Source organism: Mobula birostris, chromosome 3, assembly GCF_030028105.1.
Source record: "Mobula birostris isolate sMobBir1 chromosome 3, sMobBir1.hap1, whole genome shotgun sequence".
Lineage (NCBI taxonomy): Eukaryota > Metazoa > Chordata > Chondrichthyes > Myliobatiformes > Myliobatidae > Mobula > Mobula birostris.
This window is the reverse complement of record NC_092372.1, coordinates 198776961-198921139: the sequence shown is the minus strand read 5'-3', so window position 1 is coordinate 198921139 and position 144179 is coordinate 198776961.

The window sequence follows — 144179 nt, the reverse complement described above, 5'->3', positions numbered from 1 at the left end:
TGCAGCCTACAAATTACAATGAGAAATGGAAAATGCATGCCAGAAGGGCAATGTTACAAAAGTCATGGGGGAATTCAATATGCAGGTAGATTGGGAAAATCAGGTTAGTGCTGGATTCCAGGACTGGGAATTTGTAGAGTGCCTATGAGATGGCTTTTTAAAGCAGCTTGTGGTTGAGCCCACTAGAGGTTCAGCTATTCTGGACTGGGTGTTGTGCAATGAACCAGAATGGATTAGAGACCTTCAGGTAAAAGAACTCTCAGGGACAAGTGTTCATAACATTATCACATTATTCATAAAATTTGAAGAGGAGAAGCTAAAGTCAGATGTATTCATATTACAATAGAGTAAAGGAAATTACAGAGGCATGAGAGAGAAGTTGGCCAGAATTGACTGGAAAAGAACACTGGCAGGGATGACGGCAGAACGACAATGGCTGGAATTCCTGGAAGCAATTCAGAAAGCGCAGGATATATACATCCCAAAGTGGAAGAAGCATTCTAAAGGAAAGATGACTCAACCACGGCCGACAAGAGAAGTCAAAGCCAACAGGAAGTCCTGCTGAAGGGTCTTGGCTTAAAACATTGGCTACTTACTCTTTTCCACAGATGCTGCCTGGCCTGCTGAGTTCCTCCAGCACATTGTGCGTGTTGCATAAAAGCCAAAGAAAGGGCATATAATAGAGAAAAAAATTAGTGGCAAGTTAGAGGATTGGGAAGTTAGAGAGAAGTTTCTTGGGAAACTGAAGGGCCTAAAGATAGATAAGTCACCTGGACCAGATGGTGTACACCCCAGGGTTCTGAAAGAGGTGGCTGAGGAGATTGTGGGGCATTAGTAATGATCTTTCAAGAATCTCTAGATTCTGGAATGGTTCCAGAAGACTGAGAAATTGTAAATGTTACTCCACTCTTCAAGAAGGGAGAGAGGCAGAAGAAAGGAAACCATAGGCCAGTTAGTCTGACCTCAGTGTTCGGAAGATGTTGGAGTCAATTGTTACGGATGAGGTCTCAAGATACTTGGAGGCACATGATAAAATAGGCCATAGTCAGCATGGTTTCCTCAAGGCAATATCTTTCCTGACAAATCTGTTGGAATTCTTTGAAGAAATAACAAGCAAGATACACAAAGGAGAATTGGTTGATGTTGTGTACTTGGATTTTCAGAAGGCCTTTGACAAGGTGCCACACATGCTACAAGCCTATGGTATTACAGGAAATATTCTAGCATGGATAAAGCAGTGGCTGAATGGTTGGAGGCAAAGCGTGGGAATAAAGGGAGCCTTTTCTGCCTGGCTGCCAGTAGCTAGTGGTGTTCCACAGGCATCTCTGCTGAGAACGATTTTTTTTATGTTAAATCTTAATGATTTGTAATTAAGAATTGAGGGCTTTGTTGCAAAGTTTTCAGACGGTATGAAGATAGGTGGAAAGGCAGGTAGCATAGAGGAAGTAGAGAGGCTTAGACAGATTAGGAGAATGGGCAAAGAAATGGCAGATGGAATACGGTGTCAGGAAGTGTATGGTTATGTACACATTGTACTTTAGCTGAAGAAATGAAAGGGTTAACTATTTTCTACATGGAGAGAAAATACAAAAACTTAGGTGCAAAGGAACTTGGGAGTCCTTGTGCAGGATTCCCTAAAAGTTAACTTGTAGGTTGAGTCTGTGGTAAGGAAAGCAAATGCGATGTTACCATTCATTTCAAGAGAACAAGAATATAAAAGCAAGGATGTAAAGCACTGGAGAGGCCTCACATGGAGTATCGTGAGCAGATTGGAGCCCCTTATCTTGAAAAGGATGTGGTGAAACTGGAGAGGGTTCAAAGGATTTTCAAGAAAATGATTCCAGGATTGAAGCTTATCATGTGAAGAGCATTTGATGTCTCATGTGAAGAGCATTTGAGCCTGTATTGACTACAATTTAGAAGAATGAAGGGTGACCTCACTGAAACCAATAGAATGGTCAAAGGCCTTGAAAGATTGGATGTGGAAAGGATGTTTCCTATGGTGGGAGAGTCTAAGACCAGAGTGGTGACCTTTTGGAATGGAGTTGAGGAGTAATTTATTTAGCCAGAGAGTGGTGAATTTTGCACAGTAGGGGAAGTAAGGGTTTTGGGGAAAGGCAGGCAGGAGGAGATGAGTCCATGGCCAGATCAGCCATGATCTTATTGAATGGTGGAGCAGGCTCAATGGGCCAGATGGCCTACTCCTGCTCCTATTTCCTACGTTCTTATGTGGTATTCTTTGCCACGGGCAGCTGTAGAGACTAAGTCCTTATGGCAGAGGTTGATTGTTCAGGGCATGAAGGGATACAGGGAGAGGACAGGGGATTGATAATCATGCCACATTGTTCATGTTCCTTCTAAGTGAAATCCCAGTGTGCCAGGTCAGTTTAGTGCAACAAGCTTCTGGCACCTTTGAAATCAGAGGACATTCTGGTGCCCAGGACAACAGCATCACCCAAAATTGCAAACCTCTTTGCAACAAATAAGTTAACCTTTACAAAGTAACAGCAATATCAATGCATTCCTGCACTTGTGTATAGACCTCTGCATTTCTGATGCATCACACTGTGTGAAAACTCTTGAAATGTTTTATTTTTTTTTGAAATTATTTCTGAAACATAAACAAGACACTGAAAACAATGTTCAGCCCATCAAAATAGCTCCTTGTGATGTGAATTCTTATCGATAATCCATTTAATCCTGTACCTAATAAAATGGCCACTGATTATATGTTTATATCTTCTGCTGCTGTAGCCCATCCACTTCAATGTTTGATGCACCTCTGTTGTGATGTGTGTCTATTTGAGATCCTTTCATCTTTCTGTAAGCTTGAGACAGGCTGGCCATTCTCCTCTGACCTCTGTTATTAACGAGGCATTTTCACCCACAGAACTACTGCTTACTGTGTTTTTTTCATACTATTCTTTGTAAACTCTAGAGGCTGTTGTGTATGAAAATCCCAAAAGATCAACAGTTTCTGAGATAATCAAACCAGCCCGTCTGGCATCAACAATTACTCCACGATCAAAATCACTTAGATGACATTTCTTCCCTATTCTGATCTTTGGTCTGAAAAACAACTGAGCCTCTTGACCATATCTACATGCTTTTATATATTGAGCTGCTGCAGTGATAGGCTGATTAATGCTTATTTGCATTAGCGAGCAGGTGGCCTGGTGTACCTAATAACATTGCCACTGAGTGTACTTAACCATGTAAAAACATATCAGATCTAGCCCCCTCATATATCAATCAAAATATCATATTGTCCATGTTATTTTAAAGCATTGACCAGTTACATTCTACAGGTGACATGTCTGTTTCATAGTAGCATGGGTTTCATTTAATGTGAAAGACATTTTTGCATTCATGTCTGTACTTACCACTCCCAGATATTTTTGTTCCTACAACCTATGGACTCACTTTCAAGAACTCCTCATCTCATGTTCTCGGTATTTATTGCTTATTTATTTATTTATTATTTCTTTGTATTTGCAGAGCTTTTTGCACATTGGTTGTATTTCCTGTTGGGTCAAGACTTTCACTGATTCTATTATGGTTATTGGATTTATTGAGTATGCCCACAAGAAAATGAATCTCAGGTTTGTATATCGTGACATATGTATAATTGTGGGCACGTGGCCAAGTGGTTAACGCATTGGACTAGCTACCTGAAGGTAGTGAGTTCGAGACCCAGCCGAGGGAACATGTTGTGTCCTTGAGCAAGGCACTTAATCACACATTGCTCTGAGACGACACCGGTGCCAAGCTGTATGGGTCCGAATGCCTTTCCCTTGGACAATATTGGTGTCGTGGAGAGAGGAGACTTGCAGCATGGGCAACTGCCAGTCTTCCATACAAAATTTGCCCAGGCCTGCGCCCTGGAGAGTGAAGACTTTCCAGGCGCAGATCATTGGTCTCGCAAGACCAACGGATGCCTTAATCTGTAACTTGAGAATAAATTTACTTTGAACTTTGAGCTTTCGGGAACCGTAATCTTTTGTCTAGAACTGCCACCACCTAACCCCGTCTGACAAAAGTCTGGCCACATTTTGCAATGCCCCCGGATATCCTGTGTGTCCAGATGGGGCTAGGAGAATAGAGTTGTTTGTGTGTCAGCGTGGGTTCAGGATGAAGGTTCTTTGTGTCAGAGCAGGATCCGGAGATGCAGGGGATGGATGTCCTGTGTGCCAGAGTGGGGCCAGGAGATGGAGGCCATGATGGATACCCTGTGTGTCCAGGCAGAGCCAGGAGACTGGTGAATGGTGACCAGGAGAGTTGTCTGTGTGCTATTGTTGGGCCTGGAGATGCAGGCCGAGATAGATATCCCGTGTGTCAGAGTGGGGCTAAACAGGAAGAGTACCAAGAGTAAAACTTAAACCAGTTCGCTGATTTGACTAGACTAAGATTAAGTTCAGTAGGCCTGTCTTGCCTAACAGGCATAAGTAGCAGAACTGTAGTTTGATAACTGCAGTCAACATTAGCAAGGCTAATGTTTCCCCAGAACAGGATATATACCTAATCATTATATAACTCTGTTTTAGCCTGCATCAACATCAGTTAGAGCTCACAGCTCCACATCAATCACCACTGTGTAACAGTTTCAGGAAAACCAAGCGCAGCAACGCAGTGTAGTGGTTAGAACAACACTTTACAGTACCAGTAACCCAGGTTGAATATCCACCACTGTCCTGTAAGGAGTTTGTACGTTCTCCCCGTGTGCGTATGGGTTTCCGCCGGGTGCTCCAATTTCTTCACACATTCCAAAGGCCTACCAATTGGAAGGTTAATTGGTCATTATGAATTGTCCCTTGATTAACCTGGGGTTAAATCGAGGCTTCACACATCAATGTTGCTGGTGAACACAGCAGGCCAGGCAGCATCTCTAGGAAGAGGTACTGTTGACGTTTCGGGCCGAGACCCTTCGACAGGACTAACTGAAAGAAGAGCTAGTAAGAGATTTGAAAGTGGGAGGGGGAGGGGGAGATCCGAAATGACAGGAGAAGACAGGAGGGGGAGGGATGGAGCCAAGAGCTGGACAGGTGATTGGCAAAAGGGGTATGAGAGGATCATCGGACAGGAGGCCCAGGAAGAAAGAAAAGGGGAGTGAGGGGAAACCCAGAGGATGGGCAAGGGGTATAGTGAGAGGGACAGAGGGAGAAAAAGGAGAGAGAGAAAACGAATGTGTGTATATAAATAAATAACGGATGGGGTACGAGGGGGAGGTGGGGCATTAACGGAAGTTTGAGAAGTCAAGGGGTTTGCTGTGTGTCACAGTTCAAAGGGACTATTCTACACTGCATCTTATTAAATAAAAAATAAACAATTATTACTATTGCTAACATATATGCTGAATGCTCTACATAATGTCAATATGATTGTTTAATCTTTATATAAAATTTAGCCTAATTCCAGTTTTTATATAAAGGAACTGATGCTGTATGAAACCAAAGAATAGAAATTCTCAATCAAGAATGTTTTTTTTAGTTTTATCCATTCATATTGATAATAGCTTGCAGGTGTGTGCTCCCAGAAGAATCTGTAATTTTGAAATTATATTTTGTATTTCAACAGAAGTATTACCTTTACTATAAAGGAATTGATGCTATTTTTAAATCAGTGACATAGTGATATGTTGATTAGGGTCAATTCCATGTGTTGATGTTGAACTCAACATGTGCTGATGTTACACAGACAGTAATGTAGATTAAACACACAACAGTGACCAAAACTTTTCATATCCTCGATCAGCAGTTGGACTCCCAGTACAGAGGTGGATGGAAACCATTCCACATGTCTACATTTACCCACAGCCTGGGTCATAGTGCTGCATTACTTCAGTTTTATCTGTCGAGTAGATATGTTGCATGAAAGAATTTCTGCACTTTAATCGAAACTACTCACTGTACAGTCCTCCAACTGAAAAAAATTACTAAATTGCATTATGTCCAGATTAGATACTGATTACGTTCTGAGATTCCGTTAATGTTTGGGATGTTCTTATTGCTAATGGAGAACAAATTTGAAGAAGTCTGTGTGCTCTTTGTATAGAGTTTTGCTGCAATGGTACACACAGCGGACTCTGCTATAGCTTGGTGACTGGGTCAGCAAGAATTAGCTGCTATCAGCTGCCAACAAGGAAATGAAAAAGACTCTTTCCAGTCACATTTAGTTTTGCACCTTCTGCGCTGCTTTATTAAAACTCAAACATCTCCCTGTGTTTCCTCAAGTATGTAATCATCTCGGGTTCATTTTAAAAACACCTCATCGCCACTGTTATGTTTTGGAACAAAACATTTAAGCTCATTAAAAGGAAAAGACAGGAGTCTGAAATCAGAGGCTAACTTGTTTTTACTTTAAGCGAGGCATGCCCGTATCACATGGTAGCATCGTGATGTATGCAGTTTAGTTATTTTTACACGTAACCCAGGATGAATTATTTACACAAAGAATGCTAAATCAAAAACATAATTACAAGATTACTTAGATATTCCTGAAATACTAAATGCATAACAGTGATGATGACCATTTTCTATATATTTGCAGTCACTTAAGAACTTCAACTGGGTATTTCCTGGCAGGAGTCAATGCTGGTATCTGACACATTCTCTACATCAGGTGTGCATGAGTTGACCGAACTTTCTGTGTAATATGGACTAGACTGGATATCCTTCTGGAGCTTTGCTGGGAAAAAAACATTTTGAACAGAGGTGAGATCGCTGAGTGAAAGCAAGAGAAGACGTAACTCACTCAGGCTTGCTGACTGAGAACATGAGGCATCAATTAGCAGCAGCTTGGTTTTTGAACAGCAGCCAACCAGTGATCACGATTGATTGGCAAAAGCAAATAAAGATAAGACAGGAGCAAGCGGGGCGGCAATTGTTGGCATGGACAGTGTTGGAGTCGTTATTTCAGGCTTTGGCTCTTTGAGGCTTCAGTGAGGAGAGGCCTGTGTGGGAGAAGGCGATAAAGCTGTAGGTAGATTACTTATTCAGTTTATTTATTGTTTCCTTCTTTATGTTTGCACAGTTACAGCAGTAAGGATGCCAGGCAAGATAGCTGAATGCTCCTCTTGCAGGATGTAGGAAGGCAGGGAGACTTCCAGTGTCCCTGATGACTTCACCTGCAAGAATTGTATCTAGCTGCAGTTTCTAGCGCTCCGCATTAAGGAGTTGGAGCTGTAACTGGATGAACTCCAAACCATTCAGGAGGCTGAGGGGATGATAGATAGGACATACAGAGAGGTAATGGCACCCAAGGTGCAGGACACAGGAGACAGGATGACAGTCGGGAAGGGGAAAGGGTTAAACAGCCAGTGCAGAGTGCCCCTGTGGCCATCCCCCTCGACAGCTGGTATACCACTTCGGATACAATTGGAGCTGGGGAGATAAACCAGCAGAGGAAAGACAACAGCGATCATTTCTCTGGCACTGAGTATGGCTCTGTGACTCAGTAGAGGTGGGAGGAGAAGAGGTGAGCTGTGGTGATAGGGGATCCATTAGTAAGGGGAATAGGAAGGAGGTTCTGTGGACGAGAACAAGAATCCTGGATGGTATGTCACCTCCCAGGTACCAGGCTTCAGGACATCTCAGATCGAGTCTGCAGCATTCTTAGATGGGAGGGTGAGCAGCCAGAGGTTGTGGTCCATGCAGTGACATAGGTAGGAATAGTGATGGGGTTCTGCAAAGTGAGTTCAGGGATTTAGGAGCTAAGTTAAAGGACAAGACCTCCGGGGTTGTGACCTAAGGATTGCTACCTGTGCCGCGTACCAGAGAGGTCAGAACTAGAAAGATTATACAGCTTAACACATGGCTAAGGGGTTGGTGTAGGAAGAGGGCATAATATTTTTGGAATATTGGGCTCTCTTCCAGGGAGGGTGGGACCTGTACAGAAGAGACAGTTTGCACCTGAACTGGTGGGGATTAATATCCTAGTGGGTAGGTTTGCTGGTACTGCACAGTGGGGGGAGGGAGTAGGGTTTAAACTGGAGTTGAATTAGTGAGACTTGCTTGCAGGAGGGGCAGAACTGGCCCTCCATTCCAGGGTTCTGCTGTCTTAGACATGACAGAGCAGGAGGGATTGAAAAGGGAGAGGTGATATTACTAGTCAGGGAAATTTTTACAGCTGTGCTCAGTCAAGACAGACTGGAGAACTTGTCCAGTGAGGCTTTATGGGTGGAACTCAGGAATAAGAAAGGTAAGAAAATATTAATGGGGCTATATTAAAAACCACCCAACTGGCTTCAGGATTTAGAGGAACAAATCTGTAGCGAGCTCGCAGACTGCTGCAAGAAACATAAGGCTGTGATAGTAGGTGACTTTAACTTTCCACATATTGACTGGGACTCCCATACTGTAAAAGCACTAGATGGGCCAGAGTTTGTCAAATACGTTCAGGAAAGTTTCCTTACTTGGTACATAGAAGTCCCAACGATAGAGTGGGCAATACTTTATCTCCTATTAGAGAATGAGACATGGCAGGTGACGGAAGTTTGTGTAGGGGAACACATTGCATCTAGTGATCACAATGTCATTAGTTTCAAAGTAAATATGAAAAAAAGATAGGTCTGGGACACAGGTTGAGATTCTAAATTGGAGAAAGGCCAATGTTGATGATATCAGAAATGATCCGGCAAGTGTGGATTCGAACAGGCTGTTTTCTGACAAAGATGTACTTAGTAAGCAGGTGGCCTTCAAAAGTGGAAGTTTAAGAGTATAAAGATTGTATATGCCTGTCAGAAAAAAAGTTAAATGTAACAGGTTAAGGGAACCTTGTTGTTCAGGAGATATTGAGGTCCTGGTGAAGAAAAGAAAGGAGATGCATAGCAGGTATAGGCAGGTAGGAACAAATTAAGTACTTAAGGAATATAAGACATGCAAGAGAATACTTAAGAAAGAAATTAGGAGGTCTAAAAAAGGGTGTGAGGATTCCCTTGCAGGTAAGATGCAGGTAAGGATGTTGGTACGTGGCCAAGTGGTTAAGGTGTTTGTCTAGTGATTTTCAGGGCATTAGTTCGCGCCTTGGCTGAGGCAGCGTGTGTGTTCTTGAGCAAGGCACTTAACCACACATTTCTCTGCGACGACACCGGTGCCAAGCTGTATTGGACCTAATGCCCTTCTCTTGGACAACGTCAGTGGCATGTAGAGGGGAGACTTGCAGCATGGGCAACTGCTGGTCTTCCATACAACCTTGCCCAGGCCTGCTCCCTGGAAACCTTCCAAGGCGCAAATCCATGGTCTCATGAGACTAACGGATGCCTATAAGATGAAGGAGAAATCCTAAGGGATTCTACAGATATGTTAAGAGCAATAGGATTGCAAGGGACAAAAAATTTGCCCTTTGGAAGTATGCATGGAGCCAAAAGAGATGGGAAGAACTTAAGTTGATATTTTGCATCTGAATTTTCTCGGGAGACGGACACAGAGACTGTAGAAGTGAGGCAAATCAGCAATGAGGTCATGGACCCTATACATCTTGTGGAAAATTATGGTGTATAAATGCCCAGGACCCGACAAGGTGTTTCCTTGAATGCTGTAGGAGGCAAGTGCAGAAGTTATAGAGGCCCTAACAGAGATATTTAAATCATCCTTAGTGACAGGTGAAGTACCAAAGGTCTGGGAGAGGGGATTGTTCCACTGTTTAACAAAGGCTCTAAAAATAAACCAGGAAATTATTGGTCAGAGAGCCTGACATCAGTAGTGAGAAAATTATTGGAAGGTATTCTAAGGGATCGGATATACCTGGATAGACAGCGACTGATTAGGGATTGCCAGTATGGTTTTGTGTGTGGTAGGTCCTGTCTGGCCAATCTTATAGAGTTTTTCAAGGAAGTTACCAGGAAAGTTGATGAAGGCAAGGCAGTGGATATTGTCTACGTGGACTTTAGTAAGGCACTTGACAAGGTCCCGTTTGGGAGGTTGGTTAAGAAGGTTCAGACATTTGGCATTCAAGATGAGGTAGTAACTTGGATTAGACATTGGTATTGTGGGAGAAACCAGCAAGTGGTTGTAAATGGCTGCCTCTCTGACTGGAGGTCACTGAGCTATGTATGCTATTAGTACAGAGTTTTGCTGTTATTGTGCAGAGAGCAGACTCTGCTACAGCCTAGTGACTGGGTCAGTGAAATGAAGAGGACTTTTACCAATCACATTTAGCTTTTCACTCTCTGGTTTATCCAACCATGCTGTTTAATTCTGAAGCCACCAGAATTAAAATGGCAGATCTGCAGTCTGGAAGTTCAATTATGTGGTGATGCCCTTTTCAGTGATACATGATTGAACCCAGATTTTTCCCAGAGTGGTACGTGATAATGACCATTTTCTATTTATTTGCCGTCACTTAAGAATTTCAACTGGGTACTTCCAAGCAGGAGTCAATGCTTGGTATCCATCACACTCTCTACATAAGATGTACATGAGTTGACCCAAATTCCAGTGTAATATTCATTTTGGAACCTTGTTGGAAAGATTAGATTTTATTTTTTTCAAGGTGAGACCTTTCAAAGGTTCATTTTTTTTATTTTCAAAGTATGCACGTAAAATACAACTGTGATATTTCTCTACTCCAGATAGCCATTAAATACGGAAAGATCATGGGCATTGATGAAAGAAAGGACATCAACTCCCTCACCGGCACGAAAAAGAAAAGAAACAAAACTCATTGACCACAAAATCCTCCTCGCCGGAAGCAAAAACAGCCACAATAACAATCAATGACTCCCTACATGTAACAAATCACAACCCCCCCACTCACAGAAAAGAACAGCAACAGTGGCACCAAACCCCCAAACCCCCCTACCCCACACACAAAAAATTAACAGATCACCCACCCACCAATCACCCACAAGAAAGAAAACACCAAGAAACTGAAGGAAACCAATATAAAGTCAGTCCAATAATCACATAAATCTCAGAATATGGGAAACATGTTTTCATCTACCTGTGAGGAGAGTGGTTGCACAAACTCAGTCCTTCTGTTAAGAGTGACTGCCGACCCAGGTCTGAACACTGCTGATGCAGTTTGAACGCCGCCAATCCAGGGTCAAATACACCGATCTGCTGACCATCTCTGCTGGGAGCCATCGCTGACCCCTTCATATTCATCTCAGTGCTTCAAGATGGAGACATTCATGGCTCCGCGCCTCATCTCTGGCCTTTTCCATGAGTCAGCTTGTGTTCACAGAATTTTTTGGCCCACCCCATATCTGATCTCCATGAGGCAGCTCTCCAGACACAGCATAGTGCTGGATCCTTCAATCCAGATTCAAACTGTACATCGCAGGCTCCAACCGTTTCCGTAACACAAACAAGACAAAAAGAACACGCAGAAGGCATAGAAAAAGTGTAATGATTGGAAAGATTTGCTACCTAAAAGATGTCGCCTCAGGAATCGTTGTTTGCTGGCACCATTTTGATCAGAAGATGCTTTAATCTCCCTTGTCAAAACTGGGATCCCAATAATAAATGTACCATTACTTTCCTTCTATTCATTAGCAGTAAAAATCCCACTCACTAATATAACCTCCCCAGTCAGCCAGGTCCTGATCTTAGCCCAGGCATACCAATTGCCAACACCTAACTCCACAAGCTCTCTGTTGGCCTCTGAAATTTGCCAGACCTTGGGAAAGCAAAGCAGCCAGCATAGTCAAGAACTCCACCACCACCACCACCACCCCGCCCCCCCACACACACCCCAGTCATTCTCTCTTCTTACCCCTCCCATCAGGCAGAAGATACATAAATTTTAAGGCCACATATCACCAGACTCATGGATAGCTTCTATCCTGCCATTATCAAACTTTTTTTTTTTGCTTAGCATAACAGAACTTCCAATTTCCAGGTGCTGTACATTTATATTTCTTCCCCCCATGGATATCATCTATCAGAACACTTCCATCAAAGTATAGACATCATCACCACATCCTCTACAAAAGCCCTTATTAGTATAGCAGACAGGTTTACATCTACATAGTGTAGAAAAGGTTGCCATGTTTTATGAAAACTATTTGTTTTTAATTGTACCATACATGTTAAAAAGTCCAAAGGACTGTATTCCATGATTAATTTACACCAAGTAGAAAGTCCAGGAGACTTATCGGATATCCAACAAAGTAAAATGTTCTTCCTCGCACGAAAAGTCAGGATGTTAATAAGTTTCTTCTGATGTGCATTAATAATACGACTGCCGGGTAGGCTTAAGAGAAAAGACACTGGGTCCAGTTCAAGCTCCATCTTCAGAATCTTTTCCACTTCACCCAAAATATCACTCCAGTTACCTGAAGTTTGGGAGAAGTCCAAAAACTATGGGTGAGAGTTCCAATATTTCCTTTACATTTAGAACACGTTGGGGAAACCCCCGTCTTAAACTTTGAGAGACGATCTGGAGTCAAATGGGCTCTATGCAGAATTTTGAGTTGCAAAGCTTTAGTTCTATCACAAACTGAAATTTTCTTTGCATTATCACAGATGTCTTCCCATGTTTCAGCTGTAATTTCTACTCCCAGCGCTCACTCTCAAACCCTTCCCAGCTGCTCAGCCTCTCCACAAGAACATGGCTGGTTTGGTTCTTTCATTTGGAACAAAAAAAAAGACTCGGTATTAAAATGTCTAAGTTACAGCTTCCCAGTAGTCTATGGGGTCTGGACTTTCCAGACATCAAAAAATACCAATTAAGTTCCCTTTTATCTTATGTGATTGACTGGGTTTGCAGGGACCTCTCTTCAATTTGGCTGGACATTGAAGCCTCACAAACAAAATGCCCCGTTATTAATTTGCTTTTCCTCAATAAGATGAAATTAGTTAAGGAATATTGTCACAATCCAATAATAATTAACACAATCAGGGCTTGGAGGGCAGTGCGACAAATTGAGGGCAATGCAGTGAAAATATCACCCAATAACTGGCAGTCCAGATTTTCAGCCTGGCATACGATGATGTCTTTTAGTCAAATAGTATAGAAATTCAACATACCCAGCGAGGATCTTTTTTGTTTCTTTCAGATAAGAGATTATATACAGAAAATAACATCATTGTTAACTGATTTCTATAGTTCTGACATAGAAAAGAGGGTGTTTTGTTCTAAGGGTGAAGTCTCCATTAGTACTTTTTACAGCATCCTGAGGGAATGTTCTTGTGGAGAGGCTGTTACCAGACTTTTAAACAAAGCTGTCATGCAGTAAAAATGAAATCTTGTTTTCCAAATCTATCTTGTTGTGGCCCTTGCACTTTATTTGTTTACCAGCACTTTGTCTGCAGCACTATATTCTGCTGTCTGCTTTTGACTGAGGGAATCAGTGAATTGAAAGTTCCTTTCCCCTCACAGATGCTGCTCGACCGCTGAGTTCCTCCACCAGATTTTCTGTAGCTGTATTCACTTCTATGCATCACTATGTTTTCAATATATTATTCAACTTGTAAGACTGTGAATATGAACTCCCCTGTCTCGCTGTTCCTCAATACTATTTAGATTTGTTCCATCAGGTCTGCATTGCCTCTCTTCCCATCTTCTGACAAGGTGAATGACCTTGCGTTCCTCTGTAATTTCTTCAAGAGGCAGTGCCTCAGCAAGGTAGCATCGATCATTACGGACCCTCACCGTCCGAGGCAAGTCCTCTTCTCATTTGTACGATTAGGGAGGAGGTAAAGGAGACTGAACACATGCATTCAATGTTTTAAGAACATCTTCTTCCCCTCCACCATCAGATTTCTGAATGGTCCATAACCCATGAGCATGACCTCATTATTCACCTTTTGTACTATTTATATATTTCTGTAAATTGTAGTAATTATTATATATTGATTGGTCCACAAAACAACAAGCTTCACGATGTATATCAGCGATAATAAACCTGATTCTGAGAGTGAAGTCAAGAAACAAAGGCTGGAGTCGAATGTTTGAATTTTGACAATGTTGCAGATCAATTTCTCTCTCCACGGATGTATCAGAACCTGCTCAACCTACCTGCAGTTCCTTTTATTTCAGATTTGTAGCATTTGTTGGATTTTGCTTTTGCAATATTGTTGATCTGTCCTTCGGGGCATGGAAGCAGTGTTGCCCAGCAGATGGCAGCACAGTACTCCCACGTCAACTAACCACACAGAAGGGAAGAAAGAGTAGAATCTCACTGGCAAATCACAGCAGTATTCTGGACGACCTCAAGCTCTCGCCCACATAATACGAGTAAATTCAGGACTTCAGATTGTGCGTCCAAACAGGGATAGAATAAGGCAGGCATGTGAGGGAATGCTCTGAACTTGCCTGAATGAATACAGTTGCGAAATTACTCAAGAATCCTAAAACCAACTCTAGTCATTGAATCATAGAGTCATACATCATGGAAGCAGGCGCTTTGGCCCATCTCACCGATGCCAATCAAGATTCCCATCTAAGCTAGTCCCATTTGCCTGATCCTTATCCGTCTCAAGCAGAGGTTCCCAACCTGGAGTCGACAGGCCCCGTGCTTAATGCTGTTGGTCCATGGCATAATAAAGGTTGGGCACCCCTGCTCCAAATTTTTCCTATCCATGTACCTGTCTAAATAGCTTTTAAATGTTGTGTTTGTTCCTGTCTTTGGCAGATCATTCCATTTAGTAACCAATAACTGTGTGAAAATATTATCCCTGTGGTTCCTATTAAATATTTCCTCTCTCACTTTAAACCCATGCTCTTTCGTTCCTGTTTCACCACCCCTGTGAAAGGGAGTGTGTACCATTTACACCCCTATGGATTTCATTCACCTCTATGAGATGAGTCCTCCTCTTCTGCTGTACATCCCCTCCTCATTACCCAGTCAATCAAGTCCAGGCAGCACCCTCATAAATATTTTCTGCATTCCTTCCAGCTGCAACAGTACATTTCCTACAGCAGGAGGAACAGCACTGAACCTATTATTCCAAGTACGACCTCTCCAACATCTTGGACAAATGCAACATAACCTCCCAACTGCTGTACCCAGTGCTCTGACTACTACAAGGCCATCATGCCAAAAGGATAGAATGGCCCGATCTATCCAGCAACCTGAATATTTATTTTTTATGTCAGAATGTCTACTGTGTGTATTGTAGGGTAATGGAATTGCGAGATATGTACATAATTCACAACTACCGACATTGAGTTGGGATTTCGCTTCAAGAAACTGGTCTGACTTGATGACATTGTTACCTAAGGATTTTTAGCATGTTTTTGTGTTTAGATTTTGGAGTTCAATAAAATGTGTTATGGGTTTCATGAAACACAAAATGCCTCACTTTGTTTTACTTGCAAAAAGCTACATTGGTGAACCCAATGCTCTAGGATGATTGCAGGGTTAAAGGATATGTCGGCCAACACAGTCACTTTAGAACTGCCGGAGCTTTGGAAGCAAATTGACACCTCTTGGTTTGTACAAGCCGAGGCCCAGTTTGCTCTGCAAGAAATCTCCACTGACGACACCAAATTCTACTATGTGGTAGTTCACTCAGGAACTCCACAGCTGCGAGAGTGGTAAGTCTGCTTGAGTACCCACCTGAACACGATAAATACTAATCACTAAAACTCACCTTGGACTATCGGAATCTGAGCACACCAAACACATGCTGCCTCTCATTATAAATCACTACGCTTGTTTTATTTTTAAAGAAACCTTCATGCAGCAAGTACCTAATCAAGCTCACATGGCCCTCGCTAATGCACCCGTGATGAACTATAGGGAACGTGCTAAAATCGCCAATAGTCTACACTCAGCCAGCCAACAATGCATCATTCCTCCTCCTTTCTCTGCCTCAATTTTCCAGGTCAGCAAGGCCCTTAACATAAGGATGCTCGTGCCTGCAAAACAGACGACGCAGGGCTTGTGTTTTTACCATGCGCGCTTTGGCATGAACGCTAGAAAGTGCCGACCCCCTTGCAGCTTCGGCAGTGCCGTCGCATGGAGACACCAGAGGTCTGTGAACATCGTGGGTTTCAGCTACCAATGTTGTTTACTGTTCATTACAGACATCCTTTCAGGATGAAGCTTCTGGTGCTCAAGTGAGCCTGCTGCCGGCATTGATGAGAAGGAGAAGAGTAACAAAACCTCGCTGGAGGCTGCCGATAGCAGTAAGATACAGACTTAAGGGACACAATAGGTGACACTCTGCTTCAGTGGGCAATGTTACACATGGGACTTCGTCCTGGCTAAAGTGGCTAGATCTCTGCTGGGTGCAGATTTCTCGTGTGTCCAAGGACAGTTAGCCAATCTTAAGAACTGCTGGATTGTGGCTGTCAAGGACTTTGGGTCCTTACCCTGCTCCCACAATGTGTTCTCCACAACGACTCTGTCAAGGGTATGCACCACTGTATGTGAGTTTGATCGTCTCCCATGGGTCCTGCTCAGGCTCAGAACTGCTCCAAAAGAGGGACTACAGTCCTCCATGACTGAGTAGGTATACAGGCAGCCATTTCATTCCTGATGCCACGACTTCCTGGTTGGCCTCTCAGATTCCACCCTCCTCAGTGAATTCAATTCCTCTTCACCTATTCCTACTTCCCATCATAGTGTACAGCACTCTTGGGTTCCTGTTGGGTTCCACTTCGTTTGTTTTCGTCCGCCATGATGCACACCAACATCCCATTAGGCCCCCTTACATTGGCCTTTCCGCATTTTTGAACAGGGAGAAGAGACTTTTATCATAGATAAGAGGGATAAACCTGAACGTTTTTCAGTAGATCACCTTAAACCGGCCCATCAAAATTTTGAGTATTCTGCAACCATGCCCCCAGCATTAGAACATGACCATGAGGGTGTAAACATATCTCTGGACGAGCCAGTGGCACCTGCGGTTCCTCTACCCATGGAACACAAGGCCCAAGCTGGGTGACTTGTTCAAGCTCCAAACAGGCTTACAAAGCCAGTTTCAGTGAATTCTGGAGGGGTCTGTGTAGGGTAACGTATTTGGGAGAAATTTACTTGATTCACACCCACCGACATTGAGTTGGGGTTTTGCTTTAAGAGGCTGGTCTGACCTGATGATATTGTTACGCAAGGATTTTTATTGTGTTTTTGCGTTTAGACTTTGGAGTTCAATAAAATGTGTTATGGGTTTCATTAAGCATAAAACCCCTCACTTTGTTTTATTCTACAGTACCATCTAAAAGATGCACTCATCTAGGTTATTCCAACAGCACCTCACAGAACAAGCAACTTCTCTTACCAAGAGGAACAAGGGTTCAGGCTCATGTGAATACTACACACTTACCACAAGTTGTGTATTATCCTGACTTGGAAACATGCCCCCTATCCTCATTGTTACAGGGTCTAAATCCTGGAACTACCCATTCAGCAGCACTGAAGGTGTACCTTCACCAGAAGGACAAGAGCAGACATTTAGAGGTATTCCAAAACTGTGACAGTTTTGATCGACAGAAAATATGGAGTCTTGTTATCTGTCATGGGTTGTGGACTGTGCTTTCCTTGATCTGCTCATGTGACCTAATTTCATTACCCTAGTCCTTGGAATACCCCAGGACCTCTCTGATTGGGTTCAGGGTGCTTTTGACCAATAAGCTTGTCCCATGGATCAGACGCGGTTAAGAGTGTGACAATGAGAGATCTGAACAGAGTGCAGCCCATTGTCTCCAAATATCTGATCCCGCCAAAGCACATTAATTTACAGGAGCATTTGATTCTGCAGCTTCAGTCGGTGGATGCAGAACTGTAGTTTAGCCGTTTGTCATGCAACGATACCTGTGAGCTGTCAGCAGTGATTTCCTAAGACTAGGTGTTAGCGAAATGCTGGGAATATTCAGATGTCAGGCAGCATTTTTAGTGAGAGAAACCTAGGTAAAGCTTCAGTTTGTTGATGCTTCAGTTCATTTTATTCCAATTCTAATAAATGATCATTGACTTTAAATCACCATTTCAATTTGTGCAAATAATGCCTGCCTGGCTGAGCATTTCTGGCATTTTTTGGTTTTGTCTCATTTTTGTTTTTATTTAATCTCTTAAAGTATGACCTCAGTAAGATATTTGGCAGTGTGCTTCAATAGCATTTAATTCCATAGTGACAGCAGTCCATCCCTCTCTATCACCATTCCTCACTAGATACAGTTGCCATTAACCTTGTAAATGATTAGATAAGAGATGGAAGGAAAGAGGCTTATCTTTCATGAGTACACCATCTTCTTGCCTGCAAGCAATAACCTGTAACTTGTCCAGACATCGGAGCTATTATTTCACTATCTACTTAAAGCTATTAGTGGTTAAGGAAGATTGAATTAAATAAGTGAAGCACTTGGCCTCTTTTTAACAAATTGATTCCCATCCAGCCTCGATTGCCACTATTTCAGGAACAATACAGCCCTTGTGTATCTTGGCAAAGTGCTCTGCTAACCTTGTCAAGGATTTAAAGCACGAATATAATATTAGTACAGTCCCCATCAGACTCTTTCCACCTATCACAGTCATTCTGCTCCCTCGGGCTGGTGGACAGAAATATGCCATCTGCCCCTCTCAGGAGAATAAAAAAATATAGTTTAGCTGTATTTTTTAACCTATTTAAATCTATTTGAACGTTTTAGATGTTTCTGACTATCAGATGTTGTTTTAAAAGCCTGTGATGGCACAGTCTGCCCAAGGCTGTTGGTGAAATGTTTCCAGTGTTTAAAAGTCATTTGGATAGGGACTCAGAGAAGAGAGACAAAGAGGAATACAACCCTTTCAGGTACTTCACACAAAATGCTAGAGGAACTCCGCGAGTCTGGGAGCATCAATGGAAAGGAATAAAGAGTTAATATTTCAGGCCAAGACCCTTCATCAGGACCTTACAGATAACTATCCGGTTCTTTTCTGAATGACACAATTAAATCTGCCTTCACCAGTCTTCACCCTTCTCTCCTCCCATCTCTCTTCTCCTCCACTGGTAATCCTACCCATTTCCTCTAACAAAAGCTGTTTTTAGTGTTGTTATTTCTGTTTTATTTCAATCAATTGTTTTCATTCTGTGATTGCTCCTGCAAAAAGAACATTTTCTTTTTTGTCCCCTCTGTCCAGTTAAACAGATGTCTCTGTTCCTGCAAGGAAAAAGTCGGCTCTTCTCCTCTTAACAAAAGATTGACCACTCTTCCTCGTGGTCATGATCTGAGATTATGGACTCATTCCTGGCACCTATTGGTACATCACTGATTGAAGCTTGCACAAAGCTGGTCACTTGCACAAGAATCTGAATTTCTGTCTTTTCATTAACGTGATTCCATTCCTTATGTATAAAATCATGAGGGACACAGACAGAGTGGATGAACTCAATATTTTTCCCAGGGTTGGAGAATCAAGAGCTCCAGAGCATAGATTTATGGTGAAAGAAAAAATTAAGAAGAACTGAAGGGAAACCTTTTTGCACAGACGTTGGTTTGCACGTGGAATGAGCTGCCTGAGGAAGTGGTTGAGGCAGATACAATAACAACTTTTACAATACAGGTGGACAGGTACATGGGATAGGAAAGGTTTCGATGATTATGGGCCAAAAGCTGGCAAATTGACTAGCTTAGATGGGTATCTTGGCTGGCATGGTCCCGTTGAGCTGAAGGCCCTGTTTCGGTACTGCATGTCTCTATGACTCTCTTGTTATTTATTTGCATGAAAAGTCCTTAGTTATTTCAAGTAATATAATTCTGCTATGTTCTTTGCTTTAATGGATTAGTCTCCCTTCCTGTGTCTGATGTAAAATAAGAAATGGGAGCCATTTCCATCCCATGATAGATCTATCATCAAACAGCCGTCTGTACTACTTTCCTCCCCCTCACGCAGTGCCTGGAGGATGAAACAGTTTACATTGCTGATGCCAGAGAGGACAGAAGACTGTCACATGTAACATGAAGTTTACAAATATTAGTTCTGCATACACGTCTCATATTTTGGAGAAATCACGCCATAACATTTTGGTTCACCTTACAGCAAAGAATCCCTTTCAGAAAAGCAAAGTGAAGGCAGATGTAGACAGAAGAATGGCTGTGTGTGATGATAACGGTTGAGTGGCCATGAATGCAGGGATTGGTGTATAACTTGCTGACAATTTGTGCAGGGCTGATTACACGGGGATGAGATTACAAGTTAATTGAAAGAGTCGCCTGTGACTGACTGATGCACTAATTCTTCCTGGCTGCGAGTCTGCTTTTACCCACTTGTCTCTCTCTTTCTTACAATGGGCCGTCCTCCTCCTCCTTCTGCTGCAAGTACCCTCTGTTTGTCTGACAAAATCAATGCTGAAGGCACACACTACAGTATTGGCATATTTAACACTAATCTGATTACAGCATGTGTTTTGTTGTCATGATGAACAGGGCTGAAATGAGTATCTCTTAATTGATTTAATGAGGAGATCTCTAACATCTGTCAACATTGAGAAATACTTGGAACAGAACTCATTGGAGTTCTGTCATGGGATCCACATGAACTCAGCTGCCCTCTGCAATCCACGTGGTCTTGTCAATATTTCCTCAGAAGGTTCACACTGTTGAATGGGTAGCAGAGTCAATAAGTGAGAGATTTTGAGTACAGAAGTGTCAGATTGAGTCTGGGTCAGTCAGTGAATTGCAACCTAGGTTTTCCATTGACTGGTGAACTATTGTTCCCCTCGGCACCTTCAGAAACAGGGTGTTGTGAATGCAGCCCAGTCCATCACACAAACCAGCCTCCCTTCCACTGACATTGTCTACACCTCCTCCTGCCTCAGGAAAGATGCCAACATAATCAAGTACCCTTCCCACTGTAGTTATTCCCTCTTCTTCCTCCCTCCCTGCCCTTGTTGAGTAGAAGATACAAAAACTCGAGATCAAGTGCCAGCACAAGTACCACCAAACTCAAGGACAGGCTTTATCAGGAAACATGAAAGATTGCAGATGCCAGAATCTAGGGAAACAAAAAAGCTCAACAGGTCAGGCAGTATCTATGTCAGGAAGTCACAGCTGACATTTTCAGTTGAGTTGATGGACCTCAGGTAAAGTCTCTTGCTCTTAAAAGTCTATACTCCATCTTGGTAGTTTCCAACCTGATAGCACGAACGTTGATTTTTCTAATTTCCAGTAACCAATCCCCTCTATCCCTAATTTTTCCTTATCTCACCAGCCCCCATTGCCATATCTCTTCCTCTCTTTCCCCTCTCCAATCTTCTCGATCTGTCCACCCCCCACACATTCCTCCCTCCAGTTTCCCTCCTCCCTTCCTTCCCTTTATTCCACGGCGCACTGTCCCCTCCTATCAAATTCCATTTTCTTCAGCCGTTTATTACCTCCACCTATCATCTTTCAACTTCTTCCATCATTCCCACCTCAACCCTTACCTTCTGATCACCCCCTCCCAAAACTGGATCCACCTGCGTAGTGATTATATCCCCTCTTTCTTTCCAGTCCTGAAGAAGGGTCTCAATCCAAATCATCCCTCCAGAGATGCTGCCTGACCTGCTGAGTTCCACCAGCACCTGTGGGTGTTTCTACTGTGATTTTATGTTCATTTTTGAGATCTGGACATTGGTGGCCAGGCTATTATTTGTTACCCATTCATAATTGCCTTTGTGAATGTGGTGGTGAGCTATCTTCTTAAATTCCCACGTGCAAAGACCCCAGCCACCCATTTTCTCTTCCTCCTCCTCCCATCAGGCAGGAGATATGAAAGCTTGAAAGCACATATCACCAGACTCAAGGACAACTTCTGCTATGCTGTTATAAGACTAATAAATAGATTCTTAGTATGATAAGTTGGACTATTGACTTCACAATCTATTTGTTATGATCTTGCATCTTAACATTTAACTGCCCAACACATCCTCTGTAGTTATTACACTTTATTCTGCATTATTATTGTTTTATCTTGTTCTGCCTTGATGCACTGTGTATTCATGTCTCTTTTTAGGGCATTACAGTAGCATAATGGTTAGTGTAATGCTTTAGAGCACTAGCTATTTGGGTTCAATTCCTGCCGCGGTCCGTAAGAAGTTTCTGCTTTTCTGATGACCATGTGGGTTTCCTACAGGTGCTCTGGTTTCCTCCCACATTCTGAAGCATTCAAGACCCAGGAAGTAATACTTCTGCTCTGTTAAACCCTGGTTAGACCATATTTGGAGTATTGTGTTCGATACTGGTCACCTCATTATAAGAAGTGGCTAACTGAAATGGCTAGCACCAGAGGACACAGTTTTAAGGTGCTTGGAAGTAGGTACAGAGGAGATGTCAGGGGTAAGTTTTTTACGCAGAGAGTGGTGAGTGCATGGAATGGGCTGCCGGCAACAGTGGTGGAGGCAGATATAATAGGGTCTTTTAAGAGACTCCTGGATAGGTACATAGAGCTTAGAAAAATCAAGGACTATGGGTAACCCTAGGCAAGTTCAAAAGTAAGTATGTGTTTGTCACAGCATTGTGGGCTGAAGGTCCTGTATTGTGCTGTGGGGTTTCTATGTTTCTATGAAGGATGAGGAAGCTTCAGGGAGAGTGCAGAGGATATTTATCAGGATGATGCCTGGATTAGAGTGCATGCCTTATGAGGATAGGTTAGGTGAGGTGGAATGAGATAGAGTTGTACAAGATGATAAGAGCCATAGATCAAGTGGATAACCAGAGACTTTTTCCCAAGGCAGAAATGGCTAATACCAGGGGTCATAATTTTAAAGTGACTGCAGGAAAGTATGTGGGGGATGTCAGAGATAAGTTCTTTACACAGTGTGCTGGTCATAGTTCCCTCTAAGCTGTGCGTGTGTGCACGCGCACACAAGTTTTTCAACCAGCGCACAAAGGAAGTTAATGTGCGCACAAAAGGTTAGTTACCTAAAATAATGTAGTAGTTAATAATTATACTTATTGAAAATAATCTTTTAGCTAACTGTTTCTGTTAACTAGTTAGTCGGTTTTTCAAGTACCACAATGCACGTCACTAATTTACGTCACCTCACCTTTCCTGTTTCGACTCGTACAGCTGCACCACGGGGCCGCCATGTTTGGCGGACAGTGTTCATATCATAAAGTTTACAAAGATCTGTTTCAAATCCTGTAGATAGCTTGCTAAGTTTTTATTGGAAAAAATATTGATTCACTATGTTGAATTCAAAAAAAAGCGAAGGGCCTGAAGCGCAAAAGAACTGCAAATTTGTTCAAAGTTGAATGGCTTAACAAAATAGTAGAAACTATTACACTGAAAGCTCATGAGGTCATGAACGCTCAACTACGAGAAATATTTTTGTATGATTCGGAAACTGGAGTTATCTGTTTGTATTGTCGTGATGCGAAAGTTACTGGAGAATTTGCTAGTGGAAAGAAATGGGATGATATTTGGTAACTTGATTTTTTGAAGCGTCATTTGGCAAGTAAATCACATTTGGATGGTGTACAAAAACTCAGGCAACAGAACCCGTCATTACCCGTTACAGGAGTGCTACGCATGTTACGGTTGAGTGCAGATGAGCAAGAGTGAAAACGATCAAACCCAGAGGAGATCAAAGGTGAGGTACAAGAATGGTCAGCTTTTGATTTCTCCACTATTGCAGACTGCGACTTCACATTTGGCGGTGAACAAGTTAATGCCTTATGTCTAAAATATCATGATTTTCTAGCTGAAAATATTGTAATAGTTAGACAGTTTAATGATTTCAAATTTTCTGTGCAAGAAAAAATTCAATCCAAATCGATTTCAAGCTTTGCTCAAATGGTGGCATTTGTACTTCAAACTGAACAGTTTAGCGACCTTGCACAGTTGATGGACATTGGGGGAACCTTTCTTGCGTCTAGTGCGGACTGTGAATGAGGTTTTAGCCTAATGAATCAACTCAAAAACAAGCTGAGAAACCGTTCAGGTGAATGTCATTTGGATATGTTAATGAGAATCAAAAACCTAAAATGGGATAGAAGTTCCATTAGTCGAGATAGAGTTTACAAAGAATGGGTAAATGCCAAAGACAGGAGAGAGAAAAAAATAACTGAGTGACTTAAATATGATAAAAATTAAATATCTCCAACCTGATGGCATGAACATTGACTTCTCTGACTTCGGTTAATGCCCCTCCTCCCCTTCGTACCCCATCCCTTAATTATTTATTTACTAATTATTGTTGTTATTATTATTATTATGATTTTTTTCTTTCCCCTTTTCCCTTTTTTCTCTCTTTTCTCTCCCTCTGTCCCTCTCACTATAACTCCTTGCCCATCCTTTGAGCTCCCCCCCGCCACTTTTCTTTCGCTCTAGGCCTCCTATCCCATGATCCTCTCCCTTATCCAGCCTCGTATCCCTTTGGCCAATCAACTTTCCAGCTCTTGGCTCCATCCCTCCCCCTCCTGTCTTCTCTTATCAGTTCGGATCTCCCCCTCCCCCTCCCACTTTCAAATCTCTTACTATCTCTTCTTTCGGTCAGTCCTGACGAAGGGTTTCGGCCTGAAACGTCGACTGTACCTCTTCCTATAGATGCTGCCTGGCCTGCTATGTTCACCAGCACTTTTTTTGTGTGTGACTTAAATATGTATGTTATTTTGTTGTTATTCTGTGCAGTTTTATGTCAAATATTTTGTAAACCTACATAAACTGTCCCATGTGTGCATTCAGTGCACACATACTTCTGTCACAGGAAAAAAATTTGCACAACGTAAGATTATTGCGCACACTGACTACTAAAAATTAGAGGGAACATTGGTGAGGGATGTGTGCCATGCCCTGCTACTGGTGATGGTAGAAGGTGATACATTGGGGGCATTTAAGAAACTTTTAGATTAAGCTCTTCGATCACCTGGATGATGAAAAAATGGAGGGAAGTTTGAGATTGATCTTAGACTAGGTTAGAAGTTCAGCGCCTGCTCTCTGCTGTAGTGTTCTGTGTTTCATATTCTCTACGTTACGTTATCCTTATCAGGAATAAGAATTTCCCACCTCCAAATACCTGCAATATGTTCAAAAGTTTGATTTTGGATTAGTTTGCAGGGTACATTGTCCATCCCAAAAAAGCAGCCTCCTGAAATGTACAAAGAGAGAACTGGCATGTGATGCTGCCTGGCCCGCTGCGTTGCACCAGCATTTTGTGTGTGTTGCTTGAATTTCCAGCATCTGCAGATTTTTTCGTACTGGCATGTGATGATGATTTTCTCAGAGGTATAGTATGTCAGGATGTAAAGGCAATCTTTTTGAAATAGGGCAGTCAAAAGCTATTCTTTCCTTGCAGCACTCTCTATGGAGTTCTGCGCTTCCATGGGGTGTGATGCTGTATTTAAGGCATGATTTTAATTGGAAGTAAGCACAACTACTGTGTGTGGAACAGATACTCAGTATGCATCTGCGATTGTTCTCTTCATCATAATAACTATATCCAGTCTTTTAATAATAACTACTTCAGTTTGATCTAATTCTGAAAATTGCTATATAGTGCAACTATTTCCGTTCTTTTTAACTGTGTTTTAATCATCCCTAATGAATGGTGCTGAGGTTTCCCAAACTACCCTTAATGATCATTTCAAAACTGTTTTGGTTTTGAGAAATTTGAAACATCTTGGCAACAGCTTCAGGATTTTGTCTGCAAGTATTAGCATTCATTTCTTTGAACCACTCTCTGAACCTTCCTGCACTGCAGGCCAGATCGTTTCTTTTACAATTATTCCAACAAAATTATAATGTCTCCAGGAATGCATCGACACACCACAAATGTATGTCCAAAGAGGTAGAGGTTCATTTACAGGACACTACTCTATGTACATGTTAAGGTTATATGTCCAAATTGAATCTCTGTTAATTTATTACATTGCTGGATAGCAGGGGCATCATGTGATTCTGGTGACCAATAAGATCACAATGCAAACACATACAGATAGAAATAGAGAAAACAACAGACTCAGTGCTTAAAGGTACATGACAAGAATGGCTAATACAAGGAGTTGTTTCTCATTAAGAATCAATGGCACCTTCAAATCAGCTTCTCTATAGAGGTCTGTTGCATTTCCAAATTAATCCTTATGTCTCTGGGGTAGAATTGAGTCCTTTGTTGTTATATTTGAGTAGGTATATCGGCTGGCTAGCTGACATAAAAATTTAAATGTAGTTTGAAACATGAACTCTGTTTCTTTTTTTCATATGTGATGCCTTATCTGCTAGGTATTTCCAGCAGTTTAGTCTTCATTGCATAATGCATTTGTGTGGGCATGTTAAACTCTGCATCTGAAGTTCGGTATCAATAACATGTTGAATTTAATGTACGGATATGCATGACAGTTCTGTATATTTAAGGTCTCCAGTTGGAGTTGAATTTCTACCCCATTGGGTTTATTGAAACTGATCATCCAAAATTTTTCAGATTCTGAAGCATTCTGCTTGGATTGGCAAGTAACAACTGTAACATCACTGCTGAAGGAAGGAGGAAAAGAGAACCACAAGATGGCTGACCTGGGACTGGTTGTCAAGAAAGCAGTGGAATTCATTGTTAAGGAAGTGGCAACAGGGTGTTGAAGAATTCGTTGTGTGATTTTCTGAGAGACTAATTCATATCTTCACAGTTTGTAATGAACAAGACAGAGCATACGTATCATATTTAGATTTTCAAAAGGCATTTGACAAGCTATTATAAAAAAAACACTTATGCAAAATAACTTCTTAAGGTAAAATGTCAATAGTAGTGGAAAGGGAGAAATGGATCTCAACTCAGCAGGCCAAGCAACATCTAGAAAATAAAGAATACAGTTGATGTTTTGGGCCGAAACCCGGTGTGGTCTCTTGTATATCGGTGAGACCTGACATGGATTGGGAGACTGCTTTATCGAGCACCTACACTCCGTCCGCCAGAAAAAGTGGTATCTCCCAGTGGCCACCCTCTTTAATTCCACTTCCCATTCCCATTCTGATATGTCTATCCATGGCCTCCTTCTCTGTCATAATGAGGCCACACTTGGGTTGGAGGAACAACATCTTATATTCCGTTTGGGTTGCCTCCAACCTAATGGCACGAACAAACTTCCAGTAATGCCTCCCACCCTGTCCCCCCCTTCACTATTTCCCATCCTCTTTTTCCTCTCTCACCTTATCTTCTTGCCCACCCATCGCCTCCCTCTGGTGCTCCTGCCCCTGTTTCTTTCTTCCGTGGCCTTCTTCCCAGCTCTTTCCTTCATCCTTCCACCTCCAGGTTTCACCTCTCACCTTGTGTTTCTCTCTCTCCCCCACCCCCCTCCCAGCGCTTAAATCTACTCCTCAGATTTTTTCCTCCAGTCTTGCCAAAGGGTTTTGGCCCAAAACGTCAACTGTATTCTTTTCCTAGATGTTGCCTGGCCTGCTGAGTTCCTCCAGCATTTTGTGCGTGTTGCTCGGATTTCCAGCATCTGCAGGTTTTCTCTTGTTTGTGAAAGGAGAAATGGATAATTGGAATAAATATGGTATTTTCTGGCTTTTAAGCTGCTGTGCCAGTACATCATTTGGTTAATTGAGAGGGATCTCAGCATTGGCACAAAGTTTCTTATCCATGGTACAGTATTGATCCTTGTCCCTCTTTATGTTCCTGAGATCTGACTACTTACAGCAGACTCGTAAAGGCATTGCAAAAATGCCACCAACAAAGCCTTTGAAAATTCCTCCAAGTTCACCAGAAGGACAAGCGAACCCCTAATGTCAGTTCTTGTTCTTTGTTATTGTTTTTTTAATTTAGTTACAATAGGCCCTTCCGGCCCTTCGAGCTGCGCTGTCCAGTAAGCCTCGATTTAATCCTAGCCTAATCACGAGAAAATTTACAATGACCAATTAACCTGCCGTTTATACGTATTTGGACTGTGGGAGGAAACCAGAGAACCCAGAGGAAAGCCACATGGTCACAGGGAAAATGCACAACCTTTTTACAGGCAGTGGCAAAAACTGAAGCCAGGTCACTGGTACTTTAAAACATTGTGCTAACCATGATACCACCATGCAAATGTGTCCAGTATTGAGGCTCTGGTCACAGTCATTTGTGCTGGCCAGGTTACAACATGCACAATCCTGATATCAGATGCCCAAAGCAAACTAGCTCAATTTCAAGCTCTGTGTGATGGAAAGCGATTTCCATATTTCCATATAAAAAGGCCGTTCAGCTTATCAAGTTTGTGCCAATGAAAATAGCAATCATATTCCTCTATTAATTTTCCTGTAATAATCTATTTTCACATTCCCAATAAATTACCGGCCACCTGCACTAGGCACAATTTATAGTGGTCACGGTCCGCAGGTGTTTGCAATGTGGGAGGAGACCAGAACAATCACAGGGGTCACAGGGGTCACAGGAAGAACGTGCATGCTTCACATGGGCAACACCTGAGGTTGCAGATCTGGGACTGCAGCTCTGCTGACTGTGCTACTGTGCCTCCCCAGGCTGGCAGGAGATTCACAAACAAACTCTAAGCCTCCTCTAACGGACTCTAGGAACCGCCAGTCTATGAATTTTCAGAGTGCAAGGGAACAATTTGGGTGGAATGCCTCAATGCCTCCGGAGTACACCGAGGCTCCATCATGAATAGTGAATAGGATCTCACAAAGTACCCAGCACTCACTCCGCCAGCCGTCACCTGCCCCATCTGCAGAAGAGCCTGATGTCCATACATTGCTCTAATTAGTTACCGCAGAACCGGAATGGTAAGTCAACCACAATCATGAGGGACAGTTTAAATTAAAAGAAAACTAGTGTGGAGCTACAAAGGACCCTACTCAAACTACAACCTTCGACAGAGTATATTCATGACAAATGTAATGTATCTAAGTTTGCTGACAATACAAAGCTCTGTGGTAAACAAACCTGTGAGGCAGGTGCCAAAGAGCCTATACTGTATATACTGTAGACAGGCTAAGGGTCTGAGCAAGAATGTGGCAGATGGTGTACAAAAAAGAGAAATATGAGGTTTTACACTGTTGTTAGAACAGTTTGAGGGATAAGTATTTTTAAATGGTGAAGAACTAATTCAAAAGGGTTTCCTTACCCTGTGAACAAAAGTGAAAATTACAAATGTTATATCCTTGGGCAAGAAAGGATTTAAGGGATAAATTCAGTAACAATAGAGCAGTCAGTTTAACAGTTATGCCTACCTAGTTTGTCAGAGATTTTTGATGAGAGTCACAATCAGGTTCATTATCATTGTCTTATCAGTCTGGCTCCTGGCCTTCACGTGTGGCTTATTACTAAGCCCAACGGAACCGTTTCTACTGATGGGAGAAGGGGCATGGGTGGGTTACTGGCACCTGAAAACCGATCATTTCTGGCAGATGTGGCTCATCAGTCGTGGTTGACAGCTCAACTAGGAGGAGGAAAACTCTGATCTCAAATCTCCGCTGCCTTGTGGCCATACCCACTCATGGGGAAGACTTTGAGAGTAAACCCCGAGGGAAAAATCCAGAGCTGGAGCCCCTAAGGCAGTCCTATGTTGAGTTCAATACTGACTGGCAACTCCTGCGGTGCAGCTGGTGCCAAACCGTAATCAGTCTCTGCCATTCATTTGGGTTCATCAGATGTGTGGAGAGGGAGAGCTTGCTACATGGGCAACAGCATGTTCTCCATATCGTACTGCCCAAGGTTGCGTATCTAGACAGCTAGGATGCAATATCCATGGTCAACCCTGACTGACGGAGGCCTCAGACCCAGACTCAGACATATACGATGAGAAATTTGTTGTTTTAAAATTATTATATGTTACAAAATAAGAGAGGAAAAATCTAGGCAGAACTTTAATAAAACATTGGTTCGGCCCTAGCTGGGGTATTGTGTGCATTTCTAGTCAGCACTCTGAAGGAAAGATGTGATTGCACTGGAGAGAGTGCAGTGCAGATGTTCATTTGGATAGAGCATTTCAGATAAAAGATGAGAATGGATAGGTGGGGTTTGCTTTCTTTGGAATGGAAGAAACTGAGAGGGTTCCTGAATTAAGTATGCAAAATTATCAGAGGTGTAGATAAGGAGGATAGAGAGAAAATTTCCCTATAACAGAGATATCAAAACCAGAGACACAAGTTTAAAGTGAAGAGTAAGAGAGCGTGAGAGGGGATGCAAGATTTTTTTTTGTCCAGAGGTTGGTTGCAATCTGACATGGACTGCCTGAGAAGGTGGTTGTACCAGGATGATCTCCTGAATCTCTACTGCATCAGCAGTTACTGGAAAAGGGATAAGTGTAGAGTCACAGAGTCATAGAGTTATACAATGCAGATCAAGGTGCCTTTATCTGCCCCATATCCTTCTGAACCTTTCATGTCCATGTACCTGTCCAAAAGTCTTCTTTATGTTGTTTACTGTATCTGCTTCTACTATTTTCTTTGGCAGATATTTCCATATACCCACCACCCTCTGTGTGGAAATGCCTGTGAATCATGTTCCCCTTAGTTTTACACTTCCTTACCCTGGATAAAGGGTTTTCCACCTTATCTATGCCACTCATGATTTTATAATCTTCCATAAGGTCGTCTATGACCCTCTTTCATTGAAGAGAAACTGTCCCAGCACTCATCGGCCTTCCTGTCAGTCTTCTTGCACTAAAGCAAATGCAGTTTAGCCAATCAGACCTTCTTCACTCCCTGTCCTGCTCATGTGCGTCCTGTCTACTGGTCTTGCTCATTATAATCTATCTATTTTCCTCAACCTTCTCATTGGCAGCACTACTACTTTATGGTCTCACCTCCTCACAGGAAATGTTTTAACTCTACCGACCAGCTCCAGCAATTCCCCCTACCAGGATCTGGTCTTCTTCCAGTTCAAGTGCAACTCTTCGCTCTTACACTGAAGCATTGCCAATGTTCCAAACACCTGAATTTCTCCCCTCAGCTACATATTCACCTGCCTATTCCTGCTAGTCCTATCCTCTCTAGCAAATGGCATTGAAAGTAATCCAGAGATCACGACCCCAGAGGTCCTGCTTTTTAATGTTATAAATGATCTGGATGAGGAAGTGGAGGGATGGATTAGTAAATTTGCTGATGACACAAAGGTTGGAGGTGTTGTGGATAGAGTAGAGGGCTGTAAGAGGTTACAGCGGGACATTGATAGGATGCAAAAATGGGTTGAGAAGTGGCAGATGGAGTTCAACCCAGATAAGAGGGAGGTGGTTCATTTTGGTAGGTCAAATATGATGACAGAATATAGTATTAATGGTAAAACTCTTGGCAGTATGGAGGATCAGAGGGATCTTGGGGTCCAAGTCCATAGGACACTCAAATTTGCTGCACAGGTTGACTCTGTGGTTAAGAAAGCAGATGATGCATTGGCCTTCATCAACGAGAGGTAATGTTGTAGCTATATAGGACCCTGGTCAGATCCCACTTGGAGTACTGTGCTCAATTCTCGTCGCCTCACTATAGGAAGGATATGGAAACCAGAGAAAGGGTGCAGAAGAGATTTACAAGGATGTTGCCTGGATTGGGAGCATGCCTTATGAGAATAGGTTGAATAAACTCGGCCTTTTTTCCTTGGAGTGACGGAGGATGAGAGGTGACCTGATGGAGGTGTATAAGATGATGAGAGACATTGATCATATAGATAGTCAGAGACTGAAATGGCTAGCATGAGAGGGCACAGTTTTAAGGTGCTTGGAAGTAGGTACAGAGGAGATGTCAGGGATAAGTTTTTGACACAGAGAGTGGTGAGTGCATGGAATGGGCTGCCGGCGACAATGGTGGAGGCGGACATGATAGGGTCTTTTAAGAGACTCCTGGACAGGTATATGGAGCTCAGAAAAATAGAGGGCTATGGGTAACCTTAGGTAACTTCTCAGGTAAGGATATGTTTGGCACAGGCAGTGGGCCAAAGGGCCTGTTTTCTGCTGTAAATTTCCTATGCTATGTTTTTATGTTAGGCCTGCCTCCCTTTATTTACTCTGTACCACTTCATCCCTTTTCTACTTGTATTGTTGGTAACAAGATGTTCCTTATATACACAGGTAGCTGTTAGTCAGTATAGACATGGTGGGATGAAGTGCCTTTTAATGTGCTGTATGACTTTTCACTCTGTATCTCTATAAATAGCCCAGCACCTTATTCAGAGCAAGGACCAAAAATCTGCCCTCCCTGTGCCACTCTCAACCAGCGAACAGACAGGAAAATAGTTTCTATGTTTGTATTTTGACTTCAGTGGAATTGCATATCCGGAGGAAAGTTACGAAGGCATCCAATATTCTTGCTTCCATTCAAACCTAATGGCCAAACCCAAAATTTCTATTCCAATACCAGTACCTATTAGGCAATGTTAAGCAATGTTTCGAAGTCCAGTGTATGCATAGCCTAGCCATTTATTCATTCTGAACCATTGCTCCAATCATCATATAGCTTTGATTTGCATTTCAAGAGAATAAATGCTTGGGAATGTAAGATGAAAAATGGAAAATAATTAAATATATTCATATATTCAGATAATTTACCTGATTTGTTAATGCACCTAGCACTCTCTCCCCAACCCAACAGCATTTTGTTCTAATGTTTTTCTAAAGAGCCATGTAGGTTTCATCTCAATTGTTGCACAAAACCAACTGAGGCAAAAGGAAAGGAATAGAGAAAAAAAGACATCAGAGCTGTTTGTTAATTGTCTTTTCCTGCTGTAGCCATAGCAATCCTAGCTGCCAGACACCGCTTTGTGGCAGACAAACAGTGCATACACTACAGCCTTTCAGTCACAGCAAAAGAAAGAGGATAGAAAGCATTCAGGCAACTCGTGACATTGACTCAGTGCAGTACTTTTCAGCTGCATTTTAGAAATAGCTGTTAATTTAATTCGAAACAAAAGACAAGGGGGTAGGAATAGCAGTCGGGGAAGTGAGGATTAAGGAATGGGCGATTTGAACCAAAAACAGCTGGGGTTCTGACAGGGTCATTGGAGAGAAGTTGTTCCTCTGACAGACTTGCCATGAATTCAGCTGTTCTCATCTTACTTGCTTTTCTAGCCTTGCAAGCAAAGGGCTATGACAAACTTGCATCACTGTGTGATGTCACTGTTGAGCACCAAAATCTTAACACTGACTTATATGAAGAAAGCCAAGCACTTAGTGATCCTCAGTGACAGGAATGCAGACTAGACCTTAGACCCACCACTCTGTTCCAAGATTGCAGTCCTCTCCAAAATCACTGGCAATATGGCAAAGGAAGAAGGAGGCCAACTCAAAACATCAATGGTCTTACAAGCAGGAGGGAATAGAAGGAATGAAGAGTTAATGTGGAGGATTAAGAACAGAGTCAAATTTTGAGGAAAACTGGAAGAAATATAGCAACATCTCTGGAATTTATGTCCTGTGAGCAGTATCTGTTAGGACTTTCAAAAGGAAATTGGGCAGGCGCTTGAGAGAATTTGACCATTCGGGAAAGTTCAGGGGAAGAGGGCTTATGGGATAGCTTTGGTGGTAGTTGGCATAAATACAAATAATTATGCCCTCCTTCTGTGCTATAATTTTATGGTGTGGGGGGGAAATATAGGCAGAGAAGAGGGGACTAGTGCTGGCATGAATCACTTGTAGGTGTGGAAGAGAAAGCCATAGTTTGTTCACTAATTTGGCATGTTCCTTTAAACATATACCAGTTTTTATAGATGCACCAAAGAAAACATCCTATCCAGATGCATCTTGGCCTGTATGACAACTGTTCTGCCCAAGACCATAAAAAACAACAGAGTTGTGGATACAGCTCAGCACTTTATGGAAAGCATCCTCTTATCCTTGGAGAGGAAAACAGAGAATATCTGAGAGGAGTAGAGTCTTTCATTATGCTCGCTATCTCAGTAAAGCAGTGAGCAAAATCAAAGACCCTTCCTACTCCAGACATTCTCTGCTCTCCACACTCCTATCAAGCAGAAGATAAGAAAGCCTGAAATCACATATCACCAGGGTCAAGGACAGCTTCTACCCCATTGTTATAAGATTATTGAATGGCTCCCCAGTATGATAAGCTGGACGCATGACATCACAATCACCCTCATTGTGACCTTGCACCTTATTGTCTCCACAGTACATCAGCAGAACGTTGAGTGCCCTTGATGACATGCCAATTCTTCTCAAACTCCTAATGAAATATGGTCGCCGTCATGCATTCTTTGTAATTGCATCAATATGTTGGTCTCAGTATATATCTTCAAGATGTTAACACCCAGGAACTTGAAATTCCTCACCCTTCCCTCAGTGAGGACTGACATGTGTTTCCTCGACCTCCCCCTTCTGAAGTCCATAATCAATTCCTTGGACTTACTGACTTTGAATGCCACTCAGTCAGCTGATCTATCTCGTTCTTGTATGCCCCCTCATCACCACCTGTAATTCTGCCAACAATATAGTTGTATTGCTGACATTTTTATAGATGGTGTTTGAACTCTGCTTTGTGACAATCATGGGTGTAGGGAGAGTAGAGCAATGGGCAAAGCACATATCCTTGAGATGTGTTAGAGTTGACTGTCAACGAGGAAGAAATGTTACTTCCGATCCGCACAGATTGAGGTCTCCTGGTGAGAAGGTCAATGATCCAGTTACCGAGGGAGGTACAGAGGCCCAGGTTTTGGAGCTTTTTCTTTAGAACTAAGGATATGTTTGTGTTAAATGCTGAACTATATTCAACACACAGCAGCCTGACATAGGTATTACTGTTGTACAGGTGATCCAAGGCCAAGTGGAGAGCCAGTGAAACTGTGTCCACTGTAGACCTATTGTGGCAATAGACGATATGCAGTGGGTCCGGTTCCTTGCTTAGGCAGCAGTTGATTCTAACCATGGCCAACCTCTCAAGTCACTTCATCACTGTAGATGAAAGTGCCACTGGGCGATAGTCAATTAGGCAGCTCACCCTTCTCTTCTTGGGCACTTGTATGATTGTCACCCTTTCAAAGCAAGTTAGAACCACTGACTGCAGCCATGAGATTGAAGATATCCTTAAACACAACCGCCTGGTTGGCACAGGTTTACAGAACTCTACCGGGTATACCATCAGGACCTGATGCATTACAGGGGTTCATCCTCTTGAAAAATGTTCTGACGTCACCCTCCGAGCCAGAGAACACAGGGTCACCAGATGCTGCAGGGATTTGCACAGGTGTAGAGTTGTTCTTTATTTCAAAGTGTGCATAAAAGGAGTTGAGCTTATCTGGGAGTGAATTATCACTGCCACTCATGATGTTAGGTTTTGCTTTCTAAGAAATAATGGCCGGCAAACCCTGCCAGAGCCAATGTGCATCTGATTTCATCTCTAATCGGAATTGTTTTTTTGCTCTTAAAGTAGCCCTCTACAGGCCCTACCTAGATTTCTTGTATAGTTCTGGATCACCAGTCTTGAATGCCACAGATCTAGCCCTCAGCAGACTACAAATCTCCTGGTTCATCCACGGATTTTGGTTTGGGTATGTCTGGCATGATCTTGAAGGCACACACTCATCCACAGAAGTCTTGAGGAAGCTGATGACAACTGTGGCCTGTTCATTCAGACTCAAAGATGAATCCCTAAATATTGTTCAATCCACCAACTCAAAGCAGTTCTGTAAGAGCTCCTCTGCCTCCTTTGACCATATCTCCTCAGCTCTCACCACCAGTGCCACAGTGGTTCTTCTCTCACTGTACACTGGGAGTAGAAGTTTAGCCGGGTGAATGGATTTACCAAAGTGTGGGCGTGGGATGGCCAGTAAGTGCTCTTGATCGTGATATAACTGCGGTCAAGTGTGTGAGGCTCCACTGTTTCCACAGGTGATATGATGGTGGTAGTTTCCCAGAGACTTCCTCAAGCTGGCCTGGTTGAACTCTCCCGCAATGATAGGGAAGGCATCGAGGTGCACAGTTTTGTGCCTGCTGGTTACAGTGCTCAGCTCCTCCAGTGTCTGCTTGACATTGGCCTGAGGTGAACTGTACACCACTACCAGGATGATGGCAGAAGACTCCCTTGGCAGATAAAATGGACAACATTTGACCGCGAGATGTTCCAGGTTGAGTAAGCAGGACTGAGACACAACTGCCATGTTTGTGCACCACAAAGAGTTAATTATAAAGCATGCTCCACATCCTCTGCCTTTAAAAGACTGAGATGTCCTGTCTTTGCGGAGCAAGGTGAAACTATGAGCTGCAGCGCTGTGACTGAAATTGCAAGTGTGGGCCATATTTCCTAAAAACAAAGTGCACAACAGTCCCTCATGTCCCTCTGGTGCAGCAACCTTGCTCTGAGGCCTTCAGTTTCATTTTCCAGAGATTGAACATTCACCAGGAGGCTACTCAGGATTGGAACTATAAGGCCTCTGCATTTCAGTCATACCTGTAGACTAGCATGGCGTCCACGCTTTTGTTTTCTTAAAGGGGAACTGCACTTGCAACCCAAGTCTCAACGATATTGAGTATCGGTAGATTTTTTTAATGTCTTAAAACAACTGTAGTATAAATATCTATGACTGTGGATTTCAGCTGTAGTAGACTTAAACAGAAATATGTGATGATTTACTTCAAAGCTGCATGCAAAGGTAAGCCACTTAATGGCACCACCTTACCGGAAGACTTTATTCACACTTTATCCTGCATTCTGTTATTTTCCCTTATATTACCTCAATGCACTGTTGTAATAAAATGTTCTGGATGGCACGGGAAAGACAATTTTCAATATACAGGTTTCCCCCGCCATCTGAAGGTAGAGCGTTCCTATGAAACGGTTCGTAAGCCGAAATGTCGTAAAGGGAAGAAGCAATTACCATTTATTTATATGGGAAAATTTTGTGAGCGTTCACAGACCCAAAAATAACCTAACAAATCATGCCAAATAACACATAAAACCTAAAATAACAGTGACATATAGTAAAAGCAGGAATGATATGATAAATACACAGACTATATAAAGTAGAAATACTTTTCCACAATCATTGCCGGCACAGATCTCCGTAGCAAAAATCTCACGCAAGCGCCGTTGGCAGAAAATCTCACGCAAGCGCTATTGGCAAAAACACGGAGCAAGCATTCTCCAGTAATCTTTAAACTATGAAGCTGCCAAATCATACCAAATAACACGTAAAAATACACAGCCAATATAAAGTAGAAATAATGTACGTACAGTGTAGTATCACTTACTGGAATTGGGAAAACTGTGCCGAGCACACTGATGATGGTGTGTTAGACTGAGTCATCGCAGGCTGGGTGGTGCAGTGGCCCCACCCTCCGGGCCACCAACCGATACCGATCCGCGAAGCACGCAGGGGTCCAGCGGCAGCCGGGACGCACCCAGCACATCTTTAAGAAAAAAGCCAAAGTAAATATGCTAATTAACTACGTGCTGCCCGACACGTAATTGTCAGCCCATATCAGTGCCGATTGCCGATTGCATTGCCTCTGATCTGGGCTGACAATTACGTGTGGGGAGGCACCTAATTAATTAGCATGTTTATTTCGGCTTTTTTCTTAAAGGTGTCCTGTGTGCCTCCCGGCTACTGCTGCAACCTCCGCGAATCGGTACTGTATCTGTCTGCGGCCTGGGTGTTGGGGTGGTGGGACACTGGGGTGTCATCTCGTCATCTATTTCCATTAGAGTAGGCAGCTCATCTTCTCCTATGACTGCCCGCCTCGATGTCGAAGGTCGAGGTTCGTCATCTGCTGTGGCTGATGTGGAAGGCTTGCTTGACTGCTGAGCCTCGCGTATTTTTCTATCATACAGTTCTTTGTAAGGACTGAAAGAATCTTGCAAATATCCCCTAAACCTACGTACCCTTTCAAAATTAAAGTCGTACTTTATCATTACTCATTCGGTTTCAATTGTTATCCTTTCCTCTTCCAATTGCATCAGCTCTTCGTCTATCAGTTCTTGGTCATGGGATGCCAAAACCTCTTCAACATCATCTTCGTCAGCTTCCACAAGCCAAACTCATTTTGTCCTTCTTCGTTCACCATGATCGAAACGCTTAATTATGTCTAGTTTTACACTAAGTGTAACACCCCTACGAGCTCTTTCAGGCTTTTCCGACACCATAGAACTCATCTTGCAAACGACTGCTCATAGGCTCATTTTAAAGCAATGCTGGTGAGAATGCCGTTCCAAATCCGGGGAGAGCGGCTGCTCGGGGCGCGCGCTGCTTTTTATTGCGCACTGATTTTTTTCGTAACAGTGAAAACACCTCCTGAAAGCGAAAACAGGGTAGTAATGTAGGTCTTTCGTAATAATGAGGTTTCGTAAAATGGGGGACACCTGTACTTCAATACATTTGACAATAATAAGCAAATTTACCAATTTTCTGGATGGACATGAGTCAGTTGTATATGTGGAGGAACAAGAAAGTGGCTTGTTAATAGGAATTCTAAGGAACGTAAGTTCTGTACTGTGGAGTAAATCTCCACACTTGCTTACCAAGTCCCGGCAGTCCAAGGAGTAGGCAATGGATCCCAGCATGAAGATGCCTTTCTGCAATTACAGTGGACTCCAGTTAATTGGGCCATTGGTTAAGTGGAGCAGCCACTTATTTGGGACAACTTCTAAGACCAAAAGCTTGCATGCATCTCTTGCACTGGTAACTCATTCCACAATCTCACAATCCTCTGAATGAAGAACTTTTCACTTTTCACCCTTAACCCATGACCTCTGGTTGTAGTCCCACCTAAAATCAGTGGGAAAAAAACTGCTTGCATTTATCTTATTTATACCGTCATGATTTTGTATGCTTCTATCAAATTTCCCCTCAATCTTCTACATCCTAAGGAATAACCTTTCCTTATAACTCAGGTCCTTCAGCCCTGGCAACATCCTTGTAAATTTTTTCTGTACTCTTTCAACCTTATTTAAATCTTGTAGGTAGGCGACCAAAACTGAACACAATACTCCAAAATAGTACTCACCAATGCCGATATTTTGGACCGAGAGCTTTCATCAGGATTAGAGAAGATTTTAACTTCTTCAAGGTAGGCATCCCTTGCACTGTAGTAGTAGAATCACAAAAATGAGAAGATCTGTCGATGCTGGAATTCCATGGTTTTGGCCTGAAACATCAATTGTTTATTCATTTCCACAGATGCTCCCTGATCTGCTGAGTTCCTCCAGCATTTTGTGTGTGTTGCCTTGGATTTCCAGCGTTTGCAGACTGTCTTCTGTTTGTGACACATTCCAACCAAGTTGCCTGAAACCTCATCATTGATTGAATTTCTGCAGTTCAACCAACCCATTCAATAAATGTAGAATTGCGTCTTTGTAGCTGACTCCCTTCAATGTAGAAACCAAGAGATTTATCATAGCTGGTTTATAATGATGACACGTCAGATGCAATTGATGACACTGCTTTTGCAGATTTCTCCCATTATTTTAGAACTCCCCACATGCTCACTTAAGTATTGGAGAGGCATAAGGCAAGGTGACAGGGGTTAATTTAAAGCCAGATGTATTTGAGCATTAGGGGACAGCTACCTGTTTAGATACTCAGCCCCCTTTTGCTGAAGAGATAAAATGGACCCCAAGTATTCCTTATGACTCAAGACGTTCTGCAAATGCTAGAAATTCAAGGCCTACAAACATCTCCAATATTTATACAATAGGAATGCTTTGGCAACACACACACATGCAGGAAGAATCAGCAAGGCAGGCATCATCTAAAAAATTATGATTTGGGCCTGATGAAAGGTCTTGGCACAAAATTTCTGCTGTTTATTTCCCACCAAAGACATTGTCTGTTTGCTAATTTCCTCCATTATTTTGCATATGTCACCCAAGCATTCCCAGCACACAAATATTGAAGCAACACGCCCAAAATGCTGGAGGAATTCAGCAGGCCAGGCAGCAACAATGGAAAAGAGTAAACAGTGGACATTTCCGGCCGAGACCCTTCTGATGCCTCATCTTTTTTCTCCAGTCCTGCTGAAGAGTCTTGGCCCAAAACATCAACTGGTCATTCTTTTCCATTGATGCTGCCTGGCCTGCTGAATTCCTCCTGCATTTTGTGTGTGTTGCTTGGGTTTCCAGAATATGCAGATTTTCTCTTGTTTACGATACAAGTATTGGAGATGTTGGTAGGCCTTTAATAATTGTCACACCTTGAGAATGCTCAGTTTGGTAACTTCTAAAAGCTTTCTTGGTCATTAGTAATACAATTCTGATCTGCATGTATTACATTTTAGGAGACTATGACAAGCAAGACAATCAGGAGATCAGGGCCGGCTCTGTGTTAGTGATGTGTAAGCTGAATTGTTCACATTTTACTTAATAAAACAAAATCCAAAAGTCCTTTGTGCATGCAACTGGTGCTGACTCATTCTTTAAACATAGATAGACATTGCACTGTTGTCTACTGTAGCAGTAAGGAGTGCCAAAGGTATGTTAAATTACAGAGACAATTCTTGTCATTAGATGTGCATTAATACTTCTTACCTCAGTCTTTGAATCCTCTGAAGATAGCCTTCTGATTTCTTCCTCCACAGTTAATCATCAGGCAGAGGTACAGTTACCATACCGAGTGATTTTTGTGTATTTTCTGACTTATGGACAACATGGACTTATGGCATCTGTAAAAATGGAACCCAGTCATTACACAAGGATAGCCTGTGTATAACCTGCAAAGCTGGACAACCTTGTCAGCAATTTTAAAGCCTAGATACAGAACTGTGCAAAATTTTTCGGCACATGGTGCTTTAAAAAATAATGAAATGAATAGTTTCTAGATATCAAAAAATTATGATAAAGAGCAGTAAACAGTAAAAAAAAGTCTGAATCAACTCAATATTTGGTGCAGCTGTTCATTGCCTTTAAAACTGCATCAATTCTCTTAGGTACACTGTTGTACAGTTTTTATAAGAAAATTTGCTGGTTTGTTGTTAGCATCTTGGAGAACTTGCCAAAGTTCTTTTCCAGACTTTGGCTGTCTCGTATGCTTCTGTTGCTCCAGGTAATCCCAGACAGCCTCAATGATGTAGAAATCAGGGCTCTGTGGAGGCGATACCATCTGAACCATATAAAAATCTAGGGTGTATAAGACTTTGCAGTGTTCTGTATGTCTGAATTAGTCTAGCATGAGCTGGAAATACAATATATGACAACATCCAGCCAAGGAGCCTACTGTGGACACTCCAACATCCTGACAACCATGTTGACATTTTCAATTAAACTAAGCTCCTGTTTTTAGGGGGAGTAAGCTCCAAATTTCACTTCTCCTGTGTATGTACAATTTCTTTCTAATTTCATTCCTAAACTGACTTCTTTCATTCTAAAGATATGCCCTCTCAATTCCCTTAAATATACTCTAACTATGTAAGAAGTAGAAATAGGAAAGGCCATTCAGACCCTGGTGCTTGCTACATCTTTCAATACACAGCTAATCTTTTACCTCAGAGACCCTCCCTGCACTACATTTACTTCAGCTGATTCCCTCTCAGTCTGTGTCTTAATTTTACTTCACAGTAGCTTGAAATATGAATTCGGATGATTAACTGTCGAGTGTTTGGATAATTTTGCCTTCAAGTCTAGAGACAGGACAGCTCTCAGAGCAGACGAGTAACTTCACCTTAGACGTGAAGAGGGTAAAGACTGCCGACTCGCAAACGATCACCAGCACACGTGGCTGGGCATCAAGGGCATTACTGAATACGCAAGGAAAACAGCATCAGCTATGCCAGAAGCACCTCCCTCCCTAACACTCTAAGCAACTTTTCTGCACACTTGAGACATGAAACACAACCCCAGCAATAAAAGCTACCTCCCTTCCCAGGTGAGCGGCCGCTGTCTGTAACAGCTGCAAACTTGAGAAGGACTCCACAGAGCATCAAGCATCAAAAAGTTGCTGGGCCAGACAATACTGCAGGCTATGTACTTGGTGTGTGCACACCAGCTCACTGACATGGGCATCTTCAATACTTCACTCATCCAGGCTGCTGTCCCCACATATTTCAAATCAGCCGCCATCATTTCTGTACCAAAGAACTCTACAGCTTCAGAACTAAAAGAATCCCTATTGCGTGAAGTCAGGTTCACGGGTTCAGGGAGTTTGGACAGAAGACACTCACTAGTCATAGAGTTATAGAATTGTAGAGCAAAGAAACAGGCCTTTCAGCCCATCTAACCTATATCGAACCATTTAAACTGCCTACTCCCATCGACCTGCACTGGGACCATAATCTCCATACCCCTACCAGCCATACACCTGTCGAAAATTCTCTTAAGCATTGAAATCAAGCTCACATGTACTACTTGACCTGGCAGCTCATTCCACACTCTCACGACCCTCTGAGTGAAGCAGTTCCCCCTTATGTTCTCCTTCAACTTTTCACCTTTCACCCTTAATCCATGACTTCTAGTTGCAGTCCCACCCTACCTCAGTGGAAGTAACCTGCTTGCATCTACACTAACTATACCCTCATAGTTTCCTCCCAATCATCCACGTTCCAAGGAATACAGTCCTAACCTATTCAATCTTTCCTTATAACTCAGGTCCTCCAGACCCAGCAACATCTTTGTAAATTTTCTCAGTACTCTTTCAACTTTATTTACATCTTTCCTGTAGGTAGTGACCAAAACTGCACACGATATTCCATTTTAGGCCTCACGGATATCTTCTGCAACTTCAACGCAACATCTCATTTCCTGTACACAATACTTTGAATTATGAAGGCCAATGTGCCAAAAGCTTTCATTATGACATTAAAAACCTGTGACACCACTTTCAATGAATTATAGATCTGATTTCCCAGATCCCTTTGTTCTACCGCACTCCTCAGTGCCCTATTGTTCACTGTGTAGGACTTACCCTGAACTACAACATCTCACATTTGTTTGCATTAAATTCCATCTGCCACTTTTCAGCCCATTTTTCCACCTGCTGCAAGCCCTGATAGTCTTCCTCGCTCACTGTCCACTACATGCCCAATCTTGATGTCATCTGCAAATTTGCTGATCTATTTAACCACATTATCATCCTGATCATTGATGTAGATGACAAACAACAATGGACCCAGCACTGATCCCTGTGGCACACCACTAGTCACAGGCATCCAGTCAGAGAGGTCACCATCTACTACCAATTTCTGGCTTCTCCCACAAAGCCAATGTTTAATCCAATTTACAACCTCAACTTGAATGCCATGTAACAGAACCTTCCTGGCCAACCTCACATTCAGGAACTTGTCAAATGCCTTGCTAAAGTCCATGTAGAAAAACATACACTGCCTTGCCTTCATTAAACTTCCTGGCAACTTCCTTGAAAAATTTATAAGATTGGTTAGACTTGTCCTACAAAGTATAAAGCCATGCTGACTATCCTTAATGAGTCCATATCTATCCAAATATTTATATATCCGGTCCCTTAGAACAACTTCCAATAACTTTCCCACTACTGATGTCAGACTCACCAGCCTATAATTTCCTGGTTTATTTTTAGAGCCTTTCTTAAACAGCGGAACAACATTGGCTATAGACCAATCCTCGGATACCTCACCTGTCGCTAAGTATGATTTAAATATCTCTGCTAGGGCCCTGGTAATTTCTGCACTTGCCTCCCACAGGGTCCAAGGGAATAATTTGTCAGACCCTGGAGACAACTGGTAAGTAAGCTAGCTATTTAGTTACAGGACAAGACAGACACTAAACATTCAGGAAACCCTTCCAATTTCAACCAGTTTCAAATATTTCTCTAAAGTGAGCACCTGAGCCCCTCTTGCTGCAGCACACTTCCACTGTTCCCATGCCACTGGTCATGAGCCAGTCCGCCAGTGAGATTCTGAAGCAAAAAGAGAAGACTGGGTGTTCAGCTGCTAGATTTATATCCTATTAACAATGTGACATCATCAGCCTTTCAAGAAACACGTAAGACCGGCACTTGCAGCAACAATACCAGCCAGCGACACTAACACCAATCATCATAAAGTGCTTGAATGGCTGTTAACGTCACACACAAAAAAAAACTCTATTCCTATCACTTTGGATATTCACCAATATGCTTACCAAGGTAATGCACCTATCCCTGAGACACCTGGAAAATAAGCACACTTATGTCAGAGTTCTCCTTCTGGATTTCAGTTTGGCATTCAACACAATTGTCCCACAGACCTTGGTAAGTAAACTGCTATTCGAATAAACTCTTCTTGTCTTTCCAGCTGGCTGCAGGTATCAATTTTAATTGATATTTCAATAACAAACTCTTCCATCTTCATCAGGGATGATGTCTGGGCATGTCTAGTCAGGTTGTATTTATACCCCTGCCGTCCATCCCTCCGGATTGGTTAGTCCTCATCCAATCAGGTTTCTGCTGTCCCACCTTGTTTACAATCGAATTGCAATTCTTACTCAGAGCACCTTCGTTAAGCTCCTGCCCCTCGATCTGAGGAACTGTGTGTTGGACTTACTAACTAACAGACCTATAGTCTTGATGCACAACCGCTTCTCCCTCCTCATCACCCCAGAGCTGCGTACTGAGCCCATTGCTGTATACTCTCTCATCCATGACTGCACGGCAAACACTCGCGTGAACACGTTGTCAAGTTCACCAATGACACAACAGTAATGGGGCTCATCACCAACAATGATGAGAGGGCCCACAGGGAGGAGGTTGGAGTGCTTGAGGCATGCCAGGGGATAATCCCTACCTCAATGTCAATATAGTAAAGAGGATGGTTATCAGCTTCAGGAGAACTTGCACCACTCACACTCCTCTTTACATCCGTGACAGAGCAGTGGAAATTGCTAGTTTCAAGCTCCTAGGAGTGCACATCTCATGCGACCTCTCATAGTCCCAGAACACATCCTACACAGTCAGGAAAGCTCACCAATGCCTCTATTTTCTGAGGAGGCTGAAGAATGCTGGAAAATGCACCTCAATACTCAAGATCTTCTACAGATGTGCAGCTGAGAGCATCCTAACATACTGCATCATTCTGTGGTGGACAGGAAGGCTCTACAATGGGTAGGCAAAGCTGTCTAATGCATCATCAGCACCAGCCTATCCACCATCAAAGACACTTATACAGTAAGGTGCTGGAAGAAGGCCTGTAACATCATGAAGGATCTCACTCACTCTGCACATGGGCTGTTTGTCCCACTCCCATCAGGGAGGAGGCTACGAAGCATCCATGCCAGGACAACCAGGCTCAAAAACAGCTACTTTCCCAAAGCAGTGAGGCTGATTAACACTTCCACTCATTAACTCAGCCCCTCCACACTCTCTACCACCACCACCACCATTTCCCGTCAGTGTCACCTTAGGTACAGATACTGCTGTGCCTAGCTTCACTTAGATTATGAGAACAGTCAGTCCTCTTTTATTGTCAGTTAGAAATGCATACATGCATTAAGAAATGATACAATGTTTCTCTGGAGTGATATCACAGAGAACAGGACAAACCAAAGGCTAACACTGACAGAACCACATAATTATAACATACAGTTACAGCAGTGCAAAGCAATACCATATTTTGATGAAGAACAAACCATGGGCACGGTAAATAAAGTCTCAAAAGTCCCCAAGTTGATCGACTCCTGAGTCCCCAATAGCAGGCGGCAAAAGGGAGAAACTCCCTGCCATAAATCTCCAGGCACCGTCAACTTGCCGATGCCTTGGAAGCAGCCGACCACAGCCGACACTGAGTCCGTCTGTCCAAAAACTTCGAGCCTCCGACCAGCCACTCCAATACAGCCTCCCGAGCGCCATCCTCTGCCGAGCGCCTTTGACCTAGCCCCAGCCGCTGAAACACGCAAAGCCGAGGATTTCGGGGCCTTCTGCTCTGGAGATTCCGTTACCACACAGTAGCAGCGGCAGCGAAGCGGGCATTTCAGAAGTTTTCCAGATGTTCCTCTGTACTCTTATGTCCGTCTCCATCAAATCAAAATTGTGCACGGTCTCCAACTTGACAGATAACAGACATCATCACCGAAGTGGCCGCACGTGCTGCCATTGCACCGCCATCTTCTCCTCCTTTATGAACATACAAAAAATCTCCTCTTTATGGACATACAAAAAATCTATGTATATAAGCTACTTTACATAGTTAAATATACATTAGGTTTTTTAAATTATTGTCTTCTTGATCTTATTGTGTTTCTTTTGTGCTGTATTGGATCCAGAGTACATCTATTTCATTCCCTTTGCACTTGTAAAATGAAAATGACATTGAACAATCTTGAATCTTGAATCTTATCTTAGAACAAAATGGCTAACTATATTTTAAGTCTGTGACCACTACTTATCGGCACCTGATCCAGGGAAACATTTCCTCCACATTTATCCTGTCAAGCCCTGAAAAGATTTTATGTTCATATTTCTCTCATTCTTTTAACTCTCTGGAGAACAGGCACAATCAATTTAACCTCTCCTCACAGAACAATACTCCCATCGCAGGAATTAATCTTCTGTACTTCAGCATAAGTACATCCTTCCTTATAAATATCACAATCTTTTCAGCTCAAGTGCATAGATACCAAGTTTATGCAGCCATAATCCAACCTTGTTAAGCTTTTGCGATATTCTGATGAATCTGAGATATAGCTCTTTCTTGCAGATATATTTTTCATAGAATGCTTTCTGAATATATAAGATTTGATCATAGCTCTCTCATCAAAAGCATATCCTGGATTGATTACTATTATAATGACAAATACAGAAGCTAAGATGAGATGAATAGTACATTTTTACCTGTATCGTATAAATATGCTAATCAGGTGACAGGTTTCAGCTGGATCTTGTCTAACGGTATGGCAAAAATATGAGAAAAATCCTCTCAAATATTTGTCACAACCGTATCATAAAAAGTTGAGAGCATATAAATATTTGGCATGAAGAGAGGCAATGATGGTTTTAGTAATGTGAAACTGACTGTGAAAGAAAGGAAAGAAAGTGTTATAAATTTTCCTTGGAAAACATTAATATTACTGAAATCAGGCTGCAAAAAATATAAGGTAATTTTGAAAAATGTGAGATCATCTTCATAATCTGGACTAGTCAAAACATTTGCTATATGAGCAATTACACCAACAAAAAAGCAAGAGATATTATATATCTGAATATATAATATTTACAATATAAAATATATTATGAATGTGTGTGTGTGTGTGTGTGTGTGTGTGTGTGTGTGTGTGTGTGTGTGTGTGTGTGTGTGTATGTCTGCATGTCTGTATTTTGTATTTAAGTTGATGACTTAAGTATGTGAAAACTTGCCACTTGCCAAACCAATTGTTAAGCATTCAATGGAAAATTCGAACTAGAATTTTTTCTCCACGAGAAGGGAGGTGTCTTGATTGATTCATAATTAATCTGCATAGCAGTATGCTTTGACCTCTGTACAGAACGTCATGCTCTGATGGTCTTTTGAGAAATATATCATGAAGGCCGCCTCCACAGTTAAAATCCAGATTTGCAAATGTGGGAGATGTTTTCTCTCAGTGTCCTCATACTCAGAGGTATTTGGTGAAATACTATTTATTATTCAATCCACTACAGTCATCAGGTTATCTTTTCATAACTGCATCATATTAATGGAATGGAATGTAAAAATGGATTGTTTGCCAGCAGAGAGCATTTTTGTTTTATTTTAAGAAAGCCAAGTAATTTGTGTTTTTGCCAAAAAGCTAGAATACCAAGAGACAATGCGGAGTGAGGAGAGACTGTTGATAGGTCAAAATTGAGTTAATAGGATGAGTTGCAATATTAAAGGGGGACAAAATTGAAAAGGGTGAATACAGGACTGAAGGTGTTGTATCTGAATGCACACATTATACGGAATAAGGGTGGTGATCTTGCAGCACATTTGCAGATTGGCAGTTATGACGTTGTAGGCATCACAGAATCATGGCTGAAAGATTATAGCTGGGAACTTAATGTCCAAGGATACATCTTGTATTGAAAGTACAGGCAGGAAGGCAGAGCAGGGGACATGGGGTTGGAAAAAAAGGAAATCAAGTCATTAGAAAGAGGGGACATAGGGTCAGAAAGTGTTGAATTATTGTGGATAGAGCTAAGGAACTGCAAGGCTAAAAAGACCCTGATGGGAGTTACATACAGAACCCCAAACAGTAGTAAGCATATGGCCAACAAATTACAGTGGGAAATAGAAAATGCATGTTAAAAGGGCAATGTTACAACCGTCATGGGGAACATCATTACAAAGGTAGATAAGGAAAATCAGGTTTGTGCTGGATTACAGGAGGGGCAATTTCTAGAGTGCCTATGAGGTGGCCTTTTAGAGCAGCTCATGGTTGAGCACACAAGGGGATCAGCTTTTCTGGATGGGGTGTCGTGCAATGAACCAGAATTGATTAGAGAGCTTAAGGTAAAAGAACCCTTAGGGATAAGTGATCATAATATGATTGAATTCACCCTGAAATTTGTGAAGGAGAAGGTAAAGTAAGATGTATCAGTATTACAGTGGAGTAAAGGGAATTACAGAGGTACGAGAGAGGAGTTGGCCAGAATTGATTGGAAAAGAACATTGGCAGGGTTGACAGCAGAGCAGCAATGATTGGAATTTCTCGAAGCAATTCGGAAAGCACAGGATATAGACATCCCAAAGAGGAAGAAGTATTCCACGGGAAAGATGACACAACCACGGCTAACAAGATAAGTCAAAGCCAAAGAGATGGCATACAACAGAGCAAAAAATAACAGCAAGTTAGAAGATTGGTAAGCTTTTAAAAACCAACAAAAGGCAACTTAAGAAGTTATTAGAAAGGTAAAGGGGCAACATAAAAGTAAGCTAGCCAATAATATTGATGAGGATACCAAAAGATTATTCATATACATGAAGTGTAAAAGAGAGGTGAGAGTGGATATCGGACCTCTGGGAAATGACGCTGGAGAGGTAGTAATGGGCGACAATGAAATAGCAGAAGAACTGAATAAGTATTTTGCATCAGTTTTCGCTGTGGAAGACATTAGCAGTACGTTGGAAGTTCCAGATGTTAGGAGTCATTAAACATATGAAGTTACCATTACTAAGGGGAGGTTCTTGGGGAAACTGGAAGGTCTGAACCAGATGGTGTATATCCCAGAGCTCTGACAGAGGCGGCTACAGAGATCGAGGAGGCATTAGTGAATATCTTTCAAGAATCATTAGATTCTGGAATGGTTCTGGAAGATGAAAAAAGTGCAAATGCCACTCCACTCTTCAAGAAGGGAGAGAGGCAGATGAAAGGAAACTATTGGTCAGTTAGTCTGACTTCAATAGTTGGGAAAATGTTGGAGTCAAGTATTAAGGCTGAGGTCTCAGGGTACTTGGAGCGTATGACAAAACAGGCTGTGGTCAGCATGGTTTCCTCAAGGGAAAATCTTGCCTGGCAAACATGTTGGAATTCTTCGTAAAAGTAGCAAGCAGGATAGACAGAAGAGAATCGGTTGATGTATTGTACAAGGTATTGTGTACAATGGGGCTTCAGTGATAAAGGGTCGATGCCAGGTAGCTTATCAGTTTAAAATAAAGACAGAGAGTATGTGTGTGAGGCCGGTTTTCTGTGCTCAGTATCAGATGTGGGAGGTCCTAGAGACTCCCGGCCTCCTGGACGACCACATCTTCACCAGGTGCGTTGAGCTGCAGCTCCTTAGAGACAGCATTAGGGAACTAGAGATTCAGCTCGATGACCTTCGTCTGGTCAGGGAGAATGAGGAGGTGATAGAGAGGAGCTATAGGCAGGTAGTCATACTGGGTCCTGGGGAGACAGGTAAGTGGGTAACAGTCAGGAGAGGGAAGGGCAAGAAGCAGGTACTAGAGAGAGTACCCCAGTGGCTGTCTGCCTTAACAATAAGTATTCCTGCTTGAGTACTGTTGGGAAGACAGCCTAGCTGGGGGAAGCAACAGTGGTTGTGCCTCTGCCACAGAGTCTGGCCCAGTGGCTCAGATGGGTAGGGAACGGAAGAGGATGGCAGCAGCGATAGGGGACTCTGTAGTTAGGGGGTCAGACAGGTGATTCTGTAAATGCAGGAAAGAAACACGGATGGTAGTTTGCTACCAAGTCCCAGGGTCCGGGATGTTTCTGATCACGTCCATGATATCTTGAAGTGGGTAGGAGATCAGCCAGAGGTCATGGTACAGATTGGTACCAACGACAGAGTTAGGAAAAGGGAGGAGGTCCCAAAAAAAGACTACAGGGAGTTAGGAAAGAAGTTGAGAAACAGGACCTCAAAGGTAGTAATCTTGGGGTTACTGCCTGTGTCACGTGACAGTGAGTATAGGAGTAGAATGAGGTGGAGGGTGAATGTGTGGCTGAGGGATTGGAGCATGGGGCAGAGATTCAGATTTCTGGATCATTGGGACCTCTTCTGGGGCAGGTGTGACCTGTACAAAAAGGACGGGTTGCACTTGAATCCGAGGGGGACCAATATACTGGTGGGAAGTTTTGCTAAGTCTATTGGGGAGAGTTTAAAATAGAATTGTTCGGGGGTAGGAACCGAACTGAAATGACGGAAGAAAGGGAGGTTGGCTGACAAATAGAGAAAGATTGGGGACAGTGTGACAGGGGGGATAGGCAGGTGATAGAGAAGGGACGCGCTCAGTCCAATGGTTTGAGATGTGTCTAATTTAATGCGAGGAGTATCATGAGTAAAGCGAACGAGCTTAGAGCATGGATCAGCACCTGGAGCTATGATGTTGTGGCCATTACAGAGACTTGGATGGTGCAGGGGCAAGAATGGCTACTTCAAGTGCCTGGCTTTAGATGTTTCAGAAAGGATAGGGAAGGAGGCAAAAGAGGTGGGGCAAGACACTGTTGATCAGAGATAGTGTCACGGCTGCAGAAAAGGGAGTCATGGAGCGGTTGTCTATGGAGTCTCTGTGGGTGGAAGTTAGGAATAGGAATGGGTCAATAACCCTACTGGGTGCTTTTTATAGACCACCCAATAGTAACAGGGATATTGAGGAGCAGATAGGGAGACAGATTCTGGAAAGGAGTAATAATAACAGGGCTGTTGTGGTGGGAGATTTTAATTTCCCAAATATTGATTGCATCTCCCTAGAGTGAGGAGTTTAGATGGGATGGAGTTTGTTAGGTGTGTTCAGGAAGGTTTCTTGACACAGTATGTAGATAAGCCTACAAGAGGAGAGGCTGTACTTGATCTGGTATTGGGAAATGAACCTAGACAGGTGTCAGGTCTCTCAGTGGGAGAGCATTTTGGAGATACTGATCACAATTCTATCTCCTTTACCATAACATTGGATAGGGATAGGAATAGACAAGTTGGGGAAACATTTAATTGGAGTAAGGGGAACTGTGAGGTGATCAGGCAGGAACTTGGAAGCATAAATTGGAAACAGATATTCTCAGGGTAACATACCGAAGAAATGTGGCAAATGTTCAGGGGATATATGCATGGGGTTCTGAGTAGGTGCGTTCCAATGAGACATGGAAAGGATGGTAGGGTACAAGACCCATGGTGCACAAAGGCTGTTGTAAATCTAGTCAAGAAGAAAAGAAGAGCTTATGAAAGGTTCAAAAAACTAGGTATGATATGAATCTAGAAGATTATAAGGCTAGCAGGATGGAGCTAAAGAATGAAATTAAGAGGGCCAGAAGGGGCCATGAGAAGGCGGCTGATGGGATTAAGGAAAACACTAAGGCATTCTACAAGTATGTGAAGAGCAAGAAGATAAGACAGGAGAGAATAAGACCAATCAAGTGTGATAATTAAAAAGTGTGTATGGAACTGGAGAAAAGAGCGTAGGTACATAATGAATACTTTGCTTCAGTATTTACTACGGAAAATGATCTTGGTAATTGTAGGGATGACTTGCAGTGGACTGAAAAGCTTGAGAATGTAGATATCAAGAAAGAGGATATGCTGGAGCTTTTGGAAAGCATCAAGTTGGATAAGTCACTGGGACCGGATGGGAAGCAAGGGAGGAGATTGCTGAGCCTCTGGTGGTGATCTTTGCATCATCAATGAGGACGGGAGACGGGAGAGATTCCGGAGGATTGGAGGGTTGCGGATGTTGTTCCCTTATTCAAGAAAGGGAGTAGGGATAGCCCAGGAAATTATAGGCTGGTGAGTCTTACTTCAGGGGTTGGTAAGTTGATGGAGAAGATCCTGAGAGGCAGGATTTATGAACACTTAGAGAAGCATAATATGATTAGGAATAGTCAGCATGGCTTTGTCAAAGGCAGGTCGTGCCTTATGAGCCTGATTGAATTTTTTGAGGATGTGACTAAGCACATTGATGAAGGTAGAGCCGTAGATGTAGTGTATATGGATTTTAGCAAGGCATTTGATAAGGTACCCCATGCAAGGCTTATTGAGAAAGTAAGGAGGCATGGGATCCAAGGGGACATTGCTATGTGGATCCAGAACTGGCTTGCCCACAGAAGGCAAAGAGTGGTTGTAGATGGGTCATATTCTTTATGCAGGCCGGTGACCAGTTGTGTGCCTCAGGGATCAGTTCTGGGACCCCTACTCTTTGTGATTTTTATAAATGACCTGGATGAGGAAGTGGAGAGATGGGTTAGTAAATTTGCTGATGATACAAAGGTTGGGAGTGTTGTGGATAGTGTGGAGGGCTGTCAGAGATTACAATGGGACATTGATAGGCTGCAAAACTGGGCTGAGAAGTGGCAGATGGAGTTCAACCCAGATAAGTGTGAGGTGGTTCATTCTGGTAGGTCAAATATAATGGCAGAATATAGTATTAATAGTAAGACTCTTGGCAGTGTGGAGGATCAGAGGGATCTTGACTTCCGAGTCCATAGGATACTCAAAGCCGCTGCGCAGGTTGACTCCATGGTTAAGAAGGCATATGGTGCATTGACCTTCATCAATCATGGGATTGAGTTTAAGAGCTGAGAGGTAATGTTGCAGCAATATAGGACCCTGGTCAGACCCCACTTGGAGTACTGTGCTCAATTCTGGTCGCCTCACTACAGGAAGGATGTAGAAACCATAGAAAGGGTGCAGAGGAGATTTACAAGGATGTTGCCTGGATTGGGGAGCACGCCTTATGAGAACAGGTTGAGTGAACTCAGCCTTTTCTTCTTGCAGCGACGGAGAATGAGAGGTGACTTGATAGAGGTGTACAAGATAATGAGAGTCATTGATCATGCGGATAGTCAGAGGCTTTTCCTCAGGGCTGAAATGGCTAACACGAAAGGGCATAGTTTTTAATGTGCTTGGAAGTAGGTACAGAGGAGCTGTCAGGCGTAAGTTTTTTATGCAGAGAGTGGTGAGTGCATGGAATGGGCTGCCGGCAGTGGTGGTGGAGGTGGAAACGATAGGGTCTTTTGAAAAACTCCTGGTTGGCTACATGGAGCTTAGAAAAATAGAGGGCTATGGGTAAAGCCTAGGTAGTTCTAAGGTAAGGACATGTTCAACACAGCTTTGTGGGCCGTAGGGCCTGTATTGTGCTGTATGTTTTCTATGTTTCTGCACTTCTAAGGTGCTAAACATGGGGCTGTTTAGCAAGCTACAAACCCATGGTATTACAGCAAAGATTCTATCATGGATAAAGCAGTGGCTGAATGGCAGGAAGCAAAGAATAGGTATAAAGAAGCCTTTTATAGGAGCCTGTCAGTGACTTGCGGTGTTCCACTTGGGTCTGTGTTGAGACTGATTCTTTTTACATTATATGTCAATGAATTGGATGATAGAATTGATGGCTTTGTTGCAAAGCTTGCAGATGATATGAAGATAGGTGGAGGGGCAGATAGTTTTGAGGAAGTAGAAAGCCTACAGAAGGAGTTAGACAGATAAGGAGAATGGGCAAAGAAATGGCAGATGGAATACAGTGTCAGGAAGTGTATGGCCATGCACTTTGGTAGAAGAAATGAAAGGTTGACTATTTTCTAAATGGAGAGAAAATATGAAAGGCTGAGTTGCAAAGGGACTTGGGAGTCCTTGTGCGGGATTCCCTGAAGGTTAACTCGCCTGTTGAGTCTGTGGTGAGGAAGGCAAATTCAATATTAGCATTCATTTCAACAGGGCTTGAATATTAAAACAAGGATGTAATGTTGAAACTTTATAAAGCACAGGTGAGGCTTCACTTGGAGTATTGTGAGCAGGGTTGGACCCCTTATCTTAGAAAGGACATTCTGAAACTGCAGAGAGTTCAAAGGAGGTTCACGAAAATGATTCCAGCATAAATAGCTTGTCATATGAAGAGTGTTTGATTTCTTTGAGCCTGTATTCAGTAGAATTCAGAAGAATGAGGGTGACTTCTTTGAAACCTATTGAATAGTGAAAAACCTTGATAGAGTGGATGTGGAGAGGATGACTCCTATGGTGGGAGAGTCTAAGACCAGAGAACATAGCATCAGAATGGAGGGATGTCCTTTTAGAACAGAAATGAAGAGGGAATTCTTTAGCCAGAGAATGGTGAATTTGTGGAATTCTTTGCCACAGGCAGCTGTGGGGCCCAACTCTTTAAGTATATATAAGGCTTGATAGATTCTTGATTCTTGATTGGTCAGGGCATGAAAGGATACAGGGAGAAGGCAGGAGACTGGGGCTGAAAGGAAAATTGGATCAGCCATTATGAAATGTTGTCTCTTGCCATGTCCTCCTCTGTGCACACGGGTTGTGTATTTGAGTTTGAAGTTCCTCTGTGCCAAGGTTTAGCATCATTAGGAGGCGGAGCTAAGTAGTTATGGCACCCAATGGCAACTCCTTTGCTTGCATCTTTGAAAACCGTTCTATTTCCATCTTTAATATCTCTATTTTTCCCTTTCAGGGTTCTTTTGAAGACCCTGACCTGGAGTTACATGCTGACTACTGTTCTTGGTAGGAATGGGACCCACTCTTGAGGTTCCACAATCGGCCGTTACTCGGCAAGCCAAAGGCTTGGTCTAGGTTTTCAGCTCAGATTCAGAAGTCTGGGACCTTGAGGAACTGGATACTGGTAGATCAAGGGTTGATGTTGCCACAGGAGACCCATGTGTCATTGGGGGAGTCGGAACATCTGCTGTGTGCCTGGGGACCCAGGATCTTTGCGATCTTCAGGCACAGAGCTCGAAAAAAGCGACATAATGGACTTTTATCATCGTAAACCAGCGAGTTGTTTGTTATGTCTCTCCGCTCGTTGAAAAATGGAGTCACCTCTTTCTCCCTTATTCAGAGAAAGAGAGCCTGCAGCATGTCGAACTATCAGGTGAACAATGTAATCTTTGGGGTAACTGCAAGTCTGTATCTTTGTTCTTGCTTTACTCATGCTTGAGTGCTGGTAGCGGGTGTGCTTTATTTTTGCCAGTGGGGGGAGGGGGATTGTTGCTCGCTGCTGCTTACGCACGGGAGGGAGGGGACTTTGGGATTCTAACATTTATCTGTCATTCATTCTTGGGACACTCTTCCATTTTCGTGGATGGTTGTGAAGAAAAAGCATTTCAGGATGTATATTGTATATGTTTCTCTGATATTCGATTGTACCTTTGAACCTTTTTGCAGAGACACAATCTGTTCCAGACACCATGTTGTTCCTTGGCTGGTATACAACTTTTCAAAAACTATTTGATGGGGTGAGATTGGACCAGGTTGCACAATGTTAGATGGAGTCATGGAAATTTGCATCAAAGATACCCAGTTGAGGATACTGTCAAAGTGATCTCTCACTCTTATTACCAAATAGAATTGCCTTCATGCACTGGAACAGATAATTCTATTTTGATAGAAGTAACTTTATTTAAGACAGTAACTCAGTTGAGCATTGAAGTATTTCCAAATCCAACTCAGCTGAAAGTATCTTGCTAGAGCATTGAACAAGATTGGTCTGGTACACTGGCTCAAGCCCTGTCCATCTGAGGGATTTACTAGATGAGTCATCTGCACTCCCTCTCCAACTGTGAAACCACCTGTCCAACTCTCTCTGATACCTACCAAAACGACCATTTTCCATTCTTGTTGGCTCTGATATACTTTAGACTTATTTCTTTGAATGCGGTTATTGACATACCGATAACTTGAACACAAGACGACCGCAGGTTGAGGCTGGTCTGAATGAGCCATCAGGTATGTTTGATTCACTGGCATACGACACCTGAAAGACTGGCTTCATTCTTTATAACAATCAAAACAATTTTGAAGCTACTTCCTTTCGTCTAACTTTCTCCAAACAGGGCTCTCCCATCTCCCATCTGTTCACAGGAAGAAATAATTGGAAGCATTATTTCAAATTATAACAATTTATTTTTGTGCTACATGGTATTAAGAGCCATTGAACCAAGGCAGGAGAATGAAATTTAGATACACTTGACTCCATCTTATCTCAGCTTTTCTGGCCAGGGATAAATACATAGGCATTCTCAGCCACAGTAACAGAATCTTTCTTTATATTGATTAGTTGGTCCTTGAGGGGATTTTAGAAGCACTATCATGAACTACCATAAAAATGCACCAAGCTTAAAATCTTTTTCATCTCAAGATAATGTGATGGTAGTTGTCCCTTGATTCTGAGTCTTTTAACAGATTCAAGCAAAGGATTTTTTTAAGGTTGCCCCAATATCTCACAGGAGTCACAACCTCATGGTGTTCTTGGGTTCTATTTGGAGTCTGTTCTAATAGCTGATCTCAGAATCAGAATGAAGTACAGTATAACATCACTGGCATATGTCACGAAATTTGTTGTTTTGCAGCAGCAATACAGTGCCATACATTTTAAAAAACTACACATTACATTAAAAAATATACACAGGTATATAACAAGTTGTGCAAAAAAAATAGTGATGTTGTGTAGTGTTCATGGGTTGATTCATTGTCTGTTCAGAATTCTGATGGCAGAATGTCAAGTGTCTTCAGGCTCTTCAGGGTATTTGTACAAATTGTACAGCATTTCTCACTGCTGTGAGTTCAAAGAGGAAAAATTATTCTGAGCATCATTGTATTGAAAGATAGGTGTGGGCCAATGCAATGCATGCGACCGTTCAGTTCAAATGGATGGTGTTCATAAAAAACATCGACAGTGTGCATTACCCTCCACAGACATTGACCAACCTAATGAGTTCAACCAGTAGTTTGTTTAATTGCATACAATTGCTCAGAAAGACGTGAGGCTATGAACATAAAATAGTTTATGCCTATTTCCATCGTGGGACAAGAACCTGTTGCTTGAACATTGAACTTGCTACCTCAACGTTCAGTTGTTTTTAGAACTAAAAATCCAAGGATACACGCTGAATCAAAAGGACATGCAGATAGGCAGAAGGGTGTGATGGCTCTGTTGGTTAAAAAAAATAATTCAATCCTTAGAAAGAGGTAGCATAGGATTGGAAAATGTACAATCTTTGTGGATAGAGTTAAGAAACTGGAAGGGCTTAAAAAAAAACCCTGACTGGAGTTATATGCAGGTCTCTGAACAGTAGCAAGGCTATGGGATACAAATTACAATGAGAGATAGAAAAGGCATGTAAAAAGAGCAATGTTATGAAAGTCTTGCGGATTTCAAAACACAGGTAGATTTGAAAAATCAGGTTGGCACTGGATCCCAAGAGAGGTAATTCTAATGAAATGGCTTTTTACAGCAGCTTGTGGTTGAAACCATGAAGGGAAAGGCAATTCTGGATTGGGTGTTGTGTAATGTACCAAATTTGTTTAGGGAGTTTAAAGTAAAGGTACCCAAAGGAGACAGAGAATTCACCCTGCAGATTGAGAGGGAGAAGTTGAAGTAAGATGTGTCATTATTATAGTGGAGTAAAGGGAATTAAAGAGGCATGACAGAGGGTCTGGCTAAAGTTGATTGGAAGGGGACGTTAGAAGGGATGATGGCAAAACAGCAATGGCTGGAGTTTGTGGGAGCAATTTGGAAGGCACAGGATAGATACATCCCAAAGATGAAGAAGTAAATTAAAGGGAGGATGAGGCAACCATGGCTGACAAGGGAAGCACAACAGTATAAAAGCAAAAAAGAAAGCATATAATATAATAAAATCTAATAGGAAGTTAGAGGATTGGGAAAATTTTAAGAACCAATAGAAGGCAACTACAAAGCCATAAGGAGGGAAAGGATGAAATATGAAAGTAAGCTAGTGAATAATATAAAAAATGATATGAAAATGATAGAAAAATAGAGGCGAGAGTAGATATCAGACTGTGGGAAAATAATGCTAGAGAGGTAGTAATGGGAGACAAAGAAATGGCAGACAAATTTATTAAGTATTTTGCATCAGTTTTCAATCTGGAAGGTGCTAGTAGTATGTCAGACATTTGAGAGTGTCAGCAGGCAGAATTGAGTGTAGATGTTGTTAATAAGAGGAAGGCACTTGGGAAACTAATAGGTCTGAAGGTAGATAAGTCACCCGGACCAGATGGACTACACCCCATGGGTCTGAAAGAGGTAGCTGAAGAGATTGTAGAGGTATTAGTAATGATCTTTCAAGAATCACTAGATTCTGGAATGGTTCTGTAAGACTGAAAATTTGAAAATGTCACTCCACTCTTTAAGAAGTGAGCGAGGCAGAAAAAAGGAGATTATGGGCCACACAGCTTGACTTCATTGGTTTGCAAGATAGTGGAGTCTATTATTTAGGATAAGGTTTTGGGGTACTTAGAGGCACATGATAAAATAGGCCAAAGTCAGTACTGTTTCCCTAGGTGGAAATCTTGCCGAACAAATCTGTTGGAATTCCTTGAGGAAATAGCAAGTTGGATAGACACAGGAGAGTCAGTGGATGTTGTTTACTTGGATTTTCAGAAGGCCTTTGACAAGGTGTTGCATAAGAGGCTGCTTAACAAGATAAGAGCCATGGATTATAGGAAAAATACTAGCATAAGTTTTGAAAATGAGGAAATTGAGGATCCAGTTGCACAAGGAGTTCTCGAGGCCAAGATTTTGAAGCTTGATTAGCTTTGGAACAATGATAGTATTGAATGCTGATCTGTATTCAATGAAGGGCTCCCTGCTGTATGTACCTTCGCTATCCAGATGTTCCAGGGTTGCGTGAAGAGCCATTGAAATGGTGTGTGCTGTCGACTTGTTGTAGCAGTAGGCAAACTGAAATAGATTGAAGTTGCTTCTCAAGCAGGAGTTGATATGTTTCATTACCAACCTCTCAAAGCATTTCATCATTGTGGATCTAAGTGCTACTGGATGATAGTCATTAAGCTAGTTTACCTTCTTCTTAGGCACTGGTATAATTGAAGTCTGTTTGAATTGGTTGAGTACCTCAGACTGCAAAAGTGAAAGCTTAATGATATTGTTGAACACTTCAGCCAGTGGCTCAGCACAGATCTTTAATACTCAGCCAGGCACCCCACCTGGGCCAGCTGCTTTCCATGGGTTCACACTCTGAGGGATGCTCTCACCTCAGCCTAAGAAGGAATATAGATGTGGACTATTTTCTCAATGGGAAGAAAATTCAAAATCAGAGGTGCAAAAGGACTCATGCAAGATTCCCTAAATATTATCTTGCTGGTTAAGTCTATTAGCATTCACTTTGAGGAGATTGGAATGTAAAAGCCAGGATGTAATTCCGAGGCCTTATAAGGTATTGGTCAGACTGCACTTAGTGTATTGTGACCAGTTTTGGTCCCCTTATCTAGACTTGTCTATGAAAAGATGCGCTGACGTTGGAGAGGGTCCAGAGGAGGATTAAGAGAATAATCTGGGGATGAAAGGGTTAATTTATGAGGTTCGTTTGATGGCCCTGGGCTTGTAATGCTGGAGTTCAGAAGAATGAGGAAGGATCTCGTTGTCGAATATTCAAAAGCCTAGATAGAGTGCATGTGAAGAGGATGTTTCCTTTAGTGGGGGAGTCTAGGACCAGAGGGCACACCTTCAGAACAGAGGGGTTATGTATTTAGAACTGATATGAGGATGAATTTCTTTAGGCAAAGTGTAGTGAATCTGGAATTTAATGCTACAGACAGCTGTAGTGGCCAAGTTATTGGATGTATTTAAAGAGGATGCTGATATGTTCTTGATTAGTCAGGGTGTCAATGATTACAGGAAGAAGGCAGGAGAATGGGGTTGAGAAGGGTAATAAATCTGCTGGAACAGACACGATGGGCCAAATGGCCTAATTCTGCTCCTATGTTTTATGGTCTTATGACCTTATGTTCTGATGATGTTAACTTTAAATTGATTATTAATTTCACAAACTATAAAACTGATAGATTTATCAGATTCTTACAGGAACATTTATTTTGCTACAATAGTATCAGTTCATGTTTTTGTGAACTAATCATTGAAAACTTTAAGAGCTTAAATTAATTTCTGTTTTTTCCTTTGTACTGATGATTTTACATTGGAAATTGCTCCAAATCTAGGACAATGTTTTGAAGGAGAGACAGACAGGAATCTTCCTCCATCTTAACTCCAATTTGATAAGACAAGCACCATTCTTCATCTGGAGGAGTGTCATCAGCCACAATCCAATCCATCGCACTGTCAGCACCAATTAGCAATAACTGTTAGCAGATTTGCACGTGTTTCACACAGAATGCTGAAGCATGGCTGATCTATCTGGACACTGTCAGATATTTGCTTCAGGGAAAGAGACCAAATCTAAGTACACTATAATGGTAACACTTGGGGAGCTTTTCTTGAATTTGAATGGTACAGCGCTCGAAATAAAATTTTACTGCTATTGCAAAGTTCAAAGTGTTCAATCCTCCCTCACATTGTTTATCTTAATAAAAGAACACAGTGAAAGATTTATTCAAACCGAAAACTAAAAAATTAATTTACAAGTTAGATGGGTGTTAATTGCTTGACTGAACACTTATATCTAATTGGGAAAACTATGTCACATACTGATAAAAATATAACTGTGTTGCTGAAAGGTTTCTTTATTAGAGCCTGGAGACTAGAAAACAATAGATCAAAGGTTTGAAGCAAAATACTGGTTGGTATGCTTATCTTGGAAAGTATGTCAGTTTCCACACTCCTCCTTGAAAGAAGTTTGAGATAGTAAATTCAGACATTTTGAGCAATCTTTTACAATTATCTTTTAAATTCCTGTGTCCTATTCACTCGAAGAGAATATTACAGTAAATAAGCAAGCGAAGAAAACCTACAGAATATTTCAGTCTCTTTCTCTAATCTTGGCTATTGGATGTCAGATTTGTAGTCATCATTATTCATCCCTTAATCGGGGGATATCTATTTTATATGTACTCCCCTTGTACCGCTGCAAAAAAAAATAGATTTCATAACGTATGTCAGTAATACTAAACCTGATTCTGATTCTGATCTAGGCACGTGACAGCAAGTACAGATGAGGAGTTGAAGAAGGAAATAAGTAAGGGGAAGAGACAATATGAGAACATTTTAGTATCATGCTTCCACATACATGTTATCTTAACAGTGTTGTAATCAAGAGGGTGAGAACAATCAGAAACCTGAAAGGGGGAAAAAACGGGCCCAGCAGACACTGCACATTCTGAGGAAGCTTAAACAAGCATCACTCCCCACTAACATCTTAACTACATTCTACAGAGGCGGGGTTGAGAGTGTGCTGACCTTTTGCATCACAACCTGGTACTCCAGCTGCAGTGCTATCAACAAAAAAGCCTTGCAGAGGGTGGTTAGGGGAGCAGAGAAGGTTATTGGGGTCTCCCTACCTTCTGTCCAAGACCTCGTTCAGAGTCGATGCCTCCAGAAGACACGGTATATCATTAAAGACCTCTCACACCCTCTCCATGAACTGTTTGTTCTTCTGCCATCAGGCAAACGTTACAGGAGCATCAAAACTAAAACCACAAGGCTACTAAACAGCTTCCTCCCGCAGGCAGTCAGACTGCTAAATAGCTGCTCCACCTGACTCTGCTTTGGACACTTTTAACCTGCACTGGACACATAACTTGATTTTAACTGACACGTGGCTGTTGTGTTTTACTATTTATTGTTATGTTTATGATTTAGTGTTGCATTTGTTATGTTATGATTGCACTGCTCCTGGGAAATGCCGTCTCATTCTGCCCTGCAGAGCTGATGTACGGTTAGAATGACAATAAAGTTTTTTGAATCTTTGAATGGGTGTGGCTGAAGGACTAAATGAAAGAAGGTGGTGTTGACTCCCAACAAAAAAGAAGCAGTTGAGATTCTGGTTGGGCTAAACATTTATAGGTAACATTGCTTATCTTAATAATCCTTACTCATTCCAATCTCACCCCCCCCAACACACACCTGTCTTCATATGAGATATATTCAAAGTCACTGAAGGAATTATAGAAGAAATTACAGAGACACTGCAATCAGGAACAGTCTTAGCAGTTACTTTGGGCAACTGTAAATTGATCAGAAAAACCCAGCAGTGATGTATTAAAGACAAGTTGGGACTATCTAATTTAATTAAGTTTGTTGATGAAGTAACTGTGAAGGTCAATATGGAAAATAGGATTGATGTGTATGCATGCTGGGGTGGGTATTCTTCAGAAAGGCATTTAATTAAGTGTCACAAAATTAAGGCCCACCAAGTAAAAGGACCTAGAGCAGCACAGATAGAAAATTACTGCAGAGAAAATAGAGAGACATAATTAAATGGAAAGACAGTAAACCTGTGAGTAAATGTGTTAACTCTGTTTTTCACATATGCTGGCTCACCTGTTCAGCGATTGTAATATTTTCTGTCTTTTTAATAATTCATATCTTTTTGCTTTCCCAGGAATTTCTTTCCATTCTGATTTACTCTATGCCTCTATGCCTTATATAGGCATCTGTTAGCCTCATGAGACCATAGATTTGTGCCTTGGAAGGTTTCCAGGGCGCAGGCCTGGGCAAGGTTGTATGGAAGACTGGCAGTTGCCCATGCTGCAAGTCTCCCCTCTCCACGACACTGATGTTGTCCTAGGGAAGGGCACTAGGACCCATACAGCTTGGCACTGGTGTCGTCGCAGAGCAATGTGTGGTTAATTGCCTTGCTCAAAGACACAACACCCTCCCTCAGCTGAGGCTCGAACTAGCAACGTTCAGATCACTAGACCAATGCCTTAACCACTTGGCCACGTGCCACACTATGCCTTATTTCATGGTTTATTCTCATATAGGAGGCCATTCAGCCCATCAAGTCTATGCCAGTACTCTGAGCAGTTCCATCCATCTAATTTCCAATTTCTTTCACTTTAATCTATTCTCTCTCACTGGTCCATCAGTTCTCCTCTTCATTCTCCCACCATCCATCTACACTAGGGGGCAATTTATTGTAGCCAATTAACCTAGCAGCTGTTTTGGGATATGGAAGGAAACAAACCCCAGGGAAAACCCACAAAGTCACAGAGAAGATTTGCAAGCTGCACACAGATAGCATCACTGGTCAGGATTAAAGATGGATTACTCACCAATCTAGTACCACTAACTGCAGAGTCACTCGCTGTATCACCTTGATTCAGGCTGATAGCATCTACAGTTTCTTTCTGAATGTCAGTAGCACTGAATACTGGTTTATCGGGCTAGAGAGAAATGTATATTAGATTTCAGTGGGGTTCAGCACTGGAATCAGTGCTTTTCCTGTTATATATTAATGGCTTGGATTTACATTTAAGGATGCACTGTTCCCAAATTTACAGGTCCACACTGGGGAGGTGGAAACGTGCTTCAATGAGACTCAGGTAGGTTATTAGAACTGTTGGATAGTTCACTGATGAAATTTATAACTGAGAAACATGAACTATTTCCTTTTTTGTCAGAAGAATGACAAGATAAACAAAAAGCCACAGTTTTGGTACAAAAGGGAAGATAATTGAAAAATTATAAAATCATCAAGGAAATACAGCACAGAAACAGGCCCAACAGCTCATCAAATCCCTGTCAACTATCAATCATCCATTAACATGCTAATACAACATTAATTCAATTCAATTCAATTCAAGTTTAATTGTCATTCAACCATACCATGAACACCCATGAATACAGTCAAACAAAACTGTGTTACTCAGGGGCCAAGGTGCAAAACACAGTAACAACAGTCACACAGCACAAAGCACACATTGCACATACAAAATAGCAAGCACATAAGATACAGCCATGCATAAAAGAAAGTCCAGACCTAAGCCATAAATGCTGCAGCAATCTGCAGTCAATCACAATACAGCTTGTCTTCTGTTGAGTGAACACTGGGGGGCAGCACCAACCCCAGCCTGGACACCACGCCACCCCACCTCTGGAGGAATGCCCCAGCTCCAACATCTCTGAGACTGTAACTGAGGACGGGATTGATCCTGGATCTCTGGTGCTGTGAGGCATTGGCTCTACTAATTGCATTGCTGTGCCATCCAACTTAAGTTAACCTCAGATATCTGTGGTTGCATGTACAGCTCAGTGAAAATAGCAGGGCAGTTTAAGAAAGGAGTTCTAATTTTGGACATATTTTTAGGTAACAGCATATTGTATTTGTACTAATATTTTTGGGAAGACCATAAGGCCATAAGACATAGGAGCAGAATTAAGCCGTTCGGCCCATCAAGTCCACTCTGCCACTTCACCATGGCAGATCCTGGATCCCATTCAACCCCATACACCTTCCCTGTCGCCATATCCCCTGATGCCCTGACCAATCAGGAATCTATTAACTTCTGCTTCGAATATACCCACGGACTTGGCCTCCACTGCAGGAATTTGCAGAGCATTCCACAGATTCACCACTCATTGACTAAAAAAATTACTCCTTACTTCTGTTCTAAAAGGTCACCCCTCAATTTTGAGGCTGTGCCCTCTAGTTCTGGATGCCTCCACCGTAGAAAACACCCTCTCCACATCCACCTTATCTAGTCCTTTCAATACTTGGTAGGTTTCAATGAGATCCCCACACATTCTTCTCAATTCCAGAGTACAGGCACAAATCTGCCAAATGCTCCTCATATGTTAACCCCTTCATTCCCAGAATCATCCTCATGAACCTCCTCTGGATTCTCTCCAGTGATAATACATTCTTTTTGAGATAAGAGGCCCAAACCGTTGACAATTGAACATAGAACATAGAATAGTACAGCACAGTTCAGGCCCTTCAGCCCACAATGTTGTGCCAACCCTCAAACCCTGCCTCCCATATAAGCCCCCACCTTAAATTCCTCCATATACCTGTCTAGTAGTTTCTTAAATTTCACTAGTGTATCTGCTTCCACCACTGACTCAGGCAGTGCATTCCATGCACCAACCACTCTCTGAGTAAAAAGCCTTCCTCTAATATCCCCCTTGAACTTCCCACCCCTTACCTTAAAGCCATGTCCTCTTGTATTGAGCAGTGGTGCCCTGGGGAATAGGCACTGGCTATCCACTCTATCTATTCCTCTTATTATCTTGTACACCTCTATCATGTCTCCTCTCATCCTCCTTCTCACCAAAGAGTAAAGCCCTAGCTCCCTTAATCTCTGATCATAATCTATACTCTCTAAACCAGGCAGCATCCTGGTAAATTTCCTCTGTACCCTTTCCAATGCATCCACATCCTTCCTATAGTGAGGCGACCAGAACTGGACACAATACTCCAAGTGTGGCCTGACCAGTGTCTTATAAAGCTTCAACATTATCTCCATGTTTTTATATTTCATTCCTCCTGAAATAAATGTCAACATTGCACTTGCCTTCTTTACCACAGACTCAACCTGTGAGTTAACCTTCTGGGAGTCATACACAAGGACTCCTAAGTCCCTCTGCACCTCTGATGTTTGAATTTTCTCCCCACTTAGATAATAGTCTGCACTATTGTTCCGTCAACCAAAATGCATCATCATACATTTCCCAACACTGAATTCCATCTGCTACTTCTTTGCCCATTCTTCCAATTTGTCTAAGTCCTGCTGCAATCACATTGCTTCTTCAGCACTACCTACCCCTCCACCTATCTTTGTATTATCCACAAACTTTGCCACAAAGCCATCAATTCCACTATGTAAATAATTTATAAACACTGTGAAAAGTAGCAGTCCCAATGCTGGCCCCGAGGAACACCACTATTCACTGGCAGTCAACCAGAAAAAGGCCCCCTTTATTCCCATTCACTGCCTCCTGCCTGTCAGCATTCCTCTATCCATGCCAGTGACTTTCCAGTAACACCATAGGACTTTATCTTGTTAAGCAGCCTCATGTGAGGCTCTTTATCAAATGCTCTCTCAAGATCTAAGTAAATGATATCCACTGCCTCTCCTCTGTCCACCCTGCTTGTTGCTTCCTGGAGGAATTCTAACAGATTTGTCAGGCAGGATTTTCCTTCACAGACTTTGATCTATTTTATCATTTTTCTCCAAGTACTCTGAAACCTCGTACTTAATAATAGACTCCAACACTTTCCCAACCACTGAGGTTAGGCTAACTGGCCTATACTTCCCTCTCTTTTGCCTTCCTCCCTTCTTAAAGAGTGGAATGATATTTGCACACTTCCAGTCCTCTGGGACCATGCCAAAATCAAGTGATTCTTGAAAGATTATGAACAATGCATCTGCTTGTACTTCAGCAACCTCTCTCAGGACTCTAGGATGTAGTCCATCTGGTCCTGGTGACTTATCCACCTTAAGACCCTTCGGTTTGCCTAACACTTTTTCCTTTGTAATAGCAATGGTACGCACTCCCACTCCTTGACACTGACAGACCTCTGGTGTGCAGTTAGTGTCTTCCACAGTAAAGACTGAAGCAAAGTTCTTATTAAGATCATCTACTATTCCTTTGTCCCCAGCACTACCTCACCAGCATCATTTTCCAGTGGTCCAATATCAACTCTCACCTCCCTTTTATTCTTTATATAACTGAAAAAAAACTTCTTGTATCCTGCTTTATATTATCAGCTGATATGCCCACATATTTCATTTTTTCCCTTCTTACAGCTTATTTACGTTTGTAGTTGTCTTTTGTTGGATTTTAAAAACTTCTCAATCATTCAACTTCCCACTTACTTTTGCTACATTATATGTGTGCCCTTCCCTTGGTTTTTATGCAGTCTTTAACTTCCCTTGTCAGCCATGGTTGCCTATCCCTGCCAGTTGAGAACTTCTTCTGTGGGACATATCTATCCTGTGCTTTGTCAATTATCCCAGACACTTTGGCCACTTCTGTTCTGCTGTCATCACTGCCAGTATCCCCCTCCAATCCACCTGAGAAAGCTCTTCTCTCATGCCTCTGTAATTCCCTTTATTCCGTTGCGATACTGATCCATGAGACTTAGGCTTCTCCCTCTCAAGTTACAGTATGAATTCAATCATGTTATGATCACTGCTCCTAAGGGTTCCCTTATGTTAAACTGACTTATAATATCTGGATTATTATGCAATTACCCAACCTAAGATAGCCTTTTCCCCTAGTAGGCTCGAGCACAAGCTGCTCTAAAAAGCCTTCTCGCTGGCATTCAAAAAATCCCCTCTCTGTGCAATCTGACACCAACCTGATTTTCCCAATCCCCTTGCATATTGAAGCCCCCCCTCACCATTACAATTGTGACATTACACTTATTACATGCCCTTTCCAACTCCCTTTATAATCTCAACTCCACATCTTGGCTATTATTTGGAGGCCTATTTACGATTCCCATAATGTTTTTTTCCCCTTGCTGTTAATTAACTCCACCCACAAAGATTCGACATTCTCTGACCCTATGTCACCTCTTTCTAAAGTTGTAATTCCATCTCTTACCAATAGAGCCACACCACCACCTATGCCTTCCTGTCTGTCCTTTTGATTCCAGGTATATCCTTTGATGTTAAACTCCCAACTTTGGCCTTCTTCCAGCCATGACTCAGTGATGACCACAATATCATACCAACCAGTCTCTAATTGTGCCACAAGTTCATCCATCTTGTTCCGCATGCTGGGTGCCTTTAAATATAACACTTTCAGTCCTGTATTCTTCATCCTTAGGAATTTTGCTTCTGTGGAACAACTTAACTCTTTGCTCTGTCTGCAGTTGTACCCAATCATTGGTTTGTCCTTCCTTACATTATAAACTAGTATGTATTTTATTGAGCAACACACGCAAAAAGCTGGAGGAAAAAAACAATTGTTTATTTCCTTCCATAGATGTTGCCTGGCCCACTGAGTTCCTCCAGCATTTTGCATGCGTTGGTCAAGATTTCCAGCATCTGTAAAATCTCATGTGTCCATGAATTTTATTGGTTGTTTTAAGTAAACGTTGATTTGTAGAATTGATTGCTGCATGAGTTAATTCGTGTTCATCACCTTGAAATTTTCAGCATTGCCTCCTATTTCTTTTCAAAGGCAATTTTATCCAGCACTTTACACCATCATTTGTTTGGTCCAAGTTTCACTGCAATAAGCAGGAGAAACAGTCTCAACTCTTTCGTGATATGGTGTTAAACAATATACAACACTGCTCTGGATGTTGAATGAATGACTGATACAATCCTTATCCAACAGGAGGAGCCAGCATCAAAGCATGCAGGTATTTCCTTCAATCAGTTGTTAATCACTGTCTCCAACAACTCCTTTAGCATTATGTCTATTTTTTGCAAGGACTATTAATATTCAATAAGGAAATTTTTAATTATTAATCTTCCTAAATCTTGAAAGATGAATGGAAACTTTAGGAAAATGTTTATCAAAAATAAAGCGATTGCAGTCATGATGGTAGTTTAGACAATTACATCCATAAATGTGGAGTGAAGAGAGACACAAGTATTTCTGAGAGTTCAATATGCTTTCTTCTATGAAAGTATAACCAGTGTAAGAGGTCCCACTAAGCAGCTGAGGATTGCACTTGGATTGTTAATGTGATGAGCAGATCCAGAAGCAACAACATAGGAGCTAAATCAATAATGTGTCTTGAAACAGTTTTATTGACTCATTTCATAAAAAAAACGTCGGCTTGAAACCACATCGAGCAAAGGGATTCCTTTCCACAGAAATCTTTATCTGTTGGTTTAAATATTGTATCTTGAAATGAATACTGGAGATTCAAGCCTAGGTCTGCTTATCTGTTATTGCTAGAGTGATAAATGTCTCCATATTGATTGCTGGAATGAGTATACTAGGATTTTTAAGGTTTTAAAGTATACTGGGTCTTAGAATCATAGAAGATTTATGGCACAAAAGAAGGCCACTTGGCTCATCACATCTATGCTTGTCAAAAAAAATCACCCAACCTAATCCCATCTTCCAGCACTTGGTCTGCAGCTCTGCATTTCTTCAAGTACACACCCAGGCACTTTCGTTATGGTGAGTTACTTTGTCTCTCACATCCTTCCAGGTAGTGAATTCCTCAATTTTACCACCTTCTGAATACGAAGACTTTTCCTTTTCTCCCTTCAATGCTTGCATTTGCCCAATTTATACTGCTCTAGTTATATTGATATAGAAGACAAACAAAAACAGACCCAGCACCAATTCCTGTGGCACACCACTAGTCACAGGCCTCCAGTCAAAGAGGCTGCCATATACAACTACTCTCTGGCTTCTCCCGCGAAGCCAATGTCTAATCCAATTTACAAACTCACCTTAAATACCAAGTGACTGAACCTTCTTGACTAACCTCCCATGCAGGACCTTGTTAAAAGTCTTACTGAAGTCCATATAGACTATATCCACTGCCATGCCTTCATAAATTTTCCTGGCAACATCTTCAAAAAACTCCATAAGATTTGTTAGACACGTCTTAACATGCACAAAGCTATGTGAACCATCCCTAATCAGTCTCAATTTATCCAAATAGTTATATATTTGGATAAATTGCCCTTGGGATACTTTCCAATAACTTTTGCACTATTGATGTCAGGCTCACCAGCCTATAACTTCGTAGTTTATTCTTAGAGCCTTTCTTAAACAATAGAATAACATTAGCTATCCTCCCATCCTCTGGCATCTCACCCGAGGCTAAAAGTGTTTTAAATATCTCTACTAGGGCCCCTGCAATTTCTTTGCTAGCCTCTCACAGAGTCCAAGGGAACACATTCTTAGGCCCTAGTATTTTGCCTCATACACCTCCTATTTTGTAATTGGTATAGGGTCCATGACCTCGCTGCTGTTTAGCTGCACTTCTGTAGGCTCTGTGTCCATCTCCTGAGTAAATGCAGATGTAAAAATCCATTTAAGATCTCCCCCATCTCTTTCGGCTCCACACATAGATTTCCACCCTGATCTTCCAAAGGAACAATTTTGTCCCTTGCTATTCTTTTGCTCTTAATATCTTGGCCCTTAAGATTCTCTTTCACCTTGTCTCCAACCTCATGCCTTCCTTTAGCACTCCTGATTTCCTTCTTAAGTGTTGTCTTGCATTTTTCATACTCCTCAAGAACTTCATTTGTTCCTACCTGCTATACAGCTCCTTCTGTTCCTTAACATTTCTCAATATTTCTCGAAAACCAAAGGTTCACTAAACCTGTTATTCTGACAGGAACAATCAAACTCTGTACTCTCAGAATTGCATTTTTGAAGGCCTTTGTCTTACCAAATACACCTTTGCCAGAAGCAACATGTCCCAATCTATACTTTCCAGATCCTTTCTGATACCATGAAATTTGGCCTTCCTCCAGTTTGGAATTTCAGCCTAATGATCAGGCCTATCCTTTTTCATACTTACCTTGAAACTCATGGGATTGTGATCACTAGATGCAAAGTGTTCCCCAACACAAACTTTTGTCACCTGCCCTGTCTAATTTCCTAATAGTACTGCACTCTCTCCAGCTGAATCAGTTACTGAACTTCTGAAGATAAACTAACTTTCTGGTAAAGGAGGAAGAGAGAGCTGTAGAATAGTTTAAAAGATGAGTATAGAGGCCTGGACAGTTTTAAACGCAAGGGAATATAGAACTGGAAAACCGAAAAAGATCAGAAATAGTGGCTCCCTGGAGCTTAAGAAAAGCTGAAATTGTGGCCCAGTGAATGTGCACCCAGAACTGAATCTTTCTCCAACAAGGTTCCACCACACAGCACACATTCTAGTCCTCTTCCCATTCAGGATTTCAATTTGATCACCCGGCCCCCCCAACCTTCACCACCTTTTGTCTTTCCCAGATTCAGTCTTGATTTCCTACCTGCCAGTCCCCATTTGGAGCACTTTCCCAAGTATCACAGGAGGTACAACATTTGTTCTTTCACCTCTTCCCTTCCATCATGTAGGGAGCTAAACAATCTTTCCAGGTGAAGCAGAGATTCACTTGCACTTCTTCCAATACAGTAGACTGCGTGCAATTTTCACAATCTGGCCTCCTTGACACTGAAGAAACCAAAACACAAGGATGCCTACCTTGCAGAGTACATGCATTCAGACTGCAGGAGTGACCCTGAGCTTTTGGTTGTCTCTTTAATTTCACTCGTACTCTGAGATGTCTCTCTGTTGTATCTGCACTGTTACAGAGATGCCCAATGCATGCTTGAGGAACAGTATCTCACCTTACTTTGTAATGCAACTCATACAACTTCTCCAATTTAGATAATTCACAACAAACACACAGAGAATGCTGGGGGATCTCAAAATGCTGGCCTGCTGAGTTCCTCCAGCATGTTGCATGTATTGTTTGGATTTCCAGCATTTGCAAATTTTCCCTTGTTTGCAATTAGGTAATTCACACCTTTTTTCTGTTTGTACCAGACTTGGCTATCAATTTGGTAAACACAAGAGATATTGTTGATGCTGGAAATCTAGAGGAACACACAAAATGCTCGAGAAACTCAGCAGGTCAGGCAGCATTTATGGAGGTGAGTAAACAGTCATCGTTTCGGGCTGAGACCTTCATCAATTTGGCTCCGTTTTGTTTTTGTCTATGTGGTCTTGGCAACGGGACAAGTCCCACAGAATTACTACTAGCGACAAACATTAGAGATACATTAACTGCTCATTAAATGTCACATTAGGTCATTTGGTTTCATCCTATCTTTGTTCTGCCCATCCCTCGACCCCTGTTACTTCCAACTAACTTGTTTTTTCCCTCTCTCTCCCAATTCTGATGAAGTATCCTTGAATAGAAATATTAACTATTTCACTTTCCACAGATGCTGCCTGACCTGCTGAGAATTCCCAGTATTCTTTGTTTTTACTACATCATTAGGAATCTTCCAATCCTCTGTTGCCAATTCTGTTATAATGAGCTCATCAGGCTGTGCAGGAAGCTGGAGAGTGTCGGGCTCCAAGTGTCTTAGGACAACTGAATTGGTTACTTGTTGCTTAATCAGAGTCATTAATTGTTTAGAATTCCTTGTGTTTTTCTTGAGCGACTCACTCTTTGTAATGCAGTATCCTATTGCTTTCTGTTTAAACTTGTTAAGTTTATTTTATTGGCTTGGGGATCCTGTGTTCCTTGATTTACTTAAGCGGATGCCCATTTAGTGCTAATTGCGGGGACCTAGTTTTGAGAATGTTACATCTCTCGGTGTAACTTGGCTGAGCCACCGATGCTCTGTTGGAATTCTTATGAATAAACCTTTGTTGCCGTCTCTACATTGGGGTCTATTTTTCCTCTGCACTTGTGTTCCAACATTTGCCAGACCATACCATGACATCAGTAATCAGGGATGAAGAAAATATAAAGTAACATTTTTTAAGTAGAATGACACTGCTTCCATAAAATATCGGGTTTAATTTAAGGCATAAAAAAGAATGTAATGAGTCAGCCAAGGTCAATAATGCTTCTGTGAGAATGCTTATTTGTTACTTGTGCATTGATCACGGAAAAAGCACATCAATCTCCCACTCCCCAGTGCAGAGGAATTTTTTAGTTCATGTTTTGTCTGTGCATACACAATGGTTGGTGAAGAGCCAGCCAATACAGAAACAAAAATCCTACCTAGTGTAGGAGCAATCTGAACGAACAAACAGAGTTGGTGTTCAAAATAACAGGCAACTTATTAAAAACTGGTGCGCATGAGGAAACCAATCAAAGCTGATCTACCTCAGTATGTATTTCATAGAGCTTTTACTTCTCAGTTGATGAGATTACCAGTACCAGTAAAATTACATTTTCTTGACAGAATGGTGGCTACAGGAATACTTAGTTAAGTAATGGATTAGGTCTCAATTAGAGAATAAACTGATTGTCTTCAGGTCTAAGAGTAAATTCTATTACAACAATGGGTGCACACTATAAAATACTCAGTTAAACTCCTGAACCTTGGACATAGTCACTGCATTCCATGTCTCCATTTCTAGGCTTTGTCTGCAGTTCCCTGTTACCACACCCCTATTTACTAGTTACTAGCTTTCATTATTTTCCCCCATACCTTGCATGTTTGCAATGCATAGCATGACACTGTTCCAATTTAATATGATTGTATGTTTTCAGTAGTAGTGCAAATCTGTTGATTGATGTTTATTTAAGGATTATATCCTGTTTCTCTATAAAATACTAATTTTATCATTTAAAAAAAAACAAAACCATGATAGTAATGGGATCTCTACTTTGCCAGATTGGAAGAATGTTTGAGAAATATTCCCCAGAGATAATAGTCATGAACACAGAATATGCCCGTGCGCACTGCCTTTCATTGCTAGTGGATCAGAGACCCAGCCTACTGCGGTGCCATTTTGAGTGTAGCTGATGTGCTCCTCCATCTGGTTTGTCTCGACTGTCAATGAGACCCTGTCCCAGGTTTACCGCCTGTCAAGTCTAACACTGAAGTTGAATGTTAGCGGAAGGTTTTGACAATTATACACACTCAAAAATGTTGGGCACTCTTGAATCGGAATCAGGTGACATGAAGGTTGTTATTTCACAAAAGCAGTATTTAATAAAATTGCTATAAATTACAAAATGAAAAACGAGGCAGTGTTCAGGGCTTTATGGCCCATTCAGAAATCTGATGGCTGAGGGAAAGAAGCTGTTCGAGTCATTGAAGGTGAATCTTTAGGCTCCTATACTTTCTCTGCCGATGGTAGTTACAAGAAGAGGGCACTTCCCAAGGTGAAGGTCCTTTGTGAGAGAAGCTGTTTTTTTGGAGATGTACTCGATGGTGGGGAAGCTTTGTGCCCTTGATGGACCTGGATGAGTCTGCAACCTTCTGCAAACCTTTGCAATCCCATGTTTTGTAGCTTCTACACCAGGCTGTATGCAGTCAGCAGGTATGCGCCCCGCCATGCATCTTTATAAGTCTGTCAAAGTCCTTTGGTGACGCATCAAATCTCATCAAACTCCTAATGAAGCAAAGTTGCTGGCTCTAAATATTTTTAAAGTTTTAAGTTTTAACGAAATTGAAAACATGTAAAATTATTTTACCCTTTAGTGTATTTTACAATGTTGCAATTCTTAAGACAACTAAATCAAATAAGCACAATTAAATCAAATAAGAAGGAAAAGAACCTGTTCTTCTCATTGACTAAGTAGTCATTTTCTCCTATTACATTTGATGCAACAACTGAGCTTGAGCCAGGTTAACCTGGTACAGGCTTCATGGGTGTACTTTCTAGTCCAAGGGATGACACCTCTGAAGATGTCAGTGCTCCTTGGATTAACCCAGGTGTCCTGGAGTCAAAGTTTAGCCGACAAAAGGATGTACTTCTGCTTGCTTGCAAGGAAGCTCAACCTCCCCAGCAGTTAACAGGGTAAGAGCCAACAGATCAAAATGCTTCAGTCTTTTGTCCATCTTCTTCAGAGTTCCCAATTCTTTGTAGGCGTTTAAAGGCTATACCTGATAATTTAATCATTCATCCGTCACTCCTGTCACTAAGTTTGCCCTTGTCACATTGATGTTATCATTGAACCTAGCCCTTCCCAATAAAACCAACAATAGGGAAGGACACCATAGGTGCGATGAATGAGCAACTCAATTGGCCATGTGGTCTTAGCTCACTGCTCCCTTTCTCAAGTAATTGCAACCCGCTTGAGAACTGGTCAGACCACCCGGTGAGGTAAGAGGTCCAGGCTCACCTGTGTTTATGGATTTTCCCTGCCCCTCAGCAGTGAATAACTTAACTTACAAAACTGTTGGGTTCACTGCCTGAGCTTGGGGGATGTGTGACGAGAACTGCCTGATGATAACCTTGCAAGATATTAGCCTGCTGCCTTTTTAACCAGATACCACACCTATAAGAAATTTGTGCTTCACTTACTTTGAACGTTGAACTTTAAAGAATGCAGACATTAATTTGGCTGTCCTGTTATCCTTTCTACAAGGATATGCTTTTGCAAAAGATATTGCTAAATGGCACTAAATCAAGCAGTCAATGTTTTTGTTTTTTTGGTCACGTTATTTTTACTAGAATCAAAGGAAAGGAATACTGACTTCCTGCAGGATTAGCTGTCTTTGTTGAATTCTAAAGATCTCTAGTCGTGTTTTAACAGCATGAGTCGCCTCCATAATTTCGACAGCCATTCACACACCTGTCTGAAGCTGGGCAGTTCAACAGGTGTGTGGATTTTGTCACTGCCTTGAAGCTGAAAGGAGCCTATCAGCAGCACCTCATCTGTGATATAATTTTACTTCATCTAACATGTTCCCCACACCCAATTTGTGACGGAAAGTCAAACAAAACACAAAAGGAAAGTGGTATAATTTTAATGGATACTGCATCCGTAACCTGACTAGCTTTTGACTGAGCAGCTCATTGTCTGTTTTTATGTCTGCATACTTGAAGGCAGTTATTTATCTGAATAATTCCAGAGGGGGGGGTCAGCAAATATTAAGATTATTGGTGAAAAATAGTACAACTGTTTCATTGTAAAAGACTAATTATGTAAAAGCACAAATTCTTTGAGTGTGAGAGTTGTGTGATGTAAGAATGGATTCTCAAGACAAGTAAAACTAAAGAACTTTTACTTGTCTGACTTATTAGTTGTTCTATGTACTTTCTGAAGTGATTCACATTCAACAGTGATTTCTTTTGTATTCATTCTTGGGACATGAGATTCATTGGATTTAATAGCAATAACTACACGTCCGTAATTATCATCAAGGAAGTGAAGGTGAGCCACCTTGAACTGCTGTTCCCATAAATTTACAGATTTCAATCACCCAGATGGTGGACGTCACGGGTTTTGGAAACACCGTTGACTGAAGCTGAACAAATTACTTCAGCGTATCCTGTACACAGTGTACCCTCTAAACAATTTATACTGATGACTGCAGGGTGTGAACAATTAATCTTGGATTTCATTGAGCTTGCTGAGTGTTCTTCAGATTGATTCCCCAACCCAAGGAGTGACAGAAGCTTTGGAGAGTTAACAGGTGAAATTTACTGCTCAGAATATCTAGCCTCTGACCTGTTCCAATGTCACTACTGACCCCTATTATGGTCTAATGGTGGCTACCAGAATTACAAAACCGTGGTGTTCAGCTATTTTCAACCCACTAAATCTGAGTAGGTGATAATTAACTGCTTAAATGTTGGAAATGGTAATTGTTTAGTAATTGGGCAGTGTGTTACTTGCGTTGTCAGCCAAACCAGAATATTGCTAGCTCTTGCTGGAAGTGAACATATGCAAAGATTATCAAACTTGGAAATGAAGCTTCAGTGTGTAGTTCCCAGTTGTCAAAATCTATGCACAAAGCAAAGGAATTAATGGGGATAGGATTGAGCCTCAGATAGAGCTGCAGGAGTTGCTTATGGTAAATATCCTAGATTTGAGATTGCTCACTTCCAACAACCAGAACATCACCCACTGTGCTAGATGCAGCTCCCATCACTGGAAATGAGGAAGGCTCCGGGGATGCTAGGCCATATCATAGGTTGATAATTTTCTTACATGCTTTACAAAGGCAATGTTCAGCAATTGGTTTGTAAGTGGCAAGCTACACTTGCGCCACAAAGTGCTTGTCAATGGTCATCTCCCTGAGAAAAAAAAGCAACTAATCATCTTCTCTTGACAGCCAATGTACATTATCAGACTTCACACCCTGCAAAAACTCATTTCAGGGAGGTAGCACCCCCACCACCCCATATCCCCCTCCCCCCGGTCGACCTCCAAGGCTGTATGTAACACTTTGTTTAGTGATTTTATCTAATCTGTAAACCAAATTGGGTATATGCAGAAAATGTGACTTTAAAATATGTATTTATATTATATTATATTATCATGGAGTTGTTTTAAGCAAGTCTACAGGGAGTTTGGCCTCATCACGTAGGACATCAATAGAGTAGCTCCTTAGCAGCTAGCCAGCTAGTTTAAATAATGTTAGCTATGCTAATGAACAAATGACACCTGTTAAACTCACCTCAACATGTCTTTTATATCTTAACTCACCATGGGCAATAGAAAAATCACTGTTACAAACAGTGCAGTGAGCAAAACTCATTATTTTTGAGGTCGACTGTAAAGCCCACCCACCGAGAAAACTGATAGGTCTACTTACAAAGAGACCAATCAGGATGCTCGCTCTCCCTCTCAAAAAAAAATCAATTTCTGGGATATTGTATATAATTTCCAGGCGTCAGGGAGCCACTATCAATATTCCAGAGACTTCTGGAACTTCCGGGAGAGGTGGGATGTCTGCATTATCAAGATCTCCACTGGGACCTATAACCTCACTTTAACTCCACTGAAATTTTCCTGGGCATCCTTTAGCCCAGTTCTTCCATACCAAACAAGGTGCTTTCATTCACTTGTCCCATTTGCCTGCATTTGGCCCATATCCATCTAAATCTTTCCAATCCAAGCAGCAGTTCAAATGCCAGGTGTAGCAATTATACCTGCATCTATCACTTACTCTGTAGCTTGTGCCATATACCCATCAGCTACTGTATGAACTTGTCCCTCAGATCTCCTTTAAATCTGTCCACTCTCACCTTAAACCTACTGTATGCTTTTAGCTTTAGACTCTTACCTGGGGATAAAGACTGTGACTGTCTATCATATGATTTTATAAAACTCTATAAGATCTCTCACCACACCAGGAAAAAAGTCCCAGCCTATCCAATCAGTCCTTATAACTTATGCCCTTGGTCAAATAACTATTCTTCTGAGTATTTTTGCTCTCTCTCTTGCTTAATTATATCCTTTCTTCAATGGAGCAACCAGAACTGCTCCAATACTCCAAGTGTGGTCTGACTATCATTTTAGTATAACATGATATCACAGTACTTTCTGTCAATGCCATTGTCAGGAAATGTAGAGGAAGCTTGATCCAAAAGCAAAACTGCTGAGACTATTTAGCTGCAAACAATAATCTTTAATAATTGGCCACAAATAACAAGCCTAGAAGGGCCACAAAGCAAGAGACAACAGAAACTAACATAGCAGGCAACAAGGTAAACCTTAGTCAGGAAGAGTGACTGGTTGTGTCTAGCTAGTTTAATGAATGATCAAGGACTGTGGATGATAACTGGGTTAAACAGGCTGCAGGTGATGAGCCTGGAACGAGCAGCAGGTGAATCCTGTTAGATGGGTGGAGACTGGGAGGTGCCTGACAGCCAGGGCATAACAAGACAAGCATGCCATACACCTTCTTCACCACCACACCTACCTGTGTCACCACTTTCAGGGAACTACTTACCCTTCTCAGTCTCTCTATCCAAAAAAAGCCTCTGGGGTTCTTTCATTTATTGTCAATGCCATATCCTGTTGTAACGAAAGGACACAATTCTAAGAAGACAATGTGAGTAGAGAGAGCTCCAAGTGATACATGTAATGAAGATGGCTTTGTTGCCAAGTTTGCAGATGATACAAAGATTAGAGGAGTGACAGGTACTGTTGAAGAAACAGGTAGGCTGTAGAAGGACTTAGACTGATTAGGAAAATGGGTAAGAAAGTGGCAAATGAAATACAATGTTGGAAAATGCATGGTCATGTACTTTGGTAGTAGAAATAAATGTGCAGACTATTTTCTAAATGGGGAGAAAATCCAAAAATCTGAGATGCAGAGGGACTTGGGAGTCCTTGTGCAGAACATCCTAAAGGTTAACTTGCTGGTTGAGTCAGTGGTGAGGAAGGCAAATGCAATGTTAGTGTTCATTTCAAGAGGTCTAGAATACAAGAGCAGGGATGTGATGCTGAGGCTTTATAAAGCACTGGTGAGGCCTCATCTTGAGTATTGTGAACAGTTTTGGGCTCCTCACCTAAGAAAACATGTGCTGCCATTGGAGAGGGTTCAGAGGAGGTTCACAAGGATGATTCCGAGAATGAACAGGTTATCATACAAGGAACATTTGATGGCTCTGGAACTGTACTCACTGGAATTTGGAAGAATGGGTGGGGGGGATCTCATTAAAACTTTTCAAATGTTGAAAGTCCTAGACAGAGTAGATGTGAAAAGGATGTTTCCCATGGTCTAAGGCAAGAAGGCACAGATTCTGGATAGAGGGGCATTCATTTAAGACAAAGATGCGAAGAAATTTCTTTAGCCAAAGGGTGGTGAATTTGTTATTATTGGCAGCTGTGGAGGCTAGGCTGCTGGGTGTATTTAAGGCAGAGGTTGATAGGTTCTTGATTGGACACAGCATGAAAGAATACAGGGAGCAGGCTGAGGAGAGGGAAAAAGGATCAGCCGTGATCGAATGGTGGAGCAGCCTTGCTGGGCCAAATGGTCTAATTCTGCTCCTCTGTCTTATAGTCTTGTGGTAAATAATTCATTGAAAGTAGCAGGACAGGTTGAAAAAGTGGTTAAAAATGAAGAACGTATCTTAGGTGTTATAAATTGAAGCAGAGAATATAAGAGCAAGAAAAGCTTTAGAAATCACTTATGCAGACAGTGTCACAAAACTTAGAAGAACAGAGGTATGAACCTTACTAGCCAAGGCATTAAAAGCTGAAATGCAAGTGTTGGTAACTGATTTTAATATAGATAGGTGCTTCATGCTCAATGTGGATGTGGTGGGCCAGAAAATCTTTTTCTGTGCTGTACGACTCTTTGACTCTACGACTCTTTCTGTGATCATAGTCATAGTCATACTTTATTGATCCCAGGGGAAATTGGTTTTTGTTACAGTTGCACCATAAATAATATAGTAATAAAACCATAAATAGTTAAATAGTAATATGTAAATTATGCCAGTAAGTTATGTAATAAGTCCAGGACCAGCCTATTGGCTCAGGGTGTCAGGGTGGGAAAGCAAGTCAAAGGCTGTGATAAGTTACCTCTTAACACCCCAGAGAATTTCAACCAATCGCATAACAGCAACCAGCAGTGTGATGGAATGTTCTAGATTTGCCTCGAAGAATTCTGCTCCATCAAGAACATAGCAGCCCACTTCAGCTACTCCACCATTCTAAGCATTCATTCCCTTCCCTGATGTATGACTCTAGATGTATGCAATCTATAAAAATATACTGCCATTTCTCATCGCTGTATCTAAATCCTAGAACTCCCTCCCCAAAATCTGTACATTCATCAGAAGGATTACAGAACTTCAAAAATATGAATCACTTATTGTTAATCATATTATGGTGTACAAGAGTTGCTTGTGCCTGGATTGGTCATCTCTGCCTACTAAAATTCAAGCAGAACTGACTTTTACAGCCATGGATGTTTCACATGTCCCCGGATTCAACAAATGTAGGGTTTGACAGATTGATAGAAATATAGAAAACCTATAGCACAATACAGGCCCTTCGGCCCACAAAGCTGTGCCAAATTCTCAAGAGCTATAAGGATAGATAGATAGATATATTTTATTAATCTTGAGGGAAATTTGGTTTCGTTACAGCTGCAACAACCAAGAATAGAGCGTAAATATAGCAATACAAAAACCCCAACAATCAAACACCAAAATGCAAACTATGCCAGATGGAAAATAAGTCCAGGACCAGTCTATTGACTCAGGGTGTCTGACCCTCCATGGGAGGAGCTGCACGTTCGATGGCCATAGGCAGGAACGACCTCCCGTGCCGCCAAGTGTTGTATCACGGTGGAATGTGGCCTAAGTCCAACAGTAAAAAGTTCAATATCCAGTCTGCAAACACGTTCCTCAATTGTAATATACTCCGGATTGCACCAACTGTTGTTAACCAGATCAGTAAGCACCCAACTCCTTTACGCTTACCGCTCTCAGTGCACTTCCAGTCAGCTGGAACGGTATTACCCACCGAACTCCTCTTCTCCAAAAGTCTCTGTCATCTCGACCCAGTCCTCTTTGCTTGACTTTGTGATCCCCCTCTGCATCCTTTGTGTGTTTTCCCCGGATTTCAGCAGGGGTGTCCGCCGCTCTGCTCGCTAAACCAGCCGGCATCAGCTGGTTTCTGGAATATACAATGCGACCTTGCTTCTGTCCCACGTGTCGGATGTGTATTAAATATTCACATTGCCAGTCATGCCTAGATCCTGAATAGTGACATAAAGCTAACGGACAGTGTAATAAGAATAGAACTGGAGGAACCATTTAAAGTTCCACAAGCCTATAGAATACAATCAAGATTTGTATGTAATCAGTATGGGCTTATGGAATGTATGGAATACGGGCAAATCATAGACTCACATTTTCCATAAAATCACCCCATTTATTTTGTTAGCTAAATTCTACCAATCCTAAATTCAAAATTTAGAATTAATAGAAGATCAATTGTTTCTCAAAAAAATTAGCTTCTATCAATCCAATGGATAATGAAATCGGATGGCATAAACGATTTTTTACTACTGTCTCAAATGAGTCTTAGACCTGTTAAGGTTCTGAACCTCTGGATGAAAATGAGGTGCCTGTAGAGAGATTGTTCTGGATCCTAGATGGAGCTTGCCAGTAGAATTACGCAATGGTAGGCTGCAACCTATTTTCTTCATTTTATTTTAGAACAGGGATTCCTAACCTATGCTCCACAGACCCTCTCAGTTAAGGGTAGGGGTCTATGTCATAAAAAAAGATTGGCAAGTTTTTGAAAGTGGAGGTGTTGGTGAACTACCTCCTTGAACTTGTATGAAGGGAATCTCACTGAGTTGTTGGGTAGGGTATTCCAGGATGTGAATGTGGATATATTTCAGTAGAATTATTCAGGGCATGTCTGGCTCAAGGGTTAATTCGAAACTGAGAGTCCATGCTAATATCTGTACATACAGGTATATAAGCTAATAGGTGTACAAGATGATGAGAGGTATTGATCGTGTAGATAATCAGAGGCTTCTCCCCAGGGCTGAAATGGCCTGCATGAGAGGGCACAGTTTTAAGGTGCTCGGAAGGAGGTACAGAGGAGATGCTAGGGGTAAATTTTTACGCGGAGAGTGGAGAGTGCGTGGAATGGGCTGCCGGCGACGGTGGTGGAGGCAGATATGATAGGGTCTTTTAAGAGACTCCTGGACAGGTACATGGATCTCAGAAAAATAGAGGGCTATGGGTAACCCTAAGTAAATTCTCAGGTAAGGACATGTTTGGTACAGCTTTGTGGGCCAAAGGGCCTGTATTGTGCTGTAGCTTTTCTATGTTTCTATCAATCTGTGTTTCTATCCAACCCTACACTTGTTGAATCAGGGGACATGTAAAATGTCCATGGCTGTAAAAGTCAGTTCTGCTTGCATTTTAGTGGGCAGAGATTACCAATCCAGACACAAGCAACTCTTGTGCAGCATAATATGATTAATAATAAGTGATTCAGTAGAGATTTCAAGCAACGGATTTGAAAAAATAATTTCTCATCTAGCTTTCCTTCCAGAAACCCTGAGTTTCAGCTGATCTGAATATTTGACCTTTCCAGTAGGTGATAAATTTAGACCAAGAAACTGTATATAAACAATATTGAAATAAGGTACTGCATGTGGAAATGAGAGCCAAGAATTTATGCTCCACTATTTTTTGTTTGACATTTATTTTTACAGCAGTTGGTTGATATTCATTCATTTTCTTGTCATATTTTGGTCAATTGTTATTATAACAGTTGCTTTGAGGGAACTCAGTTGTAATACACATTATTTTGAAGCTGGGTATTAACAAGTTGCTTTTGAAGTAAACTGTGTCATTGATGTGCTTCAAGCCCTATGAAAGCCAAGAATCAGGACAAGGAATAAAAGGCCCAAAGGAGATCCTCATGTATTGTATTTATCAAACAATGAATGAACAGGAGCAAATTCCTAATTTCAAGATGTAGCATTTCGCATTTAATAATTGAAAGTCAGTAAGTTTTATCATGATAATATCTGAAATCTAGTTTGGGTGAACTTGGGAAAGGGAGGTTCAGATACTGTTGAATTTGAAATTGTTAAAGAATGTAGCCTAGCTTGTCAGCTGCATCATGGGTACTAGCCTCTGTAGTATCCAAGACATCTTCAAGGAGCGGTACCTCAGAAAGGTAGCGACCATCATGAGGCATCCCCTCCATCCAAGACATGCCCTCTTCTCATTGTTACCATCAGGAAGGAGGCACACACTCCGTGATTCAGGAACAGCTTCTTCCCCTCTGCCAGCTGATTTCTAAATGGACATTGAAACCATTACCTTACTACTTTTTTTTCTGTTTTTGCACTACTTATTTAATTTAACTATTTAATATGCATATATAATACATATACAGTATACTTAATGTAATTCAGGGTTTTTTCTCTAATTTAGCATGTATTGTACTGCTGCCACAAAGTTAACAAAGTTTATGACAGAGCTGGTAATATTAAACCTGATTCTGATTTTAGCTTCACCTTCTATTGGAATGGATTTGCTCTTTTGGGAAATGGAGTAGATCTAACGGGTCATAAATGTTGTAGCAAGTAGAGATTGGATAAGCTGGGACTGTTTATCCTGGAGTGAAGGTGATCTTAGAGAGGCAACTAAAATTATGGAGTAGTTAGTCATGGACTTTTTCCTGGGTTAGAGGAAGCAGAATCTAAAAGTAGGGGGCATAAGTTTGAAGTAAGATTTAAGGGAGACATTCATACATTGGTGGTGAGTACATGGAACAAGCTACAGAGGAGCCAAGTAAAGCAGGTACAATTACAACAATTAAAAGACATTTGGACATTTGTATATGGGAAGAAGGATATGTGCCAAATACAGCCAAATGAGATTAATTTAAATATGCATTTAGATCAGCATGGACAAATTAGGATGAAATGCCTGTTTCTGTGTTGGATAGCACTATGAATCTATAAGCATCATGCCTGTTAAGATTCTCTTCTCTTTATTGACTACAAATTGAATAAATGAGCACTGCGTCCAGCTGAGCATTAAGCATGTTTCCATAAAACAAGTAGTACAGCACCATGGAGGTGATGGAGGATCCCAATGGGTTGAGCAGCATCTATAGGAGGAATAAAACTGTCTTGGTTTTGGATCGAAACTCTGCATCAGGATTGAAAGTGGAGAGGCCAGCATGGAGAGAAGAAAGTAGGCGTGAAGAAAGAATTCTGAGATGATTGGTGGACAAAAAATTACAGTGACCCTTCACTAAAGGTTTGAAGAGTGATGACAATGATCACGTTTCTCAGATGGTCCTAATTTAAAGTTGAAACAAGTTACCACTGCTTGCCACTCAGACTTGCTCTCTGCAATCCCCTCCCACCCACACTTAATCTGGTTGGAGGTAGAGGGTTGGTCAAACTGTGGGAATTTTACAATGTGGATACCAGATGACAAGGCAATGAGTAGGTCTCAGACCATGCACCATGAAGATCCTGCTCCCCAGAACTCCCTGACCGCCTTTAGCAGGAAACAAGCCTGAAGGTGGAACTTTGCCTTCTATCAAAGCAATTTAAATATTTTAATAGTCTCTGATATTGAACAATTATTGATGAACAGTTGAAAAAAATTTAAAAGAATTAAAATAAACTTAATAAGTTAATAACTCAACTGAGCACAAATCAATTAGAAGATCAAACTAAAAATAGAAGTGTATCAATTAAAAATAATTGAACCTGCTGGGTTTTCCCCAGCATTTTTTTGCTTTTGCTTCAGAATTTCCAGCATCTGCAGCCATTTTTCTCTTGTCCGACAAATCGCATTCACTGGGAAAGGGATGTGAAAGTGGTGATTGGTTCAGAAGTCTGATAGCAGAAGCTATCTGAAACAGAAACAGAAAATGCTGGAAACATTCGGCAGATCAGAAGTGGCTGAAGAAAGAGAAACAGTCCGAATGTTTCAAGTTAAGGATCTTCCATCAGGGCAGTGTATATGATTATTATTTTTTTCATCGTTGGTCTACACCTCAGTAAAATGCATCAGGAGTTCTGATGAAATATCTTTGGCTTAAAACTTTACCTTTGTTCCCTTTCCACAGATGCTGCTTTATGTGCTGAAAGTTTCCAGCATCTTTTTGTTCGGATCCTGCATAGGATCGCAGTTTGAGTGGGATGACTGAAGACTGGTGGTTCTCTTTGAATCTGTGGGCATAATAAGGAAGGTTAGGGCATTAAGTCCCCTAAATAACACAGAACAGTAAGAAGGCTTCTCATTTATTCTCAGGTTGTGTGAAAAACTCTCCAGGTAGTTTAAAAGTGAAACCCAAAAGTGAGAACACCAGAATTCTTTAGTGTTGCATGTATTCTTCACTCAGTCTACTTCTCTACATCTGGGATAAGATCAACCTCATGCATTGCATTTAAGTGATTGTAGAGCCCATGTTCAACAAAAATAATGAAGAGCAATTAATTTGTAGGCATGACTCTTGAACCACATGAATTAATTTGAAGTAATCACATCAATATGAAATGAGAAAATAAACAAAAATTTCAATGGTTATGTCCAATTTTATTTCTTTGATTGAACATTGTACAAGTTTTTAGAAAATTTAATGTATTAAACATAGAAACATAGAAAATAGGTGCAGGAGTAGGCCATTCGGCCCTTCGAGCCTGCACCGCCATTTATTATGATCATGGCTGATCATCCAACTCAGAACCCCGCCCCAGCCTTCCCTCCATACCCCTGACCCCCGTAGCCACAAGGGCCATATCTAACAATGGGTACTTAACAATGGATGCTTCCATTTTGAGGTATCACCTTTTGATGACGTCCTATATGGTGGGGAGGCTAGTGCCCATGATCGAGCTGACTGAGTTTGCAACCCTCTGTTGCTTTTAAACACCCCATGGCACTATTTCAAGAACAAAATTTTACCCTGGTCCTCAGTTAATAACTAATATTTTACTACCCAATCACTATTTTGTTGTTATTGGCAGAACCTTGTCTACTCTTTTTTCAAGGTGCTTTGACAGATTATAAAGCAAGTTCTTTACTTGAAAACTTTACATTGAGACATCTGTGGGAAAAATTGACAGGTTGAACATAGCTGATCAAATCATGAAAAAGAATTGCAAAATAAAAAAGGCCATTTGGCTCCTCAAATCTGAGCCATTTGAAAAGATGCTATCCACACTTGTAACCCTTGGTTCAGGTGCAGTGATGTCTTCTACTTTTTTGGGAGTGAATTCTAGATTCCCATGATCCCAAGGCAAAAAAAGCTTTTTTCCTTTCTCTTCTTCAATGCTTCTGTCAATTACTTTAAATATATGCCCTCTGGTTTGTGACCCCTATTTAATAATAACAATGAAATAGTGAGGAATGAAGCAGTGAAGGGGGATATATCAAATATTTTTGTATATCATTATTTGCAGTTATATATAATATGCTCTGTTTACGTTTGGAAATCATAAGCAAAGAATCTTGACATTATAGTGAGCAACAGCATTGGTCGACATGCTTGAAGATATGAAGAGTTACATTACTTTGATCATTCTCCTATATTGTCTTCTCTGTTGTGTTTTGTCTGTGAGCACACCTTAGGCAGGAAGCCACTGTAAATAGGCTCTCAAGTTTAAACTTGGATATCCTGCATAAATACTTTAATATGCCAATCAGTGTGTCAGCAAACAGGAAAAAGCCTACAGCTGTCTGAAAAGAAGCATTACATCAGGCATATCTTTGCACTCCAATAACAATATTTGTTTGTAGAAATACTTTACACTCTTGTTCTCAGGGAAGTCTCATGTCAATTTAGTGGGCATTTAAAGATTTTGCTGAATGTTACTCAAAGACATGTGTTGATAGAGAGAATCTCTAAGGAGTTGTGAGCTTTGCAAAACGAGGGCATTTGAAACTGTACTGTAAACTTCCAACAGTTCCATCTTGGATAAGTAGCCAAGCTTTAAAACATTTTAATGCAATTCAGGGAAGCATTTTTGTCTGCCTATTTTGCAGAATATCCATGCGTTATTTATTTACTTGTTTATTTATTTAGAGATACAGTACAGTAACAGGCCCTTCCAGCCCAGTGAGCTGGTGCTGCCAAATTACACCCATGTGACCAATTAACCTATTAACCCATGCATCTTTGGGATGTGGGAGGAAACTGGAGTATCCGAAGGAAACCCACATGGTCATTGGGAGTACAAACTCCCTTCAGACAGCCGTGGAAATTGAACCTGGATCTCCGGCCCTATAATAGTGTTGCACCAACTGCTGCACTATCGTGCCACCCAAGTACCTGTTATCTTCCCTGAGAACAATAGTGTAAGGTATTTCTGCAAATAGATATTGTTATTGGAACGCAGTTTTATTAAAGTTAGCTTTTGGCTAAGTGAATGGGCACAAGTACTGATTTCACATCAATAGTTTGTTAAATTAAATGAAGCTCTACAGGAAAATAAGTTAGACTACGAGCAGATGATGCAGTGAATTTGTTTCATAAACATAAATATTACTTTAATATTAATCTTTCTTCTATAAAAGGGCCAATTAAAGTGCTCCATTTTAATTCCAACATCAAAAACACTTTGCACTAGTTTTCCTGAATTTCTCCTGACCAATGCATGGTGCAGTGATGAGTGTTTTTTTTAAATTAGGCTTTGCTCAACCATGATGTTGAACTGTGAAGAAGAGTAGTTGTTCCACATCATGTGGTTGTGCTACCATGAGATGTATATATAGTACTCATGGAAACAGGGAGCTCTGCCATAAAAAAGCCTAGAATAGAATGAGAAGTGACTCTGGGAAGTTTTGGTTATTCATCTGTTGACAACTGACAGTAATAAGTGTGAAGGTTGGAAATTTTGTGAGGCTCTTTCTGATTTTATGCTTTAGTTTTAGTAGAAGTCCTGCAGTAGTTCTGGAGAGATGCTGTAAAGGTTCTTTTAAACTTTCTATTAAACTTGCATTGAGAACACAACGCAATTATAAGTACATTTAACTTCCTTATAAACTGTAAATGTTGGTTTATATTAGAAGGGCTTTGCATTGTCTGAGTCAGTAGACAGAGGATTCAAGTCATACAGCATTGAGTCTAGATTCTTGCAACTAGTCAACTATCGAGCCACAATCTGAAGGTTTGAACACAAACTCATACAAATCCTGATGGATCATTTCATCCTTAAGGCTGTAGCCTTTCAGATGAGACTTCAGACTAGGTCTCCATCTGTCTTCTGATGTTAATCGAAAAAATGGAAAAAGTCACATGGAACCAATATGAAGAAGAGCTGAGAAGTTCCCCTTCAGCACACTGACACTTAACTCTCATTTGGCTGTCTTGACCTACATTACAACAGTAACCGGGCCTTACAGCATAAAATACCTGGTTCAGTCCTAACTTCTGGTTTTCTCTGTGTGGAGTCTTCACATTCTCCCTGTGATCAGATGAGCTTCTTCCATGCGCTCCAGTTCCCTCCCATATCTGTGGGAGATTTTAATTTTCCACACGTAGATTGGGAAGCCCATTCTGTGAAAGGGCTGGATGGGTTGGAGTTTGTAAAATGTGTGCAAGATAGTTTTTTACAGCAATACATAGAGGTACCAATTAGAGAAGGGGCAGTGTTGGATCTCCTATTAGGAAATGAGATAGGTCAGGTGATAGAGGTATGTGTTAGGGAGCACTTTGGGTCTAGTGATCACAATGCCATTAGTTTCAATATAATTACGGAGAAGGATACGACTGGACCCAGGGTTGAGATTTTTGATTGGAGAAAGGTTAACTTTGAGGAGATGCAGAAGGATTTAGAAGGAGTGGATTGGGACAATTTGTTTTATGGGAAGGATGTAATAGAGAAATGGAGGTCATTTAAAGGTGAAATTTTGAGGGTACAGAATCTTTATGTTCCTATTAAGTTGAAAGGAGAGGTTAAAAGTTTGAGAGAGCCATGGTTTTCAAGGGATATTGGAAACTTGGTTTGGAAAAAGAGAGAAATCTACAATAAATATAGGCAGCTTGGAGTAAATGAGGTGCTCGATGAATATAAAGAATGTAAAAAGAATCTTAAGAAAGAAATTAGAAAACCAAAAAGATGATATGGGGTTGCTTTTGCAAGTAAGGTGAAAATAAATCCAAAGGGTTTCTACAGTTATATTAATAGCAAAGGGATAGTGAGAGATAAAATTGGTCCCATAGAGAATCAGGGTGGGCGGCTATGTGCGGAACCAAAAGAGATGGGGGAGATTTTGAACAATTTCTTTTCTTCGGTATTCACTAAGAAGGATACTGAATTGTGTAAGGTAAGGGAAACAAGTAGGGTGGTTATGGAAAGTATGACAATTAAAGAAGAGGAAGTACTGGTGCTTTTAAGGAATATAAAAGTGGATAAGTCTCTGGGTCCTGGCAGGATATTCCCTTGGACCTTGAGGGAAGCTCTGACAGAAATATTTCAAATGTCATTAGAAACGGGAATGGTGCCGGAGGATTGGCGTATTGCTCATGTTGTTCCATTATTTAAAAAGGGTTCTAAGAGTAAACCTAGCAATTATCGGCCTGTGAGTTTGATGTCAGGGTGGGTAAATTGATGGAAAGTATTCTTAGAGATGGTGTATATATAATTATATGGATAGACAGGGTCTGATTAGGAACAGTCAACATGGAGTTGTGCGTGGAAGGTCATGTTTGGCAAATCTTATTGAATTTTTTGAAGAGGTTACTAGGAAAGTTGACGAGGGTAAAATGGTGGATGGTTGTGTATATGGACTTCAGTAAGGCCTTTGACAGGGTTCCACATGGAAGGTTAGTTAGGAAGGTTCAATCATTAAGTATTAATACTAAAGTAGTAAAATGGATTCAGCAGTGGCTGGATGGGAGATGCCAGAGAGTAGTGGTGGATAACTGTTTGTCAGATTGGAGGCCGGTGTCTAGTGGAGTGCGTCAGGGATCTGTACCGGGTCCAATGTTGTTTGTCATATATATTAATGATCTGGATGATGGGGTGGTAAATTGGATTAATAAGTATGCAGATGATACTAAGATAGGTGGAGTTGTGGATAATGAAGTAGGTTTTCAAAGCTTGCAGAGAGATTTAGTCCAGTTTGAAGAGTGGGCTGAAAGATGGCAGATGGAGTTTAATGCTGATAAATGTGAGGTGCTACATTTTGGTAGGACTAATCAAAATAGGACATACATGGTAAATGGTAGGGCATTGAAGAATGCAGTAGAACAGAGGGATCTAGGAATAATGGTGCATAGTTCCCTGAAGGTGGAATCTTATGCGGATAGGTTGGTGAAGAAAGCTTTTAGTATGCTGGCCTTTATAAGTCAAAGCATTGAGTATAGGAGTTGGGATGTAATGTTGAAATTGTACAAGGTATTGGTAAGGCCAAGTTTGGAGTATTGTGTACAGTTCTGGTCACCGAATCATAGGAACTATGTCAACAAAATTGAGAGAGTACAGAGAAGATTTACTAGAACGTTACCTGGGTTTCATCTCCTAAGTTACAGAGAAAGGTTGAACAAGTTGGGTCTTTATTCTTTGGAGCATAGAAGGTTGAGGGGGGGACTTGATTGAGGTATCTAAAATTATGAAGGGGATAGATAGAGTTGACGTGGATAGGTTTTTTTCATTGAGAGTGGGGGAGATTCAAGCAAGAGGACATGAGTTGAAAGTTAAAGGGCAAAAGTTTAGGGGTAACATGAGGGGGATCTTCTTTACTCAGAGAGTAATAGCTGTGTGGAATGAGCTTCCAGCAGAAGTGGTTGAGGCAGGTTCGATGTTGTCATTTAAAGTTAAATTGGATAGCTATATAGACAGGAAAGAAATGGATGGTTATGGGTTGAGTACAGGTCGGTGGGACTAGGTGAGAGTAAGAGTTCGGCACGGACTAGAAGGGCCAAGGTGGCCTGTTTCTGTGCTATAATTGTTATATGGTTATATGGTTATATTTCAATGGAGACATGGGAGAAAGCACTGGTGAGGCCACACTTGGAGTATTGTGAGCAGTTTTGGACCCCATATCTTAGAAAGGATGGACTGAAACTGGAGAGGGTTCAAGGGATAAAGATTCCAAGATTGAATTGCTTGTTATATGAAGAGTGTTTGATGGCTCTGGTCCTGTATTCATTGGAATTCAGAAGAATGAGGGGTGTCCTCATTGAAACTTATTGAATGGTGAAAGACCTTGATAGAGTGGATGTGGTCAGGACATTTCCTATGGTAGGACAGACTAAGACCAGAGGACACACTCTTAGAATAGAGGGGAGTCCTTTTAGAACGGAGATGAGGAGGTATTTCTTTAGTCAGCGAGTGGTAAATCTGTGTAATTCTTTGCCAGAAGCAGCTATGGAGGCCAAGTCTTTATGTAAAGGATATTTATGGCGGAAGTTAATAGATTCTTGATTAGTCAGGGCATGAAGGGATATGGGAAGAAAGCAGGAGACTGTGACTGGGAGGAAAATTGGATCAGCCATGATGAAATAGCAGAGCAAACTTGATGGACTAAGTGGCCGATTACTGCTGCTATACCTTATGGTCTTATGGCCTCAAATACAGGAAGTGGTTAGGTTATTGGCCACTGTAAGTTGTCCCCAGACAAAATAAGCAAGTGATAAAATCTAAGCATAGGTGAGGGGGAATTTATGTGCATTTGGGGAGGAAAAACTGGATTAGGTTTTGGTTAGCATAAATGTGTGTTTGATGGTTGGTGAGGACCCAATGGGTTGAAGGGGCTCATACTGTACTTTCTGTCACTTTGTCGCAAAGTGCTTTAATGCAACGGTCCCCAACAACCGGCCGCAAAGCATGCGCTACCGGGCCGCGAGGAAACGATATGATTTGGCGATATGAGTCAGCTGCACCTTTCCTCATTCCCTGTCACGCACTGCTGAACTTGAACACCTCCCCCCCACCCCCGTCGGCCGGTCCGCAAGAATATTGTCAATATTAAACCGGTCCGCGGCGCAAAAAAGGTTGGGGACCCCTGCTTTAATGTGTTCTGAGATCTTAAAATTTATTTCATATGCACAGGTTATTTTTGTATCTCTAAATTGTTTAGGATATTATTGAGTGGCACGAGGTTAGTGATAGTAACAGTGTGAGGAAACTTATAGGTGACATTTTAAGATAGATGAACATATCTAATGTTAACTGTTTTCTCGCAATATGCCTTGGTCAATTGGCCAAGGTAAATCCCTGCTATAAGGAATAAATTTTTTTGAAATGATAACTAAATCATAAAGGCAGCATTCTGAACTAGTCTCCCCTTATTTAGGAAAGCATGTAATAGTGTTAGAAGCCATACAGAGAAAATCTACAAGTTTTGTACCTGGAATGAATTGATTTGCCGAAAGCAGAAAGTCTGAACAGATTAGGCCTGTAAGCACTGGTGTTTAGAAAAGTGAGAGGGGACTTCATTGAAATTGTAAGATTCTAAGGTACTTTGGCAAGATGAATGTGGGGTAGATATTTTCTCTTGTCAGAAAAATCTAAATCCAGGATTCACTGTTCAACAGTGAGTGGTTTTCCATTTAAATCAGAGCATGATAACATAGCGGTTAGTGCAATTGCAATCCAGCACTAGCAGTCATTGATCAGAATTCAATTCCCATCGTTGTGTATGAGGAATTTATATGTTCTCTTCCTGACTTCATGGGTTTCCTCTGGGTGCTCCTGTTTTCTCCCACATTCCAAAGACTTTTGGAGTTAGTGCTTTTGGGCATGCTATGCAGGCACCAGAAGTGTGGCAAAACTTAGGGGCTGCCCAGCACAACCCTTGGACTGTGTTAGTCACCGATGCAAAAACAATATTTTCACGATATGTTTTGATGTTCCAATGTACAAATGACAAATAAAACTAATCCTTAAATCCTTACAGATGCGGTAAATATTTTTCTTTCAGTCATGAGGTTTGTAATTCTCTTCCTCATAGAGAAATGGAAGCAGTGTTTGAATATGTTTACGCCAAAGATAAATAGATACTTATGAAGCAAGAGGAAGGAAGTTTATTACAGGCAGACAAGAATGCTGAGTTTAGATAGTCATCCAATTAGACATGACTTTATTAAACAGCAGAGCAGGCTTGATGGGCCAAATAAGCTCGTCCTGCTCATAAATTCTACAATGCCTGGGTGACTGTTCACTTAGCTTATGTTGTAGTGCAGCAAAAAATGCAACAGTCCCTGAAATTTCCCAACAAATTCAGAACTCAATGAGCTTATGTCCTCAAAAAATCATTCCAATAAAATTAAATTAAAACTTTATTAATTTGCTGGCATGATTGAGAAAGCCAATGGCAACGTTTATGGAATTCTGACAAGTTAATAATATTTCTCAGATCACTTTAACCAAATGACACAACCCTCAACCCATGAAAGGGCTTTTTGAATTTCTTGGGTATCTGGCAGCGTTTCTATGAAGGAGATCTTAAATTACCTTCCAATATTTCCATATCAGCATTCTCAGGTATCGTCGCTGAATTGCCAGCTATTCACAGAAATGAGCTGTAGTTTTCTATTAACGCAATGAATACCTTGTGCATAATCGTAAATGCAGCTCACTGTCACTCATTCCATTGCACCCTTCAATGTTACCTGCCCACGTACAAAGGCAAAACGCACCAGCAGTCACACATTCTTCTTGGGATTTGAGCTAACCCAGTGACCCAATGTTCCAAAAACCAATAGGGTATTGTTAGGGTAGTTAACTTGAAAGTTCATAGGCAGCTAATGTTTTATCTGAGAATTCTGTTAATAATAACTTTACAGTTTTAGAAATTATAACTAATTCTAATACTGTTATTGATTGAATTGATAAATTGAGTTAAAGCATTTGATAGTTTGTGCCTGCCATGAACCAAATCTCTCAAATAGTAAAATTATGGTTTTCCATTGTCTGCTGGCATATAACGGGGAACAAAAGAACTAAGACTGTGTACTTTGATCTCTCAAGCCTTGTTCAACATTCAATAAGATCATAGCTGATTTGAACTTAGTCTCAGCTCCACTTTCTTGCCTATTCACAATAGACCTTTGTGCCTTTATACAGCAAAATTCCGTCTGCCTAAGCCTGAAGTATATTGTGGCGCTAAAAAGTATTCAATCCTCTTGGAAGTTTTCATGTTTTATTGTTTTATAATATTGATCCACCATGGATTTAATTTGGCTTTTTTTGATACTGATCAACAGAAACAGACTTATTGTGTCAAAGTGAAAACAGATCGCTACAATTAATTACAAATATAAAACGCAAAAAATTGTATAAGTATTCACCCCCTTTAATATGACACACCAAATCATCACTGGTACAGCCAATTGGTTTTAGAAACATAGAAACACAGAAAACCTACAGCACAATAAAGGCGCTTCAGCCCACAAAGCTGTGCCAAACATGTCCTTACCTTAGAAATTACCTAGGTTTACCCATAGCCCTTGATTTTTCTGAGCTCCATGTACCTGTCCAGGAATTCCTTAAAAGACCCTATCGTATCTGCCTCCACCACTGTCACCGGCAGCCCATTCCACATTTTAGAAGTCACATAATTAGTTAAATGGAGATCACTTTGTACAATCAAGCTGTTTCAATTGATTGTAGTAGAAATACACCTTTATCTGGAAGGTCCAACTGCTGGTATGTAAGTATCCTGGCAAAAACTATATTATGAAGACAAAAGAACACTCCAAACATCTCCATGAAAAGGTTATTGAAAAGTACAAGTCAGAAGATGGATACAAGAAAATTTTCAAGTCAGAATATCCCTTGGAGTACAGTTAAGTCAATCATCAAGAAATGAAAAGAATATGGTACAGCTGTAAATCTGCCTAGAGCAATCTGTCCTCAAAAACTGAGTGACCATGCAAGAAGGGGACTTGTGAGGGAGGCCACCAATGACAACTCTGGAGGAGTTACAAACATCAGTGGCTGAGATAGGAGAGACTATGCACAAAACAACTGCTGCCTGAGTGCTTATGGGAGAGTGGCAAAGAGAGAGCCACTATTGAAAAAAAACTACATAGGAATGGATTTAAGACAACCAAGTCCTGGAATGGCCAAGTCAGCGTCCAGACCTCAATCCAATTCCGAATTTGTGGCTGGACTTGAAAAGGGATGTTCACTTATGATCCCCATGCAATCTGACAGAGCTTGAGCAGTTCTGTAAAGAAGAATGGGCAAAAATTGTAGTGTCCAGATGTGCAAATCTGGTAGAAACCTAACCACACAGACTCAATGCTGCCAAAGATGCATCTACTAAATACTGACTTGAAGGGGCTGAATACTTATGCAATCAATTATTTTGTGTCTTATATTTGTAATTAATTTAGATCACTTTGACATAAAAAGAATCTTTTCTGTTGATCAGTGTCAAAAACGTCAAATTAAATCCACTATGATTCAATATTGTAAAACAATATGGGGTGAATACTTTCTATAGGCATTGTATTCAGGATATCACTCTCCAAAGTTCTCCACAGAGATGGGAAATTCCAAATATTGATATTCCTCTGAAAGAAGAGATTTCTCCTCATGCTTTAAATTGGTGAATCCTGATTCTCAATTACTTCATGAGAGGAAGTGTCTTCTCAACATTTGCAGAATCCAGTACCTTCAGAATTGTTGACGTTTCAATAACATCACCTCCCATGCTTCTAAACTTCAGTGAGTGTAGGCAAACCCTGCTCATTCTTTCCCCATAGGTAAATCAGGTCATATGACAGAAGATTTGTAAAAAGGCGTCTGTAGCCTAGGGAGTTCCAAAGTCTGACAATCAGAGATATGTGGGCAACTTACAGAAAAGTATAAACTTTACAGTGTAATCGGCATAGGGGATTTTTCCTTTTCCAGGACTAGATGGCTTGACGTAAAAGGAGAGACTGCAGAGGCAGGGATTAATTTCCTTATAGGGATACTCTATATGCAATCATGTGGAGCATATAGGAACAAAGAAAACCTACAGCACAATACAGGCCCTTTGGCCCACAAAGTTGTGCTGAACATGTCCCTACCTTAGAAATTACTAGGCTTACCTACAGCCCTCTATTTTTCTAAGCTCCATGTACCTATCCAAAAGTCTCTTAAAAGACCCTATCGTATCCGCCTCCACCACCTTTGCCGGCAGCCCATTCAATGCACTCACCACTCTCCGCGTAAAACATCTCCTCTGTACCTACTCCCCAGCACCTTAAACCTGTGTCCTCTTGTGGCAACCATTTCAGCCCTGGAAAAAGCCTCTGACTATCCACACAATCAATGCCTCTCATCATCTTATACACCGCTATCAGGTCACCTGTCCGTCGCTCCAAGGAGAAAAGGCCGAGTTCACTCAACCTATTCTCATAAGGCATGCTTCCCAATCCAGGCAACATCCTTGTAAATCTCCTCTGCACCCTTTCTATGTCTTCCACATCCGTCCTGTAGGGAGGCAACCAGAACTGAGCACAACACTCCAAGTTGGGTCTGACCAGGGTCCTATATAGCTGCAACATTACCTCTCGGCTCCTAAATTCAATTCCATGATTGATGAAGGCCAATACACCGTACGCCTTCTTAAACACAGAGTCAACCTGCGCAGCTGCTTTGAGGTGTAAGGTGAATGTCACAAACTTATCCCCAGGGAAGGAGAATATATAACTAGAGGGTATAAGTTTACGATGTTAAGTAAAAGATGCAATATCATTGAATCATAGAATTATACAGCACAGAAATAGGCCCTTTGGCCCAAATCATCAGTGCTGACCAACGTTGTCTATTTCAGCTGGTTCCACTATGATGAGGGGCACTGATCGTGTGAATAGCCAAAGGCTTTTTCCCAGGGCTGAAGATTACAGCTGTGAAGATCCCTGCAGCTGATGACACTGTGATCTCCGTCTCAGAGGCCGATGTTAGACTGTCTTTGAAGAAAGTGAACCCTGCAAAGCGGAAGGTCCCAATGGAGTACCTGGTAAGGCTCTGAAAACCTATGCCAACCAACTAGTGGGAGAATTCAAGAACATTTTCAATCTCTCACTGCTATGGGCGGAAGTTCGCACTTGCTTCAAAAAGGCAACGATTATACCAGTGCCTAAGAAGAATAATGTGGGCTGCCTTAATGACTATCGCCCAGTAGCATTCACATCTACAGTGATGAAATGCTTTGAGAGGTCAGTCATGACTAGACTGAACTCCTGCCTCAGCAAGGACCTGGACCCACTGCAATTTGCCTATCGCCACAATAGGTCAACAGCAGACACAATCTTAGTGACTCTCCACACGGCTTTAGACCACCTGGACAGCTCAAACACTTATGTCAGGATGCTGTTCATCGACTACAGCTCAGCATTTAATACCATCATTCCCACAATCCTGATTAAGAAGCTGCAGAACCTGGGCCTCTGTACCTCCCTCTGCAATTGGATCTATAATTTCTTAACCGGAAGACCACAATCTGTGCGGATTGGTGATAACATATCCTCCTCGTTGACGAACAGCACTGGCGTACCTAGGGATGTGTGCCTAGCCCAGTGTTCCTCTCTCTCTGTATATACATGACTGTGTGGCTAGGCATAGCTCAAATACCATCTATAAATTTGCTGACAATACAACCATTGTTGGTAGAATCTCAGGTGGTGACGAGAGGGCGTACAGGAGTGAGATATGTCAACTAGTGGAGTGGTGCCGCAGCAACAAACTGGCACTCAACGTCAGTAAGACGAAAGAGCTGATTGTGGACTTCAGGAAGGGTAAGACAAAGGAACACATACCAATCCTCATAGAGGGATCAGAAGTGGAGAGAGTGAGCAGTTTCAAGTTCCAGGGTGTCAAGATCTCTGAGGATCTAGCCTGGTCCCAACATATTGACGCAGTTATAAAGAAGGCAAGACAGTGGCTATACTTTATTAGGAACTTGAAGAGATTTGGCATGTCAACAAATACACTCAAAAATTTCTATAGTTGTACCCTGGGGAGTATTCTGACAGGCTGCATCACTGTCTGGTATGCACAGGGGGCTAATGCACAGGATCGAAAGAAGCTGCAGAAGGTTGCAAATCTAGGCAGCTCCATCTTGGGTACTAGCCTACACATTACACAGGACCTCTTCAGGGAGTGGTGTCTCAGAAAGGCAGCTTCCATTATTTTTTTATTATCTTTTTATTGGTTTAAAAGGACCATAAATACAATCAAGAGGAGAATTATCTCAAATATATATATATATATCAGTAACAATACAAACCGAGATTAAGATAGATATTGTCAAAATCATAGATATTGTTAAACTAGTATAAAATATATAATTTTAAAAAACTGAAAACACCAATTCTCCTCTTATCAGTTTATGAAAAAAAAAGAAAAAACATTAAGTTTTAAATGAAGAGATAAAAAAACCCACTATACTATATAAAACAAAACAAGAAACAGGAAAAAAGGGACTGGGCAGTCTATTTTGAGGATAGGACCAAAAAAATAAAGAAAGACTTTCTGATCAATTCTAAAACTGCGAAAAAAAGAAGATTGAAAGAGTAATAAATCAAGTTAAATGAAAATATTGGATAAAAGGTCGCCAGATTTGCTCAAATTTAAAGTATGTATCAAATGTCCGACTTCTTATGTTCTCTAGACTTAAATAGGACATAATGGAGGAGAGCCAATAAAAGACCATAGGTGAATTAGAATCCTTCCACTTCAATAAAATGGCTCTCCTAGCCAGTAAGGTCGAAAAGGCTATCATACGTTGAGTGGAAACAGGAATATTTCCTGCTTCCAATGGGATAATCCCAAAAATTGCCATAAGCAAATTAGGTTGTAGATCCAGATTCAAAACTTTTGATAGCTTCCATTATTAAGGACATCCTGCACCCAGGGCATGCCCTTTTCTCACTGTTACCATCAGGTAGGAGATACAGAAGCCTGAAGGCACACACTCAGCGATTCAGGAACTTCCGCTCGGCCATCCATTTCCTAAGCGGACATCGAATCTTTGGACACTACCTCACCTTTTTTTAATATACTGTATTTCTGTTCTTGCACATTTTTTAAAGAATCTATTAAATATACGCATACTGTAGTTCATTTACTTATTTTTTTTATTGTATTTTTTTTTCTCTCTGCTAGATTATGTATTGCATTGAACTGCTGCTGCCAATTTAGCAAATTTCATGTCACATGCCAGTTTTAAGGTGCTTGGAAATAGGTACCGAGGGGATGTCAGGGGTACGTTTTTCACACAGAGTGGTGGGTGCATAGAATGCACTGTCGGTAGCAGTGGCAGAAGCAGATACAATAGGGTCTTTTAAGAGACTCTTAGATAGATACATGGAGCTTAGAAAAATAGAGAGCTATGCAGTAGGGAAATTCTAGGCATTTTCTAGAGTAGGTTACATGGTCAGCACAACATTGTGGGCCTAAGGGCCTGTAATGTGCTGTAGATTTCTATGTTCTATCTTCAGTTGTCTATATTTGCGCCATGTCTCTCTGAAACTTTTCTATCCATGTACCTATTGAACTGTCTTTTAAACATTGTAATTGTAGCCTACAACTACAATTCATCTGGCAGTTCGTTCCATTTACCCAGTACCCACTCTGAGAAAAATTGCTGTCGGATTGCTTTTAAATGCAGAATTAAAGCCCCCTTGCTTTATTTCTATGTCTTCTTGTTTTACACTTTCCAACTCTGGAAAAAAAAAACCCGTAACCACCCACCTTATCTATGTGTCTCATAGTTTTATATACCTCTATAAAGTCACCTGAGCTTGCTAAAGGAGGCAGAAAGTTGCTGAGCTCTGATGAGAACTTTCAAATCTTCTTTGGCCAAAAATAGATGCTAGATGACTGGAAGACTGTGAACATGGCACCATTCGAAAAGAGCAGCTGGGGTAACCAAGATAATTATAGCCTGGCAGGCTAATTTCAGTAGCTTGGAAATTAATGGAAATATGTGTGTACTTGGAGAGTCAGTGAACTGCCTGGAATGGTTAAGCGAAGATCTGTGTGTTCAGTTTGTTTGAATTTTTAAATATTAAGAAATGTGTCCATGAGGTTGGTGTGGAGAACGTAGTGCACATGAACTTCAGTATGCATTTTCAGAAGAGTTGTTTGGATCCAGGGTAGTTTTTGACAGTAGAGGAAGAGGGTGGTGATTAAAGGTTGCTTTTGGCATTGGAAGCCTCAAATAGGGGTGCACTACAAGAATGTATATTAGTTTTATGTACTATCAATTTGGATGTGTGAAACTGTGCTTTGTAAGGTGACATGAATATTGGTGGTTGGTAGTGAGAAAGGTTGTTTTTGGCTACAGAAAGATATGGATGGATCTTAACATGACCAGAAGAATGGGTAGATGGAATTTAATGTGAGCTGATCCATTTTGGAAGGACTAATTAGGCTGAGATATGTGGACCGAATGTTAGAACACTAACAAATACAGAAGAGGAGAAGGATTTTGGAGTACTTCCAAAGCTCTCTGAAAGCAGCAGCACTGAGAGACAAACTGATTCAGAAGGCTTGGAGGTACTTTCCTTCATTAGCCAATGTATAGAATATAAAAGCAGGCTATTGATAAAGTATATGTGTGATGGTTATGCCATAGCTGGAGTACAATGTGCATTCCTGGGTTACACGCTATAGGAAGAATGTGATTACACCGAAGAAGATGCCAAAGAGATCCACCAGAAGTTGTCTGTGGTAGAAAGTTTTAGCTATGAGGATAACTAAATGGTGACCTGACTGAGGTACACAAAACTATGCAGAGTGTATAGTGGGAAATTTTTCCTCTTAGCAATGATCAGATGGCATGAGTTTAAAGTGAGAAGTACAAGATTTAGCAGCGATTTGAGGAAAGGTTTTCTCTCCCAGAGAGTCCCTGAAATCTACTGCACACTGTTTGAGGGGTTGGTGGAAGCAGGTACTCTCACAACATTAAACTGGTGCCTTAACCTCGAGAAACTCTGCCATAGATGGATCCAAGCCCAGCTGCAAAAGTAGGGGATTAGGAGGGGGGCTGGCAACCCCATCCATAAAAACTCAATGCTGCAGAAACACCAATAGATGCTCCAAAGACTTCATCACTGCTAAAGGAAGAATGCATCAAGAAGTTGGGCTACAGCTGTAATAACTTGAAAGATTGGCCCAGGACAGAGGTCTTTGGCAAGCTACTGCCGACAGTTGGGGTGATGGATTAAGTAAGTAAGGAAGTTAATATTGAGAGCTGTAAGCGGAGTGTTGGAAAATCAGGACAGTATGCATGGGTACTTGATGGCCACAGAGGACCAAATGACCTGTTTCTGTATTGTATGACTTCAAGCCCATAATTCTACGCAAAACAGTTCATAAAACTATATTCAGAAGTTGCTGACAAATTCTACAGCCATGCCAAGCAAGTAGTGCATGCATTCACACTAAAGCATTATGTTGCTGGTCCATTGATCATTAGGACACCACAGATAGTTAGGGAACTATTTCCTTGGAACCTAACTCAATACAGTGGCAAATGCAAGTGACCTTCAGTTCAGATTTTGCATGTTGTAAATCAAAGTTCAAAGTTCCTAGTACGGTAATTTTATTATCAAAGTATATACACTGTATACAACCTTGAGATCTCTCTACTTGCAGGCAGCCACAAAACAAAGAAACACAATAGAACCCGTTTAAAGAAAAAGCCCACTCAGTAAAACCATTAAACACCCAATGTGTGAAAAAACAAATCGTGCAAACAATAAAAAAGTAAACAAATAACATTAGCCCCGAAAGTGAGTCCACAGCCACGGAGCCAATGAGACTCTGTGACTCTGAGGTGCAGAGACTGTTTTCCACTGAAGCACCTCGATCAAGTCACACACAAATAGTAAAACAGAAGTAAACAAAACACAAGGAACATGAACTGCTGAGTCCCTGAAGATGGGCCCACAGATGTGGTGCGCGTTCAGCACTGTGGCGAGTGAAGCCTGTCCACAGCCCAGTGGCTGCAGGGCAACAGCTGTTCCTGAAGTCAGTGGCATGAGACCCAAGACTCCTGCACCTTCTGTCCACTGGCAACAGCAAAAATAGACCGTCAAACGCAGGCAGACGCTGCTAAGCAACCGTTTGTTTTCCCACTCGCATCCTTGATGATTTTAAACTTGCTCAAAGATATAATGGTTCAAAGTTCAAGTTTATGGTAAATTAATATCATAGTACATATATGTCACAATATACAACACCGAGATTCATTTTCTTGTGGGCATACTCATTAAAGCTATAATAGAATAATATCTATAACAGAACAAATAAAAAAATACAGCAACTTGGGCATACAACTAGTGTGCAAAAGACAACAAACTATGCAAAGAAAAAAAGAAAAAATAGTATCAAGAACATTAAATGAAGAGACTGAAAGTGAGTCCATGGGTTGTAGGAACATTTCAAGAGAAACATAGAAACACAGGAAACCTACAGCACAATACAGGCCTTTCAGCCCACAATGCTGTGCCAAACATGTCCTTACTTTAGGAATTACCTAGGGTCACCCATAGCCCTCTATTTTTCTAAGTTCCATGTACCTGTCCAGGAGACTCTTAAAAGACCCTATCGTATCCGCCTCCACCACCGTCGCCGGCAGCCCATTCCACACACTCACCACTCTGCTCGTAAAAAACTTACCTCTGACATCCCCTCTATACCTACTTCCAAGCACCTTAAAACTGTGCCCTCTCATGTTAGCCATTTCAGCCCTGGGAAAAAGCCTCCGACTATCCACATGATCAATGCCTCTCATTATCTTGTACACCTCTATCAGGTCACCTCTCATCCTCCATCGCTCCAACCAATTCTCATAAGGCATGCTCGCCAATCCAGGCAACATTCTTGTAAATCTCCTCTGCACACTTTCTTTTGTTTCCACATCCTTCCTGTAGTGAGGCGACCAGAACCGAGAGCAGTACTCTAAGTGTGATCTGACCAGGGTCCTACATAGCTGCAACATTACCTCTAGGCTCCTAAACTCAATCCCACGGTTGATGAAGGCCAATGCACCATATGCCTTCTTAACCACAGAGTCAAACTGCATAGCAGCTTTGAGTGTCCTATGGACTCGGACCCAACGATCCCTCTGATACTCCACACTGCCAAGAGTCTTACCATTAATACTATATTTTGCCATCATATTTGACCTACCAAAATGAACCATCTCACACTTATATGGGTTGAACTCCATCTGCCACTTCTCAGCCCAGTTTTGCATCCTATCAATGTCCCTCTGTAACCTCTGACAGCCCTTCGCACTACCCACAACACCCCCAACCATTGTACCATCAGCAAATTTACTAATCCATCCCTTCCACTTCCTCATCCAAGTCATTTATAAAAATCACGAAGAGAAGGGGTTCCAAAACAGATCCCTGAGGCACACCACTGGTCACCAACCTCCATGCATAATATGACGCGTCTACAACCACTCTTTGCCTTCTGTGGGCAAGCCAATTCTGAATCCACAAAGCAAGGTCCCCTTGGATCCCATTCCTCCTTACTTTCTCAATAAGCCTTGCATGGGGTACCTTATCAAATGTCTTGCTAAAATCCATATACACTACATCTACTGCTCTTCCTTCATCAATGTGTTTAGTCACATCCTCAAAAAATTCAATCAGGCTCATAAAGCATGATGTGCCTTTGACAAAGCCACACAGTCTATTCCTATTCACATTATGCCTCTCCAAATGTTCATAAATTCTGCCTCTCAAGATCTTTTCCATCAACTTTCCAACCACTGAAGTAAGATTCACTGATCTATAATTTCTTGGGCTATCTCTACTCACTTTCATGAATAAGAGAACAACATCCTCAAACCTCCAATCCTCTGGAACCTCTCCTGTCCCCATTCATGATGCAAAGATCATCGCCAGAGGCTCAGCAATCTCCCCCACTTGCCTCCCACAGTAGCCTGGGGAACATTTCATCCAATCCTGGTGACTTATCCAACTTGATGCTTTCCAAAAGCTCCAGCACATCCTCTTTCTTAATATCTATATGCTCAAACTTTTCAGTCCGCTGTAAGTCATTCCTATAATCGCCAAGATCCTTTTGAATAGTGAATACAGAAGCAAAGTATACATTAAGTACCTCTGCGATCTCCTCCCGTTCCATACACACTTTTCCACTGTCACGCTTGATTGGTCCTATTCTCTCACATCTTATCCTCTTGCTCTTCACATACTAGTTGAATCCCTTGGGGTTTTCCTTAATACTGTCCACTAAGGCTTTCTCATGGCCCCTTCTGGCTCTCCTAATTTCGTTCTTAAGGTCCTTCCTGCTTGCCTTATAATCTTCAAGATCTCTATAATTAACTAATTTTTTGAACATTTCATAAGCTTTTCATTTCTTCTTGACTAGATTTACAACAGCCTTTGTACACCATATTTCCTGTACCCTACCATCCTTTCCGTCTCATTGGAATGTACCTGTGCAGTACTCCATGCAAATATCCCCTGAACATTTGCTACATTTCTGCTGTACATTTCCCTGAGAACATCTGTTCCCAATTTATGCTTCCAATTTCCTGCCTGATAGCCTCATATTTCCCCTTACTCCAATTAAGTGCTTTCCTAACTTGTCTGTTCTGGTAAAAGAGAAAGAATTGTGATCACTGTCCCCAAAATGCTCTCCCACTGAGAGACCGGACACCTGACCAGGTTCATTTCCCAATACCAGATCAAGTAACGCCTCTCCTTTTGCAGGATTATCTGCATATTGTCTCAAGAAAGCTTCCCGAGCACACCTAGCAAACTCCACCCCATCGAAACCCCTTACACTAAGGAGATGCCAATCAATGTTTCCCACCACGACAAACCTGTTATTATTACACCTTTTCAGAATCTGTCTCCCTATCTGTTCCTCTATGTCCCTGTTACTATTGGGTGGTCTATAAGTAACACCCAGTAGAGTTATTGACCCTTTCCTGTTCCTAAATTCCACCCACAGAGACTCAGTAGACAATCCCTCTGTGACTTCCTCCTTTTCTGCTGCCGTTACACTATCTCTGATCAGCAGTGCCACACCCCCACCTCTTTTGCCTCCCTCGCTGCCTTTTCTGAAACATCTACAGCCTGGCACTCGAAGTAACCATTCCTGACCCTGAACCACCCAAGTCTCTGTAATGATCACAACATCACAACTCCAAGTACTGATCCAAGATCTAAGCTCATCCACTTTGTTCATAATACTCCTTGCACTAAAATAGACACATTTCAAACCATCAGTGTGAGTGCATACCTTCTCTATCACCTGCCTATCCTCCCTCTTGCACTGACCACAAGTTTTGTCTATTTGTGAGCCAACAGCTCCTTCCTCCATCTCTTCAGTTTGGTACCCACCCCCACCCCCCCCCAGCAATTCTAGTTTAAACTCTCCCCAATAGCCTTAGCAAACCTCCCTGCCAGATTCAAGTGCAACCTGTCCCTTTTGTACAAGTCATGCCTGCCCCAAAACAGGTCCCAATGATCCAGAGATCTGAATCCCTGCGCCCTGCTCCAATCCCTCAGCCACACACTTGTCCTCCACCTCACTTTATTCCTATACCTCACTGTCACGTGGCACAGGCAGTAATCCCGAGATTACTACCTTTGACGTCCTGTTTCTCAACTTCCTTCCTAGCTCCCCGTAGTCTGTTTTCAGGACCTCCTCTCTATTCCTACCTATGTCATTGCTATCAATATGTACCATGACCTCTTCCTGTTCTCCTTCTCTCTTCAGGGTATCATGGACACTGTAAGAAACATCTTGGACCCTGGCTCCTGGGAAGCAAGCTATTACTCGTGTTACTTTCCTGAGTCCACAGAATCGCCTGTCTGACCTCCTAACTATAGAGTCCCCTATTACTGCTGTCATCCTCTTCCTTTCCCTACTCTTCTGAGCCACAGGGCCAGACTCTGTGCCAGATGCTCAGCCATTGTTGCTTCCCCCAGGTAGGTTGTTCTCCCCCGCAACAGTACTCAAACAGGAGTATTTATTGTTAAGGAGGACAGCCATAGGGGTACTCTCTAGTATATAACTGTTGCCCCTCCCTCTCCTGACTGTTACCCATTTATCTGTCTCCTGAGGCCCTGGAGTGACTACTTACCTATAGCTCCTCTCTATCACCTCCACACTCTCCCTGACCAGATGAAGGTTATCAAGCTGCATCTCCAGGTCCCAAACCTGGTCCCTAAGGAGCTGCAGCTCCATGTATCTGACGCAGATGTGGCCGTCCGGGAGGATGGGAATCTCCAGTACATCCCAATAATAGAGCAAGTGAAGTTGAGTGAAGCTATCTGCCTTGGTTCAAGACCCTGATGGTTGAAAGGTAATAACTGTTGCTGAACCTAGTGGTGTGAGTCCTGTGGCTCCTGTGCTTTTTCCCTAATGGCAGCAGCAAGAAGAGAGCATGTCCTGGGTGGTGGGGGTCCCTGATTTGCTGTCACGACATTTCATGAAGTTGCGCTCAGTGGTGGGGAGAGCTTTACCTGTGATGGACTGGGCTGTATCCACTTCTTTTTGAAGGATTATCCATTCAACAACATTGATGTTTCCATTCCAGGATCTCCACCACACATCTACAGAGGTTTGTCAAAGTTTTAAACGTCATGCAGAATCTTTGCAAACTTCTAAGGAAGTAAAACCATGGACCACAAGACCATAATACAAATTGACTGATCCAATTTACCTCTCAGCCTCAATCTCCTGCCTTCTACCTGTTCCTCTTCGTGCCATGACTAATCAAGAATCTACGAACCTCTGCCTTAAATATACACAAAGACTTGCCCCGCACTGCTGCTTGTGGCAAAGAATTCTACATATTCATCACTGAAGCACCACTGTAGAAGCGCTGCCATACTTTCTTCGTAATTCAACATACGTGCTGGGCCCAGGACAGTCCTCTGTCCTCTGCAAAACTATCATCGAGGAAGGTAAAGTTGCTGACACTCTCCATCGCTGATCCCCCGATGAGGACTGGTTCATTGTCACGTACCCCATGATGGGTTAAAGAACCAGCAGAGATGGAAAACACTTTGGAGTCCAGTATTGCTATTAACTAATAATATTTTTAGTAACTACGCAATACAGTAATATAAATCAGATATATAAAACAGGTTAGCAATGATTATATATAAGTAAGTAAATCAGTAAGTGTGGAAATATATACAAAAAACCAAGCTTCTTCAAGTCTAGGGGTAAAAGAATACACGCTTACAATTGATGAGTAAAGTTCAGTTCAGTTCGTGGTGTTGAGTTGAGTAGTGATGGAGAGAGAGGGAGAGATTTGAGTCTTCAGTTGAGCTGACCCCATCGATCTTCTCATTGTCCTCCGGAATCCTTTAAAAGCCACCGACTGTGACTTCAACAAAGGGGACCGTTTTTCTGTGGTGGAGCTATTAACCAAGGCAAGGGTGGACACATGGACAAATCCCCACTGGTCAATCCCTTTCCTCACTGCAAGAGACACTGATCGATCCGTCTGATCGATCCTCCAAAAAAAAACACTTTTTCTGTGGGCACAACAAAGCCCATTCAGTGTCCAAAAACATGTGCCTGAGGTCTATCATCTGACCTCCTATTTATCTCACCATACTGAGTACCAACTGTCTCTCAAATAACTCCTCCTTCCGATGTCTGTGTAAGAAACGTACAAGCAGGCAAATGTCCTTGGAGAAGTATAAACATACCTCCAGAGAAACCATAACCTCAATTGTCCATCAAATAACGCCGCCCTCGGTCACCAGAGCGACTTATGAGCTGCTCGGTGCTCGTTCTCTCTCTCTCTCTCTGCAGAAATCCAAAAGTTATTCTTGTGCCTTAAAGTGACAGTCCAAAAGTTAGTCTTCCTCTCTCTCTCTCTCTTTTCAAAATCACAGTTCATAGGGGTAATTGAGCACAGTTCATAGGGGTAATTCAGGACCCCATCACATCATGGACCCCCGGTTTCCTCCTCCTGAAGTCAATAATCAGCTCCTAGGTCTTGCTGACATTGATTAAGAGGTAGTTGTTCTCATCCACAGAACCCCCTGTGCATTCCCCTAACTAACAAATCCCCTATCACCACAGCATGCCTCTTCTCCTGCTTCCCTTCTGAGTCACAGTGTCAGAATATGTATTGTGATTGTGATTGAAGGCACCAGAGAGACACTGGTGATATAGAAAATTTTATTCATCACAACAAGCAGGTATTCTTCTGGAGACTCTCTTGGTAGAATTCCCCAAAGTCAACATACATCGAATGTTTATATATTTTAGATCAATGGTAATAATTGGTGATTCAATACAGTTTGAATAGTTACAATGACATCGTTTACTTCAATACTTTGGATTGGCAATGCTTCCCTGGAATTGCATATCTACTGTGGAAAACACCTCTGAATGTTCAAATACCATTGCTGAGACAAACTAATTTCAAACTTCCCTGAACTTATACAATGTTCACAATGCTACAATGGTACAAATTCCTTACAATCATTGTTGATGCAGGGCAATTAACACAACCCCATTGTCTTAATATTTGGCTGATGCTTATGAATCTCTTTGTCTGGGGCCAGCCTGTGCTTTTAACTTCAATTTACTGCTTGCAATTTCTCCACCTCTGACTACGGCGAACAATACCTGGACCTTACATATAGTTAAAGTCTGACGGCTTTGGGGCGTCTGGCAACGGGAGAAGGTACGAATGGGCTGGGAGCTCCTAATCAGAACCCCGCACGGCAGCGGCACAGGGTATTTGGTCGCTAGCAGCTGGGACTGAGTGGCAGCTGTTTTCGGCAGACCCCTGTGCAACTGAGCAGCCCTATTTAGGGACCGTACTGCTCACCCCAATTAGGGAAGGGCCTAGAAAAGGTGGCCTAAAAATTACCCATTCAATCACTTGCCTGGATAGGTTACCGTGCCTATCGGGTTATTCCACTACTGCGGTCAAAATAAGAAACAATACAACCTAAAACTGGCAACATGGAATGTAAGGACTCTCCTGGACTCGTCTGGCATCTCTGACAGACCTCACTGGAGAACAGCCTTGATCACTGCTGAGCTGAGTCGTTACAACATCGACATTGCTGCCCTGAGTGAGACCAGGCTCCTGGATGAAGGCTTTTTAACAGAGGAAGGGATGGGTTACACCTTCTTCTGGAAAGGTTTCCCCCCAGGTGGACAACATCTCCATGGAGTAGGCTTGGCCATTAAGAACACTTTCTACCAAGTCTCACAGAAACACCTGTTGGCATTAGTGAAAGAGTAATGACCCTCCGTATCCCCCGGCAAAGAAACGTTATGCCATGCTTCTCAGTGCCTATGCACCAACTTTGCCATCTGAGAATGAGGCCAAGGAAGGTTTTTATCAGACATTGGATGAAGCTCTATGCCAGATCCCCAAGAATGATAAGATCATTTTGCTTGGGGAATTCAATGCTAGGGTGGGACAGAACAACACGATATGGAGTGGAGTGCTAGGTAGGCATGGTATTAGCAAGGTGAATGCAAATGGCATGAGGCTACTTACTCTTTGCTCTGAGCATAACCTTACCATAACCAACACCATCTTCCAGCAGAAGGCAAAATATAAGACCTCGTGAATGCACCCTTGCTCTAAACATTGGCACATGATCGACTTCATCATTGTGAGACGTAGTGACATCAAGGATGTTCTCATCACCCGTGCCATGAGAGGTGCAGAACGCTGGACTGACCACCGTATGATTGTGGCCAAGCTCTATATGAAAGTGCGTCCCTCCTTGCGGCTGCAAAAACCCAATAAAAAGCGCTAAATTGCAACCGCCTGAGAAACACAGAAGCAAGAAGTGAGTTTTGACGCTTCCTAGCTGAGAAACTAAGGGAGTTGGAACCTTGTCTGAGCTCATAAAATACCATGGAACAACAGTAGACCTATATCAGCTCTGCGCTCTATGAGGCAGCAGCCCAATCCATCTGCCATAGGAGCAGGAACCACCAAGACTGGTTTGACGTTAACTCAGACACCATTCACAACTTGCGTAAGGACATGCACAAAGCACACCGGGCAACTTTAGACAACCTGTCATCCACCAGCATCAGGCACCATTGGCAGGCAGCTCGGAGGAAAGTGCAAAAGGCAATACGGGCCATACAAAATGAGTGGTGGACTGAAAAGGCACATGAAATCCAGTCCTTTTCCAATAATAATGACATGCATAATTTTTGCAATGCTGTCAAAACCATCTACAGCCTAATAAATTGATGCATTACTCCCCTGAATACAGCAGATGGTCTAGCACTTCTGAAGAATCAGAATACCATTCTGCTGGGGTGGGCTGAGCATTTTAACACCCTGCTTAATCAGGACTCTGACGCAGACCCCACCATCCTGGATGAACTGCCTGAACTTCCTCTTATCCACGACCTCAGTCTACCACCAACCTTCCAGGAGGTTCTATCAGATGTCCATTCCCTTAAGAACAACAAGCCCCCTGGCACTGACAATATCCCTGCTGAGTTACTGAAGAACGGAGAGTACATGTGTATGCGCACCCTCTACCAGTCCATCACCAAGGCCTGGACTGATGAGAACATCCCACAGCAATGGAGAAATGCAACATCATTGTCATTTATAAAAACAAGGGTGACAAGGCCATCTGCGGCAATAGTAGGGGCATATCACTCCCTTCTGCTGCTGGAAAGGTCCTGGCTAAGGTGGTGCTTCAGAGACTCATTAGCAACATCACCGAGTCAATGCTGCCTGAATCGCAGTGTGGATTTAGGAAGAACAGGAGCACGATCGACATGATCTTTACAGCCCGACAGCTTCAGGAAAAGTGCCAGGCTTTGTCGACCTCTCCAAAGCATTCAACACTGTGCAAAGAGAGCTCTTATGGGATGTCCTCCTTAGGTTTGGCTGTCCCAATAAATTGGTTAACATCTTCCGCCAGTTCCACGATGGCATGACTGCTCCGGTGACCATAGGAAGACAAGAGTCCGAGCCCTTCCTTGTACGCACAGGGGTGAGGCAGGGGTGTGTACTAGCATCAGTGTTCTTTAACATCTTCCTCTTGTGTGTTACCAAGCTTCTCCAGAACGAGATTGAAGACAGCAGCGGTGAGGCAGTGGACATCAGATTAGATAGCAACCTCTTTGACGTCAGGAGGCTCCACGCAACCACCAAACTCCGTAGAGAGCGGGTCCTGGAGCTGCAGTATGCAGACGACTGTGCTGTTGTGGCCCATACTCTGGAGGATCTTCAGACTGTCCTTGCTGTGGCGGTGAGAGCGTACAGCAGGGTAGGGCTGACTGTCAATACCATAAGTGGTTTTCCAATGGAGTACCAGTGTCCCACCCACTCTACCTGCCTTCACTGTTGGTGATGAAAAGCTGTCAGTAGTGCCATCTTTCAAATATCTGGGGAGCATTCTCTCTGAGGATAGCGGCATTGACAACGACATCCAGAGCCGCATTAAACAGGCATCAGCTGCCTTTGGGAGACTTCGGCGTAGAGTCTTTCAGAACGGGAGCCTTCGTCCCTCCACAAAGGTCGCCGTATACCAAGCGGTCTATGTCACCACCCTCCTTTATAGCTGTGAAACTTGGGTAACCTACAACCATCACATCAAGTCCTTGGAGCACTTCCACATAAGCTGCTTCCAGCACACCCTGGGAATTACCTGGCGTGAGCGGGTGCCTCACATTGAAATACCTGTAAAGACCAACTGCAGAAGTATTGAGGCCTTGATCACCCAGCGTCAGCTGCAGTGGCTGGGGCACGTGATAAGGATGGGGCTACCCCGCAGAGTGTTTTACGGCCAGCTACATCATGGATGACACTCAGCTGGAGGGCTGAAGAAGCGCTATAAAGATCAGATGAAGAATGCTTTAAGGAAGTGCAAGATCAGACCCGAGGACCAGGAGGAGGTTGCTGCTGACCGTACCACTTGGCGACAGCTGTGTAGGGATGGTGTTCATATTCTGGAGATGGAAAGAACAACCAGAAGACAGCAGAAGAGAGCCAGGAGAAATGCAGCCATGGTTGCCACCCCTACTACATATCCATGTCCCACCTGCAATAGAACTTGTGGGTCCAGGATAGGACTGTATAGTCATCAAAGATCTCACTGTTAAAGGAGTGGACGTCGTCATAGGATTTCGATGGACAACCAAGAAGATTGTCTTAATGTTTGGCTGATGCTTATGAATCTCTTTGTCTGGGGGCCAGCCTGTGCTTTTAACTTCAATTTACTGCTTACAATTTACAATAAAAACTAAAGACTTGCTTGAATTAATATCTATAATATTGACATAACTCCAGAATACTCCCTAACAGAATGATTAAGGTTGGCTGTTTAATCCTTCAGTGTACTCCATTAAAATTCCTACTGTCCTGAATCTTCCATTTGCTATGGTCACATTAAGCAAGCAGCAATGGAATTACATTCCATTCTGATTAAATTAGAATCCTCTTACCTCAACAGATGTCTTTGAAAGACCGACGTTTATTTCAGGAATAACAAATCAAGAGTGGTCCAAATGATAAAACAAAACTTCAACCTTAAATCAAAGCTCATGATTTTCAGTTTATCCAAAGCTCATCTCTGAAAACAGTGTTCCATTTCATTAACTGTAAGATGCTCACAATAACCTCACACTCAGCAACAGCAACACTGAAGAACTAATTGTGGACTTCAGGAAGGGATGGGAGAATGCACACTCATCTGCATTGAGGGTCAATCTTGGAAATGGTGAGTAGCTTGAAATTCCTGCGCATTGGTATCTGTGGGGATTGGTGCAGTCGTGAAGAAGGCATACCAGTGACTCTAATTCTTTAATACTTGAGGAAAATTGATATGTCACCAAAGACTTTTACAAATTTCCGTAGAAGTCTTTGGTGACATACAGCATAGAGCATTCGAACTGCTTGCATGGCAGCCTGGTATAGAGGCTCCAATGCACAGGATCCAAAGAGATTTCAGAGTGTTGTCAACTCAGCCAGTTGCTTCACAAGCACAACTCTCCCCACCACTAGGGACCTCTTCAAGATGTGGTGCAACCAGAAGGCGGCATTCATTTCTAAGGATCCTCACCATCCAGGGCATGAACTCTTCTCATTAATCAAGGAGGTGCAGGAGCATGAAGACCCTCACACAACGATACGCAAACAGGTTCTTCCCCTCTGCCATCAGATTACTGAATTGTCCATGAATCCATGAACACTGTTTTTATTTTTATTTATTTATGTAATTTATAGATTTTCTATCTCTTTTCACTGTACTGCTACTACAAAATGATAAAGGAATGATAATAAACTTGATTATGATTCTGGATAATTTTGAACTTGGACGGTAATAATCAAAGCCCTTTGTCTTAATGTATTCATTGACAGGAATGTAGAAGTTATTGATATTGCCAGCATTTATAGTCCGTCCCCTCCAATGCCTGAACTGAGGTGACTGTTAAAGAGTCATCCAGGTTATTGGGTCTGGAGTCACATGTAGACTAGACCAACTATAGATTGCTTACAGTTTTCATCTCCGATGACCTTAACTCCTTGTGAACATTAATCCCAACTCAAAACTTGATCTATTTTGGCAATAACCTTGAAAGATTGGAAAGATTTGAGGTGCAGTACATGGACAGTTTTGTGTTGTGGATTGCTGAGAGTGTGTTTAAGGTAGATTTGGAAAGCCTTCTATAACACAGTAATTTTAACAAGCATAATTGATCATACTTAATGTGAGATATTTTGTAAAAGGTATAGAAGAGTTATTTAACTGTCAAAAATAGTACATACTGTACAGATACTTACAGAGGACATACAAATAAGGAAAGTCATTAAGTTCCTTGAGTATGAGAAAGAACGAGAGCGCAAGAGAAAGTGAAAAGGATGCAGACAGCCTTGGCAGATTGTAAATACTAACTGGTAACAACATAATCCACAAAGGAGCTGATATCAGGGTCAAGCCAAGTGTTTTCAAAATCTAAAAGGGCACTTTACTACATATGCAGCACCAGACAGCACAGCAGACTAAACGACTCAACATGTGTTTTTAATGAGCACATATGCATTTATGTGAAACATTCGAGGTATAGCTTACAAACCTTTCTCGATCAATATGTCATGTCATGGATATCAATAGATACACAGTGGTGAAATGGAAAATTCTTACTGCAGTGAATCCGTAACCCCTTATTACGTTTGTGTGGCTTCACGCCACTTTTTATTATATAACCTTTGCTTCTCAATGAGAAAATTTCTTCAGAACTTGACATAGGCTGTACAGCAGGAGGTATGTAGCCTGGCTTCAAATTTTGACATATTTAATTTTTCTGCCAATACGCCCATTCCCAATAGTCTTTAGAACCAATGTACTGAAATGTTGTAGAGGTTTGATGCCAGGATTCTTTTTTAAAAAAGTCACATGATTCTTACAGATTTGAGCTGAACTAGCTCTTGTCAAATATTTGACTTGAAGCTGAATTGATTTTTCTTGCTGAAGTTAGTGATGGAATATTTCATTTGTCGTCTGTTCAATTGCTACCCTCATGACTTCTCAAAGGATTTTTAATATTGCTTACTTCTTCAAACCATGTAGAAAAATTATTTTTAACAAAGTTTGTATTTCATTTTGTGTTATGAACTTTTTTTAATATAGCTTTATTGTCATAAGATGGTGGCTGGGAACGGACCCAAGTGCAAGACACAGACACTGAAGTACTAGGGATAGGACTAGGATGCAGGGTGAGGGCTAGGACATGGACACAAAAACCGGGAACCCGGAACAGGACAGGACAAGAGAGCTAGGAGCCCGGGCTTGGACTCCGAGCCAGAGACTAGACAAGGACCCAGAACCTGGGTCTTGCCTCTGGCTCGGACCCCAGAACTAGGCAAGGACGTGACTTGGCTGGCAGGCTGGACGAGGCTGGAGTCTTCAGACTTGAGGCGAGGTGAGGCTAGAGACTTGAGGTGAGGTTTGGCTGGAGACTTGGGGTCTTGAAGCTCCTCCTGGGCAGGGCACGGTACTCCTAGGCAGGGCAAAGATCACCTGGGTAGGGCGCGGATCTCCACCCGGAGGCAAGGGACAGGAAGGGACAGAACCCACCGCAGGGTAATGGCAATACGGCCTGGCTTACCTGACGGAGGCAAGTGACAGGAAGGGACAGAACCAACCATAGGGTAACGGCAAGATGACCTGACTTACCCGGCAGAGGCAAGGGACAGGAAGGGAGCTACGTACAGGGTGGCTCCAAGACAAGACTACAGGCAAGGTGAGGCGAGACTTACCGGCAAGACAAGGCGGGGCTTCAGGCGAGGAAACAGAAGGCAGGGGAAGGGATACAAGGAGTAAGGACCAGAACAATCCAGCAGCCACACCCTGGTCTCTGGAGGTATTTATGCAGCCAGCCCCAATGAGAATCAGCTGCCTCAATTAGTGCTCAACAGGAACAGAAACAGGGTAGACAGGAAAACCTGGAGCAAGGGTCGATGGACCAGACCGTGAACCGGAATGCGGACATCACGGACCGGACCATGACATTTATTTGATCAAAGGTCAATTGATTAACATTGAAACATAAGAAATGAGAGCAAGGAACAGAAGTAGTCCATACTGAGCCCACTAAGTTCACTGTCATTCAATAACATTATGGCAAATCTCAGCTTGGCCTCAGTGCTATTTTCCTGCCAGATCCTATGAATATATGAGTGTTTATTCATTATTTATTCACTGCTAAATACACTGCTTTCTTTTCCCCCCTTGCTTGGTACTTTATTGTATTTAGCTTCATATTTTGCTCAGTCAGTAATTCAGAATCTCGCAGGGTATTAGTCAAGTTGAGGTTCAGCCTTCTTGCGTCAGTTCAGATGGCAAGAAAATTGGCAGGGAGAAAGGGTTCACTTGGCCTTGTTGGTATTTGACACATGAAAGCAACAACTTGGGAGTGGAAGAAGGGGGCTTGGAGACGAGGGAGCAAGTAATAGAGAATGACCAGCTGTGTTAAATCTAAACACAGAGTTTATCATTTACTCCCAGTCACTGGCTTTCTGCCCAAGTGCAGCTGGACCTGTGGACCTCCTATCCAAGTTCAGCAATAACGTTATTTCTTCCTTCTTCAGAATGATGCGATGGAGGCACTAAAGCATCTTTTTTAATAACTAGTATCATTGAAACATACTATCAGAAGGAAGATGCTTTCAGACCAGACCTACAGTAGCTGAACAGTGTTGACACTTGTCCAGGAAATAGCAGAACAAGGCAAGATTCATAAACATAAGAGGTTCTGCAGATGCTGGAAATCCAGAATAAGACACACACAACACTGGAGGAACTCAGCAGAGCAGGAAATGTCTATGAATAAAGAGGCAGCGTTAGCTTTTGAGCCAAGACACTTCATCAGTACGGGAAAGGAAGGGGAAAGAAGCCAGAATAGGAAGGTAGGAGGAGGGGAAGGAGTTCAGTTTAGAAGGTGATAGGCGAAGCCAGGTGAGGAGGAATGAAGTGAGAGGCTAGAAGGTGATAGGTGGAAAAGGTAAAGAGCTAAAGATGAATGAATCTGATAGGAGATGGCAGAGGACCATGGGAGAAAGGGAGGGAGGAAGGGCGTCAGAGGGAGATGATGGGTAGGTGAGGGATAGAGAAGGGGTAGGAGGGGAGACATAATGGGAAATGGAGAAAGAAAGAGGGAGGGATAGAGAAATTACCAGAAGTTAGAGAATTCGACATTCATGCCGTTAGTTTGCAGTCTATCCAGACAGAATATGAGGTGTTGTTCCTCCAACCTGATAGTGACCTCAGCATGACAGTGGAGAAGGCAAAGGTCATGAACCTCAAGGCGTGAATATTTTTAAGACAAATGTGTTGAGTGACTCACCCTTAGGAGCCCAAGGCTAAAGGGAGAGGGGTGAAATTACATTGCATGTTTAACAAAATAATCGTACTTCGGAAGAAGTGACAGAAGAAAAGCATCAAAGTGCAAAAATGAGCTACTGTAAACAAAGCTGATTGACTAGCCCAAAAATTAGACATTTTACATCATTGTAGGAGAGGAGAGCAGCCAGGTGAAAACGCTTTGAAAATCAGAGGAACGTTCATAAGCACACTTAGCCTTTCATCAAGGCAGATTTTCAAACAAATAGTCTTAGTCAATTGCAAGAGGTTGCAAATGAATAGCCGTACAGAATTGTTTAATTTGCACCAGCAGCTACCAAAGTAAAATGTAACCTCATACAGAGGATTTACAGTGACTGTGCTCCTCAACAAACACACACAAAACACAAAGTGCCTATACTCTTCCTACTGATTCAACATGTTTCATCAGTCAGAAGAGGCATGTTCCTACATGTTTAATCGGTAGGAAGAGTACAGACAGTGTGTGCTGCGTGTGTTCTGCTGTAAGACTCCAACAAAAACTGTAAATTCCAAGTCCATGTTTCAGTTTAAAAATCCTTCATCAGAACTCACTAAGTTTATAAACTCAAGTTCATGTCCAAGTTTATAGTCATAGGCATACATACGTAGGATATACAGCCATGAAAGTCAGCTTTCTTGCAGTAGCATTACAAACATAACAAACTTGAGTTTTCAGAATCAGAATCAGAATCAGGTTTATTATCACTGACATACAGTACTGTGCAAAAGTCGTAGGCACATGTATATATACATATATAGCTAGGCTGTCTAAGACTTTAGCACAGTACTGTACATGTCAACTTGGAGCAGAGAGTGAGTCTGTAAATTGGGTAGGAGGAAAGGACAGGGGCAGGGGGTGTTGCAGATGCAGACACACCCAGCCCTGAGACACCAGGGAAGTTCATTTGATTATAAATAATTGGTCAATTGATCATTACAGAATGTCTTTCTGGTGCATCCTATTCCCTCCCTTCTCCCTTCCCCTTTTCCCAACCGTAATTCTCCTCTCCCGGCCGCCCTTCCCATTCTCAGTCCACAATAGAGACCCATGTCAGAATCAGGCTTATCATCACTCACATATGTCATGAAATTTGTTACTTTTTTGGCAGCAGCAACAGTACAGAGCAATACATAAAATTACGACAGTACTGTGCAAAAGTCTTAGGCACCCTCGCTATATATATGTGCCTAAGACTTTTGCATAGTGCTGTATGTTGTGAAATTAGTTGTCCTGCGTCAGCAGTACAGCACAAGACATCAAGAGTTACTAAGTCATAATAAAAATAAAATAAATGTCTTGTGCCCTCCATGGAGGTTTCCCTTCCTCCACCATTGATGCTGCCCTCACCCGTATCTCCTCCATTTCCCTGATAACCACACTCACCCCATCTTCCTGCTGCTTTTACAGAGATAGAGTTCCTCTTGTCCTCACCTACCACACCAAGAGCCTCTACATCCAAGACATCATTCTCATGAATTTTTGCCAACTTCCACTAAACTCAACTTTACCTCTTCCCTTACTCTCCACTTTCCGCAAGGATTTCTCACTCCGTGATTCCCCTGTCCATTTGTTCCCCCCAACTAGTCTGCCACCTGGCACATATCATGCAAGTGACAGAAATTTTATATCTGCCCATTGACCTCCTCCCTTACCTCCATTCAGGGCCCCCAAGTAGTCCTCGCAGGTGAGGCAACACTTCACCTGTGATTCTGTTGGGGTCGCCTATTGTATCTGGTGTTCTCACTACAGCCTCTTCCACATTGGTGAGATCTGACAAAGTGAGGAACCACTTTGTTCCATCCACCAAAAGCAGATTTCCTGGTGGCCGCCATCTTAATTCTTATCCCCATTCTAGTTCCAACATGTTGGTCCATGTCCTCCTCTTCTACCACAATGAGGTTACTCTCAGGATGGAGGAGCAATATATCTCACATTACCCCAAGGTAGCCTTCAACCTAATGGCGTGAACATTGATTTCTCCTTCCGGTAATTTTTCCCCTTCTCTCTTCTTCCATTCCCCACACTGGCCTGTTACCTCTTCTCCTCACTTTCCTATCACTACTCCTGTCCTATCAGATTCCTTCTTCTGCAGCCCTTTACCTTTCCCACCGACCTGGGAAAGTGCATCAAAGCACAGAAGAGCATACTGAAAATCGGAAGTCAGCTGGAAGTTAGAGTTTATTCCACCATTTGATTTGATTCAAGCTGAACCTCTTCCTCAGCTATGCTTTCCTACAGTATCTATATAATCCTTAATTTCTTAATATCCAGCTATTAAATAAATTCAATCCAGAAAATTTAGTTAAAAATCAATTTTTAAATAAGTTCAATGAGTGAGCTTTCAACTCAATCTGGAATAGAAAATTCCAAAAAGTTATCATTCTCTGAGGAAAGAGAACTTGCTTCATCTCTGCCCTCAACACCCTTTTCCTAATTCTGAGTCTGTGAACTCTGTTTCTATATTTGTAAGCTATCTGCATCCACCTGTTGAACTTAAGAATTTTCATGAGATCACCACAGAGAATACCAAATGTTCAGTCTCTCTGCATTGCATACTAGCCACCTCATAAATCAGTCTAGTGAAACTTTATTGTACTTCCTCCTTTAGGCAAGTAGAAAAAGATTGCTCTCAATGTTCCAGGTTCTTTCTCACCAAGGCCTATATAAGACATCTTTTTTTCCTCTAGACAATAGTGCAGTTGCCCCAAACACTTGTCACTTGGTGAAGATTATGGCCACTGTGCCTTTTGACTAGGCTTCAGAGAGCTGTATTTTGGCCAATATCATCAAATGATGAAGAAGGACCCTGGCAATGAAGTACCCTGTGACAGACAGGAGGGAGACCACTTTGTGGCTAGCACTGTTGGACTTCTCTTCTTTCATGAAGATGGTCACTAGTTTCCAGATATGCATAATGAGATTCGGCACTTGTAATCAAAGATCGTCACCATTGATCTTTAGAACTTCAATGGAATACAGCCTGCTTCCAAGCCTTTATTTTTGATGGGATATGGCTTCCTTACCTTCTTGTCAACGAGGAGTGGCTGCCAAACTCATAGTTTTTATGAACTTGGCTGTCACTCCTGGTTGTCAATAGGTTTTGTCAAGGCCATATTCATCAAAGACCAAGTCATGGTTTGGATCTTCAAAGTTTTTTTTTCCCCAGTGGATAATAAATTCCTTTCTATCCCTGATGGGTTCTTGACTCCTGATGTGCTGAAAAACTGATGCACATTATGGCTGCCTGTGGTTATTGAGTCATGTGAGTTGTTTCCCCCATCATAATGTCCTTAGGTCATCAGTTTTCTGTTGACCTTCTGCTTTTACATAACTATAGATTTTTTTTCAGGAATAGTAGAACTTTCAGTCCAGAAATACTTTTCTTCTGGAGGTAATTAGGTCCTTGTTCTCCTTGTCATTCTTATGAAACCCGTCGTGATTCTTAGCAGAGAAGCCAAGTCTCTTCACAAGTGCCAACTATTAAGGAATCCAGGGTTGTCCATAAGCTTAGGTTCTGACTTGCTTGCTTGTGGCAATCCTCGGGAGGGGAGAGGTTGCAATTAGTTTGTCTCCCTGTTAGATGTGGACCAAAATTTTTTCTGAGGTCACTCCAGTTAAAGCTTCCGGGACTGGTTCATATGTGCTAATGACCTTAGCATGTCATTTCTGCATTAGACTGAGTTGGCAGGTCATAAAGCGTTCACTGCTTTTGAACGGTGAGCATCTGAGGCAGCTAGTCATTCTTGATGGCAAAGCTCACTCCATATTAGTGACAGTGCTTCTAAGTTCCTGATTTGTGTTGACAAGAGTGGCATTCAGGAATGTCACTGTTGGGTACATGAGGTTTCGCCTGAACTTCGTATTGTGGAGTGGAAGTCTTGTACCCATGTGCTCACGTGGGTCTAAGAGCCACTGTCCACTTCCTCCATTCTTGTTTCTTCTCATGCAGAGTGAAGTACTCAGCAGGTGAGAAAGCATCCTTGACAATAGAAACTAAATTAACATTTCAGTTCAATGACCTACCAATTCTGGTCATTATCAACCTGACATGTTCACTCTACTTCTCTCAGCATGATCGCTATCTGACCTGATGAGTATTTTCAGCACTTTTAAGTCGTCATACTTACATAGTTGTCATACTTACATTGTCATATTTAAGTAATAGTTTAGGAGAATGATCCCTGGATTGAAAAGGTTAATGTATGAGGAGCATTTGATGGTTCTAGGCCTGCATTCACAGGAGCTCAGAGGATGACGGTAGATCTCATTGAAACCTACCAAATAGTGAAAGGCCTGGATAGAGTGAACGTGGACAGGATGTTTCCAGTAGTGGGTGAGTCTCAGAAAAAGAGGATGTCCCTTTGGAACAGATACAAGGAGGAACTTCAGCTAGAGCATGATGAATCTGTGGAGAATGGGGTTCAGAGGGAAAAATAAATCAGCAGTGCAGAATTGATGGGCCAAATGGCCTAATTCTGCCCCAGTTTTTTAATAGCCTTATGTTCATGCAGCTTAGTCTACATTGCTTTTATGTAATAAAAATGGTGAATACATTCTGTACACATAAGTGGCTCTTTTAATAGTCAAAGTTCATACTTCAAAAGTGTTTTACTGGCGCGTCATACCTTTTCTTTAACTTGTACACTTGATAAGAGATTAAATGAATCTATAAAATCTCTTTATCTATCATAACAAGGTCAAGAGCACATTCATATCAAAACGCTATTCCCACCATGATGCTAACCTGTACCTACAAACCTAGACCAGGGCCCATGATGGAAATGTAGGCTGCCCTTGTGACCACCTTCTCTTGGGAGAGAATTCCTACTTTATCACAGTTGATGGTCTCAGAAGCTGATCCAGCTGCCTAAACAATGGGCAATTTTCCATCATTCCTCTCCAGATTTATTGTCTAGTTGCATTTCAAGGAACACAGGTAGAGAAACAAGTCCTGGTTTCTTCAATGGAAGATTGAGTAAATTTCCAATACCTCTCACTATCTTCTCACATAAGCCAATAGGAATTAAAATTGGATCATGAGTGTGTTACTAATAGCAGGATTTGGGATTTTTTATCCATTGAAACAAGTTATTTTTAAATCAACGAGATTTCTTTCTGCAAGAAAATCCTTATTGATTCACACTCCACGTGCTTTGCACTTTGAGGCAGCCTCTGCATGAAGGAAGCTCCAATCAATACTGGGGAAGTTAAGGTCCTCCACTATAACAACCCTATTGTTTCTGCACCTTTATCTGTCTTTATATCTGTCCCTCAGTTGCTTTTGGGGGGGCCTATATTACTGAAACATAGAAACATAGAAAATAGGTGCAGGAGTAGGCCATTCAGCCCTTCGAGCCTGCACCACCATTTATAATGATCATGGCTGATCATCCAACTCAGAACGCCGCCCCAGCCTTCCCTCTTTACCCCCTGATCCCCGTAGCCACAAGGGCCATATCTAACTCCCTCTTAAATATAGCCAATGAACTGGCCTCAACTGTTTCCTGTGGCAGAGAATTCCAGAGATTCACCACTCTCTGTGTGAAGAAGTTTTCCCTAATCTCGGTCCTAAAAGGCTTCCCCTTTATCCTCAAACTGTGACCCCTCGTTCTGGACTTCCCCAACATCGGGAACAATCTTCCTGCATCTAGCCTGTCCAATCCCTTTAGGATTTTATACATTTCAATCAGATCCCCCCTCAATCTTCTAAATTCCAACGAGTACAAGCCCAGTTCATCCAGTCTTTCTTCATATGAAAGTCCTGCCATCCCAGGAATCAATCTGGTGAACCTTCTTTGTACTCCCTCTATGGCAAGGATGTCTTTCCTCAGATTAGGGGACCAGAACTGCACACAATACTCCAGGTGTGGTCTCACCAAGGCCTTGTACAACTGCAGTAGTACCTCCCTGCTCCTGTACTCGAATCCTCTCGCTATAAATGCCAGCATACCATTCGCCTTTTTCACCGCCTGCTGTACCTGCATGCCCACTTTCGATGACTGGTGTATAATGACACCCAGGTCTCGTTGCGCCTCCTCTTTTCCTAATCGGCCACCATTCAGGTAATAATCTGTTTTCCTATTTTTGCCACCAAAGTGGATAACTTCACATTTATCCACATTAAATTGCATCTGCCATGAATTTACACACTCACCCAACCTATCCAAGTCACTCTGCATCCTCTTAGCATCCTCCTCACAGCTAACACTGCCACCCAGCTTCGTGTCATCCGCAAACTTGGAGATGCAGCATTTAATTCCCTCATCCAAGTCATTAATATATATTGTAAACAACTGGGGTCCCAGCACTGAGCCTTGCGGTACCCCACTAGTCACCGCCTGCCAATCTGAAAAGGTCCCGTTTATTCCCACTCTTTGCTTCCTGTCTGCTAACCAATTCTCCATCCGCATCAATACCTTACCCCCAATACCGTGTGCTTTAAGTTTGCACACTAATCTCCTGTGTGGGACCTTGTCAAAAGCCTTTTGAAAATCCAAATATACCACATCCACTCTACTAGTTACATCCTCAAAAAATTCTATGAGATTCATCAGACATGATTTTCCTTTCACAAATTCATGCTGACTTTGTCCGATGATTTCACCGCTTTCCAAATGTGCTGTTATCACATCTTTGATAACTGACTCCAGCAGTTTCCCCACCACCGACGTTAGGCTAACTGGTCTATAATTCCCTGGTTTCTCTCTCCCTCCTTTTTTAAAAAGTGGGGTTACATTAGCCACCCTCCAATCCTCAGGAACTAGTCCAGAATCTAACGAGTTTTGAAAAATTATCACTAATGCATCCACTATTTCTTGGGCTACTTCCCTAAGCACTCTAGGATGCAGACCATCTGGCCCTGGGGATTTATCTGCCCTCAATCCCTTCAATTTACCTAACACCACTTCCCTACTAACATGTATTTCGCTCAGTTCCTCCATCTCACTGGACCCTCTGTCCCCTACTATTTCTGGAAGATTATTTATGTCCTCCTTAGTGAAGACAGAACCAAAGTAATTATTCAATTGGTCTGCTACATCTAAAACAAGGATATTGAGTTGCCAGTCTGTTCCCTCATACAACTTGAATCTGTAGTAACAACATTGTAATTTTGTGCACTCTACCTAATTCCATATAGTCATTGTGAGGTGGAGAAAACCCCATACTCTCTGCTGTATCTTCTTGTTTTGGCTGTCGTACCTATTTTTCCTTCTCAAGACAAGAAACACAACTTTTCCCAAGTAATTCTAAAACAAGTGACTGGCCCCAAGGGGGCAGCACACAACCTTGGCAGGCACTCAACCCCTTTCCATGTTGCTTAGCAGAGCATCCCCTTTATCCAAATGTTCCTGTTAAACAAACAATATACACAGTGTGTGATGAATGAACTAGTGCACAGCAGATGTTCCCCTTTAAAATGATAGTTCCCATCACCAGGCTTCTGCTGCATTACAAAACAATAGGCTCGACCTTTGGGCAAGGGAGTGCACATCAAGTTACATATCAGGTCACTCAGATAGCTAAATTGTCAGCAACTCGGGAAGTGGCTCCAGATGGCTGTGTGTCATTGCAGCCTATTCAAAATGTGTCAAGATGAGCAAAAGGTCTGAGTCTGAATGCATCACCTTAAAGTTCCTGTTAGACAAACCAGTGAGGGTTTAAAATTTGGATGTATGCTATACTATATATATATGTGTGTGTGTGTGTGTGTGTGTGTGTGTGTGTGTGTGTGTGTGTGTGTGTCTTTATATTAAGTATATATTTTTCTCTCTTTCAAAGATCTCGAGAAAGTCATCCACGCCCTTATATCCTCCCGCTTGGACTACTCCAACTCCCTGTATACTGGGATTAGTCAGTTGTCCCTGTCCTGCCTGCAACTGGTCCAGAACGCCGCAGCCAGGCTCCTGACAGGTGCCCGGAAGAGGGACCATATTACCTCTATCCTGGCCTCTCTCCACTGGCTATCAGTATGGTTTAGACTTGATTTTAAGGTTCTCCTATTTGTTTATAAACCCCTAAATGAGCTAGCCCCCTCCTATATCGCAGAATTTTTAACTCCTTATTCTACTTCCAGGTCCCTCAGGTCGGCTGACTTGGGGCTCCCGGTTGGCCCGCAATCTAAATTTAAGTTCAGGGTGACCGCACCTTTGCTGTTGTAGCCCCGAGACTGTGGAACAGCATTCCTCTCCCTATCAGATCTGCCCCCTCCATTGTCTCTTTTAAGTCCAGGCTCAAAACTTCCCTATATTCACTAGCGTTTGAATTTTCCTGATGTGGCTGATTATTGGCTTGTGCCTAGACTCACGCGTTGTTTATTTTGTGCCTGTAAGCTGTGTGCCTTGTTGTTTGTGTCTGTGTTTCTTGTATTTGTGATTTTAGCTACCTGCTATGGCTTGTACAGCACTTTGGTCAACATGGGTTGTTTCTAAATGTGCTTTATAAGTAAACTTGACTTGACTTGACTTGACTTGACTATATATAGGTTCCCCCCAGGGCAGTACAGTAGCGTAGTGGTTAGCACAACACTTTACAGTACCAGTGACACAGGTTCAATTCCCGCCACTGCCAAAAAGGAGTTTTTGTATGTTCTCCCTTCACAGAGTGGGTTTTCTCCTGATGCTCCAGTTTCCTCCCAAGGTCCAAAGGCGTACCGGCTAGTAGTTAATTGGTCATTGTAAATTGTCCCGTGATTCGGCTCCAGTTAAATTACGCGTAGCTGGGCCGGTACAGTATCTCAGTAAATAAAATGTCAGAGTGTGAAGTGAATAGTGAGTGCCTGAGTGGAAATCTGGCAAATGGTGATTACTGTGAGGAAATTTGAGGTCGTGTCTTTGGTAAGAGAAACCAAAAGGAAGATAATTATCTAAACAAAGACAGACTGCAGCTGAGTGAAGATCAGAAGAACCTAATAAATGTTCTAGTACATAAACCACAAAATGTTGGCAGGCAGGTCCAACAAATAGTTAGGAAGGCAACAGCAGGGATGGAGTTTAAGAATAGGGAGGTTGAGGTACAGTTGTACAGGGTGCTGGTGAGGTCACACCTGAACTACTGGATGCAGTCTTGGTCTCCAAGCCAAAGAAAAAATATACAGTAGTAACTCTGGGGGCAGTCCAAGAAACTTCACCCAGGCTGAGAGCATTGTCCCATCAAGAGAAGTTAGACAGTTGGGTCAGTATTCCGTGGAGTCTAGAAGACCTTATTCAAACACTCCAGAACCTAAGGAGGCTCAACTGAGCAGATGTTGAAATGTGGGAAAGTCATGAACGAGGGGACTCAACTACAGAGTAAGGAGCTGGTCATTAAAAACTGAGGTGCGTAGAAATTACTTCACTTAGAGGCAATCAGCCTCTGGAATTCTCTGCCCCCAACGACAGTGGAGCCCAGATCAAAAAATTCAAAAATATCAAAAAAATTGTGATTTATAGAGAACTGGCACAGAAGATGAGCTGAGATCAGTGTAGATCAGCCATGCTTACTTTGAATGTCAGGGCAGGTTTAAGGGCCCTGGCGCCTACCCCTGCTCCTATTTTCTGCTATTGGTAATCTCACAGAGGCTGTCACATTGCATTGATACACTTCCACTCTGTTCCTGTATGTTTATAATTAAGGTTTTGAAACCAATCTGTTTCATTGTGTGAGTAAACACAGTGTGTGTTTCCTGCAGTATATCCTTCTAGAATAAGCCAGCATTGATGAATAGTAGTAATTAATCACAATCACTGCTCAGAACAGAACCTTTATATATACCAGCTACAAACGATCACCAGTAAATAATGGCCAGTCAGTGTTAAGTTAGATTGATTCCATCTTGGACATGTATGGTGATTACTGAACTCCTGTTGTAATTGGTATATGATCTAAACTGTCACTACGCTGCATGACTTTTAACTTTGTTGATCACCCTACAGATTTTAACCACCCCGAATATTGACACACTCCTGTGAACTTGCAGCTAATACTGATACTTCTCTGTCTGCTTTCTACATATGATGGCACTCTCCCATGATTCTCTGCTATCCTTGACACACTTCTGCCAACCTTCTCCTGCTATTGACAGACCAATGCAAGTTATCAGTGTCGATAATCTCCGGTGAAACCTACTAATATTCACACTCAGTGAACTCCTTGCTATCGTTGGCACTCCATTCTGCACGTCAATACTTCCCAATAACGCTGACCCACTCTCAACACTGACACTATCTGGTAAAGCATACTGCTAATATTCACACTGTAGTGAACTCCCACTAATAACATCACATACTTCTGTGAGGGACAGGGACTAAATACAGGCAGACGCGACTAACTCTGGAAGGCACCTTGATCAGCTTAGGCTGAAGTGTCTGATTCAGTGCTGTACAACTTCAAGACTTTATGATGAATTTTCTCATTCCTGCGACCACCCTCCCACCTAATTTTACACATTCTTACAAAACAATCTACTAATATTCACACTGCCATGATTCCCTGCTAATATTGACATTGGTCGATTGATATTTTTGGTTTATTATTGGTACGTATACCAAAATACGGTGAAAAACTTGCCTTCCTTATCGTCCTTACAGACCAAATCGTTATAGAATGCATTGAGATAGAACAAGGTAAAACAATAACTGAATGTAGAATAAAGAGTAAAAGCTACAGAGAAAGTACAATGCAGGTAAACAATAAAGTGTAAGATCATAATAAGATAGATTGTGAGGTCAAGTGTCCATCTGTTGACCTCACAATCTATCTACAAAGGTCCATTCAATAGTCTGCTAACCTAACAGTGAAATGGAAGCTGTCCTTGAGCTTGGTGGTACCTTCTTTCAGGGTTTTGTACCCTCTGCCCTAAGGGAGGAGGGAGAAGAGAGAATACCCGGGGTGGTTGGGGTCTTTGATTATTCTGGCTGCTTTAATGAGGCAACGAGAAGTATAGACAGACTCCATAAAGGGGAGGCTGGTTTCTATGGCGTGCTGAGCTGTGTCCAGGGCTCCCTGCAGTTTCTCGTGGTCATGTGAAGAATAGATGCCGTACCAGATAGGATGCTTTCAACAGTGCATCAATAAAAATTGGTAAGGGTCAATGGGGACAAGCCAAGTTCCTTTAACCTCCTGAAGAAGTAGAGCTGCTAGTGAGCTTTCTTCACTGTGTAACCAATGTGGTTGGACCAGGACAGGCCACTGGTGATGTTCACTGCTCAGAACCTGAAGCCCTCAACCACCTCAATCTCAGCACTGTTAATGCAGAGAGGAGCATGTGCACTGCACCCCGTTTTCCTTTTGAACTCTATTCAAGTATTGACATGCCAAAAATCCACGTTAATTTTTACATTTGCGATCTGCTGCTAATATTGAACCCACTCCTATCAGCTCTGTGCTAATACAATTATACACCTGTGAGTACCATGCTAATATCCACACAATTCCATGTACTCTGTGCGAATATTGACATTCCCATGAACTCTCTGCCAACACTTGCACACTTCCCGGCCCACTTTAATCTTAACTTAACCCTGTAAACCCCAAACTCATCTGAATCCACTACTTACACTCCTATGGCATGGGTTTCAGCTAAAGATAAGCAACTTTATTGTTCAACTTAGGAATATGGTGTCAGCCAATCAGGATGGTGGAATTGGGAGCAGGTTCTAGAGAACGCTGGGTGGAGAGGTTTTTGTGAGGGACACTGGTGTGGGTTGAGGTCTTTTTTGGTGGGAATTGGGAGAAGACAGGAGGGAAGATGTCTGAAGATGTTGTCCCTGTTGCACAAGGTGCTTTGTGTGGATGCTTGGCTTCAAGGAGGAAGGACCTGTACTCCCAAGGGAGAGCCTGTTTGGCCGAGATGGATTTCGAGCGACATTTAGAAGGTGGTGTGTGCTTTCACGCAGACCGAGGGTCCAGCATGCCAGTTACAGACAAGTTCAAGTTGACTCCAACTTAAGTGCATATTTGACTATTTAGTTATAATGGGCCCTGTTTTGCTTTTTTTCTTTCTTTTCTTTAATAATTCTTTGGTTAATGTTCATAAATATACTTTCTTTATAATCATATTTAGTGTATGATCTCTTATTTCTTGCCAACGGGCAATTACAGGAGGCCAGTAAATCACACAGCATTCACACAAACCGAGGTTTGAGTGGGCAAGACATCCCAACCTCACAGGTTTGGTGGGACCGAAGTGATATACACCTTAGACGTATGGAGCCTAAGAAAGGTGGGTTTCTCGCTGCACAGTCCAGTGGCTGTTAGCGAAGGGCTAATGAGCCACATTTCTAGAGACACCCACACTAGACCAGATAATTTTGAAAACACCAGTTTCGCGTAAAAACGACAGGTGTCCACACTAGGCGCTTTCGAAAATACCTCTGTCCACATTAAAACGGATAGTTGGGCGAATCTCCTCCTACTGGGCATGCGCAGGACACACAGAAGACAAGCGAAGAGGAAACGGTGTACCTGGTGCGCGTTTGTCCAGTTACGGAGTAGAAAAACTTAAAAGGAAATTGCCAAACGAAAGACTTGGTGCACATTTGTCCAGAAACATTTCCTACAGCCATAGTCTCTTCATCGGTGAAAGAGATGACAGATACAACTAAATGCAATAAGGCTTGTTACTGGGAAAAAGTGAAATTTGCTGTTACCTCATTTGTTTGCCTTTACTTTTGCCATGTCTTTGTGTATTATTTTGCTGTATTTAACATGTGCAATAAAACGAGTTACTGGGCATAAGTGACAATTGCATCTATTGAATGTTTGCACAAGCAATACATTAATAAAGCACCTTGTTAAATGTATAAAACATGTCTGCATCAGTGTTATCTTGCATTTCCATACAATGTTACATTAGACTGCTACACACCTATTGTCAGATATTGTTGTTGTGGTGTTGAAGGTTGCGTTCAAGAAAACAATGAAATGTCGCGCTGCCACCACCATTTGTTCTGGCACGTCATGACAGCAGTTTTAAAAATAGCCGGTTACCCCATACACACTACTCTGGATATTAGGCGTTTTCAGATTTATTCACTCTGGAGAGCATTTCTGAAAAGCTCCGTTTTCGGGGGAGGAAAATGCCATTTCAATGTGGACGGAGGGTCAAAACGAAGAGAAAAGGCTTCGGTTACGGATTTATCCGGTCTAGTGTGGACGTAGCCACAGTAAAAAGGGGTTTCACACCTTTGTGTGAATTCCTGTAAATATTGACATATTCCTTTATTCCCACTCAGTGAGCCCACGATTTATATTCACATACTTCTAATCCCCTTCTAATGTTGACACCTAATCCATCCCTTGATAAAACTGACATTTGCGTCAACCCCTCATCAATTTTGAAACACTATTGGAAAATACCAGCTATTATTGACAAATTCCAGTTAGGCTTCTAGAAATACTAAGGCATGTTTGTGAGCCCCCAATTTATATTCACCCTGAAGTGTACCCACTACTGATATTCATGCAGCTGTCATTTCACATTACTTCAAAAAGTCCAGCTAATACAAGAACATGCCAATGAATTTCCTGTCAATGCTTACTCCTCTGTGATCTCTCTACTAATAGTGACCTTCTCCTATATCTCTTCTTTAATGCCCTGCTAATATTGACATATTATCATGCAACAAGTGTTAATCCACAATCTAGTAAAAATGTCTAATTTTCGCACTCCTGTGAAGCTACTGATGTTCACACTCCTGTGAACTTCATGCTAACAATGTCACTGGTTTGAGTTCTCAACTAATAATGACACACCCAGCAAACTTACTACCAATAATGTTACTTTCCTGAGAACTCCCTGGGCTATTGAGACAAAAACCTCTAGTAGCAGTGACACAATTTTCAATCCATCTTGTTGTTATTGGCACTTTTCTAAGAGTTCTTTATAAATATTGCTCTACCGCACAAAACTCCTTCAAAAAGGACTTCATGCCTGAGAGTTTTTTTCCAGCTCTATCATCTTAAACTTTGACCTATTTTAATAAGTTTCCAAGAACTCCCTACCACTTCTGAGCTGCATGAAAATCACCCAAGGGATATTGGTCGACTCAACTATAACGTGAGGTGAAAATTGGGTCACATGGTATCAGGATGCCATGAAAAATAGACATACTGTCTGACTAAATTATCTTTCTATCAATCTAAATTATATCTTTATTATAACCACAGTAAAATCAGAAGCAGATTTATTATTACTGACATACGTTGTGAAGTTTGTTGTTTTACAGTGAAAGGACATAAAAATTACTCTAAGATGCAACAAACAAACAAGTAAATAACTAAGTAGAGGCAAGGCAATGTTCATGGTTTCATGATCTGTTCAGAACTCTGACAGCAGATGGGAAAAAATCGGTCCTGAAACACGAATTGTGTGTTCTCCGGTTCTGGTAATTCAGGACTTCAGTGATTTTGGGCTCGCAAATTTTCTGCTCTGTTGGATGTTGATCTTACTAATACCAGACCGTATTTGTAATTCGCCTTTTTTTATAGATTCTACGCAGTATTGTAATAATGTAACCAGTGAACCAGCTAAGTTCAAAGGCAGGAAACAGAACCCCAGTGGGTAAGAAGGTTGTGCGAAAAATGTCACCTGATAAACCAGATACCAAACCATTGGGATTTCTGACTAGTTGGGGAGTGAAAAGTCAGGATTTTATGGTAGTTTTGTAACTGAATGTTTTCAGATTGTTAAGTAGGAAATATTTTTTAATACATCGGACTCCTGCCCTCACAAGAATGGCAAAGGTAAAAAATGACAACAACAATTCTGGTCTTTTCCCCAAAGCATTCTGCCATTTGAGAAGGTTCTGTGCTTATGGGGAATTTATGAATTCTACCTCTGAATTTGAACAAGAATCAATTAAGTGCACATCTTCAAAAAGTGACTCATCATTAAGGATCCTCACTGTATGGGACGTGCACCCTTCTCATTACTACCATCAGGGGGAGTTACAGGAGCCTGAAGACACAATCAACAGCTTCCTCCCTTCTACAACAGATTTCTGAACACTTCATGTGCCCATGAACACTCCCTCGTTATTCCTCTTTCACACTATTTATTTAGTTTTCTTGCTTATAGTAATATGTCTTGCACTGTACTGCTGCTGCAGAATGACAGATTTCACAATAATGAACCTGATCCTGAACTGTAATAATTATAGCTTTAATTGCGTTGACATCTCAGGTGGAGATTGGGAGAAAAAAATATCATCCGGGTGAATCTTTGGAATTTGTTACCCAAGAGGATAGCGAAAGCTTAAGTGGTTCATATATTCAAGACTGAGATGAATGGATTTTTTTTAGATATTAAGGGAACAAAAGGATATTCAGGAAAGTCACACCAAGGTAGAAGATCGCTGTAAGCGTGCATAAGAAGCCACATGGTCAGCTCCTGCTTCTATTTCTTATGTCCTCATTTTCTTCCGTATTGTACTTTACAATATCGACAACGCCGGAGAGAAAGTTGTCTAGTCACTACCTCTTTGCTGCTTGAGGGAGCTTGATGTGTGTAAACGGGCTGTTGTTTCTCATAGATATTTTAATGTGTTCTTTCAGGGACACAAGACAGCACAGTGAACAAACTATTTTTTGCTGTCACCACAAGAAATTCTACAGATGCTGGAAATCCAGAGCAACACTCACAAAATGCTGGAGGAACTCAGCAGGTCAGGCAGCATCTGTAGAGGGGAAAACACAGTCAAGGTTTCAGTCTAAGACCCTTCATCAGGACTGGAAGTGAAGAGGAAGAAACCTTTTCCTTGTATTTTTGTTAAAACCAGAATTAAAACAAAATACCAGTGCCACCATCACATTCTGATATCTCTCACCTTCCCTGTAACAGGAGCATAGGGTGCTGAAACCGACCTCATACAACTTTGACACCTGCATCAGAATCTGTCTGCACAATTACTTAGGCAAGATTTCAGAGAAAAGTTGAATCTGGAAATTGTTTTTTCAAAGGGTGGAACCGTGGGGTAAGGGATGGCACGGTAGCATAGCGGTTAGTGTAACACTATTATAGTGCCAGTGAACTAGGTTCAATTCTGCAGCTGTCTGTAAAGAGTTTGTACGTCCTCCCCTTGACCGTACTGGTTTCCTCCAGGTGCTCCGGTTTTGTCCTACATTCCAAACATGGGCAGGTTAGGGTTAAAATGTGGTGGGCATGCTACGTCGGCTCCAGAAACATGGTGACACTTGCAGGCTTTCTCCAGCGCATACCTGGACTGTGTTAGTTGTTGACACAAACAAAACCTTTCACCGTATTTTTAATACTTCAATTTGATTATGAGGACACGCAGTCCTCTTTTATTGTCATTTAGTAATGCATGCATTAAGAAATGATACAATATTCCTCCGGGGTGATATCACAAAACACAGGACAGACCAAGACTGAAAAAATCTAACAAAACCACATAATTATAACATATAGTTACAACAGTGCAACAATACCATAACTTGATGAAGAACAGGCCATGGCACAGTATAAAAGTTCAAAGTCTCTCTAATGTCCCACATCTCACGCAGACGGGAGAAGGAAGAAACCTCTCCCTGCCATGCCCGACCACGGTCTGACTCTGAGTCTTCCGAAAACTTCGAGCCTCCGATCAGCCCTCCGACACCGAGTACCGAGCACCATCTCTATCCGAGCGATTCGACCTCAACCTCTGTCACAAGTACAACCAATGTACTTGTGACAAATAATGGTAATCTTTAAAAAATCTTTATTTCCTTTCTATTTAAACTTCAAAAGAAGACACTTTCTAAGTTCCTTTGAGTAAATTATAACCTCTTATAACTTGCCTAGGATGAACATGGAACCAACCCAATGCAAAACACAAGGAGAGATGATCTCTCTTGATTACAGTTATTGCAACTAAATTTTATTCTGAATTGTAACATTATTGCATCAATGTTGCTATAAACTGGAAAAATTAAAATTTACTCATTGACCTTCTACATAAAACCACACCCTATCATGTGGAAATGATCTTAAAATCATTAATATAAGGTTCCATTTCCTTTATTGCACTACCCTGAAGTGCCTTGGAATGAGTTCTACTTTTCCCTGAATTAAAGCTGTTTTCTAAATGTACAGTGCTGTGCAAAGCTCTGAGCCACTCTATCTATTAATATGTGTCTAAAACTTCTGGACAGTACTGTACTTGTCAATGTGGAGAGCGAGTTTGTAAATCTATGGGAGCAAAAGATTTTGGGATTGACGAGGGTGGAGCACCGCAGAAGGGGTGTGGGACAGCTGGCAGAGAGAAAGTGCCAGGGGCGAGCGATGGCACGGGAGCAGACATACCCGGCCCTGAGACACCAGGCAAGGTCATTTGATACTAAACAATTGATTTATTAATCATCACAGAAGGTCTCTCTGGTGCTTCCCTTTCTCTTTCCCTTTTCCCAACCATGATTCCCCTCTCCCTGCCCCCTTCCCACTCTTAATCCACAATAGAGACTCATATGTGAATCATGTTTATCGTCCCCACATTAAGTCATTAAATTAGATTTTTTTTTGAGGCAACAGTACTGTGTAATATATAAAATGACTACAGTACAGTGGAAAAGTCATAGGCACCCTACCTATATATATGCGCCTAAGACTTTTGCACCGTACTGTAGATGTTGTCGTTGATTTACTGTGACTAGCCTCAGTGTTGTACACTATTCTCCACACAAAGGCATGGGCACATAGGCTCCTCTCTACACTGAGTGTCACTCACAGTGAAACCACTATGTGCAGCTGCATCGGGCTTTCTGTTACGCATTAAGATCAATTGACATGGGATCCTGCAGACTGCCAAGGTTGGCAACATAAATCATTGCTGTTCTAACCTCCACAACACAAAAGGGTCCACCTCTATTTAATTCATATGAGCCTCCACATTCTATTAGCACAGTCAATCACTAACATTTCTTTCCTGATAGCTTTACCAGTGCTTTTTTTAAGTTTATAACTTTGCAATGTTCTGTTTTTCTGTCCAAACCCTCTCACTGCTTACCTCTCCTCCAGCAGAAACAAGGGAGAAGGGAGCCTCAACTCTTGCATATTCCTGACAGTTTTTAATGCTTTTCCATGGAAATCCTGTGGGTACTGTAAATCCAGTGAAGTCAAATTGTTTCCTCAAGCCTCAGCCGTTTCCATTACTGAAGAGCTCATTTCTGAGACTGCACCATGACCTAACTGGAATTGGCAAATTAAAATAATCACAGAATGATAAACACATAAAGAGGCATTCAACCTCTGTGTGAGTGTTTGCCGTTTGAGCTGACTGTCCAATTACAGAAAATGCTGGACACACTCAGTAGGTCAGGTAGTGTCGGTGGAATGAGTTCTCCAACTTCAAATTAGATTAGATTAGTTTATTGTTATAACACCAGGCTGCAAAGAAGTGCCTTGCTTGCATGAAGTTTACAATGTAAGTAGTGAACATGTTAATTGTAGATACAACAATAAATATAGTGATGAGTATAAAACAACAGAATGGCTCAATGATTATAGTACAATCACCAACGTTTCTTTAGGTAACACACACCAAATACTGGAGAGAATCAGCAGGCCAGGCAGCGTCTATGGAAACGAATAGAAAGTCGACGTTTCAGGCCAAGACCCTTCTTCAGGACTGAGAAGGAAGGGGGAAGATGCCAGAATTAAAAAGGTGGGTGGAGGAGCAAGAGGCTAGCTGGAAGGCAATAAATGAAGCCAGCTGGCTAGGAAAGGTCAAGGGCTGGAGAGGAAGGAAGTGAGGTAGCTTGCTTACTCCCTTTGCACCAGAACTGGTTGCTTCTGCTGTAAGTGTAATATCGGTTTAGTTTTCTCCCAGTATTAGTGGAGTTTCATTTGCATAGCTGATTCCACAGCCCTGATATTAGCTCAATACAGGCAAAGATGTCTAACCCGTTAAGCTGGCAAGTGATCGGTGGATTCAGGTGAGGAGGGGTCATAGGCAGTTGGAAGGGGTAGTAGCAACAGAGGCTGTGAGGTGGAAACAAGAGAGGGCCACAGATGATGGAACTTGATAGGAGAAGAAGGTGAAGCATGCAATCAGATAAATCAGGTGGTGGTGGGCAGATCGGAATGGTAGGAGGAGGGAACTCCGTGGGAAGAGTATGTGGCTAATGGGCAGATGGGTGTGTGGAGGATGAGAAAGAAAACAAGGTGATGAGGGTCTGGGCTGTGTGTATGAAGATCTGGGTAGATAAGGAGGAAAGGGAAATGGAACTGAAGGAGAGCAATTTCAATGGTGTCCCGCAAATGAGAACCAGATAGATACTTGAAGATCTATAAAAATGCTGAGCCGGTGGAAAAGGTCAAGGGGGCAAGACTAATTGAAAAATAATATGAAAAAAACTGCAGCTGCTGGAAATCTGAAAAAAAAACTGAAATTGCTGGAAGTACTCAGCAGGTCGGGCAACATGTGGAAGGAGAAACAAAGTTGGGGAAAAGCAGGGCAGGTGTATAATCAGGTTGTATATGCCAGGCAGGCATCGCAAGAAAAATATTACCAGGACGGTCATCACACAATCACACCTTCCACTTACAATGCCTCCCTCAAACATGAAAATAATCTTATGCTAATAATGATTGGATTTCCCCTATTTAAAAACAAAACTCTGAAAAGATAGGATACTGTACTCTGGAAAGTACTACCTTTTATGGTTTGCTTTTCAAACTTCTGGAAAAGAATCAGGAACTCCTGGTCACGGCTTAGAGGAAAGAACCAGCCAAGCAACACAATACAACCTGATCTCATTGGAGAGAGATGGCAATGGTCCTAAGGTGATTCTTCCAGCACGCAAACTAAAACTACTTTAGTTCTGTCAATGAGCGGGAAGAAACAGGAGGAAATGCTCTTGCCCCCTATACTGTACCCCTTACTGACTTTTGCATGACGCTAGGGGAAAAGTTATACTTCGAATCTGATTTTATAAACAAGCTACCTAATCAAGTTTTTTCCCCAGTTGAAGGAAAAGCCTGGGAGTGGAACAACAACAACAAAAAAAAACACATGCAGGAGCATGAATATTTCCAGATTTGGCTGTTGAATGCCTCCGTGCAAAAGGAGTGAATTTGAGGCCAGATGCTCCTGGAAATAGCAATAGAAAAGTGCAGTGGAACTTATATCTGTGCTTAAAAAATGTTCATTTTCCGTATCATAACAAAACTCGCCACCATCCCTCAGAGCTTTTGTCGTCCAGACAGGAATCTGGTTTCAATGACAAGGAAATTTAACAACAAAGACAATAATTCTTTTCTCTTTGCTTAAGTTTTTTTTTCATTTTGTTTGGACACTTGGTTGTGCAGTGGAAGGCTCCCAGTCCTGGACACATTATTCTGACTAGGATTGGAAATGCACTTCTTGAAATTAGCCAAAGCAGCGTGTCAATGAATGCACGTCCATGTGCACCGACATTAAAAATACAGAGCCTGGGAGAAGCAGTCGACAGTGCAAGTAGCTCCCATGAAATCAAGGGGGATTGCTAACTTTTAATCAAAATTAGGAACCTGCCAGAGGCAATAAGATTATAAGGAAGGAGATGGAGAGGGAGCCGTGTGAGCTGGTGGGATTAGGGGGAGGAAAGGAAAAGCTGAAGGAAAGAGACGATGCTGCAGGAGTGTTGCACATAGTTGCTGAGAAAGTTGAGAGGGTAGTTAAGGTGTGCTGTCTTTCATTAGGCAGGGAATTGAGTTCAAGAGGCATGACATAGTGTTGAGATCTATAAACTGTGGTTTGACCTCAATTGGAGTATTGTGTTCCATTCTGGTCACCTTATTATAGCAAAAATATGGAAGCATTTGAAAAAGTACAGAAAAGATTTACCAGGATGCTGTCTGGATAAGAGCGCATGTCTTACGATGATGGCTGTGTGAGCTAGAGATCGACTCTTTGAAGAGAAGGAGGATAAGAGTCGACTTAAAAAGTGTATAAGATTATAAGAGGCATGGATAGAGTGAACAGACAGTGCCTTTTTCCCAGGGTGGCAATGGCTAATAGTATTCTTTTAAGGCGAATGGAGGAAGCTTTCAGGCAGATGTCAAAGAGTGGCAATTTTCTCAAATACGCTGCCAGTGTCATTGATACAATAGGGACATTTAAGAAAGCCTTAGATGAAGGAACATAGAGGGTTTCATGTTGAAGGGAAAGATTAAATTGCTCATGGAGGTAAGTTAAAAGGTCAGCACAACACTGTGGGCTGAAAGGCCTGTACTGTTCTATGAATCTAAGAGTCAGTTCACCAAAAATGCCACAGGCAAGCAGTGGCAATGTCTCCAGAGAAGATCAAAGTTGCTGAAACCTCGACCCTTCTTGTTGCTCCGATCTGACATCCATGCTGTTCTTCCAGCCACCTACACTTAGTTATTTTCTCCAGACGTGGAGGTGCAAACAACATGATCCTGCACACCCAGGAAGTGTCCATGAAACAGACTTCCCCTGAGGGGTGCTCAATCTGCAACATTGTACTCAAAGGCTTTGTCAGCAGAAACCCATGTCAGGTTTGACTGTTTTTATCTGTTTGGACTGTTTTTAGTTGTATTAAATATTTTTACGCAAGTCTGATAAAAACATCTGCAAACTTCTAAAATTGATATTATTTTTAAATATTTGATGTTTTTAAATACAGATGTATTAAAGCACAAATTAATGAATCAAAGCAGGTAAATTAAGATAAAAACATGTAAGGCTCTTACATTTCAGTCTTGCAGAAGGGTCTCAGCCTGAAACGTCGACTATCTATTCGTTTCCTTAGATGCTGCCTGACCTGCTGAATTCCTCCAGCATTTCGTCTGTGTTACTTTGGATTACCAGCATCTGCAGACTTTCTCATATTTATATGGCTCTTATAAATACTTAACCTTCATCAGCAAAACTGAGCAGCATCCCTGACATGAAGTTGGAGTCAAGCTGAGGGCAAGATCCAAAGTACATCGAGATCAGCTGTCCATGAGTCCTACCTTGCTATTGGGCTCAACAGTGAGTCAACAAGTGGAATGGGAAGTCATACACTGTGGTGTCTAACTTTTGGCCCAACTCAGACTTCTGCATTTGGCCAAGCATGTATGGAAGTCCCGGACATGCTGAATTACGAATGGGAAATAATCATCAGCACCCTTAGGAACTCAGCTACATGTCAGCACAGCTTGGTTTAGTAGCTCTATGACAGTGTGTCCATAAGCTGTCGCAGTTTAATGATAGAATTCAAGACTGTAATTAATCCCTCCAAATTCATTGACTTTTAAGGGATTCCTCATTTTTAAGAGGAAGCAAATCAGAGAAAGCACGGAACTGTAGTTCACACAAGATGCGTGTTTGGACACGAGCTTTAGATTCAGGACACAGAGACCAAATAGCATCTGCATATATTAAGCGGTCTGCATATAGACCGCTTAAGTCTCGGTCAGTATTGACCCCTCAACCAACATCACTAAATAGCTGAACTACAGTCAGAATCGGGTTTAATATCACTAGCGTATGTCGTGAAATTTGTTAACTTTACGGCACCAGTACCATGCAATACATGACAAATATAGATAAAAAACAATTACAGTAATTGTACATATGTATATTAAATAGTTAAGTTAAAAATAAGTAGTGCACAAACAGAAATTAAAAAGTAGTGAGGTAGTGTTCACGGGTTCAATGTCCATTTAGAAATTGGATGGAAGAGGAGAAGACACTGTTTCTGAATTGTTTAGTGTGTGTCTTCAGGCTCCTGCACCTCCTTCCAGATTTGTAAAGTATCAGCCCCTTTCTCAATCAAGAACCTATCAATTTGTGCCTTAACTACACACAATGACGTGGTTTCTATTGCTGTCTGTTGATGAATTCCACAGATTTACCACCCTATGACTGAAGAAATTCATCCTAGTAATAGAATAGAGTCATATAACAAAAAAACCCACAGAAACAGGCCTCTCTGCCCATCTAGTCGATGTTGAATGATTGTTCTGCTTTGTCCCATCGATCTGCACCCAGACCACAGCCATCCATACTCCTCCCATCCATGTACTTACCCAAATTTCTCTTAAGTGTTGTAATCGAACCTGCATCCACCGCTTCCTCAGACAGCTTGTTCTACACTCCCACCATCCATTTCTCCTTCTCTGAGGGAAGAAATTTTCCCTCATGTTCCTATTAAACGTTTCGCCTTTTATTCTTAACCCATGACCTCTAGTCCGAGTCTCATCTCAGTTTTAAAGGGACGTCCCTCTGTTCTGAAGCCATGTCCTTTGATCTTAGACTTTGTTCATTATGTGCCTTGTTGTATCACATGGGTGATCAAGGTCTTTCCATGACCATGATACTTCTTGGCAAATTTTTCTATGGAAGTGGTTTACCATTGCCTTCTTCTGGGCAGTATCTTTGCAAGACAGATGACCCCAGCTATTATCAATACTCTTCAGAGACTATCTGCCTGAAATCAGCGGTCGCATAACCAGGACTTGTGATGTGCACCAACTGCTCATCTGACCATCCACCACCTACTCCCATGGCTCCCTGAATGGGGTGTTGGGGGGCTAAGCAAGTGTTACACCTTGCTTAAGGCTGACCTGGAGGCTAGCAGAGGGTAGCACCATCTTACACCTCCTTTGTCGAGGCGTATCTCCACAGCGCCACATAAAGACTACAGGACTAAGCATTAAAAAGTACTTTGTTGCCTGTAAAAGATGTCTGAACTCATAAAAGATGCTATCAAAATGCAGGCATTACTTTCTCTTTATGTCAATTGGCTGCCAAAACTATGGTTAGGACTGAATTAATGAGTCCTGGGAGATTACTTGACGCAAATGAATAAAAAGAGGAAATGAGGGTTGCATTTAGGTGAGAGTTATTTTGGTGAAACAATGGTATTTATATCACCAGAAGGGTGGAGAATTCCACATGGTGTTACTCTATTTCTGAGAAAACAATAAGAAGCTAGTTATTTCCAGCTACAGCGCATTACTCTTTACAGATGCCAATTTGCATCCGTTTAAAATTGAAGAATTTTTTTTCATGTTAGCACACTGAGTCCTGAAGAAGGCTTCAATTACTTTTGATGCCTCCTTCCCTGTCTCATTGCTTTTCAAGTTGTAACTGGCGATGGTTTACTCTCCTGATTGCTGCGACTGAGACTCAGTTATCAGCAGGACTGTTTCCCCAGAGAGTAGAAGGCTGAGGGGTGAACGTACTGAGGTTTAGAAAATCATGGATAATCGCCATCATTTTCCCAGAGTAGAGAAGTCTGAAAGTAGAAATTTAAGGTGAGAAGGAAAAGATTTAATTGGGAGCTGAGGGGCAAGTATTTTTACACAGAGGGTGGTGGGTATATGGAATGGGGCAAGTAGAATTACAATGTTTTAAATAATTCTGATGAGTTGTGCTGAAGCAAATGGGATTAGTGCAGATCGGCATCCTGGTAGGCATGGATGAGTTGTGCTGAAGGGCTCATTTCCATACTTTTTAACTCAATGCATCTATGAATCAAATCATCCAATAATCTAGTTATGGTTTTTAGTCAGTGCTGGAATTTCAAATTATGATCCCTAATCCAAAACAGAATTGGATCAAGAGAAGTGCAGAAACAAGATCCTAATTTCCTACCACTCATTTTGCAATACTACACAATGTCACACATAGAATCCAACATTTTCTAAAAGACAGATGTTTAATTGTGCACTTTTGGAGAATTTGCTCTGCATGGATTGGAAGTTGACGTGATGACACCACCAAGGCTCTTCTTTAGTTCTGATGTGTTTGGGCTGACCTGTGGCTGTGAAACACACAGCACATATATAGGTTTTGTTGTAGTTGACAAGAAGTGGAATTAGAACGCATAGTACACCAAAGCATACTAACCTGATATCAGGTCAGAACAACCTTCTGGTTTTACCTTGGCTTTCAAAATCACTGCTTCCTTGCAAACTGTGTCCTAGTTTCTGGCAATTATGGAAGTTGTTGGTGCTGTACTTATACATAATTTACAGACTTGCTCTTTCTTCTTACTCTTGCCACACACCTCCCACTTCCTACCTCTTCCGTTTCTTCTCTTCCTTTCCACCCCTTTCCTTCTCCTTTTCCCCTCGTTTTTTTACCTCTCTTCCACCTTCACCCCTTCTCACTCTCTGCCTTTCTCTCTCCGACACCTGCTAGCTCCTTCGACTTCCTTGAGCCCATCTGTTCTTATAGATCAATGATTCATATTTCTAGATCAAAGGGCATCCAAAACTTCCCATTTTCTAAAGGAAACTTCTCAGAAACTTAGTTGCAGATTTTCTCAAGTGTTTTCTGCATAGCACAGCTGTATAAATGAAGTTTATATTGATTTAGTGGCAACTGAGCTATGTGAGAAATACCAATAATGGATTTTGTTTGGCCAGTTTTATTTATTTCTGTGCTGCATCTGAAGTGCACAAACTCATCTGTAACAAAATTGTTAATCTTAACTTGCATTTGTTAAATGTACCCTGTCAAAAGAAATTAATCCTTCATTGCAAAGTGAAGGAAATATAATCTTTGAATTCCATCAGCATTGCCTGATGGCACTAACAGCACTTGAAGCAGCAGTAAACAGTGACCAGATAGACTGACATCTATTACAAGTAGATAAATGTGCTGCCCCTCCTTTAACTTAAAGCTGGATTGACTATCTTGAGCCCTAATAAGGTTTTCTCCCTGTAGTTAAAAAAAAGACACAATAGGCTACAGAATGTAAAAGGAAAGCCCAAGATTAAGGTTCCCTTGACACATTACTACATTATAAAGAACGTCATATCAAACTGTACCAAACTGAATCGGTCTCTGCCGTTCCTTTGGGTTTCGTCAGATGTGCGGAAAGGGAAAGCTTGCTACATGAGCAACAGCTTGCTCTCCATATTGTATTGTGCAGGCTTGTGTACCTATACATTGTATATATTGTGTACCTCAACATTGTATATATTGTGTTGTGCAAGCTTGTGTACCTATACAGCTAGGACGCGACATCCATGGTCAACTCAGACCGATAGAGCCTTCACTCACTCACTCATACCGAGCAAACATTAAAATTCCAAATCAAACCTCTTCTCTCTCTCTCTTCCATGATCTTTTCATATTTCCAATCCCTCAACCCAGTCCGATCCAACAATATGCCACAATTTTACAATGGTATTCCTTTTATTTCCCTGAAAACAAATTCATTTGGCCTTAACATAAGATGTTCTAAATTATGCCTCGTTGTCCTTTGACAATGGCCACAGGAAACATAAAATGGAAAGAGATGCAAGAGACTGCAGATGATGGGATTTGGAGCAAACCGATGGTGAAACTCAACAGGTCAGGCAGGATGTGTGGAGGGTGGTGGGTTGAAATAGGCAGACGGAGAAGGGAAGGATGGAAATAGCAACAGAGGCTGGGAGGCAATATGTAGAGGCAACAAATGGCTGTAATATGACAGGAAAGGAAGATGGAGAATAGAACCAAATGGGGAGCTGGCTTGGGCAGGCGGTAACAGTAGTTCCAATGGACCCAGTGGGAGATGTGTGTAGGTGATAGCCAGCTGGAATGTGTATGAGATGGGAAAGAAACAGGGTGATAGGAGGCCAGATGGGGTGGTTGTGTGCGTGTGTGTGTGTGTGTGTGTGTGTGTGTGTGTGTGTGTGTGTGTGTGTGTGTGTGTGTAGGAGGAGGAGGAAAAGGGTGGATGGATCAGGAGGAGAGGGAAGGGGAGGGCAGTCTACCTGAAATTGGAGAATGTAACGTGCAATGTGCATTCCATCTGGTTGTAGATTTTCAGGTGGAATATGAGAGGCTGCTCTCTAGTTTGCATTTGGCCAAAAGGTGCAGCTGGCCAAGGACAGATAGGTCAGTGTGGGAATGGCGAGAGAATTTAAATGACTGGCAACCGGGAACTCCAGGTGGTCATTATAGAAAGCATCTGGGGAGAGAGAGGGTGATGGATGAGTGAGGAGGGATAACTGAGCCGGGGAGTCGCTAACAGAATGGTCCCTGCAGACAGCAGAAATGGATGGGGTTGGGACTACGTGGTGGTAGTGGGATCATGTTGTTGCTGGCAGAAATGGGAAAAGAATTATGGTCAGCTGGCGGAGTGAAAGGTAAGGACAAAGGGGACCCCATCTCGGCTGTGTCAGTAGTGTGTGCGTATGAGAGAATTACAAATAATGGAGGAGATGCAGGTGAAAGCTTGATTGTTCAGAGTGAGAGTGGCCCCCATTTGATGAAAAAAGAGGATATCTCAGATGTCCTGGATGCCCTCATCTTGAGAACAGACGTGACAGGAACAGAGAAACCGAGGGAAAAGAACGATGTCTGCATGTAATGATAGGCTTGTGCTTAATAGGAACTAATTTTCCCAATAAATACAGAAGTTTTAGGTTCATGATTATCCAATCTGCACTTAAATCCCAGAGTGAAAATTATAACTACTGCATTACCTAAAGACCTTAACATTTTGTACATTCTTCTGCCAATCTATTCTTTTAATGTCACAGCATAGTGATTTATGTTTAAATCTGTGAATAAGATAATAATAAATTATTTTGTGATTAATTGGAATATGCAAAATAACATCAGTAGGTAAGCATTCCTGTAATCAAAATGGTTCCAGCAAGACAAATACTGATTTAAAATAAATTGGGTCGCATTGTGTATTGACATGTATTTGTGATGTGCTCCATTTTGGTGCATTAGACTATCTACAATCTTTGTGAATGGTACTGGAGAATGTTTTTCACTCCATTGGGAAAGCCCTTGATTCCGGTCGCTGTTTACTCCAAGTTCCATTTGCCCATAGTTCTTGAAGATCCCAGTGCATGATCTGTTCATTAA